The sequence below is a fragment of the Saccostrea cucullata genome, unplaced genomic scaffold, assembly GCF_032062105.1.
Source record: "Saccostrea cucullata isolate Sc308-1 unplaced genomic scaffold, CSIRO_AGI_Scuc_v1 ctg382, whole genome shotgun sequence".
Lineage (NCBI taxonomy): Eukaryota > Metazoa > Mollusca > Bivalvia > Ostreida > Ostreidae > Saccostrea > Saccostrea cuccullata.
The window spans coordinates 917164-1061342 of NW_026925758.1; the positions used below are offsets into that span (position 1 = coordinate 917164).

General features: G+C 33.0%; 3 protein-coding genes across 3 annotated transcripts; all 3 read right to left on the reverse strand.

Moving 5' to 3' along the window:
- Nucleotides 1-27463: 27463 nt before the first annotated feature.
- LOC134269741 (probable chitinase 10) lies at nucleotides 27464-84399 on the reverse strand. Its single transcript, XM_062751945.1, has 34 exons — nucleotides 84113-84399; nucleotides 78436-78511; nucleotides 77988-78131; nucleotides 77822-77839; nucleotides 77059-77233; nucleotides 76648-76900; nucleotides 76399-76523; nucleotides 75239-75362; nucleotides 74771-74959; nucleotides 74490-74612; nucleotides 73621-74383; nucleotides 73474-73530; nucleotides 72448-72634; nucleotides 72151-72173; nucleotides 67146-67250; nucleotides 65630-65804; nucleotides 63985-64237; nucleotides 61126-61250; nucleotides 60914-61031; nucleotides 60084-60269; nucleotides 55629-55751; nucleotides 55257-55542; nucleotides 54758-55110; nucleotides 40320-40422; nucleotides 38074-38260; nucleotides 37047-37299; nucleotides 36577-36701; nucleotides 36351-36468; nucleotides 36061-36246; nucleotides 35701-35829; nucleotides 34809-35106; nucleotides 28812-29189; nucleotides 28193-28492; nucleotides 27464-27634 (listed from the first exon to the last, which is right to left on the reverse strand). The coding sequence occupies exons 1-34, from the start codon at nucleotides 84113-84115 to the stop codon at nucleotides 27465-27467; spliced, it is 6231 nt and encodes a 2076-aa protein (XP_062607929.1). The 5' UTR covers nucleotides 84116-84399; the 3' UTR covers nucleotide 27464.
- A 3768-nt stretch (nucleotides 84400-88167) lies between these two features.
- Nucleotides 88168-92116, reverse strand: LOC134269735 (transmembrane protein 26-like). The gene is made up of 3 exons (XM_062751939.1): nucleotides 91604-92116; nucleotides 89130-89274; nucleotides 88168-89023 (listed from the first exon to the last, which is right to left on the reverse strand). Exons 1-3 carry the CDS (start codon nucleotides 91864-91866, stop codon nucleotides 88283-88285), a joined length of 1149 nt encoding a protein of 382 aa, XP_062607923.1. The 5' UTR covers nucleotides 91867-92116; the 3' UTR covers nucleotides 88168-88282.
- A 21021-nt stretch (nucleotides 92117-113137) lies between these two features.
- Nucleotides 113138-118027, reverse strand: LOC134269737 (uncharacterized). Its single transcript, XM_062751940.1, has 3 exons — nucleotides 117647-118027; nucleotides 114581-114738; nucleotides 113138-113448 (listed from the first exon to the last, which is right to left on the reverse strand). The coding sequence occupies exons 1-3, from the start codon at nucleotides 117717-117719 to the stop codon at nucleotides 113215-113217; spliced, it is 465 nt and encodes a 154-aa protein (XP_062607924.1). The 5' UTR covers nucleotides 117720-118027; the 3' UTR covers nucleotides 113138-113214.
- Between the last annotated feature and the right edge of the window lie 26152 nt (nucleotides 118028-144179).

Here is a 144179-nt window from a genome sequence, read left to right on the forward strand (position 1 = left end):
CAAAAAATCGCCACAGTATTGAGTTGTCTTCTGTAAGTAAATGCAGCCGTTTACATGTCCTATTCTCAGCTTGGAGTAAAAATTGCAGATCCAAAACATTCAAAATAGAGACCACTATGTTGTCTGGGAGTTCTGTTAATTTCAACCTATGACAAAAATATTCATATATATATTAGATGCATTAAATCAAATACTTATATAATGTTAAAAGGTACCAAGTTTTTACAAATTAAACATGTTTACAATGGTTAAAAAAAGACCTATTTTTACATAAAAATAATCATTAATATTAATTCATTTTATAGACAAAAATGTTCTAACTCCTCATACAAGACAAAAATGTTTAATTACATAATGTTCTATCTCCATTTTTGAAGCTTTAGGGTCTTATTATTGTTTTTACTGGACATTTTAAACATTTTTTGAATTGAATTGAATAATTCTATTCTTTTTCTTTCATTTTATTCTAAGTGTTTCTAAAAATAATGAAAAATTAATTAAATTTAATGACATTATACTAACCCATTCTTGTCCTCTTCCATCTCTATGCAAAAGTTATGGTCACATGTTGTGATGCTGCACTGTCATTGGTCCATGGACATAGAACATTTTGGTTTTAATCAATTCAGAGGAAAGGAGATAGAACAGAAAAGAACTGGTTATATCTTTATTTGTGGTCATTTTCTCACTAACTGAGTTATGCATGATGATTGAGCAGATTGTAAGGATTACAGTGATATATAGAACTCAATTTTTCCAAAATTGGCACATAGAACAGTATGGTTCTCAGGCGACGTTATGTTTATGTACACAATTTTCTGACTGTATAAATGTTTTCAGGACCTCAATATAAACTAGTTAGTAAACTAACTGTGCTATCCTGTATAGATTAAAAGACATTGTTATTATTATTATTTGGAGACCCGGTCTCCTAATAAACTGTTGGTACTCTGATTTATTATTAAGCAAACCTCTTTCCATATTTCCATGATGAAGGATATGAGGTTAACGAACAATATTCCATATCAAAGTCCATAAAACAATATAAAATAGGAGCAGATAATAGACCTCCAAAACATCAGAGGTGGGATCAGGTGCACGGAGGAGTGAGCATCCCATGCCGACTGGTCACACCCACCGTGTACTCCTTGTCATGATCGAGAAATAACGTCAATTCAGTGTATAAATAATGGACTAATAATTAGTATGAAGAACGTCAGTCAGCATTTGACTCACTGATAAATTTTATTTGCTAGAAAGGTCATTGTATGGACCATAGGACTTACAAAATGATGCCTTTAAGCAAGACTGCTGATATTCTTGATTCAGCAGCTTGATTGTCAATAATTTACCTCGTTTTAGAAATGATTCATGGTTCATTGAGCAAAACTGCTTATATTCTTGATTCATCAATTTCCTTGTCAATTATAGTTTTAGATACGGTTCATACGAAGAGCATGTTCTTGCGTATCGAGTCAACTGAGAGATATAAACTCCGTATGCAGGTGATGAAGGTATATTGCTGCATAAGTACGGGAAGTTAACGATAGAAAAGTTAAAGTCATCACGTTAGACCATAGAGTTTGGTTGTTAGATTACCATAAATGTCTTGATCATGTAAAGTATCCAAGTATGAAACAGACATAGGAATGGAAATTACCACTGTATATTGACAATACGTCTACGATATATCTAAATGTCGATTTGAAGGCTACAGCAAGTTGTTTCTTCTTTTTTTTGATGCATAAAACTTTGCACAAATTCTGCTTCATATCAATACAAGAAAAGGTCTGATAATAACGGAGCGCAATTGGTACCCATGGGATTTCCAATAGACTGTTGGAAGACCTGGTCTCCAAAAACCACATGTATATTGTCAATCAGAAACCCAAGAATCTTTTTGATGTCAACTTCAGATTACTAGTGTGTGTAATCAGAATTGGTTTTAACAAAATAATTTTGCAAATGACCAATGACCAGGTAAGTAAATTTATGAGTTCCACTTTTATTGAAAAAGCATCTATCAACGATATCAATAAGCCTTGACTTTAATTTATCGTGGGGAATGGTTGTGTATAAAGTTGAAAACTCATATGTTTTTAAGCTGTTGATTTTGGTAAAATATTTTGATTTCAAATTGTCCAGATGTTCCTTGAAATTTTTGAGTATCCACATCTGATTCACACCACTTCTTGGATATACAGCTCAACACGCTTTTTAAGCTCACGTGGTTTTTCGCACAAATTAGCGTCACATTGTTTTTATGCAAAATTTTGTAACAAGGCAACAAAATATGTTTTAAAAGTGATTTCTAACTTACTTTTAAGTTTAATTAACTAACTTAAAACATAATTCACTGATGGTTATTGGCAGGATTTTGATATACTCTTGACTGATGAATTGTGATATTTCCCAAATGGTTTTTCGTGGTTTCTCGACAAATGTAGCCATCTATGTACCCATTCTTCTTAAAGCAGTTCCTTGCCTTGTATTGACTCAAAAACAGTGCAAATCATATTATTTTTGTATTTCTATACAACAACATGACTCTATTAAGCGCAAGATTATAATAGTATTTCTAATTTGTTCGACTGCTTTTCATGTTAAAATGCTGGTATTTTGTCAGGGATGCCTTCTGAATTTAGAATCATGAAAGATGCATCCAACAGCAAAATTCTAAAGTTTATGACCGCATATGTAAGAGAATTTTCTTTTCAATGGTAACAATTTACTATTTTAAAAGATAAATAATACTTTTTGATCCTGTCTTTTGGCATTATTTCTTTATGCAGCAATGCCATTTTTCGGCGCTACATTTCTACAAAACCACTACGAGTATGGAAAATGTGCAAAGTACTTCGAAAATTCTCATCCTTAAGATGTCAATTTGAAAAATTCAACTCAATAGTATCAAAGAAAGATGGATTGATTTAATTTGTCAATACCTATGGTGAAATTATACTGCTATAATATCCTGTTATTATATAAAGTCCCATTGAAAACGTCGACTTTAAAACTTTAAGATCATCAATCTAAATAATATGTACCATTAACATGAGCTATTAGACATATTAGAGCTATGTATCGTATTAAAGGTTGGTAATGTTTATTTCATTACACATTTGGAAACAAGTTTACCCTATTTCAAATTCGCCCAGAAAGATATTTGTTTAAGATATTACTGTGAAATCACAAATTTTCATGGGGATTTAATATTCATTGTTTTCGAGGTATGAAAAGACCCACGAATCCATGTCCACCAAGAAATTTTAAAAAAAGTTACATAACTACATTCAAATCCCAACGAATCAAGAGTTTTTACTCAAATCACGAAAATTTGACCTCATGAAAATATGTGATTTTACAGCATACTCTTTTACTTTGAATTCGAACCGTTTTAAATTCGTCCACTTCCGACGAGGGCGAAAGGGGCAAAAATTAAACGGGGACGAAAATTTCCCTGTATTCAATATTATATATGGTAGTTCAATTTCATTCTGTTTTTTTTGGGATATTAAAACTATACAAAACTGACATATGATTTTGAATACATTCTTTCTTAGAAAGGGAACTATGAGCATAAGTTATCACTTTTAGAGTTAAATCCAAGTACTTCTAAAATACTTTTTTGTAATGAGCCTTACAAACGACGACAAGAAGACAATGTTGTTATCTGCTTTGTCAGCAGGGACCAGTATGTACTGATCATGTAATCCATCAATTTTTTTCACTTCTGGATTATTGAATACAGAAGAATAGATGGTTTTCATACAGCCCCTCAATCTTTTAATACGTGATTTTAACATGGACCTGATACATTTAATCCATTTTGACAAGGTGTCAACGTCTTCCTTTTCATAACTTGCCATTGTCTGGCGTACACTTAATAAGTAATCTTCAACAGAATCCTTAATATTTATGAAATTCCGACGCCAGTTGAAGAATCGGGATTCCCTGTATTTAGGACCTTTAAAATAAGTGATCTAAGGTCCTCATTATAAACTATTATTAATTATATTTACGTCACCTGTAATAACGTGATCAGCAGGACTATAGTTATAAGGCAAAGAAGAACATGAACACGATGGAAGATTATGTTTCATATATTCGATATCAAATGTATATTTTATTGTAATTGAAAAGTCTGGAAGCAATGGTCGATGCATATTTGGAGGTAATATAAGGTGTAGTCTATAACTTGAAATATGGTGGAATACAAGACTGGGCCTTTTTGTGACCAAGAACATTACTTATATTAACCGCGGCAATTCCTTTAATGGCATATTGAAGTTTACGGAAAAGACGGATTGTTTTAGCTGCATTTTCTTCAGTAAAACGCAGGTTTGAAGAGCTTATGCTTTGCAATATCAATAATTACAGATCCAAGCATATATTCTGGTGTCTGTGTCGAGGAATCAAAATGTGGACTTTTTTAGCCTTTAAAGAAGACTATTCAAAAGTTTCAAAGGGACAGAGTAAAGTTTGGTGCGAATATGATATAGACCTAACTGTTGATTTACATAAGGTAGTAATGAATCAAAAGATACGTAGTGTATTACATGTTTAAAGTAATGATTAAAAAGTCCCATTACATTTACATTGTTATACCGTGGACTGGAAAGATTTCCAACACCGTCGACATTGTTATTTCATCCAAAGGGAAAGGCTCTTCATAGTTTGCTTATCCAAAATTCTTCTCGTTCTCTACAGAAAGGTGTGCTCCTGTACACGCCTGTCTGTTTAAATGAATCAGAATTATTTTAAAGACTCCTTCACATGAAGATAGCAACACTTTCATAAGCTTACAACTCGAGTTTCAACACAAGGGTATATTGACAATGTGTCATCACTGAACAATGGTTACTTTCATTCAAATACTGTAGATTCCTTATTTATCGCGAGTACTTTTTATTGCGAACTGGCTCTTAAACGTCAAATCGCGAGAATTATAATTCGCGAATGGACGGTTGATTAACAGATTTTACATAAATTTCAGCACTATAAAGATAAAAGCGAGTAATATTTTTTCGCCAGTGATGCTTCTCGCGAAATAACGCGGAAATTAATGCGTCGCGTATAATTAGGAATCTATAGTATCAACTCAATATATCCCGCTGAACTCAAAAGACTTTAGCACACCTGTGTCATCTTAAGGTGTTTTAAATAGTAGAGACAATTAGTGTCAATTGACAACAAAAATGTGTGAAAATGAGATGACTTTCGTATTCCACAGATATGCAATGGCATACTTTTGATAAGATTAACAAAGTTTTTGACTCTTTAGTTTACTTTGCCTGGCACCCTGCAGCCGCCGGGAAATCACAGACATTAAGGTTAGCGTTAAAGTGAAGACCCTCGGGGCAGTTACGTGTATAGACCAGGCTGTGTACACACTGTATATACTTCGTACAGTCATGCGGGTGTGGATACATAACGCCATCCTGACCGGTACATGTCACTGAAAAATAGAGAAACCATGTTTCAATTCATGATATATATATATATAATGACTGATGGACTTTAGTGAGAAGCACTGACTTTACAGTTGGCGGTTTAGGTTGACATATAAACCTGTATTCTTTATGGAGATACAAAACTGATAATAAAATATTTCCATTTCCAATTGTTTTGTACATGATAAACACTACAAAAGTCCATCTTGTTAATTTCTTGGTAATACCTGTGGTATGTATATTTCTCTATTGAAATACTACTGAAAGGTCAAAGGTCAACCTGCATATATATGAATGGAGTATAAATACACTGAAGAAAAAATACCAGTTGCTTTGTTTAATTGTTTATTAAGTAATTAGATATGACATAACTTTTTACAAACAAAATAAATAATGAATTATCTTTGGATTAAAAGCAAGTCGCTAGCGCAACGCTGACAGGTCCACTATCACCGGGACCTCGCGAGGCCGAGAACTCCATTACCGTAAACAGCCCATCTGAATCACATGGAGAAATAGGCACAGCAACAAACACTCCATCATCTGATGCAGGCATTGTCCCTCAGTCATTACCATCCCACTTCGTAAGTAATTTAACCTCCTCTGCTATTATAACATCCACTTTCCTGACCAACTCCCGTTTCATCAAATATTCAATATGGCGCCGGAGAATTGGCCTAGAGTCTTACACGTGTTTTTGCTTCCGACAACCTAAATCTAGGTCACATATATATAATTAAAGTTAACAAGATTGCCTTGATAATAATTTAAAATCCGTTTGTTGCTTAATTCATCAATGTTGTTATTTGACAACGGTAACTAAACAATCATTAAATTTGTTTCGTGTTATGGGACTATTTTGATAGTAAAATTTGATGTCATGGGACGGGGCAATGAAAAATAACATAGGATGCCTCGTGTATTTCAAATCTATTAAATTAGATGGTATTTCGATTTATTTTAAGATTTTTATTTCAAGTAGGAATGAAAATATAAGGAATCACTCTCTAGTTAGGAGACTATGTCAGGGACATCAACGATAGTGGGAAACATGGGATAATTTTAGCATAACGGCTTCTCCCTTTATGCAAATCATCCCATGTTTCCCACTATCATTGATGCCCTGGCATAGTCTCACAACTAGACATTGATTCCTTCATAAGAAAACCTTGTGATGTGGTGTTAAGTGCGTTAACTAAGAAGGCCTGGATCGAGTTAAGGATAGGGTGGTTGTCGTTTTCTTCAAGGACAACTCATTTATGCATTGAGCTTACTCCCGTTATGTTCGTTTAATTTAATGTTTAAATAAATATTTATATCGTAGACGAGCTTCTGTACACTGTCTTGGTGTAAAAAGTAAGCGTTAACTGTCCAAATCAGCGCTTCTCGCCAATATTAGTGAAAATTAGAATAGGGCATGATTTTACAATTTCATTAAGTTAAAGAGATACAAGGAGAATACATGTATTTTTATTTGTGTTATTTTTATAGGGGTGTAAGGATATTGCATCATTTTCCAAAAGTAGAGAAAATAATTAATTCTTCTGATCCAGTAACATTACATTGATTTATTTTTCTGGGCTATCGAAGTGTCAAGAGAAAAATCCTTTTTGTTTTAGATGAATTTTTAATAATTATTCTGAACAATTTGTTAATTTTTTACTTAGACTAAAAATATTTTGAAACCGTCTATGGCAACCTGTTAACAAAAAATTTTATTCAACCGGGACATTCAATTCATATCATATTTCAACAATTTCCCGGTAAAAAAAATTCTTGCATGTAATAAAAATGATATGCAATTATAGATTTGTAAATAGAAACACATGATGATTTTCTTGAATACTTTTGTATTATTTGAATTGGCACAAGAGAAAACCTGGTCTTTTAAGTAAAATCAATCTATGTATAGCAGAGTTCTGAAAATCTTGATCAGTAATAGATTCCTACTGTCGGATTAAAAGTATTATAAAGCTTGAGGATAAATTTCGCAAAGATCAATGTAATACGGATTATCAAGATGAATATATGAAGAATACAAAATGATGGCATATAAAGGTCTCTAAAAGATATTAAATGTTTAATAACAATCTTTAATCAGCCATGCTTCAAAGTCAAATAAATCAATGTGAAAAATATTGAATTAAACAATAGCAAAGGAAAATGATGAATTACACACAAGAAAAAGGAAAAAGATAGAGCAAGCACTAAAAAAGGAAAAAAAATATGAATTTCACATCAGGAAATGAAAATGATGAATTTAATAATAAAAGACGGAATATTGCGAATTAAAAACAAAGTAAAGAATATTATAAATCGCATTTTATAAAAAAAAAAAAAAGAAAAGTGATATATAAAAAAAAGAGTGAAATATGATGAGTTACATACTATAAAATTAGTCTTATGAGTAACACAATAAAAAGGGAGAGTAAGAAAGGAAAGATATGATTTTTTTTTTTGGGAAAAAGAAAATGACAAATCAAATACAAGGAAATGAACAACACATATCACACTCTAAAAAGAAAATGAAGAATAAATCACCAGATAAAGAATTTGGGGAATCCAAACACTAGAAAAACTTATGTTATTACTCAAGTTTTATTACTCTATGAGAAAAAAATGTTGAACTGTACACATGAAAGGAAATGATGAATTGCAAACTACAAAGAAAGGAAAATGATACATTATACACTAGAAAAATCATGAATGTCGATACGATATATCCCAGTGAGCTCGAGATAAACAATACCACAGAGTCTGGTACATTTGTTTCTTATTTGGATATTTTACCAGAAAAACACATTAATTATAGACTCTAATCTAACAAAGCTTTATGATAAATGTAATGACTTTTACTTTTAAGCACGTACTGTATAAACAGGATTATTTTCGCCCCGTGTTATTTTCGCCTTTTCACACTGTAAAACAAATTTGTCCCGTTTTAAATTCGCCCATTCGTGAGTTTTGTTTAAGAAATTATACTGAATATTTTGAATATTTTGAATTCGCCCCGTTTTAAATTCGCCCTAATGAGGGTAGGGCGAAAGGGGCGAAAATAAAACGGGGGCGAAAATTTCCATGTATACAGTAATATACGTTTATCATCCGCATACGAAGTATACATCTTTCACTTGATTCGGTACGTAAGAGCATGTCTACATATGGACTGTATCTAAAACGAGGTGAATTATTTACGAACAGGTTGATAAAACAATTAGCAATCTCGTTCACAGTCGTCATTTCGTAAGTTCTATGTTCGATATATATACGAGGGCTGTTCAATAAATAATGCCCTAGGTGTTCAGAAAGAAAACAAAAAACGCTTTTCAATGGTATAGTCATTATGATTTCACTTAAATATTCTCTTTTAAATAAAACACATGTCCGTAACTATTTCATCCAATTTTATTTATGGTTTTAGAACAATTTTTTTGAGTATGACCCTTCTGAAAGGTGTTTTTGTTTCCAAGTTTGGAAAATGAAATAAGTCAAATCTGATAAATATTGTTGATGTGACAAAACCCCAAGACACCTTTACTCCTTATTGTGTTTGGGTTTGGACGCTGTCATGAAGAAATTAAATGTAATGGATTCCTGATTCTGGTTCCATCCTCTCACAAATCTTTCGATTTTGCAAACAAAAAATGCTTTCTAGACTTTTCAAGAAATTAAACTGCCTACCCAAATACGAATTTGAACAACAAGACAACAAATATGTAAGAAAATGACATATAAAACTGTTTTTGTGCTTTTGTAGTTCTTTATTGTAAATTTGTTTCAAGGTTAAGAGCAATGAATTCAAATTTTATTATCTGTTTGAATTTCAGACAGGCGTAGATATATAACTACATTTTTTGATGTTTTAAAGGAATCGTTTAAATATTCTTGCACGCTGTCGTTTTCACTCATTTTTCAAAACACAGAGTGGCCATTGAGTATTAAGCTTTTTTTTTATTATTGTCAAATGTTTCTTTAAAACAGTGTAAACTACCCCAAAAATGATGCCTTTCAATTTTTCCATGTGTCTGAAAGTCAATTAAACATCATCAGTGATAATTTGTTGAATTTTGGCAAACAGTACGTTGGTTGTTGTAAGTCCTTTTCGCCACGGACGGTACCCAATTTTGTTCATTGAAATCAGCCAGCTCATATGTCTATAAAACAGACATTGGTTACTGTAAATTTCACATAGTTCAGTTAATATTTCTTTGGTATTCTTAACGAATCTTACAAAAGCTTTAATGAAACGTTTGATTTCACTTTAGTTTACTGATTCCTTACAATTCAATTTTAATGTAGTGTCTCGAATAGCCCTTGCCCTTGTTTACTAGCTTCTCACAATGAAACTATGCGATGAAAAGTGGTCACATAAACTATAACCAATTCATTAAAGATTCAGTTACGAGAGAAAGTCTAACTTAATGTCACATGATTTCTATAATGAATGACATAGAGACCAGGTCATTATTTATTGAATAGCCCTCAAACAATGACCTTTTCAACGAATACAATCTATCATTGAGGCAAATAATCATTAGTTACACATTGAATTTCAAAGGATTTTTCCGTATTTTCAGATCTCACATTTGAAATATAAGTAGTTTTAAAATCTGACATGGTATTGAAGAATGACACTAAGCACACGGCGGATGTGACGGATTGACAGGTGATGCTCATTCATCCATGGCACCTGATCCCACCTCTGATGTTTTACAGGTTTGTGTTTGCTCTGTCCATGATTTGTATTGTTTTATGGACTTTTGAGGACTTTTGAATATTGTTCTTTATCTCCATAGAATTGGAAAAATGTTAAATGACACACTAGGAAAGAAAATGATGAATTAAACATTTGGAAAGGGAAATGATGAACAAAACATTAAAGCGGAAAATGATTAAATCTAGGTTCTGAAAAGGAAACAAATGACTTACTAGTATTTAACTCGAGGATAGGTAAAGTTATAAATTAAACACTAGGAGTGGAAAATGATGAATAACTCACTAGGAAACGAAAATTTTATGAAATGAACACTAGAAAAAAGAAAATGATATTCACGTTTAACAGAATTGTACATTATAAATACCAGAAACAGGAAAATGATAAATAACTCGCTAGAAAAAGGAAAATGATGTTCCGAGGAAATGAAAATAATGAATCAAACACTATAAAAGGAAAACGTTATTGTTAAAATTTGATACATCTTGACAATTTAAACCTTCGGCAAAAAACTGCAAATGACAATTTTGTAGTAATGCTTCTTCAGTACCGATTTTTATTCAAGACTGGGCTATACAATGAGCAAATATAGGTACATGTACTTTTTCATTTTGTAAAATTGCTTGATATTTACCAGAAAAATATCAATAGTGACTAAGGATATATAAAAGTTCCTAGCAGGTCAAATATTTGATTGTCTGGACTTTTAACCCTCTTTCTAAGATGTTTCTTGTTTAACTTTTCTTAATTGGGCAATTCAATACCAAGAAAAATCGACAGATTCGTTAATTATTTTTAAAAACATTTTGCAAAGCTTGAAAGAATCACCTTCGTTACAATTAACATTGAATTTGTAAGAAATGTTTAAGAAAAGTACTGTTCAAATATTAGTTTGTATAAAAATATTTTGAATAAGTCACAGATTACATGATGAAAAAAAAAGAATATTACATAGATTATTAAAAAAAAAAATAACAACAGATGCTTTATACATCTTATTAAAATGCTAGCGTATATTCTTACCAGTTGCTACAGAGGTAGTACTTTGGAGTTCAGATGTGGTGCTTTGGAGTTCAGATGTGGTGCTTTGGAGTTCAGATGTGGTACTTTGCAGTTCAGATGAGGTAATTTGGAGTTCTGATGTGGTACTATGGATTTTAGATGTGGTACTATGGATTTCAGATGTGGTACTTTGGATTTTAGATATGGTACTATGGATTTTAGATGTGGTACTGTGGATTTCAGATGTGGTACTTTGGAGCACGATAGCGGTTGTTTGGAGATCATGTGACTTGTAAGATCTACAACTGGAACAGTTTTCAAAACTACAGTCTTTGAATTGATCTTCTCTGTAGATTCGGCACATAAAATCCCATCTATCAAATGCAAAAATGACGAAGTCTTTTCCATCTCTCATCGAAGTAAAAACCAAAGCGCACCTTACTTCGGACGATATATTAGATTGGTTTGCAGCACTGTTTAAGCAAACAAGTCCTCGCTTTTCCTTCATCTCAGTAAAAGAATTTTGCCGAAAATTGCCAATTGTCGCCGATAATTTTATAAAAATCACACACAAAATCATCCCAGATTTAATCCCAAAACAAAATAGCATTTTCCTTCAGTTAAAAAATATAATTTTCCAAATGTGTTTTTAGTAATAATTATGTGAGCTGCATATATCTTTAAAATTCTTTTAGAAGTTTAAAATTCATTAAAACAAATAAAACGTTTCTCAGAAGTAATATTGCTCTCGTTCATACTTTTACACAGCTGGCGATCAATTTTTCATTACTGCAGCAAGACTTATGGATATCCACTTAAGCATGTTCAGAGAAATATTGAAATCAATAATATCCAGAATTTAAAATAAAAAAATGAACTTGATTTTTTTTTTTTCAAATTGATTTGAATTTATTTATCGGTGTAATCTATAATTGGCAGATTTAAGCGACTTAGATTGTTCTTTTAAGTGCAAAGAGAAAACACGCATTAAAATATGTGATATAAAAATAAATACCAAAAATACGTTTACCTGCAAGACAAAAATTTCGGTGAGGGTGGTTAGAAAATTGTTAGCTGCAGATCTGTAGCATTATGGTTTTACATTTTTGTCTTTGACCATAACGCTACAGATCCAGTAATGCAAAAAGGTGCAATTTACGGCGCAATATTTTTTGTGCACTATTTAGGAGAATTTCTCCACTTTCCATCATCAGTCAATTAACTACCTTTCACTCCCCAATTCTAGGCACATTATTTAACTAATCTGTATATTTTATCCATCTCCCAATCCTTTATAGTCGTCTTCACAAATGGTAAACTCGCTTGATTAAAGTTATTTAATATATTGCGGAAAATTCACTTCAAACGAGTTAATTGCTTGTAGAGACATCTATAAATGGTTGGGGGTTGGATGAAATATTATATAATACTGGCTACAGAATGTGTCTTGAATTAGGGAGTGCAAGGTAGTTGATTGACCAATGCTAGAAAGTGGGGAAATTCTCCCCAAAAGTGAGCAAAAAATATTGCGCCGTAAATTGCACCTTTTTTGCATTACGGGATATGTAGCGTTATGGTCAAAGACAAATATATAAGTACATTTATATTTTATAAATAATTTTATGGCACATCTTTGTAGTAAAAGGGGAATAACTCTAACATTACACTTCACAGAAATAACTTGGTATGACTTGACTCGCAGTGCGCACCTCCGGAAATACGTCATAAAAACCATCCCAAGCAAGGGCTCCATGCAGACTCACCACATGTACTATTGACTTGATTTTACAAAACCCAACCTACCCTCCCCTTTTTGATATTTATTTTAATACAGATAGCCTTTTAGCCAATGTCAAAGGTTTATGGATAGGTCCCCCCCCCCCATCTTTGATGGTTGTAGCATTTTTCACATTATCTAATCATTTTGAAAAGTGTTTAAATTTGAAGTTGATTTGTATCAATTCTAATCTGTCACATATGTAATATTTGTGATCATACATTTTATCATACCCGATTATGATAATGGGTTGGTATGATTATGATTTTGAAACTTCTTGGAACTGATCTGTAATTACTGATTAGATAGATTGACTGATTGTATTTGATTATATCAATTGATTGTGAATTTTTGATTTTGAATTGTATGATTAAGAATTATTGATCTGACTAATTATGATTGATTAGATTGATTGTGAGTTTTGTCTTCGTCATTTTAATAAATGACAATTTTCAATTCAATACATTTTCTATTGTATATTCTATCAACCATCAAACAAAGCACAACGTACAGAAATTGTGCCATAAAAAAACCATAACGCTACAGATCTGTAGCTAGAGAACTGTATAACTGGATTATTAGAATCTGTATGTTTCTATTATTAATATCAGATTGCAATTATTTTGGTTCTCTGACAATATATATTGAAAGGAAAAGTAACACAGGGTAACAAATCATGCGATTTTTGTACCGCATGGCCGAAATTACGAAAACTGGTCAAATGATAATCTTGCTTATACTAATTTTCACTGCGTAAAATAAATGTTCAAAATTACTCAACCGTGAAATATATGACGTCACGTAGGAAAAGTGCTCAAAAGCCAAAAACATGTGCAACTTGATGAAAATAATTTTGTAAACGATCTTCTTGTACCGTTTGATTTACTAAGTAATAGATATTTTTTTTCGATATATTTACAGATGATATGAATTTTGTCATTTTAAAACACTGAATTTTCAATTGATAATCCCATTATTTCCCGTTCGTGACAAGTAGCATACGGCGGGTATGACCGGCCGACAAGGGATGCTCACTCCTCCATGGCACATGATCCCACCTCTGATGTTTAAGAGGTCCGTACTTGCTCTGCTCCTGATTTAAATGCAGACTTTTAGGCTCGATTACTGTTCTTTATCTCCGTATATATTATGAAAAGGCAGATGACTATGATGTAAAATGTCTGAACTTTATTGTTAGGATTGTTGCATAAGTCATTTGATTGTGTAGATTTTTATAAAACTTTTATGACATCAAACTTTAGAAGTTTTCGTTAGAGTTGTTATGTCTCCACATTATCTACACTAATTCAAGAAAATATTTTTTTTTGTCTTTCTTTATTTACCTTTTGCCATGTCCCTTGTATTCAGACTACAGTGAAACTCCATCTTTTGAAAATGGACACTCACTCTCTAATAAAAATCTTTCGGAGTTAAATTATTTAATCATATATAGAATTAGAGATTGCAGTCATAATACAGATTCTTATTTCTCATGGAGCATCATTCTCTCCATAATTTTCGCCATAAGTTATTAGTTTCCATTATTGGCTTTTGAGACTTTTGAAGTAACAAATTTTGTAAATATATGTTGATGTATATTTTCTTTTTTTATTAGAAATTTAAAGGAAAATAAATTCCATTTGTTGTTAATATTGATATATGGAATATTATATACTCGAATTCACAGGTCATATCGTGAATTTCTCTCAGAAATTTGAGTCCATTAAAATCAAAAAGATCTTTTGCATATTTATATCCTGATCTAATTCTAACAACAATTTTTCCTTTATATTTTAAATCCTTCTTAAACCATATAGTTTCATGCAAGAGTTGGTTCGATACGTTTATTTCACTCTATGCTTTACAATGGTAAAACGCACAAAGAATTTCCTTGTAAAAGCGAAGTAACTTAAAAATATTTTAAAGTCAGGTAGGGTATATTAAATTCGTATTTCGCTAAACATGCATTTAAAAAAATCAAACTACTTTAATTATTTTTATTTACATATATGAAACCTCTATGCAGCTTTTGATGCACAAATTTTCGTTTCAAAGTAAATAATTCCTTTTCCTTTATTATTAATTTTGCCTAATATATTTCGTTTTTTACGTTCACGTACGTTTTAATGGAAGGATATGGTTATAACGAACAGTATTGAATATCAAAGTCCATAAAACAATACAAAATAGGAGCAGAGCAAACACGGACCTCAACCATCAGAGGCGGGATCAGGTGTCATGGAAGAGTGAGCGTCCCCTGCTGACCGTCACACCCGCCGTGTGCTCCTTGTCATGATCGGAAATAACGGAAAAATCCGTCGTCAGTTCAGTGTATAAATAATGGAGTAACAATTAGTATGAAAAACGTCAGTCAGCATTTGTCTCAATGATAAATTGTATTTGCTGACAAGGTCATTGTATCGACCATAGAACTTACGAAATGATGACTTTAAAAGAGGCTGTTGATATTCTTCTTTCATCAACTTGCTTGTAAATAATTTACCTCGTTTAGTAAATGAGACTTGTTATTTGCAAGTGGGAATAGGTGGAATTGAGATATTTAAAAAGTGGGAATATGTATAGGACACCCATATAATGAGGGCAATTTACACGCCCGGGAAATCAACTTGTAGTTATAGTAGTATAAACAGGTTTCTTTTAAGGACAGATGATACAAACAAATTTTTGTCAAAAAATTTGAAAATAACAACTTGGGTCATGTTTTAATGAGTAAAATGAATAAGTTTTACCACATAAATTTTAACTTTTTATTTCGCAAAAATGTAATTTGAAGTGAAAAATATTTGCATAGATTAATAAGAATGATTTCAAAAATTCAGAATTTTGAACATCACAAAAGTTTTTACAATTTCTTTATACTCCAGCAATTTATTATTTGCATCATTTGCAATGAAATTAGGGCAAAAAATATATACCAATCCAGACATCCATATTTTGTCCTTAAAAAATGACCAGTGCTTACCGACGCTTATTCACTGAGTTAAAAAAGACATCAGCTCTCAGAAAAAAAATTACATGTTGATTTAAAAAAAAATATATTTTTGCGAATGCAATGCACGCGCAAATTTGCTAAAAATTTATCTACAGTAAAAATTTCCAGATTTACGGTACTGTTCATACGCAGAACATGCTCTTGCGTATCGAATCAACTGAGATATATAAACTCCGTATGCATGTGATGAATGTATATTGCTGCATAAGTAAGGGAAGTGGACGATAGAAAAGTTAAAGTCATCACGTTTAGCTTGGTTGTTAGATTACCATTAACGTCTTTTTCAAGTAAAATATCCAAGTATGAAACAGCTGTGTCAGACTCTGTGGTATCTTTTATCTCAAGCTCACCAGGATATATCGTATCGACATAGGAGTGGAAATGACCATCGTTAATTGATAATACGTCGTCGACATATCTAAATGTCGAGTTGAAGGGCATAGCAAGTGTTTCTTCTTTACACGCATTAGATTTTGCACAAATTTTGCTTCATATGAATATAAAATGAAATTAATGGATTTATAATCTGACAGTTTCCAAAAATATCAAGTTTCCATTTTCTTCAAACTTGTCTTGTATTTTTTCAAACTCTTAAGTTTACTAGGCCTTTTTTTTTTACATTACATGCAATTTTATGTTTCCAATATAAACCCTATATGTGTAAGCAAAATTGTTTGACTGTTTATTTTGGTTTTGCAAATGTATAAATCCTGTTTAAATCTTTCTTTCAGTTCTCCTAAAAGACTGCATTCAATTTTTGATGTTTAGTTTTGTACCAGAAACTTTTCCATTATTTTTAATGCATTTCCTAGTCAAGCTTTATCTTGAAAAGAAAATGTGCTGTCATCAGCATGTTAAATGTATTTGATAAGTAAGATTAAAAGCCCTAATAAATGAACCTGTCATATTTTCGATAGTAAAATCCTTAAGGACAGACGAGACGTTCCTAAATAATATATAATTTTTCCAAGATTTTGTCACTAAAGAAATAATACTTTAACATGTTTACTCACAAAAAATTGAGGTACCTTACCAGCCATTTGTGGGAGATACCACAGGGTGGCGTTTCTTATACATGTATAATCCTTCAGGGAAAACAAAACTTCGTTTGTTAAAATCACATTTTTAGTGTTTCAAATTTTTAAAATCAATTAGAAACCAGTTTAGAAATCAGAAAGTAATGAAAATTTTGTATATTTTTCATATATTATGAAGATATACAAAACAGATATTTGGGGAACGTATGTTGCAACCACTATTGAAATAACGACCACTATTGAAATAATTAAATCAATAGTGGTTGAGAGTGCATTTCAAAAGCAAACATAGTTAGTAACCACTATTGAAATACAACCACTACTGAAATAATTATATCAATAGTGGTTGAGAGTGCATTTCAATAACAAACATAGGTAATAACCACTATTGAAATACGACCACTATTTAAATAATTATTTCAATAGTAGTTGAAATTCATTTCAATAACAAACATAGGTTGCAACCACTATTGAAATAAAGATTTCAATACGGATAAAATGATTGATTTCAATAGTGCTTTGAACAATGAATCCAATATATATTGAAATAATTATTTCAAAAGTTGCTGACGCGGTGAAACTTTTCTTTCAATACTGGTAGTATTTCAATAGTGGTGGAAACTTATGGTTACCATATTGCAATGCACTCTCACCCACTATTAAATAATTATAACAGCAGTACTCGTATGTCAATAGTGGTTGAAACCTTTGGTTATTATATTGAAATGCACTCTCACCCACTATTGAAATAATTATAATTATAGTGGTTGTATTTGAATAGCGGGTACTATTTATGTTTGTTATTAAAATGTACTCTCACCCACTACTGAAATAATTATTTCAATAGTGGTCGTATTTCAATAGTGGTTACTAACTGTATCTGTTATTGAAATGCACTCTCAACCACTATTGATATAATTATTTCAATAGTGGTCGTATTTCAATAGTGGTTACTAACTATGTCTGTTATTGAATTGCACTCTTAACCACTATTGATATAATTATTTCAATAGTGGTCGTATTTCAATAGTGGTTACTAACTATGTCTGTTATTGAAATGCACTCTTAACCACTATTGATATAATTATTTCAATAGTGGTCGTATTTCAATAGTGGTTACTAACTATGTTTGCTATTGAAATGCACTCTCAACCACTATTGATATAATTATTTCAATAGTGGTTGCAACAAACGTATCGTCTGACCATATATATGAAAAGCACATACATCTCTAAAGATGTACTTCATAGACGTAAATATATTGTGGATGTTGTAATTTATCTCTTTACAACTTTATGAACTGTTATGCAACGTGCACTTAATGTCATAGAAACATGACGTTACCATTTCCCCGCAAGCACGTTATGGCGCGGTACGCGCAGGGTTAGGGTTAGGGCTATATCCCCAAAGAGATGCTTGAGTTTCTGATTGACAATATCTATGTGGTTTTTGGAGACCTTGTATTCCAACAATCTATTGGAATTCCCATGGGTACCAATTGCGCTCAGTTATTAGCAGACTTATCTTTATATTCATATGAAGCAGAATTTGTGCAAAATCTTATGTTTGAAAAGAAGAAAACACTTGCTGTGGCCTTCAACTCAACATTTAGATATGTCGAAGACGTATTGTCAATTAACAATGGTATTTTCCACTCCTACGTCGATACGATATATCCTGGTGAGTTTGAGATGAAAGATTCCACAGAATCTGACACATCTGTTTCATACTGGGATATTTTACTTAAAAAAGACGTTAATGGTAATCTAACAACCAAGCTATATGATAAACATGATGACTTTAACTTTTCTATTTATTTATAATATATCCACATCACGGTATGGAGTTTTGTTTTGGGGAATAGGTATCGTATCTTTTATTCTGACATATTTATAACCTCAGCTTGCTTGTTTTCTTGCATCCCTAAAATATATACTCTTTAAAGCTGAACACGACTCGTAGATAGGCAAACATGTACGCCATTTTCAATATAATACTATCTACGATATCACGTCATGGTATACTCTTCACACCTGACTGCATTATTGTCTCAAGTATCGGTGTGGAATGGCGACCGGTGTTCGTGCAAATTTTCTTGCAACACCTTTGTGAACATTTTATTGCGGTTACGCATATTTGTGTTCGTTTGTATACTGTACTGACCTGTGCAACTGTTGTAAGTGACTTTGGTATTTTACTATCCTGCATTGGAAGAAGAACACAGTTATTTTTTGTCGCTACTGAGAGTTGTATAGCATACGTCCGTGTACTACGGTGATAAATCATTACACTGAATAGTGACTTAGTGACCCTCTCTATATATAGAGACCCACAGGTAAAGCGAGAGATCGAATCGTGTTCAGCTTTAATCTTCCTCTAGATCATTTATAGAATCTGTCTCCTCTTTTAAATATCCAATTATATCCTGTGTCAATAGAACAAGGGAATATTTTCTTACGCTTCTTGGTTTATTGCATTTGCACGATGCATTTAATACGTGTGATTGCCATCTTTGTATTTTCTTACACTGATATATTTGCACGTAGTCAACAATTTTTGCATGAAAATTCCTGGTGGATCCGTATTTTCACAGAAGAATGAGTGTCAAGGGTAGTGTCAATTCACCCATAAAAACGTGTATTCAATGATACCTGTAGCTTATTCCTTCGAATTCGTATTTTGATTGGCCATATGATTTGCATGAAGAGGGATATTTAGATCAAGATGGAAGTGTGCGGCTTTGGTGAAAGTAATGAATAAGAATGGACTCCTCACATTATCTCCTGTGACCTCCTGTCTGACTTCTGTTGATGTCAACGGCTGCTTTCACCATGAATTTACGATACATGTATTTTGGTAAAGTAATTTCTTTTCTTTTGCTTATCTTAGCTAAAGGCGCAAGTGAAATTTACGGATTAAAATTTGTCCATTGTCTGATGCTCTTGTAATTGTTCATCTCCATTTCTACATGTAATTCAGGTTTTCGTGAAAAGGAATACGAATTTGTTTAAATAAGGACCATGTCCTATTTCGAAAGGAGATGTTAAAACTGGTAATACTCAGAGTCATTTTTCAAATAATCTTCTTATGAAACAGTCGTCATAAATGTTTTAAAAGTTATGTGTAAAATCATTACCCTTGAGTGTAATGTTGGGCCACAATCAGCGATGAAAGTCTTACTAAAGAGCTAAGCCAGAAAAATTTCAACATGTGAAAGCTTCAAAAGAGAGTGTAATTTAATGTCTGATAGGACACAATTGTAATCAGAGTTTATCTTAGGATACCCGGTATTTATATAAAAAAAACCAAATTCTTTAAAAAAAATTCTGTAGAAGAGTAAAGACACGATATTTATCAAATTCATATCAAAACATTCTCTGGTATTGTATATGAGACAGTTTACCCAAACCATGACCCTAGGAAAAGTGGGTACTCAACACTCGATCAGAATTTACATTTTGAGTATGTGTGAAAAACCTGCTGATGAAAAAAGAGCAAAGCATGTAAATTTGGGTGAGCGTTGTGGCCCATAAGCATCTATTTTTAGCTGTCATTTCCTAAGAAATGCTTAAAGTAAATAAATTCATGCTAAAAGGATTTCAGGGCAGAGTTGTAATCCATTTCTTGTTACTCTGAAAGGCTCTGGATTTTGCTCCACGGCTTCAGATGGTCTACACCCGCATCCGTACAACTGTTCTCTATATTACAACTGCTGGGGTAGCGTTGGCGATCCAATAAAATGCCTGGATGGACAGTATTTCAGTACGGTATAAAATAGCTGCGACTATGCCGATAGAGTCGAATGTAACGTGGAGGGATCAACCAGTGCACCATCAACCAATGCTCCTACTTACGCCCCCACGACCCAGCCACCTGACACCTCCGCAGCACCGACCCAAGCACCCACAACACAGGGACCGGAGACAGAGGCTCCGGCGGGTAAAACCTTTGTTGTCTACCATCATGTTTTGTTGTCTGGACGTTTTGATATGTCATCATTATGCCTTTTATCATGAAAGGATTGATTTCTTCTCTATATATTGTAGTTACCTGCGATGGAAATGATGGTGAACTAATGAAACATCCAATGCGACTGTACCAAGTTCATCCAATGCGTACATGGAGAACCTGTAGAAATGAGCTGCCAGCCAGGGCTGCATTTCTCAGTCTTCATCAATACCTGTGATTGGCCAGAAAATGCAGGCTGTGAAAATAATCAAGTATCGGCCTTGATTTTAAAGTTACTTTACACTGTATCTCTTAATCTGAAAATAAAAGAATGTGGAATTAATTGAGTTTTTTTTATTAACGAACTTAATTGTCATTTATATTATGGATGCATATTCTTTAGATATATTCTTGATGGTATTTGCATTAATTTTCTTTTCAAATATGAAGGCCATTCATTACTGTGAAGCAATTTATACTGAAGTATAGTATACTAATGTCCAGTAATATATTCGATATTATATACATAATATATATCTTTTAAACAATATGTATTTACTTACACATGCTAGTTTTGGCGACCCTAAGGTTTACACGTATTCTGAAATAAATTCATTAAAAAAATCCTTAAATAACTGCAATATTTAAAATTGTATTTTATCAATGACAACGTTTTTCATCAATGACAATGTACACTATTCGATGAATAACCAACACTTCTCTTTTGGAGTCCCATCTTGAATTGACTGCATTTCAGGGGTGTAACTTCCAAGTCCCAAACAATATAAGGTTTGACAAAAAATATTTAAAGAGAAAAAGTGCCGGGTCTAAATTACTTTTGTACATCTTGATGGAATGATGCGTGATTCCATCCTCAGGTTGATCCTCCTTCACCGGCTGTTTCGGCGCTGTGCACAACAGCTCCAGAGGTGCGCCTAATGGGGTGATCAGGTCCCATCCTGGAACCACTTGGCTCTACATCACTGCTGTTCTATTTTACCAACTACCTTACTACTGTTTATTGTCATCAATACTGTTTTATTTCACTATCTCACTACTGATTCGTGTCTTTCCACTTTCCACATCCACATGGACGTTGATTCCGCCTCCCTACACAGACTCCCTATCAATCTCCTTCTCTCTGCTCCTGTTATGCCAATGGCTCTCAGTGCCACCCCCCTCCCACATAGACTGCCCCCATGAATCCTCTACAACCCACTTCCATTGCTAAAATCCAGACCTACCATCCATTCTGTTGACAATCCTTTGAAAGGTTTTGATACTTTAGATTTTTCCTTCCGTATGCATCCTCCATCCCATATTCCCATGGCACTGTTAATTCCAAAATAATTGTCGGTCTCATAGCCACTGACCAAATGACTACATGCGACTTCTTGTTTGTAGCTATTATTTCAGATGGAAATATTGATCTTTTCTTGAGGTCTGCCCGCATATGCCAATCTGTTACTGTCCCCAGCAGACCACTTCCTTCAACATTAACTTTATGTCCTTTTTCACAAAGTTGACAAATCTCAGGCTCTCTGTGTTCTTTTTGGCTTTTTGATACCTTTCTCCAAGGTGACGGCTATACTTGCTAGAACTCTATCATGTCTTGAAGTGTAGCCCTATTTTTCAAAGCCACTGAGCATGCTGATAATATGTGCTCCAGGTTTGCTGGTTTACCCAAGAGGACAAACTTTGGATCATCTGTCACTCCCCATATTACCAGATTAGTTGGGCTGGAAAGAACATCATAAACTGATTTCAGCTTAAACTGACGTCTAAAATTTATTTTCCAAGAAAATGATTCAGCTTTTACTGAATTTGTCAGTGGAAATAATCATTACATATTTTACACTGTACCTTATCTCTGTATTTTATTTAGACTAACTTTTGGCTTGAAATCCGACTAACCTTTCTCTATCATTTCTAATCTCAGCTGTTAACAGTTAACACCTTATAAAAAGAGGCAAGTAGCTGCAAAAGAATCTGTATTTTTCTTGGACTGATTTGTCCGTCTGCTTAGTGTAGAGGGAAACTTTCCACAGTAAGATAGAATCATATATGGCAGTCGTAAACTGCAACAGAAGAAATACCAACCAGGCTTCATCTCAAACTACCACTGAGGAGGGGGGAATAGTTATCTGAAATTACAATCTTTCTGGATTAAATTTAAAAATTTACCAAACTGATGACGTCATATTTTCAGAACGGTCCTCCTTGGTGTCATATTCTTTAATGATTTATCATATTCAGATACTCAACTCTTGTTAAAGCCAATTTCATAACTTTTTAAGAACATTAAAATTTTAGGGCACAATAAAGCCCAAACCGTACCTTCTTCTTTGTAGTCGGTGTTTTAAGACTAAGTGGTCGATTATTTTCAACTTTATGTAAAGTAGTATTTGGTAAAGTATTTTTGAGTTTGAGATCTTTCACCTTTTTCGAAAGATTCCACTAAAGCATCGTAAAAATACCTTTTAACGTAGTTCCAATTATATTGTAACATTCTACTTGTAAACCGTCGATTCTTGGAAATTTATTCTAATTCATTTGATACTGCTTCTGTGCATTCTTTAAGAGACAAAAATAGGTTGCAATTTATTTTTTCCTTCACCGTAATTTTGTTTAAACGACGTCAATATTATTCAAATAGCTATCAATGTCATCGTTTGGAATATTTTCATTTTATAGTTAATTTTAATACGTCATCAGTTTTATCTGGTTCCGGTAAATGTTCTACCAAGTCCCTCTCTTTACTAAAATATTAAAGCAGTAAAGGAGGAAGATCTGTACAACTATATTAATGTATTCATTAGTAAATTAATTTTATTTTACTCCTGAGAATAAATATTTACGTAAAGCACCAAGCATACCTAAATGTAAAATGAGCGACCATCTCTCCTGAATTTTTAAATACATAAATATACTTGGTAGTTGTACGGAATTACCGCCTCCATTGCTTTGATATTTTGATAAAGAGCGAAGAGAGGGGCTGGGAAGAACATTTACCGCAACCCAATATATATCTTTCTTTGTGATCCTTTTTTGGACGTTTTGGAAAGACTTGTCTAATATAGATATGGTAATTAAAATTCAATTCGATTGTTGCGAATGCTGATATTAAAAATACTTTGATCGTTATTAATATTAAAAATAAGTGAATAATTTTCCTCATTATAAACTTTATTTACTTCACCAGTAATGGCGTGTCCAGCAGAACTGTACATGTAGTCGTAGGTTGAAGAACATGAGCTGAGGATAGAGCCGCTGTTGGCTCCTGGTTATGTTAACGACAAAAATTAAACTCAGTGTTTAAAAAATAGCTTAACAATTAGTATGTAAAACGTCAAACATTTGCCTTAATAATAGATTGTGTTTGATGACTAGGCATTATATCGGGTGTAAAAGTTGTGAAAGAATGACTGAAAACATATGTTTCATTTACTTGTTCGTCAAAAGCCTGCCATTTAGAAATTATTCGTATATAGATCATGCACTTGCGTATCAAATCATCAGTGAGACAAAAAAACCAATATGCAGATGATACTGATATATTGCTTATTATAAAATAGTAATAAGAAAGGGAAATTGACGATTGCAAAGCCATCACGTTTATCATAAAGCTTTTTTAAAAGTTATCATAAACGCCTTTTCAGGGAAATTTCCAAAAATGAAACAGATTTCCCATACTCTGTGGTACCTATTATTTCAAACTCACTGGGATATATCGAGACAAAATAACAATGGAATTAACTAATGATAAAACAACGTCGATAAAAGGGTCTGTTGATTATGGGGCGTAATTGTTGGAATTCCTGAAGATAGCTCTTGGGAGGCCTGTTCTCCAAAAACACTACATACATAAATATGATTAATTTTCAAAAGTGTATTCTTGATATCAACTTCAGAGTATTGTTTGTTTTAAAAAATAACCTTGCTATTGACCATTGACGAGGTAGGATATTTTACAGTTTCACTTTTATTCGAAAAAGCAGTCTTCAATCATGTCAAAGAGTTTGGACTTTGATCTATTAAAGAATGGTTACATAAACTTTTGGAAATGTCGTCAGTTTTGATATTATTGATTTCGGTAATTAATTTTTTTAAAATTTCTTTTTAGTATTACCTTTGAACGGTTGAATATTCACATCTGATTTACACCACTTAAATTCTTGAATATTTTATGCTCTTGAGGTTTATCCTCCAGTGCTAATTGTATTTAGTGAAGAGTGAAGAAAGAGACTTGGTGGAACATTTACCTGAATCCGATATGTCTCTTTTTTGTAAGGATTTTTACGAAGTATAGAAATCCAGTATAGGTATAGTAATTCAAATTTGTTTTGATTGAGAATAATTTAATTCTGATTGTAACGCTGTATTTGATTGGATAAAAAATTTACTTCATATCGTATAAAATGGGTTGCCTACGTCACAATGACTTACGTAAAAAACGTATCAATCCGCCTGACGTTACATTCAAATTTGGTACAAGTTGAAGTCATTTTATTAGAACAATCACCTTTTTTTCTTGCATCAAATGAATGAAAATTAAATTATAAGCAATGAAAATAGCTACCCATTTTATACGGTATAAACTGGATTGGAACAGTTTACGCTTTTTTATAAACCGCTTCGCGGTTTATAAAGCGTAAACTGCCCCAACCCAGTTTATACCGTATAAAATGGGTAGCTATTAAATTCATTCCTTAAATATTAAAAGTATTTCAAACTACATGTAACATATCATGATTTTTAGACTGTCTTCCTATGAAAGGGAACTTTGGGTGAAAGTTGCATGGATTACCACTTGCAGAATAAAATCCCAGTTTCTCTAAAATACAAATGAAATAACAAGCCTCACAAACAGAGACATATATTATGAGATACCATCAAAAGTCTACTGAATTGTATTATTTTAACACGCCATTCAGGTCTGAAACAAAAAAGATTTGAACGACAAAGTATTAATTTGTTTTATCCGCACCGATGTACGTTTTTGTAAGTTCGGAGTTTCAATGGCAGCGATATCAGACAACAAAATGAATCACAATAGATTATAAGATTTCAATCCAAAATGCACTTTATGAAAACAAAATTGATTCATTACACGCCCCCATATGCGAGATTTAATCTGCATCTTTAATATTGCAGACCGTTCACATTACCTCAGTCTGGCATACTTATGAAAATTCTAAAAGCTAACTTTCATAACTTTGTTACATTTTTATCTTTATCAATTCTTGGTGAACTTTGGTTAAGAAAATGTTTTTTGTGGTTAAATTGAAATATACAGTACATGAGACAATTTTTTAAAAGGTGACAATTTGGGTGATCGACATGCTACATGTACCATGTTGTTTTTACATTAAAAATGAAATGTGACGATATACAGTTTCAAGCCCCAAACTCAATTGTAATATTACAAATAGGAATTAGAGCAAGCTCTGGCCTCCACAAACAACAGAGGTTGGATCAGTTAACAGGAAGGGGGTGGGGGGGGTATGCACTCACTGTCGAGGAAAATACATAGATAATTAATTGTATTGATATATTTCTGGACTTCATTCTATTTTGCATAATGATGGCAACGCATGATCTAAAAATAGATTTGGAAATTCCAACATTGATACAAATTGTTTTGGAAAGCTATTTAAAGCATTATCAAGGGTGGAACAAGCAAAACAGAAATAATGGGGTGGTTATTTTTAAGAATTATTCATAGTGGGACAAGCATCTGTAGTGTCCTCAAAACATTTACAAAAGGTTTCAAAATTTTTTTATCATAAAAAAACGTTTCATGACAAGGTTTATTAACATTTTAAGTCTGTTTCTCTCTTGTATTTGGCTAGGACTTTGTTAAATGCCAGAAATGGTGCATCCATTTTATCGGTGCCATACATATACCTTTAACAATTATTGCTGCTTCTGTTGCGATCAAGATCAACAGCCATAGCTAATCACAACATATTTATCAGAGAGGAAAAACAAATCTAACAAATTAAAAATATATATAATTTTATTGTGAAAACTTCATTCTATTTTGCATAATATGGCAACGCATGAATCCGCAACATACTAGGCCAGGTGAAACAAGCAAAACAGAATTAATGGAATGGTTCTTTTTAAGCATTATTCATATTGAGACAAGCATCTGCAGTGTCGCCCTCTGAGAAACGTTTACAAGAGGTTTCAAAACGTTTGTGATCATGAACTGAAACGCTTCATGACAACTGACAAGCAACACGTCCAGAAGTCGGTGTATTAATCCCAAGGATTTTCTAAAAAAAAAAGGAAAGGAAAAAGTTGAAGTAATCAAATTATATTGCCTTTAAAAACTTTCCAAAGACAAGGTATCAATTGAATTCATGCCATATGTATACCTTTACCAGATGCTTCAGTTGCGATCAAGATCAACAGCCGTAGCTAATCACAACATATTTATCAGAGACGAAAAACAAATCTAACAAATTTAAAAAATATATAATTTTATTATGAAAACTTCCACTTATACCCCTCGCTACTGACATCCCGCCATACTAGGCCAGGTACAGGTCCGATGTGTGACGGAGAAATAGAGACCAGCATTACAGGGTCTAGCTAGAGGAGATCCGAACAAACACTGAATATACTGAGTACAGTCTGAAGGATGAGGAAGCAATCGTCCATCGTTATTAATGCAAGGATTTTCTAAAAAAAAAAGAAAAGAAAAAAAGAATCAAATTATATTCCTTATAAAAAGATGTATACCAAACACAAGGTATCAATTGAATTCATTCTTTAAATAAATCAGTTCCTGCACAGACCTAGCAAGGGTTTATCAAGGGAACTTCTTTTTGACTTCATACTAATTTATTTTCAGTAAGCACGTGTTGATGATACATGTGCCATGCTAACTTTATACATGATAAAATCATAAATTATGGACAAAATCGTTGCATTGTGTGTTTTCCATAAGCGGGGACTCTATCTAGCTTTTTCTTATCTAAAACTCTTAATTTCATTGTAACTCATGTTGATTGTCGCGGGAAGTGCAGTGTCCTAGAACATTACGACGAATATTCCTTTCTCGTTTCTAAAGAAATGGGCGTGTCGTTATGCTATAAGTGACCTTCAAAACATGACTCATAACTTTTCGTCCAAATGGACAATTTTACCACTTCAATGCGCTTCATTGTAATAATTTTTCATGCTTGATTATGGTTTGCAACCTTATACTGTATATTTTTCTAATGGTTAATCTCTCACCTGGTGCGGACGTCGGTGCTGCGGTCGATGGGGCACCTGTTGTCACCCGTGTTGTCGGTGCTAGTTTTGTTGTGGGGACTTGTGTTGTCGTTGCTGGTTTTGTTGTCGGATGTTCTGTTGACGGATTATCACCACAGTTAACACGGTCTGCATTATCACAAACTTTATAAACGCTGCTGAACATTTGCCCTGAGGGACAGTGTTTGGTTCCATATGATTGTAACTTAGTTCCGCCCCAGCAGAGATAGTAACGAGAACAATCACTCGGATCCCTCACTGCCCCATCATACGGACACGTATCTGTAAAATGGAAGGGAGTGTATAGTAAGTAGAAAAGACTTTTTAAGTTACTCAGTATTAGCTTAATCCTATATACACAATTAAAAAGAAATTCACTGCAACATTGCAAAGTATTTTTTATTCAAGGTTACGGGATTCAATACAGTTCTAGTGAGTGTATGAGTGTAATGTAAGATTATGCATACTAGTACTCTTAAGCATGCTGGAAAATGAGGAACGAAAATTCAATTGTTATTGAAGACCATTTATTGTTATTTAATTAATTGAAGACCATCCTTTCTTATAGAGATGAATCGCTTTCAACATATTTTCTATTTACCTGATGGTTTAGTGGTTGTCGGGGCATTTGTTGACGGGGCTCTAGTTGTCGGGGCTTTGGTTGTCGGGGCGTTTGTTGTCGGGGCTTTAGTTGTCGGGGCAATGGTTGTCTGGGCATTTGTTGTCGGAGATTGAGTTGTCGGAGCCTTGGTTGTCGGAGATTGAGTTGTTGGATTTGTCTTTGTTGGTGGTTGTGTTGTCAGCGGATTACAGTTGACATTCCGTGGCCAATCACAAAAATTATTTGCAGGATTGAAGTACAGTCCTGGCTGGCAATATCTCAGAATAACCTTTTTATGCACACATTGATAATAGCTTGTGCAGTCATACTGATTGGGAAACACATATCCATCCGAAACTTTCGCGCATATACTGTCATCTAAAATAAAATGAAAACAACAATCCTATTTATTTCCATGGATATGTAGGACATTAACGGTACAAATAGTGAGAAACAGTACTGTGGGATACACAAAATATGGTTTACTTCAAAATTCACAGATACTTTCATATGCCTAAAGCTTACCAACTTTACAGTATACTTTAAGGACAGATGATACAAACAAACAAACTTTTATCAATCATTTTGAAAACAATAACTTGGGTCATGTTTAAATGAATAAAATGAATAAGTTTCGCCTCGTAGTTTTTAATTTTTTATTCGAAGTTGCACAAAAATATTTGTATAGAATAATAAGGATGGTTCAGAAGGGTAGAATTTTGCACATCACAGAAAGTTTACAATTTTTTGTATATTCTAGAAATCTAGTATTTGCATCATTTGCAATGAAATTAGGTCAAAAAATATATACCGATCCAGGCATCCATTTTTTTTGTGTGTCATCCGTCCTTATGAAAAATTAAGCCCCATTCCTATAAGATTTTGAGAACTAGTAAGTTCTTACCTAGTACTCTATAGGCTTATATGCAATAATTAATATGCCTATATATCTAACTAAATTAAGATTGTAATTTCAGAAAACTATTCCCCCCTCCTCAGTGGTAGTTTGAGATGAAGCCTGGTTGGTATTTCTTCTGTTGCAGTTTACGACTGTCATATATGACTCCATCTTACTGTGGAAAGTTTCCCTCTACACTAAGCAGACGGACAATACAGTTCAAGAAAAACACAAGATTCTTTTGCAGCTACTTGCCTCTTTTATAAGGTGTTTACTGTTAACAACTGAGATTAGAAATGATAGAGAAAGGTTAGTCGGATTTCAAGCCAAAAGTTAGTCTAAATAAAATACAGAGATAAGGTACAGTGTAAAATATGTAATGATTATTTCCACTGACAAATTCAGTAAAAGCTGAATCATTTTCTTGGAAAATAAATTTTAGACGTCAGTTTAAGCTGAAATCAGTTTATGATGTTCTTTCCAGCCCAACTAATCTGGTAATATGGGGAGTGACAGATGATCCAAAGTGTGTCCTCTGTGGTATGTGGCAACGCACTTTGAAAAAAAATTTCAAAGTGCGTTTAAATTGGGACAAAATCAACGCACTTTGAAAAAAAATTTTCAAAGTGCGTGAAATTTGGGACCAACTCAACGCACTTTGAAAACGTTTTTCAAAGTGCGTTAAGAGTTTACATCAATATATTTTATCATGGAGACACTTAACGCATTTTGAAAAAAATATGTAAAAACAAAAAATTCTGGATTCAGATTTTAGTAATTGAAATATTTTATTTGTAATATATCTTTCAAAACACTTATGCATTGATTTACTCCCGTCGAGAAGAGGAGAAGACGGATAGAAGATCTATCAGTCGAAATTTTTATCATTCCAAGACATAGGCGTCGGTAACAAAAAACGGGGGAGGGGAGAAATAAACCCCAAAAAGGATAAGCTGCATTTTCAATGCTTATATGATGTATATCATTCCAAAATAAGTGGGGGGCTTAGCCCCCTCCTCTTGCCCTTAGCCCGGTTTCGATGCCTATGCTATACCTAAAACAGGTACATGTATGTATAATATGTATTTACATATTATGGTATGACGTTGAAAACTTTCAATACAGATGAAAACTAAAAAAAAATGTACGTACAGTAAAACGTACGAGAGAGAAAGAACTTTCATAGTTTGGAAAAATCAAGTATTTGCCCCTTTTTCTTAAGAAAAACTCAATGCTTTAGGTCGCTCACTTTTAGCCCCCCCCCCCCCCTTACATCTACCTATTACAGACTTAGATTTTTAAACAGAGACAAAATAATGATATTAAACAATTGTCTCTCTATTTTTTTTCTAAAAGACCAATTTCCCTTTTATAACTTTTATCAAAACCTAAGATATTTAAATATTCAATATCTCATGTCCTGAAGTGACCTCGTCATAAAAAAAGTTATCCAACCATAATCAATTATTTATCATACCATTTATTTGTGAGAACATTGATCAAGCTTTACATTTTTTTCAAAGTGCGTTAATATGGTCGATATGAACGCACTTTGAAAAAAAAATTTAATTTTTTCAAAGTGCGTTAGCTTGGTCCCAAATTTAACAAAAAAATTTTCAAAGTGCGTAATTTTTCAAAGTGCGTTGTAACAGAGCACATACTATCAACATTCTCAGTGGCTTTGAAAAATAGAGCTAACTTCAAGACATGAAAGAGTTCTAGCAAGTATAGCTGTTACCTTGGAGAAAGGTATCAAAAAGCTAAAAAGAACACAGAGTGCCTAAGATTTGTCAACTTTGTGAAAAAGGACATAAAGTTAATGTTGAAGGAAGTGGTTTGCTGGGGACAGTAACAGATTGGCATATGCGGGCAGACCTCAAGAAAAGATCAATATTTCCATCTAAAATAATAGCTACAAACAAGAGGTCGGATGTAGTCATTTGGTCAGTGGCTACGAGACCGACAATTATTTTGGAACTAACAGTGCCATGGGAATATGGGATGGAGGATGCGTACGGAAGGAAAAAACTAAAGTATCAAAACCTTTCAAAGGATTGTCAACAGAATGGATGGTAGGTCTGGATTTTAGCAATGGAAGTGGGTTGTAGAGGATTCATGGTGGCAGTTTATGTGGGGGGCACTAAGAGCCGTTGGCATAACGGGAGCAGAGAGGAGATTGATAGGGAGTCTGTGTAGGGAGGCGGAATCAGCGTCCCTGTGGATGTGGAAAGTGGAAAGACACTAATCAGTAGTGAGATAGACAGTGAAATAAAACAGTATTGATGACAATAAACAGTAGTAAGATAGACGGTAAAATAGAACAGCAGTGGTGTAGAGCCAAGTGGTTCCAGGACGGGACCTGATCACCCCGTTAGGCGCACCTCTGGGGCCTGTAGTACACAGGGCCGAAACAGCCGATGAAGGAGGATCAACCTGAGGATGGAATCACGCATCTTTCCATCAAAATGTACAAAAGTAATTTAGACCCGGCACTTTTTCTCTTTAAATATTTTTTGTCAAACCTCATATTGTTTGGGACTTGGAAGTTACATCCCTGAAATGCAGTCAAGTCAAGATGGGATTCCGAAAGCGAAGTGTTGGTTATCCATCGAATAGTGTACATTGTCTTTGATGAAAAACTTTTTTTCTGGACCCAAAACAATTTTAAATATTGCAGTTATTTAAGTATTTTTTAAAGAATTTATTTCAAAATACGTGTAACCTTAGGGTCGCCAAAACTAGCATGTGTAAGAAAATACATATTTAAAAAAAAAAAATATTATGTATTTAATATCGAATATATTACTACTTACTAGACATTAGTATACTACACTTTAGTATAAATTGCTTTACAGTAATGAATGGCCTTCATATTTGAAAAGAAAATTAATGCACATACCATCAAGAAGAATATATTCAAAGAATGTGCATTCATAATATAAATGACAATTAAGTTCATTATTAAAAACTCAATTAATTCCACGTTCTTTTAATTTATTTTCAGATTAAGAGATACAGTGTTTAGTAATTTCATAATCAAGTCCGAGACCGATACTTGATTATTTTTCACAGCCTGCACTTTCTGGCCAATCACAGGTGTTGATGGAGACCGAGAAATGCAGGCCTGGCTGGCAGCTCATCTCTACAGGTTCTCCATGTACGCATTGGATGAACTTGGTACAGTCGCTTGGATGTTTCATTAGTTCACCATCATTTCCATCGCAGGTAACTATAATATATATAGAAGAAATCAATCCTTTCATGATAAAAGGCATAATGATGACACACCAAAACGTCCAGACAACAAACATGATGGTAGACAACAAAGGTTTTACCCGCTGGAGCCTCTGTCTCGGGTCCCTGTGTTGTGGGTGCTTGGGTCGGTGCTGCGGTGGTGTCAGGTGGCTGTGTCGTGGGGGCGTTAGTAGGAGCATTGGTTGATGGTGCACTGGTTGATACCTCCACATTACATTCGACTCTATCAGCATAGTCGCAGCCATTGTATACCGTACTGAAATACTGTCCATCTGGGCATTTTATTGGATCGCCAACGCCACCCCAGCAGTTGTAGTATAGAGAACAGTCGTACGGGTGCGGGTGTAGACCATCTGAAGCCGTGGAGCAAAATCCAGAGCCTTTCAGAGCAACAAAAAATGGATTACAACTCAGCCATGAAATCCTCTTAGCAAGCATTTATTTACTTGAAGCATTTCTTAGAAAATGGCAGCTAAAAATAGATGCTTATGGGTCACAACGCTCACCTAAATTTGCATGCCTTGCTCTTTTTCATCAACAGGTTTTTCATACATTCTAAAAATGTAAATTCTAATCGACTATTGGGTAGTAGGGTACCCATCCTATCTCTGGGGGTCATGGTTTAAACAAAATTTAATTTACATATACAAAACCAGAGGATGCTTTTATATCAATTTGATCAATATTGTGTCTACTCTTCTTCAGAAAATATATTTTTAACAATTTGACTTTTTTTTTCATTAAAAATCATTGAAATTTTTCTGGCTTAGACCAGGGTAGCATCGTTTTTGAAAGTTAAACTTACCTGAAAAATGCAAATGTGTCAACTTTTTTCAAAGACTATCATTAAATGACACTAAACATTTTCATTGAAACGTTTCTGGCTTAGACTTTGATCGCTAATTGTGGCCAAACTGTATACCCAGGGGTAATGATTTGAACAAACCTAAATCACTTTATCTTACATTAATGAAAATTTTCATATAACTTTTTACTTTTTTATGACAATTGTTTCATGAGATTATTTGAAAAATGCCTCTGAATTTCATCAGTTTTAACTTATCTCCATTCGAAATAGGACATGGTTTTTTATTTGAACAAATTCGAATTCCTTTTTAACGAAAAAATGAATTATAAATGAAAACAAGTGGTTAACTTAAAGGCGAATGGTGAAAAGTTTACAAGAGCAACAGACAATGGACAAATTTTAATCAGTAAAATTTCACTTGAGCCTTTACATGTAGCTCAGGTTAGCAAAAGAAAAAAATAACTTTACCTAAATATTGTAAATTCATGGTGAAAACAAAGTCGTAGCAGCCAGCAACAGAGGTCAGTCAGGAGGAGATAATGGTAGAAGTCCATTCTTATTCATTACTTTCACCAAAGTCGCACACTTCCACCTTGATCCAAGTATCCCTCTTCATGCAAATTATATGGCCATTCAAAATACGAATTTGAAGGAAGCGGGTAAAGATGTAAATGAGAATATCATTGAATAATCTTTTGATGTGCGAATTGACACTACCTTTGACACCCATTCTTCTGTGAAAACACGGATCCACCAGGAGTTTTCATGCAAAAAATTGTCGACCACGTGCAGAAATATCAAGGCAAAGAAAAGACGCAGATGGCAATCACACGTATGTAATAGATCATGCAAATGCAATAAACCAAGGAGCATAGGAAAATACTAAAGAACAGTGAAAGGATATAGTCGGATATTTAAGAGAGAATGCAGATTCTATAAATGATCTAGATGAAGACTTCAAAGAATATATATTTTAGGAATGCAAGAAAGCGAACAAGCTGAGGTTATAAATATGACAGAATATACGATACAATACCTATTCCCCCGCCCTCTGTGGTGGTTTGAGATGGAGCCTGCGTGGTAGCAGGAGCCTGGGTAGTAGCAGGACTGCTGGTCGGGCCTGCAGTAGGGGCGGCAGTAGAAGGGGCGTTAGTGACAGGCTGGCTTGTGGACGGATTAACTGGCCCACCGCCACCTCCAGATCCCAGGACTTCCTTCATCAAAGAAATCAGGGGATACCTTCCCTCCCCACATACTGTTCCTGTGAAGTCATCCAGGGGAAGAGCCCACGTCATAGCTCCTCCATAGCCGTCCTTGATGATCAGATCTGTTATCTACATTTCAAATAAATGATACTATTGGTAAGAATTAGTACAGAGAAAAGACATATTACTCAGTTTTAAATATGAGGACCAAACACTAATGAAACAAGAGCACCGCAAAGTGGAGCACCCCCTAGCAAAAGAGAAATTATATAAATCAAGGCAGCATATATATTCGACCTATTTTTATTAATTTTCGTAATTTACTTTTTGCAAATTTTCTCTGCTTGTACAATAAAATCTATCACTAGAGCCTAGAGGGCATATAACTCTACACTGCATAGTGGAGCGGAGCGGGAATGATAACTTTTGAGAGAGATTGGCAATGATTGGTACTGATAATACAGTAAACAAACAATTCCAAGACTATACCTAACTCTTGTGAAGTCAAAAGGGGTGGTATCGTTTGATTTTTTTTTTTAAGTTCACAAAATGAAGAAATTTCGGGTTAAAAAGGTAAACACGATTTTAAGTCAATGATATTAATTTCAAGTTATGTAGAAAATTAAAAATAATAAATTCACTCAATATTTTTTTTTGGATTCGAAGTTAGCACTGAATTCTTTCCTAAATCTCCTCGCTGAATTCTTTCCTAAATCTCCTCACCTTTGTTCTGAGACTATCTTTGTCATCATAGCCGACCCATAGTTTCGTACTTGGATTTACAAAATACGGAACTTTGGCTACGGGATCTCTGTATGTTACTCCCTGGCCACTCTTCTGCATCTCACAAATCTAAAATAAAAATTTAGAATGAAACTATTTATATCTGTGGCTAAATTTTTTTCCTCCACTTTAGTTACTACTTCCTAATATGTGATTTTTTTGTTTTGAAAAGCGATTGATAAAAGGTAGTTCTTATATTTCACAAGGCATTTAATACATATTATAATTATACATGAACATATAAATCAATCTATAAACAGATAGAACGATTTCAGTGTAGCTTCAAGGTCATGTTTGTACCTCATAGTAAGACAGAAATCCTTTCTCTTTTGTGTAAGGTCCTGGGTTCCCAGCCCCTGATGCTGGAGCCCCCACTGCGTGGTTAGACGCATCCGACAGTGTGAAACTCCGTCCATATGTACCCAGACCTACGATCAGTTTCTCTCGGGGAGCTCCCTTCTGGTGCCAATAATTTGCTGCAAAGGCCTAAAACAAAGATTTTTAAACCAACTAAAGGATTTGATTAAGACTCAAATGTGAAACGTGAACATTTTGGTTTGTCATTATTCAGGTATAATACAGGTACTTACAACATTCAGAGTTTTATCTGGGTCATTATCTGAAGCGTAGAGCCCGGTGTGCAGGCCTGTGTTTGACTCCCAGGATCCATGCAAGTCGTACGTCATCAAACATATAAAGTCCATATATCTAATAAAAAATCGGGGAAAGGTGTTTTCATCTACTATTATATTCCGTTTTTGAAATAAGTGATAAGAATAACATTTCTGTTGTGTCGATAAGAGGATCAAAGCTTACTGTGCCATCACTGGAACATCATAAGCAGAGTCTGTTACACTCTTCCCCGCACCAACAGCGGCTGTAAATAATAACCGCTCCCTTCCTGTACGAGCGGCTTCATCGTCAAACGCCTCGCGTGTTTCCTGACAATATTAGATTACTATCAATTTAAGGTTTTTTCAACTCTTAACCATGATTAACTATTTTTATTAATTCATTGCGATCACATGACATTCAATTAGCTGCAATTCCAGAAAAAAAAAGCTGTCAAAGAAATTTTTTTTTATTCTAAAAGATTGAGCCCTTATGAACTTTAACACGTTTAACTAAAAAGGAAAATGCTTTAATTACTTTTGTACTGTGAATGGACTATGGTGATATCAAGCTGATAACCTTTACAATACAACAATATTTCCAAAGTATATTAAAAACATGTAATGAAAAAACATTCGTACTTATTTTTGTTAATAATCTGAATATAAATTCACCTTGCAAAAATGAGCAAAGTTAACTTTGTCGTAAGGTTTTCCGTCCCTGTTAGCAGGGTATTCCCAATCCATATCCAGACCATCAAAGTTATACTGTCTTAACCAGCCAATCGCAGACTCGATGAACTCTTTCCGGTTTGCGGCAGTTGACGCCATGTTTGAATAAGCTAGACTTCCAGCTGTCCAACCCCCCATGGCCAGTAGTGTTTTCAGCTTAGGATTCTGTTCTTTGTGAGCATTTACTTGGCCATATCTATTCAAAGTGAAAATATTTGAAACATTCCAATTACAATTTCTCGGATCTTTTCAACAAACAGACAAACAACCTGTACATGTATATTTAATCGATGTCAACAAAAACATGGCAAGGGCCTTTTTAACATAAAGATTTGGAGATCTAGATCTGTCTCGTATCTCGACAACTGAATATTCTTTTTTTTCATTATCATTAAAAATACCTTAGTTAAAAATTTGTAAACATAAAGAAAAATGATAAATTGATTTGAAAATTTTCTGCTGAAAGCGTGACCATGTCCCTTAAAATTCCATTAAAAAAACTTGAACGATGTTGATTTTTTTTTTGTAGGCCCATTATATCACTCTGATTTTTTAATGACTTAATTTTACTATTTCAACTTCTCCAGAACCACTGAGCTTATTTTGACCAAACTTAATAAGAAGTTTCTTTTGGTAAAGGGGATTCAAATTTGTTCAGATAAAGGGACAAGCCCTCTAATTTTTGTGGTTTGGTAAGTTTGGTTCAATAGACCTAGTAGATCTAAAGAAGAAGCAAAAATATTCGGTTCAGGTAAAGTTACAGTAACTCTTTTCCTTTCACTTTTTGCAATTTGACGGCTGATTTAAACATGTTAAATATAAAATTGTATTCGCACGAGTAACCGAGAAGCAGTTTCCTAACCGATACTCGCATCGTCGACGTTTAACCGGGTACTTATTGACAACACTATTTTTCGGTAAATATCAACAGATCAACTGATAAATGTGCCTTGAGAGGAAAATCACTTACAAATTACTCCATTCATCGTTGTCATTCCATTCAAAGTTGGTGATCTTGTTACCATCTAGCTTTCCAAACGCGTAGATGATGTGGGTACAGAGGTGTGGGTCAATATCCGGTGGGAAGAATTTGCCGATTCCGCTTCTGTACTGGGACCAGTTGGTGTAGTAACACACCAGTTTGTACTCCGTCAGCCCTGTGGAGAGATCAAAGAGGATGAAAGGATTTGTAAGTAAGAATACAGTTAATCGAGTTGGATATTTGTGTTTGCCTAAAGCTTTTTTTCTAGAATGCTGCACAACTCTAATAAATATTTCATAACATTGAGAAGTATAAAGCCATTTCTTAGCTTTAATTTTCTGTTTGTGTAGCTAGATTTTGAGTTGTCAAACATTTCCAGACAGAACTCAGTGCTTTTGAAATATGTACAAAAAGAAAAGAAATATCTCTATTTTGCAAAGTCGTAGTGACGTACATATATAGACAATTAATGTAAACAAAAGGCCAAAGTTCCTTAATTGCATGTATAAAGTTATGTTTTCAAACCCTTTTTGATGAAATGGGAAAATTGGCAAATAAATGTATAAAGCTTGAAAAAGAAAATAAAAGGTTCCCCCTCCCCAAAATCAGTAATGAATTAGTATTGGAATGTGTTCTACGTTTTCTGCATACAATTGAAAATTTGACAGATTACTCATTCAGTTTCGAAGGGAAATGAATAAGTATTTTATTGAATCATCATTAAGATACATTGAATTTCAGATTTATTTCTCCATAAGCCTTTCGAAAAGTTTTGATTTTTTGATGGGTACTGTTCATAGCAAGATGTTATTGTCTGAAAAAAAAAATGAAGTAAAAAAATGAAAAGCCTCGTATTGTGCGATCCTTACGAGAGAATCGCTTTATCCTTGTGTCCTCTACCCTAATTTAGAATTTTTCAATTAAAATTTTTATACGCCAATTTTCCCCAGTAGATTTTTTTTTCATTTAAAAAAGACATTGTAATTGCAGACAACCAGAGTTAGCCCCTCGTGCGACCAGAATGTGTTTATCTAATTGGATCTCTAACTTTCCTAGTGGTCTCTGTAGCCCGGGGGTCAGTGCTGATCGAGGTACAAGAAGGACGTAATTACAATGTTTTGATTTTCATCTTTAATTTGAGAAATTTAACAACAGGTGCGACATTGACGTAGATCAATCCTAGATCAGATTCATATCTACTGTCCACTGTCATAATACAAGAGATTTACCAATTTTTTGTCCACCTAAATAAACGTCTCAAATTCACACATGAGTAATACTAGAATTCTAAGTTTAACAGGTATTTATTTTTAACATTAAGCTATATCGCTGAGTCTAACTTGTTTATTTATGTCACAATGGGACAATGTCGAGAGAAGTTCGTCTGAAACATGTAACATGTACATATTTAACAATAGACAATAACATGAAAACAGAATCTGCTTTTGCGTATTTCTGGTCTTATTCAGGATTTACGGAATACGCAGGAATTGAAAGGGTCGCATTCATTATAAGTACAGAGACTAAAAGAATAAGTGTGAGGCAAAGTTACAGGCCTACATACATTTTAACATGCAATTTTAATATTAAACCCAACTATATTATCAATATTGCTTTCTTTGCCTTAAACTAAGTTTAATAATAATCTTTTCCCCAGACTGGGCTAATATGTTAACTTTATTATTCAATTTTTCATTCTCGATACCACACTTGGAAATCAATCCTTATATGAATAGCTGCACCCCTATCCCTCCCCCAATAAAAGCGAAAATCTTACAGCTGTATTATACACCAAATAAGATAAAGAAATGATTTGTAAAAAAAAAAATAAAAATTAAATCATTACCAACTAATGACCGTTATTAATTAAGCATTAGACAAACATTCTCAAAATCATCACAGACAGTACGCAGCTCTAGTAATTTTTTTAAGAGGGAAAGGGACAAGGAGTATAAAAAAGATCGAAACAATTGCAATCACCTGGCTCAAATCGAAAATTTTGTTTAGTTGAGGTTATAAAATTAATGCATTTACATAGAAAATATATCAACTCGAAATACCCCTGTGGGTAGAGGGCGCCCACCCCCTTTTAACTACACATGTCATACTAAGTGTGTTTATACAGAGAAAAGTCTAACGAAAATTTGACATGGAAAAAAACTGTTAAACATTCAACATCCATAACATTTTCGGTAAATAATTACACTCAGAGCTCACAAGTATATTTTACTCACCAAAGCTGGCCAGTGTTGAGAGCAGGAGTAGAGAGAGAACGTTTCTAAAACCAGTCATCGTTCTTGTTGACCAGTCCCCGAGTGTCCGTGTGTATCGCATCTCCTATTATATATATGTACACGCACCCGGTGAACTGGTCTTCGTTAATTTTCGCCATCCTCCGGCGATACTGATTGTTATCGCCAATCTCTTGTTACATCTCACATCCCCCTAACAATTCACAGATTTATAGAAAACTAATTAGAATGAACCGTAATACAATTCTTTGTATATCTCTGAAGTTATTTTAAAGTATATTTTTCTTAAAAAGCAATGCTTACTTTGCTTTGTTTCAGTGATACCTCGATCTTATTCAGAAATAACCATTATGAGTATCTATCATGCATATTTATATAAAATATAATTGTTTTGTGTACTTATTTTGCTTTCTTTTATATATTTTTTAATGAATTATATTTAGGTTAATATGTCTGAATATCATTAAAATACACTTTAAAAATGTTCAATTTCTGATTTTAAAAAATTGCTTATATATCATTTACATGTATAACGTGTCATTTTATTTCACTACAACTGTTAAAATATTCGTTCGAAATATACTATTAACATTTTAATTATTGGATACGTTACAGGAAAAGGTTTGAATTGAATTGCACATATTTTATTGAACAAAGTCAAAAGGATCGGACACAAGTTCAGTAACTTAGATAGTCCTCTCCTAATATAACATTTTGTAAAATTGCCAAAATAAAAAAAAAAACCACAAACATATATTCATATTGTCTACTACATACATTGTATACATCGTAGCAATAGAAAAGAAAAATATAGTATTGAAAAGGTTTTTATAAGCTGCAATAACTTGTAACCGATCCTTCTGTATTAATTATACAATAAAATATGTTCAAAACAAATTTTCAAAAAATGGCTTAAATTTTTCAAACCTTGAGTGGTCATTAATACGAGGGGCGTTCAATAAATATTATTATACCTCTACTGATTTTTCAATATATAGAAGTAAATTGATATATTTTGCTGATTTCCTGAAAATCACCGTGAATAAACCGATTCCCTGCAAAACAGACTGATTCCCTGCAAAAAAAGTATGTTTTTTTGATGAACTGATACACACCTATTCGGAACACTTAGCATTTTCTTTCAACTTACGACAAACTTAGAAATGTTCCGAATAAACTCATGAATATTCATTAATGAATCGAAATGCATCGCGAGTCAACTGGTCCCATATCAATCGGAAAGAACCAGTTTACTGGTAGCAAATGACAACAGAAATGGCGATCTCAAGATTTGCGTAATGTTACTTTCCATTTTACTAAGTAAAAACTCGGACAATGAACTGATTTATTGATACAATGGAATTCTATTCATGTCTGCATTCTGTTTTGTTGTTATTTTTTTATATTTCTGTTGGAATTAAACATTGTTACAGAATACAGTATTGAATATAACTTTTTCATATGTCTTGTTTGTATCGGTATAATAAAACAGTTAAAGTATATCACTGAGGGAGTCAGCAAGATTCCAGTTCCCCAAGAGTAAGTCTATTTCCCTCGGCGCAAGCGCCTCGGGAAATAGACTTACTCTTGGGGAACTGGAATCTTGCTGACTCCCTCAGTGATATACTTTAACTGTATAATGTCATTGGGGCTCAGAAAGAAGCAAACGACGCTTTTCAATGATTTAGTCTTCATGATTTTACTTATTAATCTATTTTAATTCAAACACATGTCCGTAACATTTTTTATCCAATTTCTGATTGTTTTTAGAACTCATTTTTGGGTATGACCCTTAGTATACTGGAAAATGGCAGATCCAATGATTTCCTGGACTTGTTTTTTCCTTCTGAAAGGTGTTTTATTCAAGTTGGAAATAGAAACAAGTCAAAAGGTCAAAGATCTGGCAAATATTGTTAATGTGAAAAAAACATTAACTTTCTGTTTATCCCGTAAACCCCTTTACTCTTTAGGACATGCAGGTTTAAACGCTGTCATGAAGAAATTCAATGTAGTGGATTCCTGATCCTGGGTCCTTTCTCTGATAAACCTTTCGATTTCTTTGCAAAAAACTGCTTTCTAGACACCTCCAGATATTAAACTGTCTCCCCGAATACGAATTTGAACAATAATACCACTAATATTTAAGAAAATTGCATATAAATCTGTTTTTGTGCTCTTGCATACCTTTGCTCTTGACAGACCTTCGCCGTTTTTATCAAGTACATCTTATGCTAAATTTTGTTTTAATGGTTTTAAGCAATAGATTCATGTTCCAATATCTGTTTGAATATAAAACAAATGTGGATTACTACAATTACTGATATTTTAAAATAATTGTTAAGACTTTTGTACACGCTGTCGTTTTCACTCATTTTTCAAAATACAGGGTGACCTTAGAGTACCAAGCTTAATTACTGTCAAACATTTCTTAAAAACAGTGTAAACTACTCCCGATATGATTTCTATCAAATTTGCTATGTGTCTTAAAGTCAATCATACAACATCAAATATTATTTGTTGAAATTTGGCAAACAATACATAAGTTGTTATAATTTTTGTTGGCAAGGAGGGTACCCATTTCTGATGCCCATTATATAATTTTTAATCTTTGAAATCCACCTGCTAATTTGTCTATAAAACAGGCATCGGTTGCTGGAAATGTCACATATGTCAGTGAATATTTCTTTGCGATTTTTAACAAGTTTTACAGCAGCTTTAATGTAGCTTTTATTTTCACTTTAGTTTACTGATTCTTTACCATTCATTTATAATGCAGTGTCTCGAATAGCCCTTGTTTCCAAGCTTCTCATGATAAAACTATGTGATGAAAAGTGGTCACATAAACTGTTATAAATTCATTAAAGATTCAATAATGAGAGAAAGTCAAGCTTTATGTCATATGACTACTATGTTGTATGTCATCGAGCTAATGACATTATTTATTGAACGCCCCTCGTACCTCTAGAGAAAAAGATACACGCTTTCAGTAAGTATAACCACCCTATCTCATTCTACATTCAATTTGTTATATTTCCTCTTGTTTGTAATTTGGTGCCTAATTTTTATAGATGCGGTGATTTATATCCTTATTGAACACTTTCTTTTGCACACAAGTAAAGCCATTCATTTTCCATAGTGAGAATGAGTACATTATTTATCTGTTAGATACACATCTTTTTAACGGGCACGTATCATCGATTTTGAGATGAGATAAAAAAAAAATAGATAACTTACCTAAAATAATTCTTACAGTATGCAATGAATTGAAATAAAATAAATGAACAATATAACAAAACAAAAGCACCTGTCTTCAAATTAACTTCTTAAAAAAATCATGTTACGTGAGGATTGGTCCAACTTTTTTAACGACAAAAATATTAATTAATAAATATACATGAGAGGAATTTACTATACTTCAAAGATCAAAATTCGAATGATCATTTTCAAACTTTATTAACAGCAAAGGATTACCTTTAGAAAAGAAGAGAGGCATACAATTATGAAGTAAACGGTTGACCCTCGGGGCGAGAGAAGAGAAAACAACAGGCTATAAATAGCATATTAGACTAAAATTGGCATATCAGACCATATCTGGCGTATGAACGAGATTAAAACCTTGATCGTCCATATGGTTCATCATAATCTTTATATCCATACTTATTTATACTTTTAAAATTTTCTACAAACCCTGAAGGATAGAAAAGTTAATTATTATTAGCTTTCAATGTTTAATACGAGTCAATACACTTTTATTCACATCGTAAATAGTGTCACACATTTGATAATAGCGATGAAATTACATATTATTTTTAATATCCTTTGAAATACGACAGAATTTTAATTAAAAAGTAAATGAACTGAAAATAACTCGAGGAGTGGACCATTTTAAAAAAAACTAAATCTCGTGGATGCTTAGTTAAACTGACCAAATTAAAAACTTACAAGGACATGTGTCAGTGATGAGCTAAAACCATAGATTCACCGCCTCTAAGTTAAGCACTGGATGTGATCACCAGTAGACCCTGTACATCCTTAAGCATCTCCGCCTTTTATTGTGAAATGCAGGCTGCGGCAATATTACATATAATTTTTACAAAGTGAAAGCTAGTTACAATGAAACATATGGAGATAAGGAACAGTATTCAAGATCAAAAATCCACAAAACAATGCAAAATAGGAGCAGAGCAAACACGGACCTCCAAAACATCAAAGGTGGGATCAGGTGCCATGGAGACGTAAACATCCCCTTCCGGCCGGTCACACCCGCCGTGTGCTCCTTGTCATGATCAGGAAGTAACAGGAAAATCCGTCGTCAATTTAGTGTATAAATAATGGAATAACAACTAGTATGAAAAATGCCAGTCAGCATTTGACTCAATTATAAATTTTACTTGCTGACAGGGTCATTGTATAGACCATAGAACTTACGAAATGGTGACTTTAAACGATAATACTGAAATTCTTTTTTTTAATAATGCTTTATTTTAGAAATTTTTCATACATACAAAAGATCAAAAATAAACCACACAAACACACCCTCACACACCACACGCACTCTGTGCACCTTTCTTAAAATACCAGCTGTTCATAATTACATCTAAAGTGATAATTGGAATTTTTTATGTATGACAAATCAAATCAAACATTGCCCATTTACTATACATTTTAGTTCTACAATGAAAATTGCTTTCACAATATTTTTCAATTTTCCTGTTATACTTAAAAATGTTAATTGCTTCTGTAAATTTAGGTATATTACATTGAGTTCTTGAGTAATACAAGTACTTTTTTCCTAACAAGATGAGAAAATTTTCTAAACAACTTCCTTCAATAATACCCAGCATCGCCTTTCGTTTTGAAATTACATTACCATTTTCAATAGCTTGATACCAATTTTCCAAATCTCTCCAAAAGATGGTTACATGTATACAATCATAAAAAAGATGAATCAATGTTACTGGATTTGTTTTACAGAAAGAACAAAAATTATTTTCAGCAATTTTTATCTTGTGAAGAAAAGAATTTGTGGCAAGGAAGCCCATAAGAATTTTATATTGAAAGTAAATTATTTTGGTTTCCTTTGTGCAAATTGATGTATTCCGAAGGAAAATTCCCAGTGTTTTTCTCTAATAGGTTCATTTAAATAAATCTCACATTTTAACTTTTTGGATTCTGGTGCCACAAAATTCTTATCTTTAATAATTTTATACAGAAATTTTATACTTGTCACAGACATCATTTTATGTAAAACACATTTCTCTGGTGCTGCCTCTTTCTGTCATATAAACAGTTACTTCCCTTTTGACTCTTGCTGGTACTCTTGATACCATATTAAAATAGTTTAAAAATTATTAGTACCAACTATTTTTTTAACATCATTAAAACACTTAAATTTTCCATCATCTGACATCAGGTCTTTCAGTACTTTAAAACCTTTTTCCACCCAAGTCATGTAAAAACTCCGATCCATTTTTTTAATATCAACAAAATTTCTAATATCAGTATATAAATAATCTGTAGCACTCAAAAAATCTTTTTTAACAATTATAAGAGCTTTTATGACATCTTTCCAAAAATCATTACCAATATAATTCAGAAATTCTGGATAGTTTTTTTTTCTTTGGTTAAATAAAAAACAGAGTTAAAAACTTTTTGATAAAAAATACAGGATAATTATTGCTGCCATGATCCTCTGTTGTCTGTAAGGACTCTCTTGACCCATTTAAGTTTTATATATGAAATGAGGAGGATACATGAATCATGTTTTGTCCACCTTCTTGCATTGACTACTGAAATTCTCGTTTCATCAACTTGTTTATCAATAATTTACCTCGTTTTAGAAATTGTTCATACGTAGAGCATGCTCTTGCGTATCGAATCAATATCATAAACACCGTATGCAGATGATGAAGTTATATGAATATCGTTGCGTAAGTAAGGAAAGTTGACGATTGAAAATTTAGTCATCCCGTTTATCATAGAGTTGGTTATTAGATTATTGATAAAGTCTTTTTTTGAAGTAAAATATACAAGTATGAAACAGATGTGTCAGACTCTGCAGTGGTGTCTTTTATCTCAAAATCACAAGGATATATCGTATCGACATTAGAATGGAAATTACCATTGTTTATTGACAATACGTCGTCGATATATCTAAATGTCGAGTTGAATGTAAAATCTTAGAAAAAATCATATTCAAGCACTTGTATAATTATTGTCTTGAAAATAATTTAATTAATAAATATCAATCTGGATTTCAACCAGGTGATTCCACAACTAATCAGTTATTAGAAATATATCACACAATAATATCTAGTCTTGATAAAGGTAAAGATATTAGATTTGTCTTTTGTGACATTTCAAAAGCATTTGATAGAGTATGGCATAAAGGTATCCTTTATAAACTAAAATATTATGGTATATCAGAACAAATTGTTAATTGGATTGAGAATTACTTGTCTGATAGAACTCAAAAAGTAGTTCTTGATGGCTTTTCATCAACTACTAGAGCTACCAATTCAGGTGTCCCTCAAGGGTCAGTCCTTGGTCCCTTTTTATTCTTATTGTATATTAATGACATATCTGAAAAATTATCATGTCCTGTAAGGCTTTTTGCAGATGACACCTCTCTTTATGTCATAGTTGATGATGATATTATTAATTCTGCAAACATATTAACTAAGGATCTTGGACAAATAAGACAGTGGTCTAATATATGGGCAGTAGAATTCAATCCTTGTAAAACAGTCAATCTAGATTTCAGCAGGAAAAATATTTGCCATCCAAAAATTAAGTTTGGTGAAGATGGGCCCACTATTAAAAATGTTGAAATACATACTCATTTAGGAATAAGATTTCAACAAGATGGTAATTGGAGATCCCACATACTTGATATTCATGCTAAAGCATGTAATCGCTTAAATATCTTAAGAATGTTAAAACACACACTTAAGAGGGATGCTTTGATAAAAATATATTTTGATTCGTCCTGTTCTTGAATATTCAGATATTGTATGGGATAATTGTACAGAAAGAGATGCAAAATTACTTGAAGATGTTCAAGTTGCAGCTGCACGAATAATAACCGGTTTAAGAATCAATTCATCAAGATCAAAGCTTTATGAAGAGCTTGGCTGGGATACTCTTGAAATAAGAAGAAAAATACATAAACTAGTGTTATTTTATAAAATAGTGTATGGATTAGCACCCCAGTATTTGCAAGATTTATTACAACAATGCATTCTTCCGGATAATTCTTATCCCTTAAGGAATCAGGACAATCTTACATTTCATATTCCACAAGCCAAAACAACTTCATTCATGAAAAGTTTCCTCCCTTCAACTATAAGACTTTGGAATAATTTACCATTTAATATCCGAAACCTTTCTTCACTTACATCATTCAAGACTGCCATAAAGAATATATACTGCATAAAACCTAAGAAATATTACAATTATGGAAGTCGTAAAATGAATATATTGCATTGTCAGTTGCGAAATAATGCTAGTAATTTAAATGCTGACTTATTTAATCATTTTTTAAAGGAAGATAAAAGTTGTGACATGTGCGGGTTTAATTCAGAAACATCATATCACTATTTTATGAATTGTCCAAAATACTATATGCAAAGACAGAACCTAATACAAAACTTTAATACTTTGCAATTACCAATGCCTTTATGTTTACAACTTATTCTAAATGGAGACAATAATCTTACATACAACCAAAATATTGCAATATTTAAACTTGTTCAAGAATTTATTGCAACTACAAAGAGATTTGCATGATATTCTATCTGCTTTTGTTTTTCAATTGTCAAATCACAGAACCAAAACCTATTTATGTTTTCTTATTCATTTTTTTGTAAATTTATACAATTATTCATATAATTGCCAGTCATATATGTTAAAATATGAATTTAAATTATATTATCAGCTCATATATTTCTCTTTTTATTTGTTCTCCTTAATTTGCCTTGTCATATACATTTCTACTGAATATATGCATGTATATATTTATATTTTTCAATGTTATATTAATAATATTTACTTGTACATGTATGATTTTGACCTTGTACTGTGGAAAGGACTTATATAGGCAGTGCCTGCTGTCCAATCCAATTATGTTTATCATAATAAAATATTGTTTAAATGTCGAGTTGAAGGCCACAACAAGTGTTTTCTTCTTTTCACGCGTAAGATTTTGCACAAATAATGCTTCATATGAATACAAAAATAGGTCTGCTAATAACGGGGTGCAATAGATATCCATAGGAATTTCAATAGATTGTTGGAAGACCTGGTCTCCAAAAACAACATAGATATTGTCAATCAGAAACTCAAGCATCTTTTTGATGTCAACTTCAGAGTCCTTGTGTTTTAGATGAAATTAAATCAGAATGTTTTTAACAAAATAATTTTGCAAATAACCAGTGACAAGGTATATGTAAGTAAATTATCTACGCGATCCATTTTTATTGAAAAAGCAGCTGTCAATGATGTCAAAATGCCTGGACTTTGATTTATCGTGTGGAATGGGTGTATAAAGGTGAAAAGTCTAATAAGTTTTTAAGCTCATGATTTTGGTAAAATTTTGTAATTTTAAATTATCCAAAAGTTCCATGGAATTTTTAAATATCCACATCTAATTTACACCACTTCTTGAATATATTGTTGCACAGTACTCTTGAAATTTCTCCTTCACTAATGTTAATATCTTAGTATGGATTAAAGAAAGGCGTTGGTTGAACATTTACTGGAACCTGCTATGTATATTTTTTTCAGTTTTGTACAATGCAAGCTAGATACATGATAAAAACATAAACTGATCACATATACATGTAGTCATCATATCTCGTAACAATATATGAGAATTTTGCGCCTTAATTCTTCATGGTATCTAGAAGTGAGAATTTTTAATTGTTAATTTAGTTTAGAATTAACTTTCAAATCTCTCTGACCTTTGTTTTTAGTGAAATCTCATCAATATACACAGTTTGTATTTTTTTTTTAATATTTAAGGAAAGAAGCTTATTTCAACTTTTGTTATACGATATAACATAACTTGGGGCAGTTTACGCTTTATAAACCGCGAAGCGGTTTATGAAAAAGCGTAAACTGTCCTACGTTATGTTATATCCTTAAACATAAGTTGAAATAAGCTTCATTTCTTATAATTTAATTTCAGTGTAGCCAATGAGACAATTTTTCCTCAGCTTCAAATTTAGCATTTTTTAAGAGTAACGCCAAGCGGTGTAATACGTTTGTGACTTGACTCATTGTAACGACGGCAAGTTATGTTATACAAAATGGATTAAATTTTTTACCCAATCAAATAAAATGTTACAATTAAAATTAATTATTGATGTATATTTAGATCATTGGTCTAAAATATGTGTAATTTTTCGCATGCTACTTATTTATGTCAACACGCGAGTTATGTTTTTACATACAAGAGATTTATGTCAAAATGCAAGATAATCAGTTGCATATCAACATACGAGGGCCGTTCAAAAATTACGCTGACTGTGCTATTATTTACTCTTGCAGACGTCATATAGTTATAAAATTTCACAGAAATATGTAGCTTAAAGATTCCAATAAATTTTGGGCAAAATTTCTATATTTTAAAAAAAATCTACTAAAATTATCGGTATGTTGATATCGTTGATGGAGAGGTACGGCGCACGACAAAAAAATTGAAGCAAAAGCATGCGGATTCAAAAATTTAACTCATTGATTTTCTAAAATTCGCGATATTTTTCAACAATTTTCTCAAATTTACCTTAAAATTGTTCTAATATTATGTATTTAGATTTCGGACGTAATATTTGAAGTAATAACAGAAATATAGTGATTTTTCTCTGATGCGATTTCCGTGAAAACAACTGTGAAAATGACGTCTCCTGAATTGACGGCACACCACACTTTTGTTAAAATATGTGTAATGCTCGAGATATTGGCAACATCGATCCAAAATATGCATTATAAAACATTTAGTAAACTAGGCTACTCGTGACATTCGCCCGCAAATAACAAATTGAAATTTTAGACAGTTAGACCTCTGTAAAAAGGCTATACGGGAGGACGGGAAGAAGATTATAGACGAAAAGTTAACTTTATCCAGACTGTAAAGAACTTGATTGAGAGTCACCAATATCACACTATATCTCATAAGTAGTTTTCGGTTTTAAAACAAAAAAAAAAAAGAATATTCTTTACTTGTTTAATAGATTTTAAGCTTGACAAGAAATGGTGTTTTCATGTTGAGTAGATAAGGTAACTCAAACTTTACAGGTACTCAAGGGAAAATGTTGAGAAAATGAAAGCTCAATCACGTATTTTTTATAATGCTTGTGACGTCGAAGATTTTGCTGCGCCGTGACTTAATGGTATGTCCTGAAAAATCACTCAAAATTAATACCAACTTACAACATTTTGATATGAAATTTTGAAGACCATATAAGTAAAGATTCTTTTATATTATTTGTGATGTTTTGCCCGATTATGTTGTCAAATATTTCTTCTGTGAAACAAGTCCGCGTAATTTTTGAACGGCCCTCGTACATATCTTGCATGTTGACATAAATAAGTTGCATGTTGGCTATGGAAGGGAATTACCGCCAAAAGTCTATGCGTCTTGCATTTTTATTCTTATTATGCTTACTTGCTAATTCTTTGGTATTATATTAATTATATGTTACTTTATTGTTCTCTTATTCTGCCTTCTTGCTTATTCTTTGGTATTGTGTTATTTATATGTCACTTTATTGTTCTTATATTCTGTCATCTTGCTTATTCTTTGGTATTATTGTAATTATTTCGTGACATTGGACTAAGACAATAAAAGAAAAACACTTGATCAGATTGAACCCAGTAAAAGGTTTAAGAAGTCTGAAAATACAGTCAATAAAAAGAAGACTTTATTTGTTTTGGCGTGCTTGTCATGGCCATTTAATAATAAATTAGATATAACACAATGTATGCGCCGATCATTATGATTATATGGCAGCATAGGTAAATGAATATAGATGATGAGCAAGAGAAATACCAGCTTGATCCAAGGAGTCTGGAAAAAACAGTACCCCCCGGAGACAGCATTCTTTGCAAAATTATGCCTAACAAAGTCAATAGCCACACGCAACTGGAACATCGAAGGTCCGCAAAGCACATCAACAAAGTGGTGGATCCTATTCAAGATTCGATCCATGCCATGACGCTGAAACGAGAAATTAAAAGAAAACGAAAAAACAACCGGAAAAAACAGTTATAATGAAAATGCATTTGAAAAATGGCTAAAGGGGGATAAAATATAAAATTAAGGGGAGGGAGGGTGGGTTTTTAAAAAATCTTTGCGTCTGCTTCATTCAATTTACAGATTCAAAAGGAATATTCTAGAAGACATGCGCATACAGAAATATCAAGAATTTTTTAAGCCCGATGATTTATGACGTTCAATGTTAAGAAACTAAGAGTTATCTATCTTTGCATGTAAAACATTAAGCTGCACGAAATAACCAGGTTTATCCATATTGGATAACCCCATTATATGTCACTTCATTGCTTTCATATTCGTGCTTCTTACATTTAACTTTAAAATTCTTCCATTCTTTATTTCATGTTTATATCTAAGTTGCTTTGTTCTTGTAAGTTCCTTCTTCTTTCTTTTAAATTGATACATAGTTTTAGTTTTAAACACATTACTATCATTATCTGAATTAAAATCGTAAATTCAATTACGCAATCCATGAAGCGCTTTGAACGAAGACCAATACAAATCGTGCTAATTTAATGCCGCATTATGACGCCAGGTGGCAGGATGTTCGCTACAATAACTACTCCACATTTATACCTCACATATATATAGTGATACGAAAATACAACTGTGTTTTGGCGCGCTCAGGATATTGCCAACGTTGGCATAAATAAGTTGCATGTTGACATAAATAAGTTGCATGTGTACATGTTTATCTTGCATGTTGACATTAAAAAAAAAGTCGCATGTCTACATAACTATGTTGCATCTTGCGTCTACGATGGTCAGTTAAGGGCATTAGTAAGTAAATTTACCCATTTTTAAGGTCTTGCGTTTCCAACGGAAGACCTTCTACTGATTCTGATGATTAAGATTATTCTTATTATTCCTTTTTTTTTTCCTTTTCCTAGACGCCAACTTTGAGGCCTCAGATTTCACTCATTTCTCAATGGATTTCGCTCAAATTTTCAGAGTTTATTTAGTGATGAGTGTAAGGTGATGATTGACAGAAAACAACACTATGCAGCGAAAGACCGGAGGAATGGGACCCCCTTTTGTGCTGCACCCCTTCTGGACGCCGCCACGACTTAACAGATGATGGATTGATTGTATATTGTTTAACGTCCCTCTCGAGAATTTTTCACTCATATAGAGACGACACCGTATGCCGGTGAAGGGCTTCAAATTTTGACCTTTACTCGGCACTCAGGGCCATTGAGCAGTGAGGGATCTTTATCGTGCCAACGCCTGCCGCTGACACGGGGCCTCGGTTTTTAAGGTCTCATCCGAAGGACCCGCACCTTTCACTTCAAAGTGCCGAGCGCATGGCGAAGGAACAGTTGCTACCCATTTTAACGACTAGGTCAGTCGCAGCCGAGATACGAACTCACGACCTCCCGATCACGAAGCGAGCGCTCTACCGACTGAGCTACCGTGAACGGTAACAGATGATGTGTAATAACTAACAGTGTTGGTACTTTATGAGTTGTTGATGATAATAGAACTGTCGAAAAATTGATAGCATTTATCATTTTATGGCCTGTTGTAAAAAATGTTGACAAACATTTCCAAGACAATCGGTTTATATTTCAACATTTTCACGACATCAATCCGCATGTGCATAGAACAAGGGTACATGTACTTAAAGATTTCACATGAGGGAGGTTGAACACTTGTATGGCACGCCAAATTCACAAAAATGAGATAAACCTAGTTTCACATTTGATAAACTAGGTTTATCGACTGTAAACTATAGTTTACAAACCGTAAACTATAGTTAACGATTCGTTAATCATCTGTAAAACTATATTTAACGGTTGTTAACTATAGTTTACGAATGATAATCTAAGTTTATCTGTTTGTAATAAGCGTTAACAATAGATTTTGTTGATTAACATAGATTCACGTTTGTAAACTATAGTTTACAATCGTAAACTATAGTTAAGAGTTGTTAATCATAGTTTCACAAATCGTGAAACTATATTTATCAGATCGTTAACTATAGTTAACGGTTTGTAAACCATAGTTTACAAATCGTGAAACTGTATTTATCAGATAATCTATGTTTTGCAATCGCAAATGATTGTTTTCAGTGTTAAGTGTAGTTTACGGTTGTGAAACATAGATTATCGCGTTAACTATGGTTTACGGATGTAAAATATAGATTAACGTTGTTAACTATAGTTTACAGTCCGTAAACTATAGATTACAACCGATAAACCTAGTTTATCGACTGTGAAACTATGTTTAGCTCATTTTTGTGAATTTGGCGTGCCATACACTTGATTGGCTAGCCCAAAATCCTGATTTAAATATACCGTGATTTGGGGGGAAGTCAGTCAAACCCGAAAGTTCGTGTTCATAATCTAAAAATCAGCAATGGCCTGACAATATTCATACGGCATGCCACCTCATTTAAATAAAAAGCTTCCAAGAAAAATTAAAGCAGTTACTGTAATTAAGTCTAAAGACTGTGTAACGAAATATTAAGGTTGGTACAAGTTTTATTAGACTTGGAGGAGCTAAGGTGACTTAGTTTTGTTGACATTGTTGCCATTTTTGTACGAATACCTAACGGTAGTACTTTTGACCCTAAACAGTACCTTCATATGAATTTCAGTTATTGGATATAAAGCGATTTAAAATTTGAAAAAAAAATATAGCGTTTATTCAAAATGATTAAAGTAATATTTTTTGAAGTTCAATACTTTGGAATTTTTAAAAAATATTTTTTGAATTACGAGTTATTTGAAGAAAAGAATGCATGAAACAAGAATCACTTCGAATTACAGTAATTAGGGTACCAAAGACCTTAAAGATTGTTTCCAAAAAATATATGCCTGTAAGGAAAATATATCAAAAGGAATAAAAATGAACATTCAAAGCGTACTAATAAAGAATTAAGTTTGAAAAGTTTTATAATTTTGCCAAATATTGCACTCCAGCATATAAATAATATACTAGTAAATCAATTGCACCAAAACTTGTGTAAATGAAATCAAAGATATAATATAAAGATACATACATATTAAAATTCTGTGTCGTTGTAACAGTTTTTTTTATAATTGAAAAAATATATTTCTTGCAGGATATAAATCACAAAATGAACATTTCTTTATAAATATCAATATAAAAATAAATAAAAAAAACAAAACTGAAATCATCATGAAAAATATAAAAGAAGTATAATTAAATAATAAAAAAGAGACAAGATAATATTAGGTACAAAATGATATCCACTGTTTATAGGCCTGTTGTTTAATAGTGTTGAGTTGATTATAGACTGAGTACTGGTTAAACTCAATGATGTCGTTGAGAAAGTAGTGGTTCTGAGGTCAGTGAGATTTAGTGGGGTACATTCCACGTTGTATGGCCAGTCACACTGGTCATTATTAATGTTGAACTCTAAATTCGGTGGGCAGGCTTTCACGTAAGCTTTTCCTCTAACACACTGAATAAACTTGGAACAATCGGACACGTATCTGTAGTAGCCATCCATAGACTGACTGCAGTCCACATCTATGAAAGTAAAGAAAAACAATACGTAGTATCAAGGACTCTAGATACGACCAGGTATGTCATAAAATGTTATTTTAAAGATATAGGATGTAAGAAACATTTTTATTATAAGGAATCAATCAGAGATAGAAGTGGAATGTTAATACCGTGACTGGTGACCCCTGAATTATCATTCCCGCCATTGTTTGGATCTTTCCCGTCGTTGTCTGATGGTGTTGTGTTGGGGGACCTACTTGTCGGCCCCAGGGTAGAGAGGGGGATGTGTGTAGGGGGTGGGGTGACAGAGTTACCGGATTCCGCGGCCTCCAGTGTGCTCTTCATCACCCTGGATAACGGGTACGCCCCATAGCCACATATATTGTTAAAATCGTCAAAGTCTAGCGCCCATATCATGGCACCTCCTAGGTTTTTCTTTATCACTTGATCGTTTATCTACATTTATAGAAGATGTAGACAAAATTGAGTACACATTTTCAGAAGTAACGGGCTTAGAAATGAAACACAGATCAAAACCCTACCTTGTGATATATGCTAAGCTGGTCATCAAACCCGATCCATAAGGAGCCTTCCACGAAGAATGGTGTTCTCGCTTGTGGGTCTCTAAAGGTTTTACCATTCCTCTGAATTTGCCTCTCGCAAATCTTTAAAAGAAAATGAAAAAGATGAAGACAACGAACAGTGATCAACTTAAAAAAAACACCCACAAATCTACAGAGGTCGGTACTTTATGGCCTCTTCAAAGAATTCTATTGATTATAGATCAGGACTGAGTTGCTCAAAACACTGGTTAGCGTTAACCACTGGTTAAATCTTTTATCCAGCGGTTAACTTTTAACCATTGGCTAAATTCTGTTGCTCAAAATCTATTCACTGGTTAACTTTGCTATCCAGTGGTTAAATATCGGCTAATGTTAGCCATTCCACAGAGGTGGGTTAAGTCCCTTAACCAGTGGATAATTGTGACTAATAAGTTATTATTTGTTGTAAATTTTTTTGGATAACAAAAGAAAGAAAGGCTATATAGACATTGTAATCAAGAATTTAATGTTGATGAATACTAAAATTGACATATGCAGTCATTTATAAGTCGAGTTGAATGTCTTTTTAGCAATATTAGGCAGGGATAACAACACTGTCAGGGATATGATAGGTTTTCAAATCTTCATCCACAGCAGAAATGTTTTAAATGGGTTATTTCAAAGATAAACTTGTTGGCAGTGCGAAGGATCTTGTCAAGTGGCCTTCCCCTGCTGAAAAATAAATAATAATTATTATATGTACAATTTAAACAAAATTTATAAATGAATAAAATTGTTGGTCATTTACATATAGGTCTAATTATTTATATAGATAAATTGAAACATAACTTGGGTTAGCGGTACCTAACATAAACTTTTAAAATGAATTGAGAATTTTCAACCCCCCCCCCACCTCCCTTTTTAAATGTCTTGAATAATGTATTTGGGTTTTTTTTTCTTCCAAAATAATATTAATTATTATTAATAAAGATTTTTAGTTATTACAGATATTGATGCTAATATAAACAGGTGTGGTGTTTATAAAATACACTTTGAATAATGCATTTTAGTTACACATCGAAATCTAATTGTACGGAGCGAAATGCATTAGTGACGAACTCGCTATATCAACTAGTATGTTCGACCATGACCTTTCCGTAATATTAAAAAAAAATACTATCTACTATCAGTGAAAGTACATTGTATTACAGGATGACATAAATGTGAGGAAAGTTATTTATTGTTTGAAAATGTTTCACATACCGCTGAACCGAATCTTTCTGTCAAGGTATGTATAAAAGCGATAATATAAGTGCGAATTTCCTCGAATAATAGCAGACGATGTTTAGATCGTGTAAAGGTGTTACGACTCCAATCAGTTATTATTTAAGCATGAGACGATACAAATTGATGTATTTGCCTCGTAAGTATAGCCAATTCTTGGATAGGAATCATTTTGAAGAGATATATGGCAATTCACTATGCCTGTAAAATATTTTATTTAAAACTAAGATTTAACAGTTTCGAGCAATTAAGTATCTCCCATCAGTCTAAACACAGCCTCATATCCATCTTACCTGTGATGCTAATCATCCTATGCCAGTCTATGTGCTTACTGCATCCTCCACTTGAATTTTCTGCAAAGTTTAATCCCAGCTGGCTTGTGCTTTCCTCACTGTTTGTGACTAAAATTTTTGTTAAGGTTTGATAACTGTTACATCTCGATATTTTTCCACATCTCCAATTCGGTTGTAATATTAAAACTTCTCACTATTTACTCATTTGATATTTACCATGGTAGCCATTTTTTTTGGTTGACAACTGGACAAATGTAATGCATTATGGGATACTAACCAGTGGTTAAATCACTTAACCTGTGGTTAGTTAACCAGAGGCTAATTTTATTTTGAGCAACAATTATTTGACCAGTGGTTAGTTACCCAGTGGATATAGAATTTAACCAACGGCTAACTTATCCAGTGGTCAAATTTAACCAGTGTTTTGAGCAACTCAGTCCAGGTGCCAAGGAGGGTTGAGCAACCTATGTTGAGCGGTCACACTCGCCGTGAGCCCATTGTATTGATCAAGTGGACAGAACATTTCATGGTCAAGTATAGTAAAAAACAAAGGCTTAACAAAGACCTGGACTGAGTTGCTCAAAACACTGGTTAAATTTGACCACTGGATAAGTTAGCCGTTGGTTAAATTCTATATCCACTGGGTAACTAACCACTGGTCAAATAATTGTTGCTCAAAATAAAATTAGCCTCTGGTTAACTAACCACAGGTTAAGTGATTTAACCACTGGTTAGTATCCCATAATGCATTACATTTGTCCAGTTGTCAACCAAAAAAAATGGCTACCATGGTAAATATCAAATGAGTAAATAGTGAGAAGTTTTAATATTACAACCGAATTGGAGATGTGGAAAAATATCGAGATGTAACAGTTATCAAACCTTAACAAAAATTTTAGTCACAAACAGTGAGGAAAGCACAAGCCAGCTGGGATTAAACTTTGCAGAAAATTCAAGTGGAGGATGCAGTAAGCACATAGACTGGTATAGGATGATTAGCATCACAGGTAAGATGGATATGAGGCTGTGTTTAGACTGATGGGAGATACTTAATTGCTCGAAACTGTTAAATCTTAGTTTTAAATAAAATATTTTACAGGCATAGTGAATTGCCATATATCTCTTCAAAATGATTCCTATCCAAGAATTGGCTATACTTACGAGGCAAATACATCAATTTGTATCGTCTCATGCTTAAATAATAACTGATTGGAGTCGTAACACCTTTACACGATCTAAACATCGTCTGCTATTATTCGAGGAAATTCTTATATTATCGCTTTTATACATACCTTGACAGAAAGATTCGGTTCAGCGGTATGTGAAACATTTTCAAACAATAAATAACTTTCCTCACATTTATGTCATCCTGTAATACAATGTACTTTCACTGATAGTAGATAGTATTTTTTTTTAATATTACGGAAAGGTCATGGTCGAATATACTAGTTGATATAGCGAGTTCGTCACTAATGCATTTCGCTCCGTACAATTAGATTTCGATGTGTAACTAAAATGCATTATTCAAAGTGTATTTTATAAACACCACACCTGTTTATATTAGCATCAATATCTGTAATAACTAAAAATCTTTATTAATAATAATTAATATTATTTTGGAAGAAAAAAAAACCCAAATACATTATTCAAGACATTTAAAAAGGGAGGTGGGGGGGGGGGTTGAAAATTCTCAATTCATTTTAAAAGTTTATGTTAGGTACCGCTAACCCAAGTTATGTTTCAATTTATCTATATAAATAATTAGACCTATATGTAAATGACCAACAATTTTATTCATTTATAAATTTTGTTTAAATTGTACATATAATAATTATTATTTATTTTTCAGCAGGGGAAGGCCACTTGACAAGATCCTTCGCACTGCCAACAAGTTTATCTTTGAAATAACCCATTTAAAACATTTCTGCTGTGGATGAAGATTTGAAAACCTATCATATCCCTGACAGTGTTGTTATCCCTGCCTAATATTGCTAAAAAGACATTCAACTCGACTTATAAATGACTGCATATGTCAACTTTAGTATTCATCAACATTAAATTCTTGATTACAATGTCTATATAGCCTTTCTTTCTTTTGTTATCCAAAAAAATTTACAACAAATAATAACTTATTAGTCACAATTATCCACTGGTTAAGGGACTTAACCCACCTCTGTGGAATGGCTAACATTAGCCGATATTTAACCACTGGATAGCAAAGTTAACCAGTGAATAGATTTTGAGCAACAGAATTTAGCCAATGGTTAAAAGTTAACCGCTGGATAAAAGATTTAACCAGTGGTTAACGCTAACCAGTGTTTTGAGCAACTCAGTCCTGGTCTCCAAGAACTTCAGCTTTCTTTTAAAATCAAATTAAGATTACTTATGTGCAAAACCAGATTGAATTATGAATTTCAGCATTGTTTTATAATCTGGAAATTCAGAATGCTTCAAACTTGTCTTAGCCTGTAGATGAAGAAATTGAAGGCACTGTGGATATCCAATGAGACCATTTCAGAAACATTTGAAAATATACAACTGATCTCTCAGACAAAGCTGAAATATTGAAAAGCTTGATTCATTATTGTTACTCAGTTTATGAGGTTGAGGTTAAGACCTTAACTAAACACACCGTACAAATATCCTAAAACAAGATAAAAAAAAACCTGTCAGAACCCAGAGGTTCTTTAGAGGACTTTTTATAACCTTTTCAGTTTTATTCAGCTCCTCCTTGTCACTCAACTATAGGGACAGTGATGTGAACTACAAATGACTCAAGAACTACTTTCACAAAAGATGAAATACAAAATCAAAGGTAGTGTTCGGAACCTTCTTATATATAGTTGTAACAAATTATCATAACAAAGTATTAACGTACATCGTAGAAAGGCATAAATCCGGCCTCTCCCACATATTTCCCCTGTGGACCGGGTCCGGTGGCCGGGGCACCTACTCCATAGTTGTTCTGGTCAGCCAGCGTGAAGGAGCGACCATATGTGGCCAGTCCCAAGACTAGTTTATCTGCTGGAGCCCCTTTATTTAGCCAGTAGTCTACAGCGAAGTCCTGAAAAAATAACATGACTGTGAGAACGATAAGATTTAATTGTGTTCTACCCTGGTCATTTTTATCTTTTACAAATATGTAGAAAATATTGCAATAACTGGTGCCGTCGTATGTGTTGAAATTCAGAGTTAAGGATGAGCTTCAATGCCTACAGAAAAAGTAACGGAATTACTTTGACTACCGTTTTACTCTGCTGGTATCAGCTTGAAAGTTCATAAGACATCGCTGTTTAATATTTTTCCTGTACCTTTGCCAATGGATTGTATTAAAGCAAACTTTGTTAATGATAAAAGCAATAATTATTTTGTGATTTCCTATATCGTTGTATTTAAATGAGATTGATGGAATAAAATCATTACATTCAGATATTATTGCCTTGTACTCCATGGCACCTGATCCCACTTCTGATGTTTTGGAGGTATGTGTTTCCTCTGCTCCTATTTCGTATTGTTTTATGGACCTTTGATCTTGAATACTGTTCGTTATTTCCATATGTTTCATTATATTAGTCAAATCAAGTTATGGCTTATGAACTTTGGAAAACTTCATAAAAGCAGGTTTATACTACAGAGAGTTACCATAATCTGTATATAAGGAATAAAAATATATAGAATCAAGATAATATACTGTATATAGACCCTTACCACATTGAATTCATTGCTGGTATCAGCAGACGATTTGTACAGTGGAGCGTTAAATCCAGTAAATTTTTCCCAACCACCACGTAAATCATATGTCATCAGAGATATGAAATCTAAGTACCTGTACGAATTGCATAATTATGTTGACATATTCAAGGAAATTCAAAAATTGTCTAAAGTCACATGCAAATATTAAACTTTGAATAATTTCCTACTTTGCCATTTCTCCCACATTATATGCACTGTCTGCTACGGCTTTCCCTACACCGACAGCTGCTGTCAAAAGCAGACGACTTTTGTTGCTAGTTTTGGCTTCCTGTTTGAATGCATCTAAAAGTTCCTGCAAAGATAAAGGCTAATTTATAATGAACTGGTTTTTCAGTTTATTTCCAATTCTACCACGATTATTGTAAAGATCAAAGGAAACCGGCGGACATTATTCTCCAATAAATCACAACGTCATCAAAAAATTATCAGATCAGAAACACGTATCAAATCTGAACAATTCAAATGCATGTTTGGCTGTAGAATGAAATACTTGTTTAGACCGCATCGATGTGTCGTCCACTCTAAATTGCATCAAGTTGCTGATGAATGTCGGTTTTTATAGCTAAGCGGGGCTATTCCACGGACCTCCCTACACATTAAACAACGTGATTTTAGCAGTAAAACAGGAACATGATTTTGTTATTGTAAATTCATTTTAACTGATCAATACATATTACGAACAAATTTGTAATTTAAAAAGGCTATTTTTAATGTAACGAAAGCTCAAATCGTCTGCATTCTATACACAGGTAAGCAAGCAAATTTTACCTCTGGTGTTAAATGAAACAGCGTAATCGAGACATGGTGACCTAATTCGTTACTCTATAGAGGAAACGATCATCCGTAATTTAGCGATTGTAGTATACATGGTAGAATAGAAATAAAGTCCTTGTTGTCGTGAATGTTGCAGAATAACCTCCTCGGTCTCGAAATGATGTTAGAAATATAAAAGCCTCGGCTAACGCCTCGGCTTTTATCTTTCAAACAACATTTCTCGACCTCGGAGGTTATTCTGCAACATTCACGAAAACGCGGACTTTATTTCTTAAATTTCTCAGCCTTAGATAATGAACAAACAATTTTTTGTTTACTCAGTACTGAAGACAAAGAAACTTATGGGCAAATTTATAAATGAAAGTCTTAAATTTTTAACTGAAATAGTACAAAAATATTGTTGAAATGAGGGTACCTGTAAAGTGCGAAACGAAATAGAAACGAAACGAAACGAAACGAACTGAAACGAAACGAAATCTGCCGAAACGAAACGAAATCTAAACGAAACGAAACCTACAGAAACGAAACGAAATCAAGACGAAACGAAACGAAATCGAAAAGAAACCTGCCGAAACTAAACGAAACAAAACTATCAAAATGTTTTTTTTTCTTCAAATCAAGGTACATTTATATAATTATATACTAGTATGTGTAACTGCATGTGGCATTTTTTTTAACTTCAAATAAAATTTATATAGTTCAAGCACTTGTTAATATAAAATTTAATTACCGATAAATTATGCTCCCTTCTCAGTCTAAGTCTCTGTCTCAGTATTTACATGTTTGCCAGCTGCAAATGTGCACGAGCGTACTATGCACGTATAATTTCAATGTGTGCAGTATTTTCTAATGTTTATATCTTACTCTTATTTTCGATCAGTCTTTATTTATCTAGATACAACATATGTATCAAAATTGATGTGATACATGTAAAGGCTCGATTATGTACGGGTCGAAATAAAGTCACTGTACTGTTGTATTGCGAATGCCTTAAAACATAGGATAAACAAAGACTTAGAGTATTTAGTATTTCCGAGGTGTCTGGTTTTATCGTTCATTTATACATGTAACTCCTTGTGTATCCTTTCTACATACATACGGTCCTATTTTTATCGAGGTAAAGAAAGGAGTGGTTTGCAATAATATCAGAGACGTCTAAAACGATTTAACTGACAAGAAAAAAGTCTCTCGAAGCGAACGATGTCATTTTTAAGTAGGTAAATTATTCAGTAAGACATTAGCAAAATATGACAAAAGCGTCAGAAGAGGGGGGGTCTAACCCCCCCCCCCCCACTTTTTTGCAAAGACATATATTATTATATAGGCATTGAAAATTGGAGTTGAACTTTTTTGTTGGTTAAGCCCCCCCCCCGTTTCGTTTCGACAGGTTTCGTTTTGATTTCGTTTCGTTTCGGTAGGTTTCGTTTCGTTTCGGTAGATTTCGTTTCGTTTCGGCAGATTTCGTTTCGTTTCAGTTCGTTTCGTTTCGTTTCGTTTATATTTCGTTTCGCACTTTACAGGTACCCTTGAAATGAGCAATGCTATTAACTTATTGTTCGATGTCATATCTTTTCTTTATCATAATAATTTCATACTATTGAATTAGAAAGAATATCAATGTTCTGTTCTGTTTTGTTATTTTTAAATTGCAAACCCAAACTAAATCATTTTCTACAATGAATGTTATTTTCACATGTATATTGTATGTTTGTATTCGTGTGTACATGTATGCTTACTATTAAATCTAGTGAACCCCTAGCGCCCCCTAGTGAGGCTTGTTATACAGAGTATCATTTATGGTAACGATCAGTAACATGACTTCCCCTTAAAAGTCTTTTTTTTACTTCCAGTTTGTGGCATGTGCTTCTATAAAGGTTGCACAGGCTTGACACGCTTTCCTCTTGTGAAACGAATATTTCATGTTGAAAATAAACTTGCAAATCGAACAAATCATGTAACTGTTATTAAAAAAACTATAAGACGTTAAGTTTAGATTTCATTGATAGAATGTATAAATTTTTTTTTTTTAAAAATTATTCCCAATATTTTCCAAAACAGATTTGTGACCTATAATTTTTTCTTAAAATCATAATGATTAAAACAATTTACTAGTGAAGTATCAGAGTTATCAAAGAACAAAGTTAACTTTTAAAAAGAAGGAAAAATCTTTATCTAAAATATTATATTCATTCACATTAAATCTTTATAAGTACATATATGTCATTATCAATTCTCCTGTTGGACCTTTTTACCTGTAGTAAGGTGGGGAAATTTTGGTAATCCTCTGGACGGCCATTACGGTTCGCAGGATACTCCCAATCCATATCGAGGCCGTCAAAATCATACTTCCGGAGCCAGGCTATGGCGCCGCCTATAAAAGTTCGTCTGGAAGCGGAAGTGAGAGCCATGTCTGAGTATGGCTTACTCCCAGCTGTCCAACCGCCCATTGCCAGCAGGACTTTTAGGTCCTTGTTTGTTCTCTTGAAAGCATTAACTTCGGCGTACCTGAAAATTGAAAAAGTGGATTTCATGTATCTGTGAAGTTTTCTACATCCATCTACTTGTGAATTCCTTCCTTCTTGTCCATCACCTATGTAATATAAGGGAGCAGGCGCCATGTGTGAAGGAATCATGGTAGTATTTTCCAAGAAAAACGAATTCAAATCGGCTGGTTTTTCATGCGGTCAAAAATCATTCTTTTGTCAGTTATATATAGGAATGCATAGATCATTTTGTATCCTATGCGAATGTAAGGATGACATTGTAGATTCCCAAACTTTCAAAACTAGACTCTTAAGGATATTGAAATTACCGCCATTGAACAAAGATATAGCTTGCCGTGACATATATTTGACGTCTGATTTTGGCCCTGACACCCCAAACACACAAACACAAATGGACACCATAAGTTTCTAACAGAGCCCCCAAACAGGATTTTTTTACAAACAAGATTGTGTATCACCATCGTTAACTTCCAAAGCATCAAAGCCAAAGTCTTTTGGAACTTATTGTCAAATACTGAGCCTGAAATTATTGCAACGGAGTCTTGGTTACAAGAGGGAATCATCCTTTTAGACAACTTCCAGTTTCTTGCAAGGAAGGACCGACCAGGTGATCCAATTATCGCTTATTCCAAGTTTGCTGTTATTAACTTGATACATTTACTACCACGAATTTACAGTACTGAAATTAGTTGTAAGCAGAATAAAGACTCATTGGTCTTTGTTTTGCTATATAGACCTATAGAGTCAGGCATCCATTGACCAAGGTCAAGCGCCAGATGATTAGAAATTAGCTAATGTCTTGGCAGCATTCAAGATGGATGAAAAAAGAAAGCCTGTTAAATATCAACCATGTCCTTGGCCCCTGTGTGCTGTAAAGTTATACATTGTAAACACATCGATCATTCACAACCACCTGATGCATTCACTTCTTTGAACACAATAGCGTCATAACTGACTATACTAGCTTTTTTTTATAGGGAACAGAAACAACGCAAAGATTCTAAAATTATTTTTGATTCTAGATGGCAAATATTTAGGTATAATGGGCGTCGTTGATGTGGGAAGGGTTGTACCGGATTACCCAAAATTGCAATTGTATGTTATCTTTAAACTTCAAATCAGATTAATATAAAATTTTAATCCCAGTCGATGTTCTCCAATATTCTTAAAGATTCTTACATACATAATATATGATCACTGACTAAATTATATCAATTTGATATCGAAGTTGATTGTCATCAGAATATGATTCTTTACATGAAAAAAAGTTGTATATTTTTTCTTTTTTTTTTTTTGGTGCAAAAGTAGTTTAATTGCACTAACATTTAAAACTCATAATTTCATAATATTTCATATTTCCATTATCTATTAATTGCTATGGTATTAAATTTACCTTTTGTCGTCGTTCCACTCAAAATTGGTGATATCATTGTTTTCAAGTTTTCCAAAGGCATAAATGATATGCGTGCACAAATTTGGGTCGATATGACTGGGTTCGAATTTGGCGATACCATTTCTGTATTGGGCCCAGTTTGTGTAATAACACACTCTTTTATATTTTACACTGGCTATAATATAGATACGAACAAGTCAATTATATGAATAAAAATATATATAATATACACAATAAAACACTGAAATAAGATAAATACCATGCATATTACATGTGTTATTGATTTTCTTAAAAATATTTTTTTCTCTTTCAGTGTAATTGTACTCGATTAATAACTGAGAAAACCCACTTGAAATACCTATTAGTTTTTTAGGTAAGTGTTTCAAACATATACCATATCAAACACTATGTACAAAATATCCCTACTATGTTTCATGTGTATTTGCCTTAAGTGATAATTTTTGAGGACAGTTGTAAAATCCTAAGAATATTTATTCTCCATCATCTGTAAACATATATAATTTGCACAGTAGTGGAGATTTATAGCAAGAAGATTACATTGACCAGATTTATAAGTGTCTTTTTCCTATGACTATAAATACAGTTTTTGTTACATCGTCTCTGATACTTGAGTATTATAGCGTGAAAACGGATATCTTTATTGTTAATGTACCTCAAACTTTTTTTGTGTTTATGCAGAAAATCGTGAGACACAATACATTGACATATACTATATAGCTGTAGATTTTCTCGGAACGTGTAATTTTGTAGACAGGCTTAATCATTGTTTCCTTAATGAATAACTGATAATTGTGAAAAAATTGTTGTAAGTACAAGATACCGTGTATAAGTGACCTCTAAGTTTAAGATTGACTTGTGTGAGAAAATTCTAGTTTCCATAACGAATTCTACGAAAGGTGTTTACTTTGTTTTGCGTTTCTTATAATGATGCGAATTTTGAAAGGAACTGACTCGTCGATAAGTCGTGTTAAAGGCATGTAGTGGGAAGTCAAGCCTTAAATGTCATCGGCGATGACAAAGTTATCAAACATAATGATAAAATGACCGCACCCTAGATTAACAGTGGAAAAAATTCCAAAATCACTGCACTAGATAACAATTTTGATTCAAAAGCAAATATCAACATTTAATTATGTCGATTAATAATTTGAAGTTGGTTTTCATCACGTCAAACCTATCCTCTATAACATTATAAGAAAATCTAAAGATTCTTTTATTAAATATGTTCGAGTCATTTACTTACATTTCAATTGTTTTCCCTTCTAGCATTAGCAATACATTAAATATAATAATTATTTCTCTATGAGATAGTCTGTTAGACATACATTTAAATATTAAGCTTTTAAAATATTTAGTGATATTCTCTATGTTACCCTATATGATTGCTTTAGTTTTTCTATATCTGTTGTTTTTATTTTTCAAAAAAATACGAAAATATAAAGTTTGCATGCATCACATACTTTGTTACCTGTTAACGAACAAAATAGCTGCTTACCTGTAAGGCAGATATAGGTCAAATAAATTACGGTCAATAAAAGGTGATTCTGCGACATTCCTGTCCCTGATTTTGTGACATTCCTTAATTTCACATTTTCAGATCAACTTCTGTCCACTTTATAAACGCCATGTTATCATTGTATTAGACTTCCTCATTGTAGATCGCCATCATTCTCTTGAATCATGTAAAACCCACGTACGGCTTTTTATAAATAATGTAACACACGCCTTCCCATGTAGGTGGCTCGATACAGACTGGCGTTTATGATCAGATGTCGAGAGTTCTGTTAAACAAATGGTCATTATATCTGCCGCACAGCCAACCCGATACCCTTATTTATAAATAATATTTAATCTACATGAAGTGACGAGGAACCAGGTTATTACAAAGAGGATGTATCATTTTAGCTCAACAGTTCAAACTCCATTTTACAACCAAAATTTCCATAATTATTAATGTGCAATGAATAATCTCGAAATGCAGTATAAATCTAGTTGTGTAAAAATAGCAAGGAACACAAAAACAGATATGAGTATGATAAGAAGCTTCACTTTTAAAATCTTGCTGAAATTATATTTTTAAACTATGAAAATTTTTCCTCCAGAATAAATTCATTCCTTATTGATGAAATGGGTACGTTTTAACAATTAACTTAAAATTTTGAAAATGAAATACATGTATATATCTTAAATTATTAAATCTCATGGCAAAAGCCAGAAAAAATTTCCAAGATTTTTATCAGAGTTCTTATGACAGATTCGATGCATGAACACATATTACTCCCTCCGTACATAGAGCTGATACATATTCTTTCATGCGGAATTGTAGCAAACAAGTTGGAGAGCTGGTTTTTTTTTAAAATTATTATTTTATAATTTCTTCCCAATTAATTCATTTCCCGATGATAAGGAAAAATTAGGTTAATTTGTGAAAGCGTAGGGCAAATCTTAAATAACCCCATAAGGTAATACATATAGTTGATATTTTCCCATTCGAAGAAGGAAATTCTTCAAAATCATATGTTGGTTTTGAATGCTAACTAGTACTTTTTTTAATATAACAACAACCAAAGTTAATTCAAAATTACCATTTCTATATTGGATTCCGATATTTCATAGAAAGATACATCGCGGGTTCCAGTAAAAGTTCTACCAAGGTCTCTCTCTTTACACCTCGCTAAAATATTAAGAGCAGTGAAGGAGAAACTTCAGGAGTTGTATGCAACAATATATTAATCAAACTCAAAAGTCCATTCATACAATACAAATTTGGAGCAGAGCAAACACGAGCGTCTAAAAGCAGAGTATGAGTTTGATAAATGTTCGTATTTTCATATTTCATTTAATCCAAAAATTAAGATTAGACTCATTTATTCCTTATATACTACTCACATAAACATTTCATATTGTTCGTCTACATAAAGCTGTGAAATTTTTTTTATGATTAATGATAATGAATGGAAAAGACAAGAACTTTTCGTAAGTTGATTTTTGTTTTTGAAAAATATAGTATTACACGTTCTTTTTTCCAGAATTTATCGATATGTAAACTCGTGCATTTGTACTCATAAATTTAATAAAGTAAGCACTTTTGTGTTACGTTTATGAGTACAAAGGCATGACTTTTAAGGAAAAGATTCTTATAATTCCAAATACGAAGAAATATTTCTCTTTGAAGCTCCATACAATCCGTTTTAGTTATTTCTGTATAGAGTAGGAGTACCTAATGTCGAGATGTTGAAATGAAAGGTAATCGAGATGATTATAAAAAATGTTCAACTTTAATTGTCAAAACATGTAGTAAAATAAATTGGAGTATATCAGATATAGATTCTCAAATCCCTATTAACTTTTAGAAAAAAAAAATCAAAAGCCAAAAACTTTATAACATAAGATTTTTATAGATCTCATAAAAACATTCTTTGTGATTAAAAATAGACTTTTGTTATCATAAAAAACTGATCCTTTCAATAAAAAAATGGAATTCTGAAATTTTTTATGTAATTGGTTATCAACAAAATTGCTTTGTTGAAAATCACTCTGGTTTTATTGACAAGGTTGATTTTAACTGTTTTTTTGCCCACTTCATAGACTTGTATTGTTTGTTGATATATTTTCTTCCTTTCATGTAGCATTTTTTATTTCAAATTACAAAGTTATAAGCTGTACTATTTTTAAATTCCTGTGAAGCAGAATTTATTCAAAATGTTTTACAAGAGAAGAAGCAAAACAATGTGGCCTTCAATTCAACATTTCGATAGTTCGACGATGTACTATATATATATATATATATATATATATATATATATATATATATATATATATATATATATATATATAAAGCACTATAAACAAAAGAGGCCAACTAACAACTAATTTGTAAGACAAACGAGATGATCAACTTTCCTTCTCCTGTCGTAATATCCCACTATCACCTAGTGTTTACATCCCCTATCCTATTCAATACTTAAGAGCATGCTATGACAAAAATCAATTCCTAAGTCGAGGCAAGCATGCAGAAAAGACACATAAGTTGCTTCTACAGAGATTTCAACAACCTCGGCATTTTTTAGAACTCAATGGTCGATATAATGCAACTTTAACCAATATCACATCTCTTTAAGTCATAGTTTGCCACATCTCAAGTCAGAGTTTGTACTAAATTTTACTACGGTATGCACCATCCACCTGATCAATAGAAAGGGCTCCCGATGGGTATGGACGGTTAACAGGGAATGTTTTCTCCTCCGAGGCACCTGATCTCACCTCTGGAAACTCCAGGGATCCCTGTTTTTTTGCCCACTTAACAGATTTGTATTGTTTGTTGAGGTATTTTCTCCTTTTCTTGTAGCATTTATATATATATATATATATATATATATATATATATATATATATATATATATATATATATATATATATATTGTTACATTCAAACTAACTAAAATTAAAAAGATCTTTCTATTTGTTTCTTTTTTTCATATATAGATAGGACTTTCTGGTAAATTACAGAATTTAATTCAAACCCGTTCCATAGATATCACAGATTTAAAACAACCCTTTTCTTTCCGGATCGGAATTAAATAGCAGACACAGTTAAAAGTCAATTTAACTATAGAAACATGGGGATATTTAAGTTCAAAATGGGTGAAAATTTGAATTTGAACGTAAATAACAAATATGTAAATCTACACTTAATTAATTACACATATTTTTATTTCTTATTTTAGCTCAGATCGATATGTCATATATATAGCTTCAAGCAATTAAATCCTTTAAAGCATTATTCGAATCTTTTTTTTTTTTAAATCATGGTTGCAATGCTCCGGATAAGCTCATTTTGGGTTAATAAGAAAAGATCTTAAACGATTCAGTTTACTTGTTAGATAAGAATAAAAGGCTTGTTCAATGAATAACGAGTAGTTATCTTGTTATACTAACTATAAAATACTTTTCTTTTTGTAACAAAATATTTGACTTGTTATCATGTATATTTTTTTGTCAGAAATGAGTATATCAGGCTTCGTACAATGCAAACCTTGCACAAGGAGGATGTTTTTAAAACAATGGGAAAAAATATTTTATTTTCCTCATCTTGAATACTCAATATTTCATGTCCTTTCAGTTTTAAATAATTTACAAAAACAAAGAAAATATATGTATGTAACAATTTTTATTTTGACAACAGCAAAATCAAATTCTTCCTTTCCTTTAATTTGGATTTTTATTCAAACATTGTTTATCATCGTAAATACGTTAGGCGGTATATGCTAGGGATTTGATAAAATCTAACCCAATGTGTTTTATCTCGAAGGTTTAATCTTCCTTGATCATGTCCCTGTTTTCATAAAGAAAACGCTTATTATGCTGGGGAACATATGCAAATTAGTTTTGGACTTGAATTTCTTATTTCCTGTTCAAATATAAAGGTTGTTAATTTTTGTATAAAAAATATTATGATTTCCATAAATATATATCTGGTCAAAATTCCTCGTAATGTATGATTTTTTTTTTCGTGCAAGAACATTTTATAGTACTGTGATTTTAATTGTGAATTTCTCAGCAATTATCAGTGGGAATGGTACATTGTAGAGTTTGTACATGTACGTTGCGTTTATATGTTCCTTATTAGGGAAATTCCAAAACATTTCGATAAATAATGATCGAGGGACATTAATTTTCATAATTCTCAAACAAGGTAGAATTTTTGTATCCACAAAGCCCTAGATAAACTTTCGCCAAAAATATAATTTACATATTAACAAAGCAACCACTAGCTGAATGTAAATAAAAGAAAGATTATAAGACAAAAGAATGTCCACCATGTTTTCCGGCATGAAAAATGTAGAAAAAATTAAAGTTGTCTAATGGTCAAAAGAGGGGTAATACATTGATAATAAATACATGTATTTTACTTTTCTGATTTAATATTCATGTTAACAAAAAGAAAATCGGTTTTAATTCTACTCTTATTAAATTATTAATTTTCACCAATATTGGATGTTAAAATTTTATTTATAAACGTTGCTTCTTATTATGACATATATATTACAAGTGTTTAGACCGCGAAACATTAACTGTAAATATAAGAAATATGCAGCTCGTGTCATTTTATATATGTTACAGTCAAACTCTTTGATGATAGACAATTAATGAAATGGGCAGAAACAACTCGACGAGGACGTCACATTGAAATAAGCAATTTTACTGCTCAAGTGTTAGTATGTGATAGAAGCAACAAATAATCTCACTTCCCAAATAGGTTGAAATTGTTGTAGATTAGAATTTTCTATCCAACCTTTTTTTTTAAAGACACGGAAACGTTATAGTTAAAGATAAAGGTTCGTAGATGATGAACGTGTAATCTTTGATTATTTCATATTCAAGTGATTGTCCTCTTATTGACACAATATATTCTTTAAAAATATTTGACAGAAAACTCTGATTTATGTTTTTTTTAAAAACTATTCCGAAATGACAGATTTTTCTTTAAGATCAATTACCAATTCTGTGCGTATGAGAGTAGCTGAAATGGATTGAAAATGAATTTCGGACTTAATTTCAAGCCGAATTGTACCCTCCCATTTCAATGTCTATTATCAACTATTTTGACAAATATTTTGAAAATAATGTAAGTTGCATATTTATAATCTTTCGCCATCTTATTTTGTTAAATTGGATCAATTAGCCTATAGCATTTTTTTTCAAACTTTACAATAACAGTAAAAATTATTGGACGTTTTAAATAGAAATATTAAATTTACTCATATTCAAGCACATCAATACATCTCCCACCGGACTATTTCCTGGGCGGACTGGCACAGTCCACAGCTGTGATCCAGTCACAGATCTGTTTGCGCGGATTGTAATATAAGTCCTTTGGACATTTATAATGGAATGTTCTCTGACTTTGGCACACATAGTATTTTGAACAATCGTTTACATCAGTGTAATAACCATTTCTTCTTCTTCGACAATTGAAATAGTCTGTAATTGAAAAGAAAACTAGTTTACTTTGCATTATAATTAAATAAATAAACCTCAAGCTATTCCGTTGCCTGAAGAATTTATAAAAATCACTCCACCATTAAAAACTTCAAAAAACAAAATTCCTTTATGTTAGAAAAATAAAGTATTTGACAAATTTTTTGAAAATTTTTTTCAAGTTGGAAGTTAAATTTAAACTTTTATGGTTCGTTATTTGTGTGCATGTCCATAAGAAAAGCTGTGACGGTTATCAAATATTTAATTTTTTTACTTAGACGTAAGAGGACAGGAGTTAATTATGAAACATTAATCCTCCGATTAACATATTCGACATGAACCGAACACCGTGACAGCAATAGATGAGATGAACATACAAGGCAAACATCTTCATGCTATACAAAAGCTTGGACTCCATAATTTTTTTTTTCCCTAAATTGAGGAAAATATTCAACTTTTATTTTAACATGCAATTGACAGCTGTCTCAATAACAATAAAAATATTCAGGATAATGGACCATTTCATTTACCAACTTTCATTAAAATATATCTAAATTGGTAGTCATATGGAGGAAGAAATATTTTTGCATACAATTTGGCCCCTATAGTGAAGGCTATAATGATGCAGAGACTTGTTAAAGGCGTAAAATCTTGTTCTTTCAAAGAGGAAAGGAAATATTCATAGAACTAATTTATGTATCTATATCAATGATCAAAGAATTGTGCATTATAGGCTATATCAAAAATAGTGTCCAGGTGTGCACCCTGACCATCAACTTATGATCTCCATATTCCAAATCTGTGCTATAAAATGACGTTTAGGCAAATTATTTCCAACTTACAAATATACTGTGGGTAAATTTTCCTTTCAGTTACATGTAACCAAAGAGGAGATTTCTCTGCAAGAGAGAGACTATCATGCTTAACATTGCTCAAAACTAACAATCATTCCAATCTTTACGAGATAGCTACCCAAACTAGTCACTTACTTAGAATGCCAGTACGTGTAAGCACCAGGTTGACCTGTTCCAGTCCTCTTGGGGTTGGTGTCTCTGTTGTAGTTTTTCTGGTCGGGAATATTCTGTTCAATGACGGTGGTTTTCTAGTTGTAACTTTGGGCAATGGTGACGGTGTAACTTCCCTCACTGTAGTTCTAAACGCCCGACTTGGTCCACGTGTCGAGGTTTGTGGTCGAAAAACTCTATTTATAGAGTTAAAAGAGAATGGCATTTTTTTGTATCTAACAGTAACTTTAATATGTCTGATGGTGGTTGTTTCTCCATCAGTTTGTCCTGTTGTTGTCTGCATTACAGGGCTCGGTGTTGGTCTTGGTATTATGATGGTGATATTGTTTGGCGGGGGAGGTGAGGAAACTCTGATGTTCGGTGGTGTCACAATGGGCGGTGGTAGGGTGTTAATGAAAGGCGGTAATGTCGATGGTTCCTCCGTAGTTGTGGTTGCTTCTGTTGTTGTTGTGGTGGTGGTAGTAGTGCTGGGGGTGGTAGTGGTAGTGGCTTCTGTGGTAGTAACTTCTGTTGTTGTTGCTTTTGTGGTTGTGGCCATGGTAGTTGATGTTGTGCTTGTGGTTGTAGTAGATGGAAAATTAGACAAACGATCTGCTTGTAATGTTTCAGAAATAACAGAAGTCAAGGGGTACGTCCTAGAGGACGTTGAACACATTTTGTTAAAGTCGTCAAGCGACAACGACCACACCATGCTGCCTCCATAGCCCTCTTGTAGAATCCATTTTGCCTTAGAGTGGAAAACAAATTGACAAACTTGGATGTGTTTTGAATTTTTTTTCTTTTAAATTATGGTTTACAATGTTCTCTTCAATCAAACTTGTTCAATAGCTCACCTTATTTTTGACGCTGTAAATGTCATCATATCCCACCCACGTGTTCCCAGTGACGTAATAAGGCACACTTTGCTCCTCGTCTCTGTGTATTTTGCCTTTCCGTCTGTCTTGCATCTGACAAACCTTTGTAGAAATACGAGCACTTATTAATAAATGAAAAGGCATTAAATCATTCATAATCATTAAGATTTATCTTGTCAAACGTTGCTGGGATTATGCTGTTTTTGCATTTCCTATTTTTAACAAGTTATTGTAATCTGAAATCCGTTCGAAGCAATTACTTCATAATAAGACAGAAATCCGGTTTCTCTTGTATACTGGCCTGGGCGCCCTGGGGCCACGGCTGATGCGCCAATGTGCCGGTCATTTCGAGGGTCGGCCAGTGTGAACGTTCTTCCGTACGTGGCTATCCCAATGTTAAGTTTATCTCTGGGTGCACCATTCTGTGTCCAATAATTAGCGGCCCAGTTCTGATAATTTATTGCAATATTTTAGGTTAAGAAAAAATACGTGGATGTTTAAAATGCTTTGGCGTTTTTCAGTTCAAATATCAAACTACTTTTATTTTATTAAAATTTTGAAACAAATAAGTTTAATTTGCTCATTCATTGCCAAATAAATATACTAAATATTTTATTTCAAAAGTTTTCATTTTTGAAAAATAACTGGAAATACATTTAACCTTTATTTTAAAAGTAACCCAAAAAAATCAGATAATAAAATCTGAAGGTACGTGTAATTATATTTACCGTGTTCATTGTTCTTTGGGTCTCCGTTTCTGACCGACGACTGTATAGTGGGCTATTATGACCCACTGTGCTCTCCCATCCACCGTGAAAATCATACGTCATCAAATTTATAAAATCAAGATGCCTGGAAATATAAAACATTACTTTTACTTAAGCGATTTTAACAACAGAAACTAGGAAACATTTTTAAGGTATGAATTTCATAGATACCCATGTTATACTGTATAACCTGGGTAATGGTTGTTTACGCTTTTATCATCTGACTAGATAAAAAAAAATTAGTCTTTATCGTGTTATTAGTCTATACCTGTGTTTCCTACATCACAAGGACTTACGTCAAAAACGTACCAATCCGCTTGACGTTACATTGTAAATAAATGCTATTTGAAGGCATTTTAAACATTGTTAAATGATAATTTGATTTAATTTCAATATACCAGGGAAAACTTCATAATGGAAAATTAAATGCAGATATACCTTCATCACCTGCATACTGAGTATATATATCTTAGTTGATTCGATACGCAAGAGCATGATCTACGTATAAAAATTTTCTAAAACGAGGTAGATTAACGACAAGCAAGTTGATGAAACAAGAATATCAGCAGTCTCGTTTAAAGTCATCATTTCGTAAGTTCTATGGTCGATACAATGACCTTGTCAGCAAATACAATTTATCATTGAGTCAAATGCCGACTGACGTTTTCCTAACTAATTGTTAGTCCATTATTTATACACTGAATTGACGACGGATTATTCCTTTTTTCCTGATCATGTCAAGGAACACACGGCGGATGTGACTGGTAAACAGGGGATGCTCACTTCTCCATGGCAACTGATCCCACCCCTGATGTCTCGGAGGTCCATGTTTGCTCTGCTCCTATTTTGTATTGTTTTATGGACTTTGAGATTGAATACTGTTCGTTATCTCCATATCCTTCTCATTATAAGGAATGGATGAAATAGCTTTCCAGATAATACTGGTATATCTGGGTTTATGCAGTTTTAGGGCAAGGGATGCTCAATCCTTCATGGCACCTAATTCCACCTCTGATGTTTTAGAGGTCTGCGTTTGGTCTGCTCCTGATTTGTATTGTTTAATGATTTTTTAGCTTGATATTTTATATTTCATATTGTTCTATCTTTGTATTTAGACATACTTGGCTAGAGTCCTTATATCATAAGCCTGGTCCACGAGTTCTTTACTGGTCGGTACAGCGGCTGACAGAAGAAGGCGTGGTTTACCTGATTGCTGAGCTTCCCGATCGAACGCCTCCCGTAAAAGCTTAAAACAAAGGGAAAATCGTAATGCTTTTTGTTGAATTAGCACTGGTAGAAAGTAAAAACCACTTTTACTTAACTAAAAGTAAAGATCTAATAAAATTCTGTCCCACTGTGTTTTTGGTTACCTTAACCAATTTAGCGAAATTCTCTTTATCCTCTGGCCTCCCCCCTCGTCTTGTAGGGTACTCCCAGTCTAAGTCTAATCCATCAAAGCCGTACTTTCGTAGAAAATCAATAGCTGAATTGACAAACAGCAATCTATTCTCTGTTGAAGCAACCATTGGAGAAAATGCCTTACTGCCAGCATTCCAACCTCCAACTGCCAGTAATGTCTTCAATTCTCTGTTCTTATTTTTCAGATTGTTAAATCTTTCATACCTGAAAAAATTACGGGATCAATAATATTCAAACAAAATAAAGACCGATGAAGTATTCACAAATTAGGTAGATATAAATAGCTACAGAGAACAATTACACCATCATGTTTCTTACATTTTACCAATTGTAAAATAATAAATTGATGCTAAATGTCTTACATCTGTGGATCGTTCCATTCGCTTGTCTCTATCTGAGCACCTTCTAGTTTGGCAAAGGCGTATATCAAGTGGCTGCACAACTCGGGCCTAATGTCCTCGGGGGTAAATCGAGCTGGAGCCTCTCTGTACTGCGCCCAGTTTGTATAATAACATACTCTTCTATGTTTCTTTGTTGCTGCGTTGTAATTAAATTTTTAAAACAATGAATGTAAAATATATGCACGTGTTCAAACTTAAACTCAGTATGCTAGGCCTGAGTGAAAGTTATTCATATTCAGATGCTTAACCAGAAATTTTTGGTCATTTCAAACAAAAAGTTGTTCTTAAAAATCAAGTTCCCTTATACGCGTTTCATTTTTGCTACATAATGCAAAAATGATAATAAAATTTTTAAGTTCGATTTTAACATAAATAAATGAAGTGTCATTTCATGAGTTACCGGATATCTTTTTTCTTCAGACCTCAGATTATACTCAAGAATGTATTAAATAGTTACTTCCCTTTGAATATAAACTCTCATTTCTTCTAAATCAATTAAAAAATAAATAAATTTGTTCGACGTTAAACTTAAAGTCTACAGAAAGGGGTTTGATTTCCAACATTTAAAACAATACAGAACATATCAGCAAGATAAAAGATTAAACTAGAATAAGAACTTGCTGGAAATAACTACCATTAAAATCTTGCAGACAAAATTTGTGGCTGAATTAAATATATTAAAAAACTTAAATGTCCTCAACATAGCATAAAATATTATGTTTACCTTCAAGTGAATTTCCATCTGTAATTAAGAAAAATGATAATATAAATTTATAATTTAATATTGACAACACAAAAATAATCAAGCAATCTTCTAAAACAATATATTAAGTGTCCTTAAATGAAAATCAATATACTAGTTTTGACAATATATAAACAATAGATCTTACGACAGAGGGAGGGGGATTCATCCGAGCCGTCCAGACAGTTCTGATCTTTGTCACACGTCCATTCTGTAGGTATACATGTCCCGTTACCACAGCGGAATTCATTTAATCTGCATACCGTTCCTCTTCTGGCATTAAAGCTAAAAACTGTAGGGATTTAATAAAGAATTCAAAATAAAGATAATTAACATGGTCAGAAACCGATTTAAAAAAATCAACAAACGATTCAAATCTGTGAACAATGCATTAATATCAATGTTTGTTAGTCATCACATAATTAATTTAAATTAGGTAAGATTGCTTTAAATAATCATTTGTAAGTTTGTTTCTCGATATATAAATGAATTGATGATTTAGGTTAAGCAAGGATATCTTTTCACTTTTTATTTCATCTCTAAACATTTTTTTTGCAATACAGGGAGTATATCTCAATATTGTAAAATTTTCTTACTTGGAGGAGGCTGTCCTAAAACAAAATTAAGTTCACAGAAAATCACGAAAAGGTAAAGGCAGCTGTACATAAGTGTCTGAAAATAATCAAAAAGAAAACTTAAAAGAAATTCTTGTAAATTTGTTAAAGCACAATGATATGTATACATTAGCAAAAACATATACACTTAAATAAAAAAAAGTAAGATAATAGACAGTGATCGAAAAAAAAAAACCCAAGTTTTTAATAGAAATTCCACAGGTAAAAGAAGGTCCCGGGGATTATCAAAATACACATCCCTGTCGACTAGTCACACCCACCTTGAGCCCAATCCACTGATTATGAAGATATACATTATATTTGTAGTCAAATTTATTATAAAAAAGCTTTATGATTGGTCGAGATACGACCCAAGTTGGGAGACATACACGCAAAGTGCGTGTGATAGCGGAATAATACCAATAGACAAAAAAATAAAAATAAAAAACAGAACTTATCTATGCGAGAGGTGTTGTAAAAAGTCACCACATTGTGAAATTTTAGGTTTATGCAGGAATATATTAGTTTTTTTTCCAATGCCCAATGCCATTATAACTTGCACATGAATTATTTTAGTAAAAAAGCAATGTTTAAATTGCAAATATGTTTCTTTTGTTTGATACATCTGTTTCATATTTGGATATTTTACAAGAAAAAGATGTTAATGGTACACGTAATATAACAACCAAGCTCTATGATAAACATTATGGCTTCAAAATTTTCACTCGTCAATTTCCCTTAATTACAATATACCTTCATCAACTGCATACGGAGTTTATATCTATCGGTAAGCAAGAGCATGTTCTACGTATGTGCCATTTCTAAAAGGAGGTTATTATTGCTGCATAAGTAAAGGAAGTTGAAAAAGAATACCGTTATCACATTTATCATAAAGCTTGATTATAGTATTACCATTAACGTTTTTTTACAAGTAAAATATCATAATAAGAAACATGTGTCAAACTCTGTAGTATGTTTTATTTCAAGCTCACTAGGATATATATCGAATGGAAATAACCATTATGAAGTGACAATACGTCGTAGATGTATCTTTTTACTTATAAGAATATAAACAAGTTTTGCTTTATTATATCATATGAAAACAAAATAGGTCTGCCAATGACGAGCCACAATATTGAAATCCATTGGATTTGCAATAGATTATTAGAAGACCTGGTCTCCAAACAACCACATAGATATAGTCAATCAGAAACTTAACCATCTTCTTAATATCAGCTTCAGAGTACGTCTGTGTACAATCAGAATGTTTTTTTACAAATAGTTTTGCAAATACCAATGACAAGGTAAGTAAATTTACGAGTCCCGTTTTAATTGAAAAAGCAGCTGTCAACGTTATAAAAAAGCATGGACTGGCTTTAATTCATCTTAAAGAATGGTTGTATAAAAAGTTGAAAAGTCGTAAGTTTTTTATGCTGTAGATTTTATTAAAATTTTGTTATTTTATATTTCCCGAAAAAGTTTCTAGAAAATTTTAAGTATCCACATCTGATCAAAATCACTTCTCAAATATAACATTGCACAGTACTCTTGAAGTTTCTTCTTCCCTACTGTTTACAGTTTAGTGAGGATTAAAGAGGCTTGGTACAATATTTACTGGAACCTGCTATTAATATGTTTGTTAGGGATTTTATGGAGTCTGGAATCCAATAATGGGTATAGTAATTCAAATTCTTGTTGGTAATAATATAAACTTCCATAATACTTGTTTGAAAAATCAAAATTATTGAAGACCAATCACAAGATCTTGATAATAACGAACTCCTCTTTTATTGAGGAAGACTGGAAGCTTATTGATAAAGCTATGATATCAAAAAGCCTCCTCTCCAATTTATATCAATAAGAATCATTGAACAAGTCATATATTGATAAGATCTTACACAAATAATATAGAAGAAATTCATTATCTTTAGATTTTAAATATGAAATATAGTTGACATACATTCACTCTTTGCTTTGAAAACAGCTCGATAGTCTATCACTTGATGGAAATGAAACTGTATATTTCAATGACTTATTGATAAGATCTTACACAAAAATATAGAAGAAATTCATCTTTAAATTTTAAATATGACCTTAGCTTGATGGTGAAACTTTCAATGACAGGGTAATCTCAGTAGATATACTAAATGTTTAGTTTTGAAACTTACTTAACAAGGAATTACTTTTTCTTTTATATAGCAGACATACATGCACTACATATGTATCTTGGACAATCCCTTTGACTAAACCCTTCTTTTTTAAGTTATACTCTTGGTTTTTTTTAATTAAGGGGGCTGACTATGGTTTCCATTGCGCAATATTTCGCGCATCATAGTAAAATGAAGCGTATTTACTGTTTTAATGCAACTTTTTTCGCTTAATTATTAAAATTAAACAAAATTAAGAAATTTTTTTAATTACAATTTGATATAACTGATTTTTTTCACCGATTTTGCAATTTAGGTAGGTTGTCGTCGTTTTGTTTTTGACGTTTGATAATCTTAGCTCTTTAAAAAAGGGTTAATAAATATATTATTTATACGCTCTTGAAATTTATAGAAATTTGAGAAAGATTTTTATTATGTTTTCATTTGCATTACATATTTTGATTATAAAAGTAAAAATTTCTAATTTACAAATTATAACCATACACGGTGATAATATGCGCTACAGTAAAATATACCCATAGGCCATTAAAAAGACTCGATAATTTGGCCAAGAATTAGAGTCACTTATAATTTAATTTTAAAGTAATTATTCAATTGGGGATGTAAAATTGTGTTGTTTTTATGAGTTCAAATTTTTCCTATAACATTCTAAAGACTAGCAGCCATGATTTACTAGACTGTTTGAAATTAAAGGACTGGAATTTTTGACAATAAAGAATTAAAGAACATGTCACAATGCGTTCCTTTTTGGATTACACTGTGTAAAGCAAAAAATTGGCATTTTCTATATAACATAGACCTGTATTTTGAGACGGTCCCTCAAAAATACCTGGTGATCCCCCAAACTTTGCAGGTACACTGAAGTTAATGTAAGTTATATATGGTATAAAAATGAAGAGTTTCGCTATTGTAGTTTTCACACAATAAAACTATAGTCGGCCCCCTTAAAAGAATAATAATTGTATCATTATATAAAGAAAGACGAGTGCATTACATTTGATTATTAACTCTTCTACAAATTATAACCATACACGGTGATAATATGCGCTACAGTAAAATATACCCATAGGCCATTAGACTGTCTGACTCAAGATTTTCCTATCATTCTAAAGACTGAAATTTCTAGACGTTGACTTGACAATAAAGAATTAAGAACATGTCACAATGGATTACACTGTATACCTGATCTATACATAGAGCTGGTGGTGATGTTGATCACTCTGGGAGGTTTATTTTAGATCTGTGTTGTTTGGAGGTTTTTAACTCGATCACTGAGTATTTCACTTTAAAAGATTTTTAAGGATTTAACGAAATTAGCGGAATTCCTGAGCGGTTTGGCATTTAATGTAGAAATCTAAGACAAGCGAGATAATGATAGCAGTGACACCTGTTAATTGTATTTTGTGATCACCTGTCACACATGTACACACCTCATTTATCTTATCTAGGGTCGACAGGTAAGTTACTGTTCTCATCACGTGTTCTCTCAGATCTAATGTTTTCATGTTATTTTGTTTGTACTACTCTTCATTCAATATTATTGTTACTTTCCTGCTTCTTGTGATAGATTTTTTTTAAAAAGAATTTTCATAATCTTAGTATTTAGTAATCTTAGAGTAAAAAAGATCTGGTTTTAATCAGACTGATGTGTTTGACATTTCAATTATTATAAAATCTTAAATGAATATCTTAAAATGCTTAAAATGACGAAAAAGAATTTTGCATAAAAATAAAAGAGCAGCAGCATTAAATTTTCTCTTTTTGAATGTCATAGAACGAAACGCCCTTGAAGGAATCTAATTTGATATCTTTTAAAGAAGATTCCAGAAAGTTAGATTAGAAAGAAGGCTCTTCCTTTCCTTTTTCATTTTTTTAAACATTAAAATTTTTATTTTCTTCAAAATATGCAAACCACTGGTAACTTATCATGGGCATATGAAACCGATAGGATGTTTTAAGAAAAAGTTCAAGATATATTTACAAATTTTAAGAAAAAGTTCAAGATATATTTACAATTTTTTAGAAAAATTTCAAGATATATTTACAATTTTTAAGGAAAAGTTCAAGATATATTTACAATTTTAACGAAAAATATTATATTTTAAATTCGTGAAAGCGTTTTAAGTGTTTAAATTTACTACAATCAATTGGTATGCGCCAAAGTCAAAATTGAGAACAGCTAGGGGGGTAGAATAATTTGCATAACAATAGCTAGAATTAGATATTTTGAGTATCACTGGTGAAATTGTAACAGTTAAAATATTTAAAACGTACTCCAATAAATGCGTTAGTAAATAAGCATATTTTTACTGTTTTCCTTTTAAATTTGAGATAGGAAAAAATAGAGATCATTTTATTTTGAAGTGACTTAACTAGACCTTATCCTTTCCCATATTTTACAAACATTTGATTTTTTTTTTTTTGAAATTGTTTATACTAGAAACATGATGTTCAAAACTCAATCAAAGACTTATTAAAAATCATTGGCATTATCTGTATTTTACTCTTGGTGATATATAATGAGTTCCAAATTACCTTTCATAATATCAGAAACGAACATTTTATTATACTAGTACAGAATTTTAAATTTCTGATAAATTAATTGATAAATAAATAAATATTTATTGTTTAAAGCTAACAGAAGAAGGGAATCGAAAATTGCGTCATACTTGATTTCTGTTTGTTGGGATAAGTACATAATTTAAATAAATTTCAAATATCTTGATAGAAAGCAACATTTTCACGTTGCTCAAACGTTAATTCGTAGAATAGGAAGATTACTTTTGATCATTATCTTTGAAATGTTAATTAGCTACTTGTTTACAAACACGGACATTTTTTACAATGATTTATTCCATTTCTTTGAAACACTATCTGCTGATGACAATAACTCTAATCAACCAAAATACACATGATAGTAGGAAAACATTATACATGTAATATTAAAACAGTACAAAGTTCCGAGCAATTATTAGTATGACATTGCATAATTAACACACAGTGCAAATGTAATTTTTACGTCTTAATTGGACGTCCATGGACACTAATTAACATTCTATGTTACTCAAGCTACAGGAAGGTAGTGTAATGAATATTCAGAATTTTCTTTTAAGGTCCCATTAGCATTTCTTGTAAAAACTTTGACGTAACTTTCGTTTAACCTCGGTTAAAATAGAAAGTACATCCATCTTTAAACATTAGGAGCAATGTAATTCAAAGTAATCCAAAATACCAGAAAACCAAAGATTCAATAGTCAACATATTGATTTCTATTAGCTTTCGTTTTAATAACATTATTATGAAGAACTAATTAGTGCAGTTAAAACATATTTCAGTTAACAATTAAATTAGTGTCATCTCCTCCATCTCTTTGAAACATTAAAAAGGTACATTCATTAAAAAAAAAGGATTTTTAAGATATGATTATCTTAACACTATTATGGGAATAGCAAATATATTTAAATTTAATTGTTTTCACCTAAAATACTCACCATTTTAAATCCAGCTTAATAAAATCTATCACTTTTTCAGGAAAATCCAAATAAATTAACGAAACACTATTATTCTTATAAAGAAATCACTATTATTTTCTTAAGCACATCCCAACGTTTTAATTGGACGCAAACTGATTTCTTATTGCTGGAAAGCCATTACGGTGGCATAAAGAGAGTCCTGAGCAGTAAAGATGGCCCACACTATTCCGATAAGTCTCGCCCGAGGCCCAGCCAGCTAATGTCACGGAGTAAGTGACGGATAAGTAAAACAATTACTACAATCAATAAAATTGTGCAAGACCCACCAAAAAATGCATGTTAGGAGAGGGTGTAGAAGTTTTTTTTACAATATATATCATCAGGTAAGATCACACGTCAAAACTTGAAGTCTGTTCAAATATCAAAGAGAAGTAATTACGGAAAATAGTCAAATGTGTCCGTGTTTTACATAAAAATTGTTTTCATATCACAGTAAAGTTGCACAATATTCCCCTAATATATAATATAATAATAAGCCGTCCTTAGAAAAAGTACAAAAAATAAATTCGTGGTATTCTATACTCCGTAGACTATTCATCAAGTTTGACAGAATTATCTTTGGTGAAAAATAATTATTGATTTATAATTCTGATTTATTGCTTAAACAGTGTGTATATCATCATCTCAATGTCAAAAGCTAACATGGCAAATATTATATAATGGTGGAATAATTAACAAGAAACAAATGCGTCTTAATGTTCTCGAGTTCAATACAACGGAAAGGTTTTTTATAATAATGATTCAATTTTTTTTTCATTTATCATAAGTTGTGCATTTATTATTTCATGTTAAGAGATAGGTACATACACACAAAAAAATACCTTTTGGTTTACAGATATTTTTGCCTAGCCTGTTCCTTAGGTCATAGTCAGACAAATCAGTTCATTAATTATTCTGCTTCATTGCATTTTAGGTCGAGCTAGAAAACGCCCTTGACGTGATTTTCACATCCTTTAATACGAACGTTTGGATCTGCGCTTCATTATCACTCTTCATTTTGGGTATTTATCGAGCTTGATAAAGTTATATATAATTTTATAATTTACACTAGATTTTATCAGTTGAATTTGTTTTCGTGTTATATAAGTAATAACTGCTGCAGGATCATTATTTCCTTGGTGAAATATAAGAAGATAACGAGCAGTACATAATAAAGCTCAAAAGTCCATACATCAATACGACATAGGAGCAGAGCAAACACAGACCTCCTAAACATCAGAGGCGGAATCAGGTGCCATGGAGGAGTGAGCATCCCCTTCCGACTGGTCACACCCGCCGTGTGCTCCTTGTCATGACTGGGAAATTACGGAAAAATCCGTCGTCAATTCAGTGCGTAAAAATGGGCTAATAATTAGTATGAAAAACGTCAGCCAGCTTTTGACTCAATGATGAATTGTATTGCTGACAAAGTCATTGTACATATCGACCATATAACTTACGAAATGATAAGTCAACTTTAAACAAGACTGCAGATTTTTTTGTTTCATCAACTTGTTTGTCAATAATTTATCTCGTCTTAGAAATTGTTCATACGTACAGTATGCTCTTGCGTATCGAATCAACTGAGAGATATAGACTTCGTATGCAGGCGATGAAGGTATACTGCTGCATCAGTGAGGGAAGTTGATGATTGAAAAGTTAAAGTCAATACGTTTATCATAGAGCTTGGTTGTTAGATTACAATTAACGTCTTTTCAAGTAAAATATGCAAATATGAAACAGATGTGTCAGACTCTGTGGTATCTATTATTTCAATTTCATTTATTGCTCAAGTGAATAGGATTTAATAAGTGGAAAATATAATCATCGTTGCAATTTTTATTCCAACGATTGATTTTTTCATACACAAATATATCAAAATTGCTAAACTGGCAGGCATCTTGACCAGTAGACAGTAGGCGTCTTCTAAAAAGAGTGGAATAAACAAAGTCGGTCGTCAATCATTATTTCTTAAGGCGTCAATTAAAATCAATTTCATGGGAACGTGTGACAAGAAGAGATCAATTAACACAACCTCAAAATTATAATTTCAAATTGTTTACGAAGTTCGATAAAGCGTAGAATATGTTATTTCTTTTTCAGATTTAATTTGTTTTTGATTTGCTTGATAATCTCTAAATAAAGTGTCAAATTTTTCTGTACTTTCGTTAACTTTACTTTAGTTGAACTTTTTTTGAATATTGTTATTTATGTCAGGAAAAAAAAATGAAAAAAGATAATGCTGTGTTAATTGAACACACTTGTCTCAAAAATTAACAGATTTTTTTAACATTCGTCCATAAAACATCTAGAACTTTTTGTTGCATTTGAATTACAAAATTTCTACATTGAAATGTGAAAGGCTGCTTTCCAAAATAAATGCACATCATTGAAATGACATGTCTTCTTTAAACAAGTATGTGTTGTAAAGATTATGGCTTAAATACCACTATCAGTCGCCAGCGTGGTTAGTGCGTTTGCTCAGTAAGCAGTTGATCCTTATGTTGCAGGTTTGACTTCCACTACATGTGGGACAAAGACATCGGTCTCTGGAATATTGAAATGAAAACAATTGTTGTGTAGTATACTTATCACAAGGCTGCGTGATTTTACTCTTTTTGTATTTGCCTAGCAAGAGTGGTCCTACCATAGCAAGTTTTTGTTTTAAAAATGACTCGTACAGGGTCACGAGTCTACGGAATCATTTTTCTACAATTCACACGGAGAAAAATGACGCCAAGGCCATAATTTCTACAAATAAATTTTCTACTAAGAACATTGATCAGGGGGAGTCAAATTTCTATACAGAAAAATGACCCCAATTAATAACATTCAACTGGGGTCACTTTTTTCTTTACCCTGATATTTTTCTTTCAAAAAAGCTTACTTGAGCGTTCGGCGCGATGACACTTCTTAATAGAGTGCTGCAAAGAAGTGCCTGATGAGACATTTTTTCATTTATATTTATTTATTTGGTTGTTGACGAGCAGTGTTCCCCATATATCGCGTACCATTTGTAAAACAATTGTAACTTTTAAAGGAAAAAAAATCTAAGAAATCGCTAGCCTTGATTGTATACCATTTAACATCTGTAAATTGCGTACTACGCATAAAATTCGGGGTTTTTTTTTAACTAATGTAAATGGTTTAAAGTCATATCTTTCACGTGGTTGCCCTTGTATGTTTTTATCACCAGAAGTATTTCATAAGGAAAAAAATAAACATAAAATTTAAAATACAAATATTCGTGTCAATCATAGATTTTCTCCACGATAAAGATGGCGCATCACTATAACAACATGCAAAATATTGTGTTTGTGACTTCATTTCATGGTAGTTTCACAGAGTATCGACGTGTATCATTAAATATATATTAGAGAAAAATCATTCATGATTTTATTCATTCATAAACAAGTTTCATTTATTTTCTCATTTAGTGTAGATATTTAAAGAATTCATATTTTTATATTTATATAGAAAGTAAATACCATCATTTGTTATTCAAGAATTCTGATCGGAAGACAATTGAATATTCCGTATTGTCTTCAGACAGTTTTATTATAAAAGAAGCATGAACAAATAATACACGCACATACATTTTTAGGGGTCACGGACAGTAAGTATTGGTAATGTGAAAACTATGTCATTAATTAAAGTAGCGGTAAGAAAGCCCTCCGATGTGGCCTTTGATATATGAATGTCTTATTCGTCGTACATCTGTGAGTTTACTGAAATGTCCAAACGCACAGAAATTTATTACAAACACTGGAACCAGCTATATTAATTAAAGTTTATTTTGAAGTTTCTTTTAAAATTTTCCATTTAAACAATATCTTATTCTAACAATCACTTCGAAAATGACAGATTGTTTTAAAAATAAACAAGAAATGTAAATCTTATTTATCTTGAAAATTAATGATTTACAAATAAACACTGTTGTTTGCATTAATTTAAGTAAGAAGTATCAAACGAATCTAGATACAACAAAGTGTTAATTAAAATTGACTATAAAAAACTTTAATTATAATTTCATTTTTTGCAAAAACCTAAAAATTAACTTCACATTCAAATATAAATACTGCTGGGCATGTTAGCATGGTTTACCATACATCGTCAAGACTTGTAACTTTGATTGATGACGAGCATGGCTTACCATACTTCGTCAACACTTGTTACTTTGGTTGTTGAGGTGCTAGGGCGAGTGGATAGGTCCGATTCCTTCTTCATGATTGTCCTTCTCCTATTGTTTACAGTCTGTACGTCACCTACACGGTTGTTTTTTCTGCTGACATTGTCCTTTTCCTCCTCCTCCTCCTCAAAATAAATTTTATGACAAACAACAACGATCCGATAGAACAAAAGAGCAATCATAAGTGAGTTTTTGCAAACAAAAAACAGGATACCAAAGGTAATCAATTGGTATCGGGCTAAAGCATACACCCTTACTGCCAAAAATGGCCCGTCCATAATCAAGATAGAAATCATCAAACTCCAGATCTCAAGTTCAAAGAGTTTACCACACGAACACACCCCGCATCCCTGTCTTCTTTTGAACTTTTCGTTTCCATCGTCTTCAATGACCGCCTGTGATCGTCTGCTGTCCCGAGTAGCTGTTAGAACTAGTGTAAATTGTAGAAGACTTAACGTCCAAACCGAAAATATAATATACGTCAGGACTGTATCGGAGCGAATTTCCGGCTCCTCGAACACGACAAAGAGTTCCATGACGTCAGAGGCAGAACCAATATACACAAAAAGAAGCTGTGAGAGTTGATCACGTGTTAGAGTTCCCCTGGGAAGCATCCACCTTCCTATTATCAAGATGAAGAGCATGGACTGTTCCAGGACCTCCCTCCACGTGTCAGGGTCTAGTTTAACGGGGATAGTGACCTAACAAAAGTTTTTGTAACAGTTAGAGACTTGGTATAAATAAAAGTACACATGTACTACATCAGTGCAAAACATAAATAAATGTTTCCTCGTAGTTCTGTCTTACCCCTTGAATTTGCGACAGCTCCTGGACGTTGTCGGTGATGTTGTCATTGTTGATCAGATCGTCGTACTTGTTGACCCGATCAATCTCCAGTAACCACAAGGCAGGTACGACACTGACCAGGTAAAACAGGAAACAGGGACAGAACCTGAAACAGAACAATGAGGACTGGGTCATTTATTGTATGATAAGTTATTTAATACTTGCAAAAATTTATCTTGCAATATTTTTTTTAGTTTTCTGTAGACATATAGCTTTTTGGTGAATAAAAAAAGTTTTGTGCCATAAAGTATTATTAAAAATGTCTGTGTGCCAATCTTAAAACAAATCTACCCCTCAGTAGAATCTTGTGACCAATCGCAATACAATTTTATGTTCTTTTCTCTGGTAGTAGTTTATATATTAAACGTACTCGTTGATACAGAACAATTTTGATTAATTTAATAATGTGTGATTGTGTAACGTGTGATTTTACTGATTAGTTTTTAGTATCCACATGCATGGAAATCCTGCCTGTAAATTTTAAGTAATGTGAAATATATTGAGATAACGAACAGTATTCAAGATCAAAAATCCATAAAACAATACAAAATAGGAGCAGAGCAAACAAGGACCTCTAAAACATCACAGGTGAGGTCAGGTACTATGGAGGAGTGAGCATCCCCTGCCGACCGGGCACACCCGCTGTGTGTTCCTTGTCATGATCGGGAAGTAACGGAAAAATCCGTCGTCAATTCATTGTGTAAATAATGACCTTATTATAAGTTTGAAAAAGTCAGTCAGCATTTGAATCAATGATATATTATATTTTCTGACAAGGCATTGTATCTAATCATACAACTTACAAAATGATGACTTTAAACGAGACTGCTGATGTTCTTGTTTCATTAACTTGTTTGTCAATAATTTATCTCGTTTTAGAAATTGTTCATACGAAGAGCATGCTTTTGCGTATCGCATCAACTGAGATTTATAAACTCCGTATGCAGGTGATGTAGGTATATTGCTGCATAAGTAAGGGAAGTTGACTATTGAAAATTTAGTCATCACGTTTATTAGAGCTTGCTTGGTTGTTAGATTACCATTAAAGTCTTTTTCAAGTAAAATGGCCAAATATGAAACAGATGTGTCAGACTCTGTGGTATCTTTTATCTCAAGCTCACCGGGATATATCGTATCGACATAAGAATAGAAATTACCATTGTGACAATAAGTCGTCGCTATAAATAAATGTCGGGTAAAATGCCCAATTGCAGAAGCCAGTGATTTGAACCGTTCTTTTCCTCTATATTCTATTGAGAGTAATCCTGAGTTCTAGCAACAGAAATCACGGTTGCACGGGCCCTTCGTCTCCTTTTTCACCTGCCATAAATCTGAGTGTAATTTTACAGGCATGTCACAGTAGATTTAAATTGATTCAGATGACTGATTCATCATAATGCAACATCCAGTTTATAACTTTAAGTTCTTCCTCTATGCCTACGTTTCAAATAAAACACTTTAGAACATTGCTTTGTTGTGCCTAAATAGATTTATAAATTTTCCGGATTTTAAAGAAAAAGAAATTTATATTAAATAATATCTATGTGATTATTGCGATGTATGAAATGACTTGATCTGGCTGTCATGTTATAAATTTTGAAAATATTACCGGGTGGATGTAGTGTAAAAAAATAGATATGACTGTGATTTTGTAATTACTATTTTGCACCCAGTTAATTCAAAATTTACAACACGTCATTTCATTGGCCAAGTACCGCTTTGGATTCTGTACAGTGTATAACATTCAAAGCTAAAAGTTAAATTAATATAATTCATTTTGAACTACTTCATCATTGTCAACTATTACACATTATTGTTAATTCTTATACACATTGGTAACCTTCATCTTCTTTAAAAGGACTTACACTAAGTCATGCCTTCCAAGGATATACTTTATAATATAAAATACTGATGAAATTGAATTAAAGCTCAAGTTTAAAAGTACACTATCTCATTAAAAAGGAATTGATAAAGAAAATCATATTCAAACTATGTCGTCAATACGAACTCTATTCGAGAATTTCCTATAAAATTGACTGCAGCTTTATTTGATAGTAGATTTACGAAGACTCGGATAAGAATATAATTGAGTGAATAAATTAATTTTTGTTAAAATTAAGTAATAGAGAAGCGTCTTTCTTCAATTTGCACTACTTAAACCTCAAAAGTTCATTAAGATATTTACTTTCTTTTTACTCTCATTTCCTTTAAATAACATTTAACTGTTTATCAATGATGAATATTTTTCCTATACTTTGTGATTTTTTAGAATTATTAATTGCTCACTCCTAAAAAAAGTAGAAATACTCAATAAATAAATATACGCATAGTTTATTATTTTTTTTTTTATAATTATGTGATTTTTAAGCGTGTTCGAATTGCTTATGGATTATTACGTAATTTAAAACATATTCTTGGTCGTGGGGAATATTTACCATTTTCGTTCCTGTCCTTTGAGTCTGATGACGGTGTACAGGGCGTCGATGACCAGTAGAACGTTAGTGCTGGCAAGACACCAGTAGTAGTTGTTGTCCAGCACGTCCGCCGTCCGCCAGATTGTCACGATACTGTGTGTAATCAGTAATAGCCGCACTAAAATAGCCTTTATCACAAACTTTACGGAAAGCTTCCTCTTGGAAATTTCAGAATCAGTCTCAAACTCTATAATTTCTACATCTCCCTTCTCCTTTGTAGTCATTTTGAATTTTCTTTTGCTTTTTTTTTCTTTCTTTTTTCTTTTTTTTTTGTACTTTAATTTCTCCGCGAAATTAAAAAAAAAAGGGCACTTCCTTAATGTAAAAATTTTAAAATCATATTAATATCTTGTTCTTTGTAAAGGTTCACACAAAGTTCGGATTGTCACTTTTTTCCATGTTTCGTAGCAAGGTGGTCCCGCAATAAACAAGCCTTTGTACAAATTGGCTTTATTGGCGATGCAAACATAATTATAAAAATCAAACACGTGACCTCTCTGTATTTCCGAAGTCTTGTCTGTACTTGGTTGTTGCAGATTTTAAAATACAAAGGTAAAAAACAAAATTGCTTTTGTGTTTGTTCACCTCCGTGATTGATAAATTTAATGCGTTCCTTAGTTTAAAGAAGTTTTTACCTTTGAATTTCAAACGAATAAACATTTTATTTTAAAATGATATGGATGATTAGGCGAAATTCACATATAAACATCCTGAATTTAAAATTACTTAAATTTCCTCTTCACGGTGTGTAATTTGTTTCTTTTAAATCTCAATAATAGTTCAAGTTTCAAGAAATAAAAATCGTAGTTACCACGGTAAAGAAAGTTGAAATTCAATAAATGGATAAAAAAAGAAAAGTCAATGTGCGCTTAATTAACTCGACACCGAATTTTAATGTCTTTGTCAATTGTTCAAATTGCCTTTAGAAATACACCCTGTGTTTTTATCTCAAGTGTATATTGAATTAAACCGTGACAGAAAGGTAAAACTCTCTGATATCAGTGCATATAGACTTAAGCAATGTGTTTTGTTATTGCCAAGAGAATATAAAATTAATCTATTTGTTCTTTCCTCCAACTGAAGGCTAAGTTGGAGCATTTGATCTTATTTTAGTGTTGATTGAACCTTAAAGGCATAAAAATATACCTGTTTATACACTTAAAACTTATTGAATTTCTTTGGTTAACTGTTAAGTTATATGGTCTACATCTTTATAATGTTTCAAAGAAGTTATACTTTTATTCCCAAGTCAAATGTGTCGTTGCTCTTTCCATGGTAAATTGTTATGTTAAATGGTCTATAATTTTTTAACGTTTCAAAAAAGTTATACTTAAATTCCCAAGTCAAATGTGTCGTTGATCTTTTTAGAATAGATTTAAACTATGATCTCACACTAACTAGTATGTAAAAATGAACATCAAGATATCTTGCATTTCAGGGGTATCTTAACGCACAGAGTTTAGGAATATTCATCGTCAAAAGACCCAAGACTGCTGTCTAATGTAAAACTTGTGCCTTTTTATTGTTAACCAAATCTATTTCTTGAAAGACCGTGTTTTTATGCTTAATTTGATTATGATGGTATCTTAGAGTAATAAGTCAACGTCAACATTTAACCCAATTTATTCATTTTAATGAAACAATAGAATTCATTTTGTTTAAGTTTGGAAAATTAAGAATTGCAGAAATTTTAAATAATAGAAATTAATACAGTTGTCTGTCAAAAAGTGAATATATTGTTATTTGTTCGCCCTTTCACATTTACATAGAGAATAATACATACCCTTTTCCATATCACATCCTGTATCAGCCCGAGACACCAATATCAGCCCTCGGGCCTTCGGCCCTCTGGCTGATATTGGTGTCTCGGGCTGATACAGGATGTGATGTGGAAAAGGGTATGTTTTATTATATTTATTACATACTTAGTAATAAAATACAGAACACATTAAGTTGAGAAGAAAATAAGTAAATCATGCATGGACTTCTTACATACATGTACATATTCCAATGTCTCATACGATTTGGGTTTGTTTCTACTTCTATTTCAATGCACTTGATCCGTAATTTGAAAATATTCTATAGCATTACATGTATTTGTAAATTAAGATTAACCTTATTTTCAAAAAGTTAAAATTAAGAGAATATGAACCCACCAAAAATTGTGTATGATCACAAGTACTGTTATTGTGGTTTAATTTACTAAGGGTGTGATATTGACGTCACAATATATATTGATATGGATTTGCAGGGCTGATACGGATATCAGCCCCGCAAATCCATATCAGCGCTGCAGGGTTGATACGGCTATTGTGACGTCAGCCATATCGCATATGCAAAAAACCTGTATTTATTACTAAGTGTGTAATAAAAATAATTAAACCCCGTTTCAAAGTTATGTTTAAGAATGTTTTTAATTCGCCGTTTTAAATTCGTCTATCTCTGAGTAGGACGAAATGATTTAAATTATTTCCCTTTATACAATATATAACTGTATTTTTGAAGAATGTTGGCTTTAATTTTATGTCTGGGAAAACAACATATATTTATTGTTGACATTCACAATCTTCAAAGTCTTGTTTCAGTGTTGGTACAAGACAAACAAGATGAGTTCGATCTACCTATCTCTCCTGGCTTTCTAAATTCAATAAAGATCCTAACAAACAAAGATACATTTCTGGTTCAAGCAATTGCTCTACCAAACCTTTTTCTTTGCTCCTTACAAAAATATTAACTGATTTAAAGGAAAAACTTTGTGTTAATCAAATCTCCAAAACTCTAAAGAACTTTAAGAAAATTTAATATCACCATTTTTTATGCCTAAAAAAATTAAAACGATTTTTCTAGGCTTTATAGAGTTACTCTTTACAAATTAAATTCTATTATACTTTTTTGACATCATAGACATCGATTCTCTTCTTCAATAATAACGGAACTAGGAATTTTTTCCATCTTGTGATTGGTCATCAATAAAATGTCATCGTTTAACACTCTGATTTTACACATAATTACTCTGAGTTCATATTTGGATGCTTTATTGACAATAGACGATAAGGAACAGGTAACAGCTACTAGTATATTGTACATTGGACGAGATATATCAAACGATCTGACTGTTTCATATTTGGATATTTTACTTGAAAAAGAGTTAATGGTAATCTAACAACCAAGCTCTATGATAAACGTGATGACTTTAACTTTACAATCGTCACCCTCCCTTATATATGCAGCAATATACCTTCATCACCTGCATACGGAGTTTATACATCTCAGTTGATTCTATATGCAATTAGCATGTTCTGCGTATGAACAATTTCTAAAATGAGATAAATTATTGAACAGTATTCAAGATCAAAAGTCCAGAAAACAATTCAAAATAGGAGCAGAGCAAACACGTACCTCCAAAACATCAGGGATGGGATCAGGTGCCATAGATGAGTCCCCTGCCGACCGGTCACACGTGTGCTCCTTGTCATGATCGGGAAATAACAGTACAAACAGGTCGTCAATTCAGTGTAAAATTATGGATTAAGAATAAGTATGAAACACATCAGTCAGCATTTGACTCAATAATAAATTGTATTTGCTGACGCCATTGTATCGACCAAAGAACTTACGAAATGATGACTTTAAACGAAACAGATGATATTCTTATTTCATCAACTTGTTTGTCAAGGGTTGAGCATAAAGTTATGCTCAAAACTGCTGTGAATTGTTTTAAAATAAGATGTAATCAACAAAATTTGATAAGCTATTGTCTTTATCTATTTTAATATTTTCCTAAAATTTTTATTATATAAAACACGATTTGCTGCAATAGGATATTCATAAATGCAGATAATTTCAGTACAAATGAATGATTCTTTTCAATTCTATACTTACATTGTGTATATGATGTCCTCATAATTGAATTTTTGGCATTTATCATCTTGCTGTAAATGTATATATCTGATTCTGTGGAAAACCGTGAATAAAGGGAGGAAAATAAACATCTCCTACATTTTAATATTTTTTTTTGCTACAATTCGTCTAGTTTAAATGAGTTTTACATGTAAAAAGGTTTTTTGTTTATTTATTGTTTTATTTAATTAAAGAAGAAAAACAATTTTTATATAAAAACTTTTGATTGTTAAAGATTTTATTAATCGGAATGTTATATAGCCAATTGTACATAATGAGAATTTCGCAATGTAAAATAAAATTTTCTAATAAAAAAAAATCTCGCTTTTTTCAAAAATACAATTTATTGAATATGAAATGAAATGAAATAAACATTAAGGGATATTTTATGTTTTGCTTTTTCGGAGTTTAATCGGGTTAATTAAAAAAGTAATTTGATTGCAATGGAAAATATCAAAAGTTTCATATCCCAATTTTCTTTCATGAAATTTTATATAAAAAAAAAATTTTTGACGCTTTATTTTTGACGTTATATTAAAACAAAAAATAAAAACCGGTTTTGTTGTAACGATGTGTTGTTTTACTTTTGTACAAAAAATAAATTTGTAAATTAATAAGATTAAGCTTTGTTTAGCATATTAATAGTCTTTATAAATATACTTCTATTTTTTCAAATATACGTCTTAAAAGGAAAATAAAAGAAAAATCAACTTTAATATCAAAAGATGAGAAAAGCGTCACAATTATCAACATTTAATTCTTATAAACCACTCGATCTTCCTTAATATTTCCGACCCCATTCACGGACTTCTCTAGCTACATTACTTTAATGTTTCATAATCAGAATTTGCAATTGAATACAGCACATTTCATATTTATGTGTATTTCATTGCTTTTGCTTTAAAATTTTGGCAAGAGAAAAACATTTTAATTTATGCTGACGCAACTTTGTACCTTTATATGTCGCTCAGCGAAATTCCACTCTACCGTTCAAAATCACACGAAAGATTTATCTACAAACAACTCACTGAAGCAAAGCTTAAATTTAAATCAAATTAAATTAAATTAAATTTAACTGGTAATAAATATAAACAATTGATGTGTTTTTTATGTAATGTTCAAATTATGGTGTTTTATGGCTTTGAAAAAAGTGTCTTTGTTCTTTGTTAACTGCTCCATTTAAATATATTTTAATTATGATTTTTCCTCAACGGTTCTTATTTATGCGGTTCATACCAAATACATGTATATATTCTATGATAAAATAATTCAAATACATCCTTTGACTAAAACAATCTTAGTTTTTGACTGTATAATAAAAATTATTTATATTTTGTAAATACATAAAATGACCATTCAGGTGGATTAAGGATATAGTGACCCCCATTTCAGCTGATGCAAGCTTGATATTGGCGCCATGTCATATTGTCATATATTGTGCATAAGAAGCAACATACTAAACCATTTACTCACTGTCGTTTCAGAAAAAAATTATTCCTGGGCTAGATAAAAATAATTACATGCATCAATATACAGTCTGATAAAAGCTAACATAATTTCATAACGACGATATACTTTTACAGCAAGGCAAATGTCTGGCAATAATACGGTGTTCTGCTGTACAAGATAATCACAAACAATAGAAATGTCATAACGCTCTTACATCGCTTAACTTAAGAACAAGACACAAAAAATATCATCCACAGTAAAAGGAACTCTTGACCACAATATATTTAGGAATAATTTATCGAGACATTTATAGGGGCGGAGAAGTTAAAAAAAAATTTGCCCATACTAAAAATAGAACAGAAGAAATCTGTTCGTATAATGATTTGTGAGATTGAGTTGCATTCAGGAAATACTGATAAACTATGCATTAGTTATGAGTGAATTGTTCCAGATCAATCTATTCAATTGCAGATTTTTCTGCTTAAATCATTTTCAAATTATTTTTCTGAGGAAAATTGTTTTAATGTTTTTCATCTGACTGAATTGTTAACTATAGCGGTAATCGATTTAGGAGCAAGGGCGGTATAATCATTAAAAGGAGCTCCATAATTGCATATTGAGAACAAACAGTTTTCAATTTTCTATCTACCTTATAAATAAATTTATTGAGATAACGAACAGTATTCAGTTTTAAACTTCCTTTAAACAATAAAATTAAATCAGAAGCAAAGCACGGACCCCCTAAACATAAGAGTTGGGACCAGGTGCCATGGAGGAGTAGGCAATCCCTGCTGACCGGTCACATTCGCCATGTGCTCCTTGTCATGATCGGGATATAACTGAAAAATCTGTCGACAATTTAGTGTGTAAATAATAAACTTACAGTTAGTTTGAAAAATATAAGTCAGCATTTGATATCAAATGATAATTGCTGTCAAGGTCATTTTAACGACCATAGAACTTGCGAAATGATGACTTCAGTTGAGACATGATATCATTGTATCATCAACTTGTTTGTCAATAACTGACATCGTTTTAGAATATGTTCATACGGATAGCATACTCTTGCGTATTTAATCAACTGAGAGATGTAAATCGTGTATTCGGGTGATTAAGGTATATTACTGCATAAGCAAGGGAAGTTGACGATTGAAAAGTCATCACTCTTGTCAGGAAGCTCTGTTGTTAGATTACCATTAACGAGTTTTTCAAATAAAATATCCAAATATAAATCAGATATGTCAGACTCTGTGGTATCTTTAATATCGTATCGACATAAGAATGGAACCAACCACTGTTAATTGCAATTGACAATACGTCGTCGATATATCTAAATGTCGAGTTGAAACACGGCAAGTGTTTTTTTTCTTTCCATGAACAAAATCTGCCTCATATGAATATAAAATACACCCCTACTAATGTTATTGTGATTTAAATTCAAGACATGTGGTTTAGGTTGATTTATTTAAAGGTTATAGGGTAGAACCGGTTTTATAAATAAAATTGGCAGTAAACATGATATTACTATAGCCTGTTTCTTTTGAAAAAATGTTCTGTAATAAATGTTTACAGGGCCATTCTGAAAGACTTTCATGATTTTCAACAGAAAAAACGGTGGCTAAAGGAGGGGGTGTTAAAATAAAAATATATTTTATACTTTTCGGCGAAAATTAGAGCTCACTAGTGACCGATTCGCTGGTAAAAAATGTGTATCATCATCTACACTGACAAACCTTTGTTTGCCTTATATGGCTAGTGTTATAAATGCGCACATAGGATCATACATGTACCACGAGAAAATGACCAATCAATGAATGAATAGCAACGTTTACACCAAATACATGTTTACATTTTACTTCGAACACGTAGTTCAGGTCAATCTAGGATCATGTCAATGGACTGCAAAATTTAAAAAAAATGTTCTTAATTACAAACAAAATACAAAGATAAGAAACTGTGAAAGATGTTACAGGCGTTTTTAATTTGCTGTGAAATGAAAAAATAAGTTAAATAAGTGTGGTTTTTGTGTAATTCAGAACGGCAGCGCTTCAAGGGTGAGGAAAACGAACAGCATCTCTTATGCATTTAAATGGACAAAACTTTGTTTACGCTCCTGATCACGTGTTCGGCCAGGGAATCCACCTGGCAATTGTATTCACTGATTGTACAACAAAGGAATCAATACAGACGCAAATCACTTCTGCAGTATGACTTTCAGAAACCCACACTTCCACCGTTTATTTAACAAATGAATTGTTTGTCATTATGAGCATGAAAATAATATATTTGAAAATGCTTAAAAGTTTTCATTTACCATAAGATTTTCCTTTTTATCAAGCATAAAATTCCTGTAGTATTCGTAGTAACCCATAATGCAATACTCATTCAGCTGATTGGTCAGTTAAAATCATGCTGGTGCCTCTTTTGCTAATCTGACGCCCAAAAATATAGTCCCGGTCCCCATGCAAAAATATTTGTCTAAAAAGAAATTTTAATTCATGACTGCAGAAAATTGTATTATAGAGAATACTTATTTAAGTTTTAAATGAATGTATAAGAGAGATCTATTGATTGAAGTTCATTTCTACAGACATTATCAGCTGATTCTAGGGTGGTGAAAACTGAAACGCAACATAAGTTTTCTGTTTACCATGCCTCCACGTGCTAGTCACTTCCTAGCCACATTTCCGTGAATTTACCCTATCTCGCTGAGGTCTCGCTAACTCTCGCCAGAACCACTGCCAGAGCTACTCTGAACTCATTGGGTTTTATAATTTGCAGAACACCGAAAAATAAAAGGTTCCGAACACATTAGTAGGGGTGAAATAGGTTTGTCAATAACGCGGCGCAATCGGTCTCAATAAGACTTCAAATGAATTGTTGGAAGACAAGGTCTCCAAAAACTACATACATGTTATGATGTAGATATTGTCAATCAGAAACTCCATCCGGGTTTTTTTTTTCTTTTTTTTTTCTTTTTTTTTTGTATCAGCTTCAGTGTACTTGTGTGTACAATCAAAATGTTTTGAACAGAATAATATTGTATATGACCAATAACAAGGGAAGTAAATTCATGTGTTTTAATTTTAATGAAAAAGCAGCTGTCAGTGATGTCAAAAATTCTGTGGAATGCTCGTATATAAAATTGAAAAGTTTTTTTTTTTTTTTGCTGTTGATTTTGGTAAAATTTGTGATTTAATTTTTCCAAAAGTTGGAAGTTTTTGTTGCACAATACTTCTGAAGTTTCCCCCTGAAAACTGTTCATATTTTAATGAGGAGTAAAGAATAATGCTTAAGAGATAATTTACTGAAACTTACTATATAATTTTGATGATTAGAATTTTTAATCCAGTATAGGTATTGTAATTCAAATTCATTTTGGTGGATGAGAACATTAAAAATATATAACACGTTCATATGTTCATATGATTTTGAAGAATTTTATTCTTAGAAAGGGAGCTAGGGGTATATGTTGGATAACCACTTGTAGAATTTTTCATGTCTTGCCCATCGCTAGGCGTAATTTCTACCGAATCCATAATATTGATGAAATTACGACGCCAGTTAAAAGATCGGATACCCGATTCGTATCATTTTATTCTGTTAAAATCATAACAAATTTTTTAACACTTGCAAATTACAAGACTGAATAGGTATATACCTTCCGGAACATATCTATATGTACAAATATGATGTTATGCACTTGTTTTTATTTTGTAAGAAATATTGTTTGATATTTACTTATCACATCCTGTGCTAATCAATATTTATTAATCCTTAATCATCATCCTTTATTTAATCTTCAGACGATTTAAATGCCTTTAAAATATACCTTGGAACATCACAGAAGCACATTTCATTTTACTGGATACATCTATATAGGTAAGTTAACATCAGAGAGACCTTTTTAATTATCACTTTTTCCTATAGGCATGTAGCTTTCTTTCAAAGGGATAGTTACTTGCTAGAAAAATCTTTACAAATTTATCTAAGAAAGTTTGACAACCAGTACGGATACTTTTTTTCTAACATTAAAAATCTCATCTGTAAGGGATGGGGCTCCTACATTTTCACACAAGCAGAAATTTTAATTCAATTAATTATTGAAAAGCGAGCTACCCTTCCACAGAAAGCGTGGACAAATATTGACAATAACTTGACTACCCTAGTCACTTTTAGTCATTATATGCAGCTTAAACAAAGATTACTAATTAACAAGTGTTATCCCCCCTGGCATCTTCTGGGTCCTTTTCGGCAAGCCTGGAAGGCCTCCACGAATGTATTTACTAACATCACCGGATGTTAAAATTTAAAAAAGGAGTCGTTTCCTTTTGTAATAATTAACTGGTTAGACAGAAAGTTCCTTTTGTGACATAAAAGGATGTTTATGTTTACATTCAATAAGTATGAGCTCCATCCTCCACAGATAATAGATGGCTTTACATTAAGATTGGAACTTGTGAAAAGGGGGCTTGGGTGTCATGAACGTCTACGAAGTTGTTTTGTCGGAAAGGTTTCGATTGAAATAGCAAAAACAATCATATCTAAAGTACTGTAGACGTACTTTTTTTCACGGGGTCATAATTCCGCGGAATAACAATGTCTGTTTAATCCGCGCGTAGAAAATTACGCGGATTTTCTTGATTGTCACTATTTGCCTTACATTTATATAAAGTACGCTTGGACAAATTTCTGCGGAAAAAGTGACCGCGTACATAGCGTAAATTAATACCACGCGGAAAAAAGTACTTCTACAGTATGCGAAATAAAGATAACGAGCGGAATTCAAGCTCAAAAGTCAATTTAAAGAAAACAAATCAGGATCAGAGCAAACACGGAGCTCACCATCCGATAACAGAAGTGGGATAAGATGCCATAGAGCAATGGACATCCCCTACAGACACATCACACCGGTCGTGTGTCATGATTGGATAAATGAAAAAATCAGTTGATAGAAAATTGAAAGAGTTGGTTCATTTTCCTTGTTTCATCATCTTTTAATTTTTCAGCAATTTTCCTTGTGTCAGAAATTCTTTGAAAGTAGAAAATGATTTTGCGTTTCGAATCAACTGCGAGCCATAAACTCCATATGCAGGTTATAATGGTATGCTGCTACATAAATGAGAAAAGTTTTCTTTTTTCTGATGTTTTTTTATTGAATTTATACGATAACGGCTAACTAACAACTAAATTTTATTATAAAGGAGCTTTCCTATTGGCAACTTTTCCTTATTGTTGTAATTGTATTACATTGTCACCTGCATAGGGCAATTACATCTCCCAATTAAATAGATACTCCTAACTAAATAGATACTCAAGAGCATGCTCTGAGTACCACTAATACGTCAAACGAGGCTACTGACAAATAAAGAGATTTTACATAGATTTCGACAACCTCGTCTAAAGTATGGATTTCATATATTTTATGATCACTATAATGATTTTGTTAGCAAAAATAACCCTGTCCTTAGATCCTATTTATGACTGACATGTTTCATGCCAATATTAATTAAGCCTTTATTTTTACACTAATTTCCACTACGGAACGTTCAGTCCAAATGAACATATATAGGACTAACGGCTGGTAAGACGGGTTAACAGGGGATGCTCACTCCTCCATGGCACCTGATCCCACTTCTGGAATGTTTTGGGGTCCATGTTTATGCCCTCTTCACAGATTTGTACTGTTCAGGGAATCTTTAAGATCGATCACTATTTGTTATCTTTATTATTTCATTCACTTATACCTCTTTCTTTTGCAGAAAGGATTTCTTTTTTTTCTTGTTTTATAATTTCTCTGAACAATTGTAAAATTGTTTTATTAATTTTGTTGAATCGCAGGAAATTAGACATTTTGGCAATACCTTTGCATTTATCAAAGAATCAAAGAGTTTTCATTACATGTGTATCAACTTAAAATTGAAGGTCGGATTCTGCAAGCGCACCTCTCAGTATACCTTTATGAACATTTATTTTTACTTATAAATGCAAGTGCTTATTTGGATAAATAATTAAACTGATCTTGAGCTTGATTTGCTGTTCATTCATGCACTGTATATCTCTTTGTGTTAATTTGTCTTTCACGTTTTATCTCTTTTAATTAACACAATATAATTTCTTGAGTTTACTGACAACAATGACATCGGTTGATAACTGTATACATGTACTAGTATATTCTCACACGTTGAATTAATTGGAGATCAACTTCTAGAAGAAATGTCACATATATATATATATATATATATATATATATATATATATATATATATATATATATATATATATATATATATATATCGGGGTTGAAAATAACCTTTAAATTTTTTTTTAGCAGTGCAGGAACAGCGCGCTATAATTTATCTAGGCAAGTCAAAAAACTTGCTTTCATGGTTGTATTGATGTCCTACACTACACGGTCATTGAGAATAGAAGTGAGATACAGTTATTTGGATATTAGTTTTAACAAGGATTGTTACCAATGCATGTTGTAATGAAATTAATTATTATTTATAAAGCACATTTTACAACAACTCTTAAACTAACATAACTGCCCTAAGTGAAGAAATATTAATATAGAAAGCACAAAGAAATTCACTTTTACATGGATACCCACTTCCCTAATATTTCTTCACTTAGGGCAGTTATGTAAGTTTAAGAGTTGTTGTAAAATGTGCTTTATAAATAATAATTAATTTCATTACACATGCATTGGTAACAATCCTCTGTTAAAAAATATCCAAATAAGTCTCACTTCTATTCTCAATGACCGTGTAGTGTAGGACAACACGGACCTCCGGCATCGAAAGCAAGTTTTTTGACTTGCCATGGAGCGGTCTAGCGCGCTGTTCCTGCACTGCTGAAGGTCAGTTCAACCCCGGGCTGGGGCGGAAGTGGGTATCCATGTAAAAGTGAATTTCTTTGTGCTTTCTATATTAATATTTCTTCAACTAGGGCAGTTATGTTAGTTTAAAAGTTGTTGTAAAATGTAATATATATATATATATATATATATATATATATATATATATATATATATATATATATATATATATATATATAGCACTAAAAATGACCAACGACACGAACAATAAAATAAATTGTGTCCCTTGCTCAGGACAAAGAAAAGAGTTAAAAAGTCATAAGAACAAAGGAAAAGAGAAACAAAAAACAACTAGCACTACTACTAAACTACTAAACACTATATATTTACATACTAAGTTACATGTTGATTTGGAAATTTTTAAGAACACTATTAAAGTTTTACCGCTATGAAATTGTTCGGGTATACGTGAAGTGCGATTTACATAATTGAACGAATTAATTATGCTAATTAATTACGAAATCAGTAAATATACATTGTATGCATTCTCTCAAAATGGCGTAACTATATTGATAAAGAATAACCAAAGAAAAATAATATAGAAGGGGCATTTAAACATATGAATTATGATCTATTATAAATTTTAATTTGAAATGTTTTAGGACATCGGTAAAAAATAATTAATAATTAATTAACAAAGGCGTAAGCAATACATAAGTTATTTTTTCGAAAATACACTAAATTGAGAGAATAATCTTGTTTGGTATCATCAGGAAGATGTGTCATTCTGGTGAAGTCATTCAGTTTGTTAATACCATTGGGGCGGAGTGACTTCAATCTGTGCATCCAGAACTTTTCTTTGCTTTTTCTCTGACATCTTGGGTTATGATCAATCACCACTATGTCATTGACTCCCATTTGTATCTCAATGTTGAAATGTTCCCCAACGGGTTCACAGCAGTTATTTTCCTAATTCACGGTGGTTATTGAAGATTTTGTTTCACCAATATACTGTTTGGAGCAAACTTTGCAACTGATATAAAATGCAGTTGTCTGTATGACAGGACAAACTTCCTAGTATTTTGTAGCTGCGGCCTGTAACAGGGCTGTTAAAACTGTCTGTGTCAGTGCTGTGCTTACAAAGAATACATCTTTTCAAACAACACCCCGTTAGGTAATGGGTTGTCCAGTCTGGAAACTACCATGTCCAGGTTCTCGTCTGTATGCAGGTAATTCAGACTCTGCCATTGTGTGTGAATGGAGAATTGTGTTTTAACAAAATAATTTTGCAAATGACCAATGACCAGGTAAGTAAATTTCGAGTTTAATTTTGTATCGTAATAGGTTTTGCCTGTCATGTCCCGATCTCATCAATAGCTGTTTGACGTTTAATTGTAGCCTCTTTTGCATAGGTGGGAATGAAGACCACTTTGCTCCTGATATAAAGACGAAAAGTCGAATTCTGGTGGCTAGTTTTAAAAGTGTGTGGGGGATTTTGATATAAATCTTGGGTTTGGTTTCAAATTGTTTCACCATCAATCAGGGTAGATTCTATCTAGAAATACGTTTTTCGAATTAGATACATACTGTAAATTTGATCGACTGATGAAAGGTGTTGGCAAACGTAATGAATGCCTACTCTACATTTAACACATCTCTATATCGTCAATGAAACGCAACCAGCTATGGGGCCTAAATGGTGCTTGAAGTAACAATTCTTCATCATGAAGACATTGGCATAAGACGGTGCCATTTTTAACATAGCAGTGACATTAACCTGCAGGTAATGTCCATTAAACATGAAGTTGTTGAACTTGGAACGTGTTCAAGGAGCTTCTGGTAGAAGGAATTTGTATGGAGAATCCCAGACTTCTCTACAGGCTTCGATACCCTCATCGTATATGGGTACAAAGTTGACGTCCATAGTCACGAGGAGAGACCTTTTTGTTGATGTAGTCCGTGGTGTCCTTGAGATAGGATGGCAAATTCTCTACGTGTGGACGGAGATGTAAATCAATGAATTAGAAATTTTTTTGTCCAAGCGCTGACTATAGCTGGCATGCCTTCTTTGTGTATTTTAGGAAGCAATAGAATTGTCCTGGTTACAGTCAATAAGAAAATTTGATACCAATCTCAATCAAACATAGATAGTTTTGGTAATGGCGGTGGAGAATTCATTAGTAGGATCAAATCCAGTTTCATGTTCGTCTGAGAGTTGTCTTTGGGCCTCCGCCATGTAAGTCTTTTATCCAGTACGACAAAAGCCTTTGTCTGCTTTCTTGATTACAATGTGATTATTTTTTAATGATTGTAAGGCAGATCTCTCTTCTTACAAAAAGTATGGCACTGAAAGGAGCTTCTCTATCTGACTCAACGTGGTGTATAATCAAGCGCGCCACACTTGCCCGGTGCAGGTTCCCAGTCACTCTTGGGCCTATAGAGTTTGTGTTCCTGTGGATGTGTAAATCTGGCTTGGAAGAGTCGTACAAATTTATATAGTCTTTTTAGAGAATGCTCCTTCAAACGAAGTCTCCGGAAGAACTCGGGTGTCCTCTATGACTTGAAGCGACCTCATGTGGCGTGGGGCAGAAATTGTGGAAAGAAATTTGAGAGGTAAAGTGGGCAGAAATAATTTGATTAGTGCGCTTGAAGCGTCTCGAGCGAGGTTTCGTGTTATGTTAAACCAGTTGTTCCTAGATGTGGAACACTTCGCGGAGAAATTTCTTTCTTTAAGTCTTGTTGACTTTATTTGTTAATTATCATAGGTGTCTATAAAATGCTTCATCAAGATCGGCCTTGGACATGATATGCTTTTTGTGGTAAGGAATTGATCTCACTCTTCAATTGTCCCAACTTGTGGATATAAGAAAGACAGAGTGACATCAATTGTTTAGAACAAGTAATAACGTCCCAGCGCTCCTGAAAGCGTTTGGAGATTGGCCCTATGTTAGGTGTAACATTTATCTGAAAGCCTTTCGGTATAATGTTACACTCTAAGTAGGTCTGTAAATTGGAGACCCGGTGTTCAGTTTTTATTGATTTTTGGTGTTCTTTCTTCAAAAGTTTGAATGTTGGGTTATCTTTTATGGACATATTTGAAAATAAATAATTGCCAAAATGATAAGATACTTTTAATATTTTAGTCGTGTTCGAAAGATTCAAGTCATAAATGAACCTAAGCGGTATCCTTCAAAAGAACCTACCAATTCTCCATTCAAACAAACGAATGGCAGAGGTCTTTTAACCCCATTGCCTGCATACAGACGCCCTAGGAAATAAAGGACATTAGTAATTAACCAACTGGACAACCCATTACCTAACGGGGGCTTTAAGACTTGCTTCTGACAGAAGATGTCTTCTTTGTAAGCACAGCACTGACACAGACAGTTTTAACAGCCCTGTTACAGGCCGCAGCTACAAAATACTAGGAAGTTTGTCCTGTTACTGACAACTGCATTTATCTCATCAGTTGCAAAGTTTGCTCCAAACAGTATATTGGTGAAACAGGTTCCTTTTGTGACATAAAAGGATGGTTTACATTCAATAAAAATATCTCCGCAGGAGAGTCAATAACCACCGTTTGACCATTAGGACCAAAAAACTCAATGAACCCGTTGGGGAACATTTCAACCTTGAGGGTCACAAATGGGAGGACATGACAGTAGTGGTGATTGATCATAACCCAAGATGGACAGACGCTCAGAGAAAAAGCAAAGAAAAGTTCTGGATTTAAATTCCGCCCCAATGGTATTAACAAACTGAATGACTTCACCAGAAAACGTAAACTGACCCGATTCCTGAATGATACCAAACAAGATTATTCTCTCAATTTAGTGTAAACTCCACAGTTAATTTGCGTCAAACTCTCGAACAACCCACAAACTATGTATTGCTTACGCCTTTGTTAATTAATTATTAATTATTTTTTACCGATAATCAGTCCTAAAACATTTCAAATTAAAATTTATAATAGATCATAATTCATATGTTTAAATGCCCCTTCTATATTATTTTTCTTTGATTATTCTTTATCAAGCATAGTAACGCCATTTTGAGAGAATGAAACAATGTACGATTTACTGATTTTCGTAATTAATTAGCATAATTAATTCGTTCAGTTATGTAAATCGCACTTCACCCGAGTATACAGATAGACCGGACGCATTTCATAGCGGTGATTCTTTCTTTAATAGTGTTCTTAAAAATTTCCAAATCAACATGTAACTTAGTATGTAAATATATAGTGTTTAGTAGTTTAGTAGTAGTGCTAGTTGTTTTTTATTTCTCTTTTTCCTTTTTCTTATGACTTTTTAACTCTTTTCTTTGTCCTGAGGAAGGGACATTCTTTGAAAATTTGACAATTTTTATTGTTTGTCGTTGGTCATTTTTAGTGCTTTTTATAAATTTCCATCCGTGACCTTGGATCTACTTGATAGATCCGACATTTAGGATATACAGTGTTGTTGGTTTTTTTAGTGCTTTATATATATATATATATATATATATATATATATATATATATATATATATATATATATATATATATATATATAACTTGAAAATAAACCTTGAAAATAACCTTTAAGTTTTTTTTTACTGGAGTATAATTTATTCCTTATAAATTCCAGGTTGTATTGATGAGCGCCTTCTCTGTGAATATTTTTTATCATAAATGAGACAACTTTGTTTATCTGAAGCAATAAGCGTAATTTCTAAACAAGTTAGATTCAATTCTTAAAAGCTAAATTTTAGAAAGTCAAAATTCTCTATCACTTACGTTTAAACAATAGAAAACGTTTCATTGTTTAAGGAGCTGTATTTATTCAACAAACGTTCAATAAGAAGCACAAAACGCATAAACAGAGGAAATGCAGTTATTTCAGAACATAGTGTAATAAAAATATAAAGTCCATTAAACAATACAAAATAGGAGCAGAGCAAACACGGACCTCCGAAACATCAGGTGGGATCATGTGCCATGGAGGAGTGAGCATCCCCTGCTGACCGGTCACACCCGCCGTGTACTCCTTGTCATGATCAGTAAATAACGGGAAAATTCGTCGTCAATTCAGTGTATAAATAATGGATTAACAATTAGTATGAAAAATGTCAGTCAGCATTGGACTCAATGATAAATTGTATTTGCTGACAAGGTCATTGTATCGACCATAGAACTTACGAAATGATGACTTTAAACGAGACTGCTGATATTCTTGTTTCATCAACTTTCTTGTCGGTAATTTACCTCGTTTTAGAAATTGTTCATACGTAGAGCATGCTCTTGCGTATCGAATCAAATGAGATAAATATACTCCGTATGCAGGTGATGAAGATATATTGCTGCATAAGTAAGGGAAGTTGACGATAGAAAAGTTAGTCATCACGTTTATCATACTCTGTGGTATCTTTTATCTCAAGCTCACCAGGATATTTCGTATCGACGTTGGAATGGAAATGACCATTATTAATTGACAATACATAGTTGATATATCTAAATGTTGAGTTGAAGGCCACAGCAGTTATTTTCTTCTTTTCACGCATAAGATTTTGCACAAATTCTGCTTGAAATGAATATAAAAATAGGTCTGCTAATAATGGAGCAATTAGTACCCATTGGAATTCCAGTACATTGTTTGAATACCTGGTTTTCAAACAACACATAGATATTGTCAATCAGAAACTCAGGCATCTCTTTGATGTCAAATTCAACTGTACATGTGTGTGCAATCAGAATGTGTTTTAACAAAATAATTTTGCAAATGACCAATGACCAGGTAAGTAAATTTACGAGTTTAATTTTTATCGAAAAAGCAGCTGTCAATGATATCAAAAAGCCTGGACTTTAATTTATCGTGGGGAATGGTTGTGTATAAAGTTGAAAAGTCGTTAGTTTTTAAGCTGTTGATTTTGGTAAAATCTTGTTATTTCAAATTGTCCAAAAGTTCTTTAGAATTTTTGAGTATGCACATCTGATTTATTGTTTGATATTTACTTGCTTAACACATCCTGTTCCAACCAATATTTATTAATTCTTCATCATCAACATCCTTCATTTAACTACTGACATAGTAAATGTGTTGAAAATCTACCTTGGAACATCTGGTAAATCGCAGAAGCACTTTTTATCTTACAGGTATTGGATACATCTATATAGGTAAGTTGACTTCAGAGAGACCTTTTTATTGATTATCTCTTTTTTATTCCTACAGTCACGTAGATTTTTTGAAGGAATAGCCAGTTGCTAGAAAAATCTTTTCATATTTATCTAAGAAAATTTGATAACCAATAAAAGATTTTTTTCTAACATTAGAAATCCAACATGTTGGGGATGGGGCTCCAAAATTTTTTTACAGAAGAAAAAATTTTGATTAAATTGATTATTTTAAAGCGAGAGCCTTTCACAAAAAGGTATGGACAAATATATCTAACGTGGTGTATAATTTCGTAGGTTAATCCACACCTCTGTCCATCAGGTCCTGTGGATGTGAAGGATAACCCCGACAAAGACATATACTTAAGAATTTCTTCAAGAAGACATCTTTCTTACACGCAGCGTCCTAAGAATTGTAAAATTTGAAGGTAAAGTGGAGAAATAATTTGATTAGTCTGACTCGGCGGAGATTCGGCTTAGCTAAATATATATATATAATTAACGATAAAAATATATTTCTATGCTTTTTATGGTTATATATATATATATATATATATATATATATATATATATATATATATATGAAATAGCTTTATAATCTTAGGAACTCTCATATTAAGAACGCCTTTTTGAAACTCTAATTCCCTTATTTGTGAAGAGTGTTTTTTATGTCATAGTCAAAATGACCATAATACTTTGACCACCCTTGTTATTTAACGTCATTATACGCAGCTGAAATAAAGATTACTAATTAACGTGTCATTCCCCCTGGCATCTTCTGGGTCCTTTTCGGCGAGCCTGGAAGACCTCCACGAATGTATTTACTAACATCACCGGATGTTAAAGTTTAAAAAGGAGTCGTTTCCTTTTGTAACATGTAACTGGTTAGACAGAAGGTTCCTTTTGTGACATAAAAGGATGTTTATGTTTACATTCAATAATAATGAGCTCCATCCTCCACAGATAAGGGAAGTCTTTAAATTAAGATTAGAACTTATGAAAAGGGGGCTGGGTTGTCCTGAACGTCTACGAAGTTGTTTTTCTTTTGTCGGAAAGGTTGCAATTGAAATAGCAAAAACATTCATGTATAATGTATGCGAAATAAAGATAACGAGCAGTATTTAAGCTCAAAAGTCAATTTAAAGAAAACAAATCAGGATCAGAGCAAACACGGAGCTCACCACCCGATAACAGAAGTGGGATAAGATGCCATAGAGCAGTGGACATCCCCTACAGACACATCACACCGGTCGTGTGTCATGATTGGATAAATGAAAAAATCAGTTGAAAGAAAATTGAAAAGGTTGGTTCATTTCCTTGTTTCATCATCTTTTAATTTTTTTAGCAATTTTCCTTGTGTCAGGAATTCTTTGAAAGTAGAAAATGATTTTGCGTTTCGAATCAACTGCGAGCCATAAATTCCATATGCAGGTTATAATGGTGTGCTGTTACATAAATGAGAGAAGTTTCCTTTCTTTCTGATGTTTTTTTATTGAATTTATACGATAACGGCTAACTAACAACTAAATTTTATTATAAAGGAGCTTTCCTATTGGCAACTTTTCCTTATTGTTGTAATTGTATTCCATTATCACCTGCATAGGGCAATTACATCTCCCAATTAAATAGATACTCCTAATTAAATAGATACTCCTAACTAAATAGATACTCAAGAGCATGCTCTGAGTACCACTAATACGTCAAACGAGGCTACTGACAAATAAAGAGATTTTACATAGATTTCGACAACCTCGTCTAAAGTATGGATTTCATATATTTTATGATCACTGTAATGATTTTGTTAGCAAAAATAACCCTGTCCTAAGATCCTATTTATGACTGACATGTTTCAAGCCAATATTAATTAAGCCTTTATTTTTAAACTAATTACCACTACGGAACGTTCAGTCCAAATGAACATATATAGGACTAACGGCGGTGAGACGGGTTAACAGGGGATGCTCACTCCTCCAAGGCACCTGATCCCACCTCTAGAGATTTCAGGGATCCGTGTCTATGTCCTCTTTATAGATTTGTACTGTTCAGGGATTCTTTAAGATCGATCACTGTTCGATATCTTTACTTATTTCATTCACTTATACCTCTTTCTTTTGCAGAAAGGATTTCTTTTTTTTTCTTGTTTTATAATTTCTCTGAACAATTGTAAAATGATTTTATTAATTTTGTTGAATAACAGGAAAATAAACATTTTGGCAGTGTTTTAACTTTCCATTTATCAAAGAATTTATTTTACATGTGCATCAAATTGCAAGTCGGATTCTCTAAGTACCTCTACACCTCTAAGTATACCTTTATAAAAACATTTATTATTACATGTACATGCAAGTGTTTATTTGGGTGAACAAACTGATCTTGAACTTGATTTGCTATTAATATATCAGTTTGTGTGTTAATTTGTCTGTCATGTTTTATCTCCTTTAATTAAAACAATATAATTTAGTTTATTGACAACAATGACATCGGTTAATAACTGTATACTGCATGTAGTATATTCTAGTACAGGATACGTTGAGTTAATTGGAGATCAATTCTAGAATAGATGTCAGATATAGATATATATAACTTGAAAATAAACCTTGAAAATAACCTTTAAGTTTTCTAAATTAAAAAAAATGGATGCATCACTTTTATGAATACAGATTACAAGGAAAATTTTCTCTAACGTCATCCTTATAAATTCCAGTTGTATTGATGAGCATCTTCTCTGTGAATTTTTGGATGATAAATGTGACAACTTTTTCACATTTTTTCTACTTTAATTATTTTTTCTTTCAAGTAACAAGGATTCTCCTAAAGGAGTTTCTGATTACATGGAATAAAGTCAAAGTGGCTTTACCTCTGTAGTATGTTTAAAATATCATGTACAGATATACGCATACTCATAATCATTTTCATTTGTTTGCTTATAGGGCATACAACTTCTGTAAATGATTTCCATTTCAAATCGTTTTAAAAATTAACTGATCAAAATCTTTTAGAAAATAATATTTACCTCCAATGTATTTTTTCCACTTCATTTCTTAATAAATATATTTTTTATCTAAAGCAATAATCAAAATCTTTAAACTAGTTAGATTCAATTCTTAATAGCAATTTAAGTCTTTTAAACAATACAAATGTGGAGCAAAGCACTCACTTTAAACAATCTAAAACGTTTCATTGTTTAACGAGCCGTATTTATTCAACAAGCGTACACAAGTAGCACTAGACACATAAAATAAGATGATGCAATTATTTTAGAATATATTGTAATAAAAATATAATAGAGAACAATGTCTTTAGACCAAACTTTGATTTATTTATATGTTCCGCTGAATTGCCAGTATTACATCCGGGTGTTTGGCAACAGGAAGTACAGGAAACCGTGGTAACCCCAAAGTTCTTTGATCTACAGCCGTAGTAACATTCGGCCGCACATTCTCGTTTGATACTGGTCGTTAGACCCATGACAGAAACCCGCTCCACCTAAAAACAGAAAAAGAGCTAAAACTTTTCAAACGATATCGTCATCAACTGTCTATATAAATTTTTCTTTGCCAAATGATAATGACAGCTTAAGATATCATATATTAAAAAAAAAAGTTATTATTGAAGATTAATTTTATACAATTTAATTTTAAAATTTGATCATTTTTGTATATCTTCATATCGAGCTTTTCTTCCAAAGGAAATCAATATAGTATAAAAATGGCCACAACCCCCTATCCCTCTTAATGTGAAGAAACTTCCTGAAAAAAAGATTTTGAATGTTACAACAGAAATATATCATGAAATTTCATGGATAAAATGACATTTGGCGTAATAACTACAAATCAACTAAATGTATGGATGATACATTTTGACACTGAACAGAATTTAAGCTCAATATATAGTAAGTCCATTCAATATTGCAAACGCGGACCTCTAAAACATCAGAGGTAGGATCAGGTGCCATGGAGGAGCGGGCATCTCGCTGCCTTGTCACAACCGCCATGTGCTCCTTGTCATGATAGGAAAATGGAAAATCTGTAGACTATTCAGTGTATAATTAAAATAAACTGCTTTCATTGTTTGTTTGTATATGAGAATTCATGTTGCACCTGTTGCAGAAAAAATACATATACCACTGGGCCAATAAATTGTCATGATAACGGAAAATCCGTCGTCAATTCATTATGTAAATAATGACCTAACAATTGCAAGTAGTATGAAAAACGTCATTCATCATTTGACTCAATGATAAATTGTATTTGCTGACAAGGTCATTGTTTCAACCATAGAACTTACGAAATAATGACTTCAAACGAGACTGCTGATATTTTTGTTCCATCAACTTGAATGGTGTGGTTTCTTACCATGCAGTTCTGATTTAAGACAGGGTATTTTTCGGGTGTTGTGTGGCTGTATCTGACAAATGGTGTAGGGGGTTTTCTTAGCATGCAGTAGGGTTCTGATTTAAGACAGGGTATTTTTCGGGTATTTTTCGGGTGTTGTGTGGCTGTATCTGACAAATGGTGTAGGGGGTTTTCTTAGCATGCAGTAGGGTTCTGATTTAAGACAGGGTATTTTTCGGGTGTTGTTTGGCTGAATCTGACAAATCGTATAGGGGGTTTCTTACCATGCAGTAGGGTTCTGATTTAAGACAGGGTATTTTGGGGGTGTTGTTTGGTTGTATTTGACAAATCGTGTAGGGATCCCACTGTTGGAATGTCTCCTCGCATTTGTGACAGGATAAGTTCCCGATGTCTTCGTTGATTATTGTGGCATTTTCTGATTCTGGAAAAAAAATATGTATATACATGTATATATAATGCCAATATGAGAAATTATTTTTACTTTTCCAAGACATTGTCAACAAGTAATTGATCAATCGTTGAAGACAACATAAAGACACGACAATATCTGACTAAAATACATGCAGATCTCTACATAGCGCATCTATTGGCTATGCGCTATGTAGAGATCTGTATTTTAATCAGATTGAAGACACGAACCCCTGAAAATTTCAGAGGTGGACCAGGAAGAATAAGCATCCAGGGCTGTCGGTCGGCCATTACTCACCATGGACAGGTAGACGGATTAATCCGTTGTCAAAAGTATAAAGACATAAGGATAACTACAAATGTATATTAGTATGAAATATGTCAGTCAAAATACGATCCAGTAAGTTTCAACAGAATTGCTAAATAAATTCAGCATGTTTATGAATGAAAACTCTGTAACATCAATTTATTTTTTAGTAGTCTATCTCGGGCAATGGTCTGATTTTTATGTGGAATCTGAATTAGCTTTAAACTGATTTTATTTAAAGACAACTGTAAATACTAAATACATGGGGTAGAACTTCAATGCAGTCTTTGAAGAGAGAACAATTGTCAGTAATTCAGATTCTTCTGTAAATGTTCTAATAGAGAGGCAGTCTGGGATAATTATAGAGATACCAACTATGTAAATCAATACTTTCTAGCGGAATATATCTAAAACGCGTATTATGATATTTCCCTTCTTTTAAAGCATTAACTGATTCAAACATCTTTTTGCATTTGGCAGTTAAAATTTCTTTTGTTTCTCTGTCATCATGTTGTCGAGAGAATAATTTCAACAGGGAGTCGAGTCATTTCTATGCTAACGAACTAGAGACAAGTTTTTTAACATAGGAGTTTAGAAATCGTTTATTGGTCGAAAGCAAAGCAACCTTATCATTATTATAATTAAAGGCACTGGTGAAAAACCAGAAATCGCCTGAAAACATCCCATGAGGAATAATCGAAGCACCGGAAGTGCTGTCTAGAGTACTGAATACTCGACTGTTGAGATACGATCGGATTTTTTTTCAAAATTGAATTTCATTGACAAATCACGAAAATAGAATCTCATTACTCTCAACAAGTTAGTGTCTTTTTCATATTAATCAATAGAAACAGTCATAACCTAGGAGTTAACAAACAAATAACGAGAGTGTTGTTTAATTTAACATTTTTTAAGTTCTAGGGGGTCTGCCTATATAGAGCTAAAATCCGATGATAAAACCATTTGATTCAGGATGGGGTGTGGAAATTACTAATTGTTCCTCCTCCAAAATATTGAAATGAATACAAATACTATTATTATACCTCATTATAAATATTCTAAACAACACGTTATCTGATTGGTTCTAAGTTATCACGTGATCGGGCCGTAAAACTTCATATTTCCCGGCCGTCGGCATGCTTTTCATCATATTCCACCTCTTCGGATACTTAGTGCATTTTCCCGCAAAAATTATCGTTCGTTTAAAGAAAACTCTCGAGAGTATAGTAGACGTCACAATAACCTGGTTTACGTCATAAAAAATGAAAGCGAATTTGAGAGCGGTGCCGAATTTGAAAGTTTATGTTTATTTCAAAGGTTTTGCTTGTTTCGGTATAATAAACAATTCATTGCATGAATGTTCGGGAAACATGAAGACTTATTCAGCCAAGAAATATCATATTCCCCTCGGGCGAAGCCCTTGGGGAATATGATTTTTCTTGGCTGAATAAGTCTTCATATTTCCCTCACTATCATGCAATAAATGTATAATATTCCAGGGATTATAGTTTTATATGTATTCTGTATATATCAACCTTAAAGACAGATGATACAAACAAAAATATGGATGTCTGGATTGGTATATATTTTTTGACCTATTTTGGTTGTAATTGATGTGCTAATAAATTATTTCTTAAATATTAAGAATTTGTAAGCTTTCTGTTGTTCAAAATCCAACCTTTCTACAACCATCCTTATTAATCTATAATTTTTTTATCACTGAAAATTCTATTATTGTGAAAATTTGACTGAAATAAATCAAAATCGGTGCTGTGAAACTTATTCATTTTACTAATTTTACTCATATAAAGAAAACTGATGTTGTTATCTCAAGGAATTTTGACAAAAGTTTAATTTGTATCATCTGTCCTTAACTGGCAAAAATTGACCTGTCCTTGGCTACTGCTCTTAACCCCCACCCCCACTCCACCCCACCCCCATTACCCCCACCCCACCCCATCGCACCCACCCCTTGAATGCATTATAGAGTTTGGTTGATTTACTTTATATTTATTCATTTATATCATGGCCGTAGGAACAGGGAAGCACTTGGGGGGGGGGGGGGGGGTATGCTCTCCCACTCTGTTTCTCGCTTCTATGTCCGCATACAGTTTGTATATAGACTCATTATCCCGTATCGCTTTAGAGAAATAATAAGAGTTTGTTATAATATGAAACGTTCTTGTCGTTCTTTTTTTTTTTTATTGTACGCCAAACAATACTTCCAACGTCTTAAAAACATTTTTTTTCATTTTAAAAAGACAATAAAAAGACTTGCCAACAAATAGAAATGGTTTCTTTAAAAAAAAGCACACTTATGTAAATAATTCAATACTATTATTAAAAAAAATCCGGCATGGGCGTTCACCCTTCCACTACTGGAATATTTATAAAATATTCAACATATAATATAACCTCATTATCTCCAAGTAAATGGGGCCAAATAAGTTTCGAGATATCCGACGATTTGAGATATCCAGGGTTAAATACTAAAAGAATAAGGAATTGAGATTTCCACATCACTTCGACAGATCTATGGTATTCGAGATATTAGTGTTCGAGATATCTAAGTTCAACTGTAAAACCAAAATAACGTGTACAAGAAACTACTCACCTTTGTTATTAGTTATTATGTACATAAACATCAAAAGTATCCATGAATGAATCCGTGCTTCCATTTTGAACATTAGACGTTGATCATCTTAAATAGAGTGGTTTAGAGCTGATTCATCCTAACCTGTCCTGTTTGATTGAACATTCTACATTTGTGTTTATCATTCTGGTGGGATCTCCGATGTATTGTACCCAGTCATGTACCCCATACAACCACAGAACCCTGCCCGCTGTTATTGGTAATTAACGTGCGCTGTCACAATTATTGCCCAGGCTGCTACAGTTACAGAGGATCGATCAAAGATACCTGTCGGAAAAAGAAATTGATTTCAGGGTAAACACATTCTGCGAAGTATAAATCCGTTTATTTGTTGTCAAATACAGCAAGACACATCCAAGAATTTATGGGGAAGAGCTGTTCATCTTACTACATGCAAAACGCTTGTAATTCATAAATATCTTTTAATAACAGATTTGGATTAATTTTTGTCGTTGTATTTGTTGTGAATACAACAGAACAAAGTAAGGTGCAATCCTGTCACACTGTTCAAACATTCTTTGTCTGTTGATTGTTTGTTTTACGTCCCTCCGAGAATATTTATCCTAGACCTGTTCTCGGCAATTCCCCTTTTGGGATCTTTCTTTCATCTATACTGCGATCTCAGATTTATCCGTAGGACCGTTTTTCCACACCCCGCTAATTAACCCAAGTTGCGGTTCTAACCATGGTACTACTTTGGCAACCTGGGACTGTTTATTTTTGTCCCCCGCTTTCGCGAAAGCGAGGGGACATTAAATCTCATTCGTCTGTCCGTCTGTCCGTCAGTCTGTCAGCTATATTCACAAAAACTTTAACCTTGCCCATAACTTTTGAATGGTTAAGGCTTTCGTACTTCACATATGTAATCCTTGTAGACCATTGGTACCAACAACTTTTACCCTTTGACCTTGACCTTGGAGTTTTAACTACTTTTCAAAAACTTTAACCTTGGTCGCAACTTTTAAAAAGTAAATACTAGGACTTTTATATTTCACATATGTATTTTTTGTGGCAAGACCTTTCATTGGATACCAACAACCTTTACCTTTTGACCTTGACCTTTGAGATTTATGTACTTATGAAAAAACTTTAACCTTGACCATAACTTTTGAACAGTGAGAGCTAGGGCTCTCGTACTTCACATATGTAATCCTTTTGAGAGACCTTCCATCGGATACCAACAACTTCTACCCTTTGACCTTGACATTGGAGTTTTAACTACTTTTTAAAAACTTTAACTTTGGTCTCAACTTTTGAACGATGTTTACTTTCATATTTTTATATTTGTGGCAGGAACTTTAATATATATATATATGAAAAAACTTTAACCTTGACCATAACTTTTGAATGGTGAAGGCTTTCGTACTTCAAATATGTAATCCTATGGATACCAACAACTTTTACCCTTTGACCTTGACATTGGAGTTTTAACTACTTTTAAAAAACTTTAACTTTGGTCTCAACTTTTGAACGATAGATACTAGGACTTTCATATTTCACATATATTCTTTGTGGCAGGAACTTTAATTGGATATCAAAACCTTTTGAACTTGACCTTAAAGATTTAAGTACTTATCTTGACCATAACTTTTTGGTGAGGTAGGCTTTTCTTCACATATGTAATTCTTGTGAGAAGACCTTCCATTGGATACCAACAACTTTTTTTGACCTTGACCTTGGAGTTTTATATTTTTTAAAAAACTTTAATGTTGGTCAGAACTTTTAAACAGTAGATACTAGGACTTTTATATTTCACATATGTATTTTTTGTGGCAAGATCAATACCAACAACCTTTACCTTTTGACCTTGACCTTTGAGATTTAACTTATGAAAAAACTTTAACCTTGACCATAACTTTTGAACAGTGAGACACACATATGTAAAAGAAATACCACAACTTCTACCCTTTGACCTTGACATTGGAGTTTTAACTACTTTTAAAAAACTTTAACTTTGGTCTCAACTTTTGAACGATAGATACTAGGACTTTCATATTTCACATATATATTCTTTGTGGCAGGAACTTTAATTGGATATCAACAACTTTGACCTTTTGAACTTGACCTTAAAGATTTAAGTACTTATGAAAAAACTTTAACCTTGACCATAACTTTTGAATTAAACTATCACATATGTAATAAGACCTTCCATTGGATACCAACAACATTTACCCTTTGACCTTGACCTTGGAGTTTTAACTACATGTACTTTTAAAAAACTTTAACCTTGGTCAGAACTTTTAAACAGTAGATACTAGGACTTTTATATTTCACATATGTATTTTTTGTGGCAAGACCTTTCATTGGATACCAACAACCTTTACCTTTTGACCTTGACCTTTGAGATTTACGTACTTATGAATAAACTTTAACCTTGACCATAACTTTTGAACGGTGAGAGCTAGGGCTTTCGTACTTCAAATATGTAATCCTTGTGAGAAGACCTTTCATTGGATACCAACAACTTTTACCCTTTGACCTTGACATTGGAGTTTTAACTACTTTTAAAAAACTTTAACTTTGGTCTCAACTTTTGAACGATAGATACTAGGACTTTCATATTTCACATATATATTCTTTGTGGCAGGACCTTTAATTGGATATCAACAACTTTGACTTTTGACCTTGACCTTAAAGATTTAAGTACTACCTTGACCATAACTTTTGAACGGTAACTAGGATTACTTCACATATGTAATCCTTGTGAGAAAACCTTTCATCAACAACTTTGACCCTTTGATCTTGACCTTGGAGTGGACCTCCTTTTAAAAAACGTTAACATTGGCCATAAATTTTTAACGGTCAGGATTAGGGTTTTCATCCTTCAAAAAAATCAACTTCAATGATAATTTCTAAATGAATGACATACGACAGGGTGTTAATATTAGACACAATATGTCATAAAAAATAACATCTCACCCGCAAAGACACCGAAAGCGGGGGACCACAATTCTTTGAATTTGCTTGTTTTTTTTTTTAATTTCTAATATATATAGTGCAATTCTATTCAAGTTGTTTTGAAAGTATATTTCATTATTTTAAAAATGTTAAAATTGTTCTTAATATTTGTATTTTCTTTATGTTGAAAACTTTTTTACGATGTTATATTTTTCCAACTGATCTCATGATCAATATTCACCTACCTTTAACTTCTTCGAAACACACAAAAAAAATCACAAAAGTGGTATTTTCTCAAAGTTTTTGTACGTGTATACCCTTATTTTAAACTATTATATAAGTCGCACAAAGCCCCTTCAAACATTGAACCCCTTCCAATGAAAAGATCCCTGTCCTAAAACGAGAACTCCTGATCCAAGGGTCATGAAATTCAAAATTTTGAAAGAGACACTCATTCAAAGAAATTTTCATTTCAATGAGTTGATACATTTTCATTATATAATCAAAAGAGTCCCACCAAAATTGAAAATTCCATGGCTTCTTGTCTTCTAAGATAGGAATCCATGAAAATTATAATTTTGCAGAGGCATTCTTGCTCATCATACATATGTAACAATACGAGGGCTGTTCAATAAATAATGTCCTGAACTGTATGTCATGCTATACAGATATCATATGACATTAAAATTGGCTTTCTGTCATAATTGAATCTTTAATGAATTTATAACAATTCATGTGACCACTTTTCATCACGTAGTTTCATTGTGAGAAGCTGGGAAACAAGGGCTATTCGAGACACTGCATTATAAATGAATGGTAAAGAATCGGTAAACTAGAGTGAAAATAAAAGCTTAAACAAAGCTGCTGTAAAACTTGTTAAAAATTCCAAAGAAATATTTACTGAAATAAGTGACATTTACTGCAACTAATACCTGTTTTATAGACAAATGAGCAGGTTGATTTCAATGATAAAAAAAATTATTTAACGGGCATCAAAAATGGGTACCGTCCTTGCCAACAATAAATTATAACACTTATGTACTGTTTGCCAAATTTCAACAAAAAATGCTTGATGATGTAGGATTGACTTTAAGACAAATAGCAAATTTGATAGACATCACATCGAGGGTAGTTTACATTTTTTTTAAGAAACGTTTGACGGTTAAAAAGCTTACTACTCAAAGGTCACCCTATATTTTGAAAAATGAGTGAAAACGACAGCGTGTACGAATGTCTTAACAATTACTTTAAAATATCAGTAATTCGAGTTATCCGCGTTTTTTGGATATTCAAACAGATAATGCATCTATTGCTTAAAATCCTCAAAACAAAATTTACCATGAGATGTACTTGACAAAAACAGGGAACTTGTCTGGCGAGAGCAAAGGATTGCAAGAGCACAAAGACAGATTTATTTGCAATGTTCTTAAATATTAGTGGTATTATTGTTCAAATTCGTATTCGGGGAGACAGTTTAATTTCTGGATGAGGCTAAAAAACAATTTTTTTGCAAAAAAATCGAAAGGTTTATCGGAGGAAGAACCCAGAATCAGGAATCCACTACATTAAATTTTTCATGAAAGCGTCCAAAACCCGCACGCCTTGAAGAGTAAAGCGGTTTTCGGGATTAACAGAAAACGTTTTTTCACATTAACAATATTCTCCAGATCTTTGACTTTTTGACTTGTTTCTACTTCCAAACTTGAAAAAAACTCTTTTGATAAGGAAGAAACAAGTCCAGGAAATCATGGGATCTGCTATTTTCCAGAATACCAAGGGTCATACCCAAAAAGTTCTAAATTCAATCAGAAATTGGATAAAAAAAGGTTACGGACATGTTTTGTAATTAAAAGAGATTAATAAGTAAAATAATGAAGACACAATCATTGAAAAGCGTCTTTTGCTTCTTTCCGAGCACCGAGGACATTATTTATTGAACAGCCCTCGTATGTTTGTTTCTTAATACACAGTATACATATATAGTTATTTCTCAGAAAAAACCTCTAAGGAATGATCAGTTATTTGCCTGCCAGCGCTCCCTTTTCATATTAATAGCTGTCATCTGAACCCAGTTTGCTTTTCAAGAGCACCGGAACATCTCCCTCATTTTCAACACGATAAAGGCTAAATCTTGACCAATGATACTATACACAAATGAAAGATTATCAAATACAAATAAGAAATTTTACAATACATGTACAAATAAGAAATTATACAGATGCAAATAAAAAATATATGCAAATAAAAATTTATAAAATCAAATAACAACAATACAAATGGAAAATACCGGTATAGAATACAAATATAAAAGAAAATATACAGTACAAATGGAGAATTATAGAATATAAATTATACAAATGGAAAATTATAGAATGATACAAAAAATTTTACAATATGCACGGAAAAACATTGCAACATTTGACATGCCATATATGCATGTAGGTCCCTGGTATGATGAGTATGATGATTAGTATGTACATGTATAATTATATAATTTGCTGTTCCTTTAATGACGAGGGACCCTTAGTGCACAGTGATTTGTTTTGATATTTCACAAGTCATAAGTCAAAATCAAAAAATAAAAACATAAATCAAAAGTCAGATAAAAATCGAATCCTCATGCTAATCTTCGAGTAAGAATAAGAATTATTTATATATCATTTAGTCAGCCCCCGGGCTGACTAGTTACGTTAGGATGAAACTGCAAGTGCGCTTGCGTTCATCGGAATTCTGGGAAAAAAAGATTTGCACAAATTCTCCAACGGTTAGAGGGCGTGCTTCTTCACGCACACTCACGATCTCGATCTATTTAATATATAGACTGCATTATTATGTTCCCCAAACGAAGTTGGGGAACATATTGTTTTTACTCTGTTTCTTATTATTATTATTATGTTCCCCAAACGAAGTTGGGGAACATATTGTTTTTACTCTGTTTCTTATTATTATTATTAAGGTCTTCCGTCTCCAACGGAAGACCTTCTTGTTATTCTTCGGTTTCTTTTTCCCTATTCTTACCGATTTTGTGCACGCGATTTCTCGTAAACTACTGGGCCGATTCTCATGAAACTTTCACATCTGATAGGTACTGATCTGAACCTTATTGGAAATTTTTTTTGTTGATGACGTCACTTCCGGTCATGAGTTATCTACAATTTCCCGATTTTAAAATGCAATTTTGTCTGAACTTAGTAGCGAAAACTGCTTAAGATATGAACGGGAGACTTATTTGAGATGATAGTTCATGACTTATAGCTTTGCAGAATCACCTTTTCGGGTGTCATCAATACTTCCGGTCGCTACCGGAAGCGAATTTAAAAAACGCAATTTTTCAACTTTTCTTTTTTAATATTTTTGTTTTTGATGTGAATAGAGACCCTCTTGTAGAAGCGAAATATGTAATTTGTTTGAAAATCGAAAAAGCCAATCTCGAGATATTAGCATTTGAAAACGCGAAGCGGCGATCCCAATGGCTAAATGGTTAGCGCGTTGGATTGTCACGCGGGCGACCCGGGTTCGATCCCCCATCTGACAAAAAAAAATTTTTCATTTTTTCTGCTCGAATTTTCGATATTATTTAATTTTAGACCATTTGGAAGAATATATTATAAACTTATAAGCATATCTTGCGTAATAAGGGGTCACGAAGGGCCAGAATGTCAAATTTTAGACGCTTTATATCTCGAAAAGGGGAGATATTTTGATAGCCAGAATAATGTTCTAAACAATATGCATACTTTGAATTTTTGTAAAACGGCCCCATTAAGGACTTGTAGGAGTGGACCTTAAATATTTCCGTTTAGCATATCTTCACAACGAATAGAAATCTCTGAACAAGTGTTGAACAAAAAATCTTCAAAGTTACAAGACCTTTCATTTGATATCAAGAAAAAGGGGCTGACCCCTCAAATTAGGGGCTCAGAGGGGCCAAAAGTCTTTTATCTATAACTCTCTATTGATCAATATTTTGTTATACATTACTGAAGCAAAAGTATTTATCTTAACGATTTGCAACAATATATGATACAATTCTGATCATATGTTACGTAATTAGGGGTCACAAGGGGCCAGAATGTCAAATCTTTGACGCTTTATATCTCGAAAAGGGAAAATATTTTGATAAGCAATATTGAACAAAAGATGGTCAGAATAATATTCTTAACAATATGCATACTTTGAATTTTTGTAAAACGGCCCCATTAAGGACTTGTAGGAGTGGCCCCTAAATATTTCTATTTAGCATATCTCCATAACGAATAAAAATCTCTGAATAAGTGTTGAACAAAAAGTCTTTATAATCACAAGACCTTTCATTTGATATCAAGAAAATGGGGCTGACCCCTCAAATTAGGGGCTCAGAGGGGCCAATAGTCTTTTATCTATAACTCTCTAATGATCAATATTTTGTTATACATTACTGAAGCAAAAGTATTAATCTTAACGATTTGCAACAATATATGATACAATTTTGATCATATGTTACGTAATTAGGGGTCACAAGGGGCTAGAATGTCAAATCTTTGACGCTTTATATCTCGAAAAGGGGGAATATTTTGATAAGCAATATTGAATAAAAGATGGACAGAATAATATTCTAAACAATATGCATACTTTGAATTTTTGTAAAACGGCCCCATTAAGGACTTGTAGGAGTGGCCCTTAAATATTTCCGTTTAGCATATCTCCACAACGAATAGAAATCTCTGAATAAGTGTTGAACAAAAAATCTTCAAAATCATAAGACCTTTCATTTAATATCAAAAAAAGGGGGCTGATCCCTCAAATTAGGGGCTCAGAGGGGCCAAAAGTCTTTTATCTATAACCCTTTTTAATGATCAATATTTTGTTATACATTACTGAAGCAAAAGTGTTTATATTAACAATTTGCAACAATATATGATAACATTTTGATCATATGTTACGTAATTAGGGGTCAGAAGGGGCTAGAATATCAAATCTTTGACGCTTTATATCTCGAAAAGGGGAGATATTTTGGTAGGCAATGTTGAACAAAAGATGGTCAGATTAATGCTCTAAACAATATGCATACTTTGAATTTTTGTAAAACGGCCCCATTAAGGACTTGTAGGAGTGGCCCTTAAATATTTCCATTTAGCATATCTCCACAACGAGTAGAAATCTCTGAATAAGTGTTGAACAACAAATCTTCAAAATCACAAGACCTTTCATTTGATATCAAGAAAAGGGGGCTGACCACTCAAAATAGGGGCTCAGAGGGGCCAATAGTCTTTTATTTATAACTCTTTAATGATCAATATTTTATAATACAATACTAGGGCAAAATTATTCATCATAACGATTTGCATCGATATATGATAACATTTTGATCATATGTTACGTAATTAGGGGTTGCAACGGACAAAATGCTGTATTTTTTATTCTTTATGTCTCAAAAAGGGGGAGTATTTTTATAAGCCTTATGTTCAGAATACGCTGATAAAAATGCGAAATTTTAAATTTAATGAAGGAAAATTTAAAGTAATTCTCTTTTAACGATTATCTCAGTCAAAATCACATCTCATCTTATCTAGAAATTCAACGGAAGACCTACTCGTTGCTCGCAACGAGATCTCATCTAGTTATTATTATTAGGGTCTTCCGTCTCCAACGGAAGACCCTTCTATTATTCTATTGTTTTTTTTTCACTTTTATTATTATTATTCTTCTTCCTTTTTCTTTACAATTTTTGTGCAGAAGATTTCTCGGAGATGACTCGACCGATTTACTTGAAAATTTTAGAGATGATGTAACTTTATCTAGACCTTATACGTTTTTTTCATTTTTTGAAAATTCACTTCCGGTCGGAAGTTATCGCCCTTTCAGTGATTTTTAGAGGGTCTCCTTGTCCTTAAGTTAACTCAAAAACGACATTAGCTACAGAGCTGAAATTTTCAGCGATGATAGACGACACATTGCTGAATTGCACAATGGATTTAAAATTTTTCAGAAAGGTCTAATATGGAAGCTCGGTAGGGGTCAAAATCTAGGACACGAATCACGAGTGAATTTTGGAGACATTTTTTATCATATCTTTTAAAATATAATTATTTTGTAAAGACATACTGAACAATAGTTGTGGGGAATGCCAAGATCTTTAATATGATACCAAGAAAAAAGTGCTGACTCATCACATTAAGGACGAAAAGGGGCCAAAAGTATTCATTCAATAACTGTTTAGCAATCAGTTTTTTGTTATACATTACTGAAGCAAAAATGTTTATCTCAACAATCTTCAACTGTATATTATGATTTTTATGTCGTATATTACATGATAAGGGGCCAAAAGGGGCCAAAATGCTAAATCTTTGACGCTTTGTATCTCGAAAGTGAGAAATATTTTGGCAAGTAATATTGAAGAAAAGATGTTTAAAATCATGTTCTAAACAATATACAACCTTTCATTTTTCGCTCAACGTCCCCATTAGGGAGTTAAAGGGTTGGCCCCTAAATATTTCTTTTGCAAATAACTCGAAAACGAAAAAGAATCTCTGAATAGTTGTTGAACAAAAAGTGTTCAAAATCTTAAGAGCTTCAAGATGAAATCCAGAAAAAGGGGCTGGGCACTCAAATAAGGGGCCAAAAGGGGCTAAAAGTCTGTTTTCGATAACTCTTAAACAGTCAATATTTTGTTATACATTACTGAAGCAAAAATGTTTATCTCAACAATCTGCAACAGTATATTTTGATTTTTATGTCGTATATTACATAATTAGGGACCACAAGGGGCCAAAATGCCAAAACTTCGACGCTTTATATCTCGAAAGTGAGAATTATTTTGATAAGTAATATTGAACAAAAGATGTTCAAAATCATATTATGAACAATATGCAACCTTTCATTTTTCGCTTAACGTCCCCATTAGGGAGTTGAAGGGTTGGCCCCTAAATATTTCTTTTGCGAATAACTCAAAAACAAAAAAGAATCTGAATAGTTGTTGAACAAAAAGTGTTCAAAAACCTAAGAGCTTCAAGATGAAATCCAGAAAAAGGGGCTAGAGATTCAAATTAGGGGCTAAAAGGGGCTAAAAGTCTTTTTTCGATAACTCTTAAACAGTCAATATTTTGATACACATTACTGAAGCAAAAGTGTTTATCTCAACAATCTGCAACTGTATATTATGATTTTAATGTCGTATATTACATAATTAGGGGCCAAAAAGGGGCCAGAATGCTAAATCTTCGACTCTTTATATCTCGAAAATGAGAAATATATTGACAAGTAATACTAAACAAATGATGTTCAAAATCATGTTCTGAACAATATGAATCCTTTTATTTTTCGCTAAACGTCCCCATTAAGGAGTTGAAGGCTTGGCCCCTAAATATTTCTTATGCGAATAACTCAAAAACGAAAAAGATTCTTTCGTTGTTGAACAAGAAGTCATCAAAATCATGAGAGCTTTCAGATGATATGAAGAAAAAAGGGCTGATCCCTAATGTTTGAGGCCGTGAGGGGCCAAAAGTCGATTTTTTAAAAGTCTTAAATGTTCAATGTCTTTTTACATATTATGAAAAATCATTATTTTAGAATGAAAATCTCAATCAAAATCTTATCTCATCTTATCAAGAATCGGACGGAAGACCCACTCGTTGCTTGCAACGAGATCATATCTAGTTATTATGTTCCCCAAACGAAGTTGGGGAACATATTGTTTTTACTCTGTTTCTTATTATTAAGGTCTTCCGACTTCCTTCGGAAGACCTTACTGTTTTTCTTATGTTTCCTATTATTATTATTTTTCCCTTTTCATAGTACACGAGATATCTCGGAAACTACTGAACCGATTTCAAAGATATTTTCAGGAGTGATGCATTTTTGTAATATCTCCAGACCTTTTTTTCATTTTTCAAAAATTCACTTCCGGTCGCATTTTTTGTCAGATTTTCATTTTTAAAATCGTCATTTTGTCCACGCATTTTCTTGTTAACCACTCAAGACTGAATCACGAAATGTTCAGGGATGGTAAAACATCTCTTTAGGATATGTATTACGTCTTTTAATTTGGCATCCGTCACTTCCGGTCGACACAGGAAGTGATGTTTAATTTTAAGATTTTCTGAAAAATTAAACCCTCGTGAATAAAGACAAACATAACTTATGTTTACATTCACAATCGTCAACAAAAAGCATCGATTTGAAGTACTTCCGTTTTATACCGGAAGTTGACGAAAAATTTAACTTTCTCTCTTGAATCAAAAGAAATAGAAAAAATGGTTTAATTTGAGTTTTTTCTTGTCTTTCGGCTTTGATGTCAGTCAGAAATAAAGCCTGAATTGTCGAAAGTCGTCAAATAACGTCACTTCCGGTCAAACCGGAAGTAGTCAAAAAATGGATATTTTGGCCATTTTTGACATCTTTTTGGGTAACATATGTCACTGGAAGCAAAATACTTAATTTTCCGTCCGTCGACATCACTTCCGGTCAAACCGGAAGTAGCAAAACCCGTTTATTTTGAAGGTTTTGATGCAAAATTGAAATTATAAAGTCACTGGAGACTACTAAGCTTACTGCTTTCTTTTGTTGACTTTACTTCCGGCACTTCCGGTCAAAACCGGACGGAAGACCTACTCGTTGCTTTGCAACGAGCTTTGCTCTAGTTATTATTATTATTATTATTATTATTCCTGGGAAAATTTTGTCCACGAGTGATCTCGTAAACTATACATCCGACTTAGGTGAAACATTTTTAGGGTTAGTAGGCATTTTATGTAGAGTTGCCAAACGAAGGTCATTTTGCGCGCACGTGCCTGCAAGAGCGCGCACGTGCAACACTTAAAATGACCAATATAATGTATACTGCCGTAACTTTTTTATTTTTTGATGAAATGCTTTGAAACTCATAATGTAATGATATAATAGTAGTATAGACAAGATGACGTGGTCAAAATAACAAAATCTCACGCGCATGCACGTGCGCTTTACTCTGATTGGCTGAAACTAAAGTCTCAATATCTTTCTTGTTTTTTGACGAAATCCTTTGAAATTTTAAACATAGCCATGCATTAAGATATCCTACAATATAATATATAGCAATTATCATGAAAACACGTGTATGCACGTACGCTGCAATCTGATTGGCTGAAACTTTAAATAGCTACAACTCCCTTGGTTTTCAACCAAACAGGATAGGATTTAGAACATAGATATATATAATGGACTTCTACAAGAAGGTATGGTCACCATGTACATGCATACACGTGTGTGTACATGCACTGCAATCTGATTGGCTGAAACTTTTAACAGCTATAACTCCCTTGGTTTTCAACCAAACAGGATGGGATTTGGAGCATAGATATATATAATGGACTTCTACAAGAAGGTTTGGTCACATACACATGCATACATGTGCTTGTACGTGCGCTGCAATCTGATTGGCTGAAATGTTAAACAGCTATAACTGCCTTGGTTTTCAACAAAACAGGTTGGGATTTAGAACATAGATATATGTAATGAATTCCTACAAGAAGGTATGGTCAACATGCTCATGTATGCACGTGTGTGCACGTGAAATGGGAACATTGTAAAATCAAAAATACACTTGAATTAGTGTTTTTTTATATACTTTTGAATTAAATACTTTAATATTTAGCATATCAAAATATTTAGATTGTGTAGACAATATGATATGGTCATTACACACATGCATTCACATGCTCACGCGTGCAATGTTAAAATTTAAATGAACTTGGCGTTGTCAAAGTCTCAAATGCATAGATTTTAATGAAGCTTACAGGGGATATGGCACCAAAAGGGAGTTGGGGAGCGTTTGGGGAACATCTGTAACGGTCCCCGTTACAATTAGCACTAGTTATTATGTTCCCCAAACGAAGTTGGGGAACATATTGTTTTTACTCTGTTTCTTATTATTATTATTATTATTATTATTATTATTCCTGGGAAAATTTTGTCCTTGAGTGATCTTGTAAACTACACATCCGATTAAGGTAAAATGTTTTTAGGGTCAATAGACATGTTATGTAGATTTGCCGAACAAAGGTCATTTTGCGCGCACGTGCTTGCAAGAGCGCGCACGTGCAACATGTAAAATGACCGATTTAATTGATATAGGCGTAACTTTTTAAATTTTTGATGAAATGCTTTGAAACTCATAATGTAAGGATATATTAGTAATATAGACAATATGACATGGTCAAAATAGCAAGATCTCACGCGCATGCACGTGCGCTTTGCTCTGATTGGCTGAAACTAAAGTCTCAATATCTTTCTTGTTTTTTGAGGAGATCCTTTGAAATTTTGAACATAGCCATGCATTAGGATATCCTACAACATGATATATAGAAATTATCATGAAAACACGTGCATGCACGTGCGCTGCAATCTGATTGGCTGAAACTTTAAATAGCTATAACTCCCTTGATTTTCAACCAAACAGGATGGGATTTGGAACATAGATATATAAAATGGACTTTTAAAAAAAGGTATGGTCACCATGCACATGCATACACGTTCGTGTACGTGAGCTGCAATCTGATTGGCTGAAACTTTAAAAAGCTATAACTCCCTTGGTTTTCAACCAAACAGGATGGGATTTGGAACATAGATATATTAAGTGGACTTCTACAATAAGGTATGGTCACCATGTACATGCATACACGTGCGTGTACGTTAGCTGCAATCTGATTGGCTGAAACTTTAAACAGTTATAACTTCCTTGGTTTTCAACCAAACAGGATGGGATTTGGAACATAGATATATATAATGGACATCTACAAGAAGGTACGGTCTCCATGCACATGCATACATGTGCGTGTACGTACGCTGCAATCTGATTGGCTGAAACTTTAAACAGTTTTAACTCCCTTGGTTTTCAACCAAACGGGATGGGATTTAGAACATACTTAGATAGATTTAACGAACTTCTACAAGAAGGTATGGTCACCATGCTCATGTATGCACGTGCGTGCACGTGAAATGGGTAAAATCAAAAATACACTTGAATGAGCGAATTTTTTAATACTTTTGGATTAAATACTTTAATATTTAGTATATTAAAATATATAGATTGTGTAGACAAGATGATATGGTCATTACGTATATGCCTTCACATGCGCACACATGCAATGCTAAAATTTGAATGAGCATGGTAGATTTCTGGGTAAACATTGTTAAAATTTCAAATGCATAGAGTTTGTGTTAATAAATGAAGCTTACAGGGAATATGGCACCAAAAGGGAGTTGGGGAGCGTTTGGGAACATCTGTAACGGTCCCCGTTACAATTAGCACTAGTTATTATTATTTTTCTTCCTGGGAAAATTTTGTCCGCGAGTGATCTTGTAAACTACACATCCGACTTAGGTAAAACCTTTTTAGGGTCAGTAGGGATGTTATGTAGATTTGCCGAACGAAGGTCATTTTGCGCGCACGTGCTTGCAAGAGCCAGCACGTGCAACACGTTGAATGGCCAATATAATGTATATTACCTTAACTTTTCTATTTTTTGATGAAATGCTTTGAAACTCATACTGTAAGGATATATTAGTAGTATAGACAAGATGGCATGGTCAAAACAGCAAGATCTCACGCGCATGCACGTGCGCTTTGCTCTGATTGGCTGAAACTAAAGTCTCAATATCTTTCTTGTTTATTGACGAAATCCTTTGAAATTTTGAACATAGCAATGCATTAGGATATACAACAACATGATGTATAGAAATTATCATGAAAACACGTGCATGCACGTGCACTGCAATCTGATTGGCTGTAATTTGAAATGGCTATATCTCCTTAATTTTTTGACGAAAGGCTTTGAAATTTAAAACAAAGTCATGCATTAGAATATCCTACAATATGATATAGAGAAATTTTCATATGGCAGAAAAAAAAAATCACGCGATTGCACGTGTGCTGCAATCTGATTGGCTGAAACTTTAAATGGCTATATCTCCTTTGTTTTTTGACGAAATAGTTTGAAATTTAAAACATAGTCATGCATTAGGATATCCTACAATATGGCATTGAAAAATTTTCATGAAATCACGCGATTGCACGTGTGCTGCAATCTGATTGGCTGAAACTTTAAATGGCTATAACTCCCTTGGTTTTCATCCAAACAGGATGGGATTTAGAACATAGATAGATATAAGGAACTCCTACAAGAAGGTATGATCATCTTGCACATGCACACAGTTTGTCTTTTTTAATGAAGCTTACAGGGAATATGGCACCAAAAGGGAGTTGTGGAGCGTTTGGGGAACATCTGTAACGGTCTCCGTTACAATTAGCACTAGTTATTATTCTTTTTTCTTCTTATTTCTTCTCCGGTACTTTTTTGTCCGGAAGTGTTCTCAGAAACTGTTCACCAAACTAAGTTAAAACCTTTTTAGGGTTAGTAGGCATGTTGTGTAGATGTGCCGAACGAAGGTCATTTTGCGCGCATTCGCATGCACGTGCGGGCGCGTGCAATGAGTAAACTGACTGATATTTTTAATATGGTTGTAACTTTTATATTTTTTGATAAAATGTTTTGAAACTCATTATATAAAGATATATAAGTTGTGTACATAAGATGACATGGTCAAATTTGCATGAACTCACGCGCATGCACGTGCGCTTTGCTCTGATTGGCTGAAACAGAAATCTTAATATCTTTTTTGTTTTATGATGAAATGCTTTGAAACTTATATCATAGACATGTATTAAGATGGACTACAATATGATATATAAAATTTTTCATGAAATCACGCGCATGCACGTGCGCTGAAATCTGATTGGTTGAAACTTTAAATGACTATAACTCCCTTGGTTTTCAACCAAACAGCATAGGATTTAGAACATAGATAGACATAAAAGACTCCTACAGATGGTATGGTCACCATTCACATGCATGCACGTGCGTGCACGTGCGCTTTGCTCTGATTGGCTGAAACAAAAATCTCAATATCTTTTCTGTTTTTTTACAAAATGCTTTGAAATTTAAAACATAGGCATACTTTAAGATGTCCTACAATATGATATATAATAATTGTCATGGAAACATGCGCATGCACGTGTGCTGCAATCTGATTGGCTTAAACTTTAAATGGCTATAACTCCCTTGTTTTTCAACCAAACAGGATGGGATTAAGAACATAGACAGACATAATTGACTCCTACAAGAAGGTATGGTCATCATGCACGTGCGTGCACGTGCATACGAGTAAAATAGTGTAGACAAGATGATATCGTCATTACGCTCATGCAATCACATGCGCACACCTGCATTGCTTAAATTTGAAATACTTCGTATACTTTTGGGAAAACGTTGTTGCCGTCTTAAATGCATAGATTTTGCCTTCTTTAATGAAACTTACAGGGAATATGGCAAGAGAAGGGACTTGGGGAGCGTTTGGGGAACATCTGTAACGGTTCCCGTTACAATTAGCACTAGTTATTATGTTCCCCAAACGGAGTTTGGGAACATATTGTTTTTACTCTGTTTCTTATTATTATTAGGGTCTTCCGCTTCCTTCGGAAGACCCTACTGTTATTCTACTGTTTCTTATTATTATTTTATTTTTTTTTTCCCGCTCGATTTTTGACAGGCGATTTCTCAAAGACCTTTGGACTGATTTTTATGAAACTTTCAGGTTAGATACCTTGTAATTAAACCTATTTACACCTGTTTTCAATTTTTTGATGCATGCCTTTAATTGTGAGTTATTGCCCTTTAATTGATAATTTTGATGTCTCGTTTCCACTAAAAATCTCAAGAACGACGTAGGATATTTACACGAAAGTTGGAGAACTTGTAGCCAATACATTGTAGATGTGCAGAACGATAAAATTATAAGCTGATTTTCTAAAGTTTGGAAGCTATAAAACGGCAAATTTTAGTAATTTTTTTTCTTGAATTTTTGCTACTTTTTGTGTAATAACTTTTGAACCGAGAATAATTTGGTAAGAAATATATAACAAAAGTTGTGTGTAATTACGAGAGCTTTCATATTAGATTAATTAAAAGGGGCTGGCCCCTATAATTAGGGGTTAATAGCTCATACACGTTTTTTCTGATAGCTGAAAATATTGGTATATTATGAAAAAGTTTGACTGAAAAATTTCGAACTTATAAAATCTTGTCATTTGATATAAAAAGAAATAAACTTCCAGCTATATTTAATTGTTTTTTTTATATAAAACAAGTACATGTATGTGAGAAACCTTTCAGGAACAAGTTGTCTACTATAGCCAGCCAAGCCTTTACTGCATACATGTGCACATTTTTAGTTGATGCATCTAAAAGATATAGTTTTGATTCGGTGTTTCTTTGTTTTCTTTTTATTCAAATAATTTTAAAATGTGATGATGTACACAACAATAAATAGTACCTAGTTTAGAGGATTTTTTCGCGCTTGTTTGTAAACAACGCGCGGCATTGTGGGAAATAGGAAGGTACTAAAGACGCGATGTACTAAACACTTATTTGACCTGATTCAAATTTGTCTGTAAATGTTCCAAACAATTGAATTTTTGTATAGCATATGCCTCGAAGTCATAAAGTCTGTACATAAGTAATTTAAAATACTCAATATTACCATTTAATTAAAAATTAAAACGTCAGGTAAATATCAGGTCTCTAGTATATCCCGTTTTTAGTGTGCCCCTTCGAGTCGACGTCGGACACATGTTTGTCATGGTTTACAAACTGAAAATAGAATGATTTGTGAAGTTGAACATTTTCTCACAAAGAATCCGCTTGTAGACATGCACACTCATTTAATCTGGAGCTACGAAGTACTTTGTCACTTCTCTGGAACATTATTCTAAGCAGAATTATCCCGATTCATATATTCTAAGAATCTTGTGTGAATTGTTTACGAGGAAATTCTGACTGTCACATTAACAAGGATGAACACTCTTGACTCTGCTTCGGATTCCCCAGTGATAATTGTATCGAGTGATGAAAGAGCTGACGGCGACATTTTAATGTATGATTGGCTTGGACCATTGGAATGAAGGTTAGAATATTTTTATTACTTAAAATTTACACTACTGATTACATGACAGTGACGTACATTGATGTTATTAGAAATACACAGACACACCGATATATGCTAAGTGATGCATCAAAACTACTGCAGCAAAAAATTCTAAAGAATGAATTTTCTCTTCACCCAGGCGTTGTCGTTATGTTCTATCTGTTTTACAGTTCAGACGCTCTCTGTTTGCCTTGTAAATCCCCACAGCTTTATATTTTATTTTTATTAAATTTGAGGATGTAATTTCAACAGTCCTACTATCTATCATAGTGATCATACTCTATAATTCAAACTGCACTTAATGTTACAGAATATATTCAACTAATTATATATTGACAGTGTGACTGTAAGGGTGAGGGCAGATACTTATTTAGTTTTAATTTAGATTGTGCTTGTCAAGCCGCATTTGACATTTGGTGCATCCATGCTCAATGTTCACACTGACTGACTGAGAGTTTATTCAAATGTTTAATTCGAATGAATTCACTGCTCGTTAAATTACTTCCCATTAGCTCCATGTGAACATGAGTAAGGATATCTAATTCAAATTAAATAGAAATGAATTTTGAATGTAGCTTAAACATGTTAAAGAAGCTAAGCACTGTGTGTCCAAAGTATACTGCGGAAAAATTGTGTGGAGCAATGTGCAAGTCACAATCTTCTTTTGCCAAGGTGTTATCATAAGAGCTCGCATTATGGGCAGGGATTTGTGCTGCTGTCTGGACTCGCTATAAATAGATGTTCTCAAAAAGTCTTAATTATTTAATATCATACTTTACTGACAAAAAAAGAACAAATATTGCTCAGTTAAATTGCAAAAGAAATTTGTTTAAAAAAATTGAAATAATAGAAAGTTTGCATTTTTGTTTGATAAGACTGCTGTAATGGTTTAATGTTTGTTTATTTGCCTTAATCATACATTTTTCAGTCATTTCATGGTGCCACCACTTGGGATGGTATTAGCTGCAAATATAGACTTGTACTCAGCACTTATTGCCTTTAAGAAGTATGAGATCCATTTTGTGCTAACACCTACCGTGACACAGAATCTTGGTTTATGCAGTCTCATAGGAGTAACCTGTCTAAAGCATTTAGCAATGGGATTGGAACCTGCAACGTAAGGTTCAGCTTCTTATTGATACTTTGATTTATAATATTTATTTGAGAATTTCACTCATTCACATACTTAGAGATGTTGATATATATTGTTGAATAGCATCAATTTAGACCTTTAATTAGCTAAGTAAACATGTACTGTGAGGTTTTTAAGGTCTCATTCATTTTATATGCCAGATGCATGTTAAGGAACATTACTGCATAAATGTTTTTGTCTTAAATTTGAGGCTTTTTACTAATATAGAGATATGTTAGTTTTAAACCTCTTCAAATTAGGGTAGACCTTTACTTTAAACTCAGCAATGTGAGTGTGTTGTGTGAACTTGTGTTAGCGAGACAGTGTGTTGTATGAATTTGTGTTAGCAAGGCAGTGTGTTTTGTGAACTTAATTGTGTTAGCCTGACAGTGGGTTGTGTGAATTCTTGTTAGCTTGACAATGTGTTGCGTAAACTCGTGTTAGCGGGACAGCGTGTTGTGTAAAATCGTGTATAAAGTGTAAGTGTGACAGTGTGTTGTGTAAACTCGTGTTAGCTAGACAGAGTGTTGATTGAACTCGTATTAGCGAGACTTCGTGTTGTGTAAACTGGTGTTAGTGAGACTGCGTGTTGTGTAAACTCGTGTTAGCGAGACTGCGTGTTGTGTAAACTCATGTTAGCGAGACAGCGTGTTGTGTGTATTCTTATTAACGAGACAGCATGTTGTGTGAATTCGTGTTAGCGTGACAGTGTGTTGTGTGAACTTGTTATCCTGAAAATTTGTCGTGTGAACTGGTGTTAGAGAGATAGTGTGTTGTGTGAACTCGTGTTAGCAAGATTGGATATTGTGTGAACTCGTGTTAGCCAGACTGCGTGTTATGTGAACTCGTGTTAGCGATATTGCATGTTTTTTGAATTTGTGTTAGCGTGACAGTGTGTTGTGTGAACTCGTGTTAGCCTGACAGTGTGTTGTGTGAAATGGTATTAGGATGACAGTGTGTTGTGTGAAATGGTATTAGGATGACAGTGTGTTATCGCAACAGCGTTTGGTGCGAACTTGTGTTAGTGAATAGTGAGACAGCCTGTTTTGAGAATTCGTGTTAGCGTGACAGTGTGTTGTGTGAACTCGTGTTAGCCTGACAGTGTGTTGTGTGAAATGGTATTAGAATGACAGTGTGTTGTGTGAAATGGTATTAGGATGACAGTGTGTTATCGCAACAGCATTTGGTGCGAACTTGTGTTAGTGAATAGTGAGACAGCCTGTTTTGTGAATTTGTGTTAGCGTGACAGTGTATTGTGTAAACTCGTGTTAGCATGACAGTGTATTGTGTAAACGCGTGTTAGTGAGACTGCGTGTTGTGTAAACTCATGTTAGCGTTACAGTGTGTTGTGTGAATTCATCTAAGCGTGACAGTGTGTTGCGTGTACTTTTGTTAGCTAGACAGTGTGTTGTATGAACTCGTATTAGCGAGACTGCGTGTTGTGTAAAACTTGTGTTAGCGAGACAGCGTGTTGTGTGAACTTGTGTTAGCGAGACAGCGTGTTTGTGAATTCGTGTTAGCATGATAGTGTGTTGTGTGAACTCGTGTTAGCCTGATATTTTGTTGTGTGAAATTGTATTAGCGTGACAGTGTGTTGTGTGTTAGTGTGACAGCGTGTGGTGCGAACTTGTGTTAGTGCGAAAGTGTTTTTCAGTGTTGTGATGGTGAGCTGTGTGATAGCCTAATGGCGTCTTTTGTGTCGGTAAGATGGCACGCTTTTATGAAAGTGCTATTGAGCTTTAGCAAGTGGCCCTATCTGGACACGCCTTATTATAATTGATCAGTTCTCAGATATACAGTGAATTACCGGTATTATTGTCACCATGAAATCAGCATTTACAGTTGCAATTACCTAGTTAGTAATCATAAGATATTGGTTTGTCAGTTTTAAAATTATGGTGTTCCAATGATGTGAAGTTGCAGTGTGTTAGCATGTTAATTTCAACAGACTGCCACTCCAATGCAGCTTTAAACAACACGCTGCTGTGTTAACACAAAACAAAATATCATGCAAACACAACTTTAAACAATCTGTTGAGTGTTAGCTTCACTGCATGTTGGATTCAGTGTGCTGGCATATTATCACTGACGTACATGCTAGCACATTGTCACATCGTGCTAGTATGTTGTCATAAATACTCTAGCACATTATCCTAAACCCACTAGTGCATGATTACTTTGCACTTGTATGTTGTCTTATTAGGGAATAGCATAAATGACTGCCTTAATTGGTGTAAACTTCTTTTAATTGATGAAAGAGTACATTAAAATTTACAAATTATACACAGAAAATGTGACAATATCTTATCTCTCAATTTGATAATCTAATTTATAATCTCATGAATTGCACTTTTTATTAGTAAAAGAATTATAGATTAAAAAATTTCAATTTCTTTTGGATAGGTGTGACTCATCTGAAGACTGAATTTTGATACCAAGCATGACCATGATTTGCCAGAAGATCATCTGTTTGGATGTGACATGGAATAAACAGCATAGTGAAAATAAGTCAAGTTTTGGTTTGTGAAGACAATTTTTAAACACACTGTGTATCATTTTTAAATTTTGATTTGACAACATAAATCCACAAATATGAACATATCAATTGCTCTCAGTTTTTCAAGTGAAATAGTTTTTGTAACAGAAATACATGTACCAGTAATTACATTGGAATAAATGTTATTTTTAAATATAATAATATTTTGTTTGTGTAGCATGTTGACCTCTTTATTAAGGTCTTCCCTTTCAAAGTTTAGACTTACTTATTCTAATGATTAAGATAGATCCTCTGTCTTCAGCAGGATTAGAAGATCTTGTAATACATGTATGTGTATTTTTTACAGTATAATGTAAAAAAAATTGTTATTTTGGCACATACAACTAATTAAAGGCATAAACATGTGTATGATTCCAAGGAATTCAGTACATAGGGCATGTACATGTAGTTTTCTAAAACAAGATTGAAGAGATGTCCAGTCGCATTTCAATGTCAACTGCAAAACTGTGCCTGTTGCATATTTATTAGCCCATCTGAGCTAAAGGAACCAGTAAATTTTTTAAAAACATAATTTTATCCATTATCATCATTGTCTAAAATTTCACAATATCATTTTCCAGAACCAAAGTGAAACTTGGCACAGAGCATCCTTAGTGTAGGGGATTCAAATTGTTCTTATGCAGGGCAATACCTTCAAAGAGATTTGTTTCTTTAATGCTGTAAATGTATAATATTTAGCTTGTACAATATTTGGTGGAAATTGACTTTTGAATAAGTTAGCGTAGATATTCTTATTTATGTTTATGTACAAGACTTTTAGCTTTGTACTTGATTTAGTGATTGCTGCATTCCGCCAAAGCCGCTAAAAAAGAATACACAGCCATATGTAATATGTTTACAATATACCTTTCAGAGAATTTTACACTCCTATTGAGGTACCACCAGTTGCTAGTGGAAAGCTGCAAATTCGAAACATACACAACACATTTCTGTGCGTTTATTATAAAAGTATTGTTCTACTTACTGATTGCAACTAATGAAGATTGTTCATCATTATTGTAAATACATTTGGATTTTTTGAATTATTATATAATTTGTTTATTTTATTTACCTAGTTATATTGTATATTAAATGATTTTAAAGCCATTTTTAAGATGGTAATGTAGCAAAACACTTATGTTTCTGTAGTATGACACGTTTCACAAACATGATATATCCGATATCAAAAGTCATAATATTGGAAGTTAAACTGTTGTGGATACGATTTCAAGAATGCTGTTAGAGAGAGTACCCTTTAGACCTCATGCTCACACCAAATTAAAGAATTCAAGTAAGGGTTTCTGAGACAAATCGAAAAAGAGAATGTTAGCAAAGTTGACAATCTAGACAGAAACATTTAATCTTTTGCTTATCGCTAGGAAGGAAGACCCACTCGTTGCTTTGCAACGAGCTTTGCTCTAGTTATTATTGTTTTTTTTTCTTACCGATTTTGTGCACGCGATTTCTCGAAAACGGCTTGATGGATTTCCATGAAACTCGTTATTATTCTTTTTTTCATTTTGGCACGCGAAAACGTCTTCAGGACTTATGAAACTTATGAAATCACTTGAACCTTATGCGTTTTTTTCTGTTTTGATGACGTCACTTCCGGTCTGGAGTTATAAGCTTTTTAATGATTTTTTAAGGGTCAGTTTGTCCGCACGATTTCTCCTAAACGGCTTTAGATAAACACATGATACTTTCAGGTATGGTAGACCTATGTCCATAGATTTGTGGAATGTATTTCATTTTCATCGGAAGTACCGCACGTCGGCGCTCGCTACGGCCCGAAAATAGTCGTATCACAAATTTCAAAATTTTTAACACCTTTTCTACGATATCTTTTTACCAGGAAATATTTTGTTAAAACATATAGAAAAAAAAAGTGAAGAATTCCGCGATCTTTTAAATGATATCTTTTAAAAAGGGCTGGCCCCTAAAATTAAGGGCCTAGAGGGGCCGAAATTTTGTTCTTTATATCTCACAAAGTATTGAGAATTTGTAATATGTCAAAGAAGCAAAGTTGTTCAAAATGTCAAGTTTAATCTACTGAATTCGTCAAAATACGTCCGTCGTCGTCACTTCCGGCCATATCAGAAGTAGTCGAAAAACACGTATTTTTGCCGTTCTTAACCCGTTTTGGGGTAACATATGTCTCTGGGAGCATAAAAATTAATTTTCCGTCCGTTGTCGTCACTTCCGTTCTAACCGGAAGTAGCAAAAATGGCTTATTTTTGCATTAATTAACATAAATTAAGGTGATTTATACATTTTTGGGCGTTATTACTCATTTTTGGAAAAAAATGAAAGTTACTTCCGGTTACTTCCTGTCAAACAGGACGGAAGACCTACTCGTTGCTTTGCAACGAGCTTTGCTCTAGTTATTATTATTATTATTATTCTTTTTTTTCTTCTTTGTTCTCCGGTACTTTTTTGTCCGCGAGTGTTCTCAGAAACTGTTCACCCAACTGAGCTAAAACCTTTTTAGGGTTAATAGGTGTGTAGTGTAGGTGTGCAACACGAAGGTTATTTTGCGCGCATACGCATGCACGTGCAGGCGCGTGAAATGAGTGAAATGACGGATATACTTTATATAGCCATAACTTTAACATTTTTTGATGAAATATTTTAAAACTCATTTAATAAGGATATATTCATAGTGTAGATAATGTGACACTGTCAAATTAGCACGAACTCACGCGCATGCACGTGCGCTTCGCTCTGATTGGCTGAAACAGAAATCTCAATATCTTTTCTGTTTTTTGACAAAATGCTATGAAATTTAAAATATAGGCATACTTTAGGATGTACTACAATATGATATTTAACAATTGTCATGTAAACACGCGCATGCACGTGCGCTGCAATCTGATTGGCTTAAACTTTAAATGGCTATAACTCCCTTGTTTTTCAACGAAACAGTATGGGATTTAGAACATAGACAAACATAATGGACTCCCACAAGGAGGTACGGTCGTCATGCACAGGCATGCACGTGCATGCACGTGTGCTTTGCTGTGATTCGCTGAAACAAAAATCGCAATATCTTTTTTTAATTTTTGACGAAATGCTTTAAAATTTTAAACATAATCATGCATTAGGATGTCCTACAATATGATATATAACAGTTGTCATGAAAACATGCGCATACACGTGCGCTGCAATCTGATTGGCTTAAACTTAAAATGGCTATAACTTCCTCGTTTTTCAACCAAACAGGATGGGATTTAGAACATAGACAAACATAACAGACTCCTACAAGAAGATATGGTCGACATGCACATGCACGCACGTGCGTGCACGTGAAATGAGTAAAATTACAAATACACTAGATTAAAACGTATTTTTTAATACTTTTGGATAAAACGCTGTAATTTCTAGTATATAAATAGTGTAGACAAGATGATAAGGTCATTACGCACATGCATTCAAATGCGCATGCGTGCAATGCATAAATTTGAATATACTGAATGTACTTTTGGGAAAACATTGTTATAGTCTAAAAGGCATAGAGTTCGTCTTATTTAATGAAGCTTACAGGGAGTAAGGCACCAAAAGGGAGTTGGGGAGCGTTTGGGGAACATCTGTAACGGTTCCCGTTACAATTAGCCCTAGTTATTATTATTATTCTTTTTTCTTCTTATTTCTTCTCCGGTACTTTTTTGTCCGGAAGTGTTCTCAGAAACTGTTCACCAAACTAAGTTAAAACCTTTTTAGGGTTAGTAGGCATGTTGTGTAGATGTGCTGAACGAAGGTCATTTTGCGCGCATACGCATGCACGTGCGGGCGCGTGCAATGCGTAAAATGACTGATATATTTAATATGGTTGTAACTTTTATATTTTTTGATAAAATGTTTTGAAATTCATTATATAAAGATATATAAGATGTGTAGATAAGATGACATGGTCAAATTTGCATGAACTCACGCGCATGCACGTGCGCTTTGCTCTGATTGGCTGAAACAGAAATCTTAATATCTTTTTTGTTTTATGATGGAATGCTTTGAAATTTATAGCATAGACATGCATTAGGATGTACTACAATATGATATATAACATTTTTCATCAAATCACGCGCATGCACGTGCGCTGCAATCTGATTGGCTGAAACTTTAAATGAGTATAACTCCCTTGGTTTTCAACCAAACAGCATGAGATTTAGAACATAGACAGACATAAAGAACTCCTACAAGATGGTATGGTCACCATTCACATGCATGCACGTGCGTGCACATGTGCTTTGCTCTGATTGGCTGAAACAAAAATCTCAATATCTTTTTTGTTTTTTTACAAAATGCTTTGAAATTTAAAACATAGGCATACTTTAAGATGTCCTACAATATGATATATAACTAGGGCTAATTGTAACGGGAACCGTTACAGATGTTCCCCAAACGCTCCCCAACTCCCTTTGGTGCCATAGTCCCTGTAAGCTTCATTAAAAAAGACGAACTCTATGCACGTGCATGCATATGCATGATGACCATACATTTTTGTAGGAGTCCCTTATGTCTATCTCCGTTCTAAATTCCATCCTTTTTGGTTGATTACCAAGGGAGTTATGACAATTTAAAGTTTAAGCCAATCAGATTACAGCGCACATGTATGCGATGTTTAGAATTCTGTTTCAACCAATCAGAGCGAAGGCACGTGCATGCATGCGTATGATGTCCATAACTTTTTGTAGGAGTCTATAATGTCTATCTATGCTCTGAATCCCATCATGTTTGATTTAAAATCAAGGAAGTTCTAGCCATTTAAAGTTTTAGCCAATCAGATGGCAGCGCACGTGCATGCGCGTGTTTTCGTGAAAATTGTTACATATCATACTGTAGTATATCCTAATGCATGACTATGTTTAAAATTACAAAGCATTTCGGCAAAAAACAAAAAAAGATATTGAGATTTTTGTTTCAGCCAATCAGAGCAA

Bases quoted from the DNA above. Each gene is read 5' to 3' on its own strand.
- LOC134269741 (XM_062751945.1), bottom strand. The intron at 55,752-60,083 runs GTACGTTAATAC...TTTCTTTTAAAG, and splicing joins GATTTATGCCTTTCTACGAT to ATTTGCGAGAGGCAAATTCA. The intron at 40,423-54,757 runs TGATGATTTCAG...TATATATAATAG, and splicing joins TACTTCTTTTATATTTTTCA to GAGATGCGATACACACGGAC.
- LOC134269735 (XM_062751939.1), bottom strand. From the start codon at position 91,866: ATGACTACAAAGGAGAAGGGAGATGTAGAAATTATAGAGTTTGAGACT. The intron at 89,275-91,603 runs GTAAATATTCCC...GTTCTGTTTCAG, and splicing joins AAAGGACAGGAACGAAAATG to GTTCTGTCCCTGTTTCCTGT. The intron at 89,024-89,129 runs GTAAGACAGAAC...AACTTTTGTTAG, and splicing joins AGCTGTCGCAAATTCAAGGG to GTCACTATCCCCGTTAAACT.
- LOC134269737 (XM_062751940.1), bottom strand. From the start codon at position 117,719: ATGTTCAAAATGGAAGCACGGATTCATTCATGGATACTTTTGATGTTT. The intron at 114,739-117,646 runs GTGAGTAGTTTC...TTTTTTTTCCAG, and splicing joins CATAATAACTAATAACAAAG to AATCAGAAAATGCCACAATA. The intron at 113,449-114,580 runs GTAAGAAACCCC...TTCTGTTTTTAG, and splicing joins AATCAGAACCCTACTGCATG to GTGGAGCGGGTTTCTGTCAT.